Genomic DNA, 124,602 nt, shown 5'->3' on the forward strand with positions numbered 1-124,602 from the left:
TGGTATTTGAAGCAAGACCATTCCCTTTGTCTCCCCTGACAGCTCAGCTAGGTGGAGACTCTACCCCAGACTCCTGGAGCCAATGCCACAAGGAATATCCCCAGATATTCCAGCTGGAGGGTTTTTTTTTTCTTGGCAGGGGCAGGATATCAGATTTCACATCCCACTCTCATCTACTTGTTGCCAAGGCTAAGTCCTGGGAGAGACTTGGTGAGAGGTAGCATTCCTTCTTCTAACCAATGCCCATGCATGCAATGGAGGCTCTACTTTGGACACATCATGCTGAGAATACTAGGGTGCTGGCTGTCCTTGCCCCCACCTCCGAGCTGGGGAGTCCACGCCAGGACAGGTAAGCTGGGAGGATCTCCAACTGCTGTTTCACATTCAAGTGCTGGGCTTCTAAAACAGGGAGCAGCTTGCCATTGTCTCCACTCCCAAATCCAGAGATCAGGTTTAGACAACCTGTCTGGGGGGGATAGCAACTAATGTCTTCTCCAGGAAACTGATATCATTTGCTCTTTCAGAGAAGCTTGATCCTAAGGGCACACTCAAGAACAGAAATTGTGATGAAAGGCAACTGGGAGGAGGGTTGTTGTTAGATTAAATTACAGTCTCTCTAGTTTGCAGAGGTTGTGGGGCAGAGGAGGGGGAGCAGGTGCTGGGAAATAACACAGCAGGGACAAACCCACCTGGAGAAAAAAAAATATCAATCACTGAGACGGTTCCTTTTAAAGGAACCGGAATATGATCACATTAGTTAAGAGTAATTTATGCCTCTAGGACATTGTTGAAAACAGAGCAGTCAGTCATCAATCAGCAGAGTTGAACAGCTTGGCGTGGTCAAAAGAGGAATGAGCCCTATCCAAACCAGTGTTACTCAGGGTGACGGGGCATACCCAAAGCTGTGCCCTCCAGAGGTGGGGGGATGGATTTCACTGCAATAATCCAACCAGTCACTAAACAAATAACCAAGTAACAATAATAAACTACACAGGGGTGGGCGAATCAGTTTCCAGATTTGCTATACTGTATTACCTAAAGTGTCTAGTTTCTGTTGAAAAATGAGGAGGCTGCAAAGAAACAGGAAAGGAATTTCCCTATTCACTGGGAAAATGACAGTGACCAGTGAGTGACCAGATGCCAGACTTCTCAGCAGTGTCCTTATAGGAAGCATTATAAACATAAGGAACTGAAGGAAACCATGATTAAAGAAATAAAGGATTATAATGGATACTATGAACCACTGGGTACCAACAAGTTAGATAATTTAAATGGGCAAATTCTTAAACACAGAACTCCTGAAACTGACTCCAGAAACAGACAATCTGAATACACCTATAACAAGAGATTGAAGTAGAAAGAAAAAGAAAAAAAGCCTAGATGGTTTGAATGCTGGTTTGAATTCCTACCAAAACTTTAGAATATCAATTCTTCATAAACTCTTCCAAAAAATAGAAGAGGGAATACTTCCCAAACCTACTTTTATGAAGGCAATGTTACCTCTATACCAAATCCAGGCAAAGACATTACAAGAAAATGGAAATACAGATCAATTTGCCTCATGAGTATCAATGCAAGAATCCTCAATAAATTATTAGCAAACCAAATCCAGCAACATGTAAAAAGAATTATATGTCATGGCCAAATGTGATTTATCCAAGGTTGTAAGGTTGATTTAACATCTGAAAATTATTGTATTAATCATGTTTTTTATTTTCTATATTTGATAATGCATTGACATCCTGGGGCCTAAGAAGACTGCCCCTCCAGGGCTAATAGATTCCTAGAGATAGTAAGCAACTTGCCTTTCATGTAAACCAACCAATCCAAAGTCCATATCCCAAACACCTCCTTTACCAAACTCTCACACATCAAGCCAGTATTTCCCATGCCCTAAATCACCCCAGGGCCAGGTACCTGCCTAGAGACCACCTCTCTATGGACTCTAGCCCAGAGTCCATTGAAATTACTCAAACTATATAATCCTAAACTTGCTCAAATTTCCCCATTATGCCTGCCCATTCCTTCCTGCAGAAACCAAAATAAGGCTGTGGGATATGCTCCTTCTGTCATTTGCCTGACCTTGATACTTCCTCTGTGTGGCATGCTCCATTTTCTTGAGAATTTTAAGGCAGTTGTTTCTATGTCTGTCACCTTACTATACTTGATTAAAGCAAATCTCTGGCAACTTTAAGGTAATGACTTCATGAAATAGATCAATAGAATGAAAACCAAAAATCACGTACCATCTCAATAGATGTAGAAAATGCATTTAGCAAAATCTAACACCCTTTCATGATAAAAACACTCAAGGAATTAAGAAATGGAATTCTTCAGATAAAGAGCATCTATGAAAGACCCACCATCGGTATCCAAATAATTAATGGTCAAGACTGAATGTTATATGCTAAGATCAAGTAGAAGACAAGGATTTCTACTTTAACACTTCTATTCAATATTGTATTGGAGGACCTAGGGCAAATAGGCAGGAAAAAAGAAATTAAAGGTATCTGCATAGGAAAGGAAGAAATAAAATTATCTCTTTGCAGAGGACAGGATTTATAGAAAATCCTAAGGAATTCTCTAAAAAAAATATTAGAACTAATAAAGGAGTTCAGTAAGCTTGTAAAACATAAGAACCACACACGAAAATCAATTACATACACTTGAAAGGAACAATCTGAAAATGAAATGGAAAAGTTCCATGTTTAATAGTATCAAAAGGAACAAAACACTTAGGAATAGTTAATAAAAGAAGTACAAAACATACCTTCCGAATACAAGACATTGTTGAATGAAACTAAAGATGATTTAAAAATTGGGAAAACACCCTATGCTCATAGATCAGACTTAGCATTGCTAAGATGATAACACTCTCCAAATTGATGTACAGATTCAGTGAAATCTCTATCAGAACCCCACCTGATTCTGTGTAGAAATTGATAAGTTAATTGTAAAATTAAATGGAACTGGAAGACACCCAGAACAGCCAAAACAGTCTTGAAAAAGAACAAAGCAGGATTCACAATTCCCAATTTCTCAACTTAGTACTAACCAAACAGTGACTAAGGCAGTAGTGTAATACTGGCACAACAGACATACAGATTAATATAATGAAATTGAAAGTCTAGAAATCATCCTAGGCCTCTGCGGCCAACTGATTTTCAACAAGGCTATGAAAATGGGGAAAGAAGTGGTCCTGGGAAAACTCGACAGCTACATGCAAAAAAATTGAACTTGGAGGCTTACTTCATTTTATACACAAAAATTAACACAAAATGGACCAAAGACCTAAACGTAAGAGCTATTAGTACAAAAGAAAACATAGAAGTAAATATTTGTGACCTTGGATTGGGCAAAAGAGTCTAAGGACACCAAAGCACGAGTTAAAATTTAAAAGACTTCATCAAAATTAAAAACTTTATGCTTTAAAAGACACCATCAAGAAAATACCCACAGAATGAGAAAATTTGCATGTTATCTAATAAGGAATTGAATCTATCCAGAAGAGCTCAATGTAAAAAGATAACCCACTTAAAAATGAGTAAGAGATCTAGATAGACATTCAAAGAGGATACACTAATGGACAATAATATGAAGATATTTGACATTCTTCATCATCAGGGAACTGCAATTCAAAACCACAGGACATCACTTCACACCCAGAATGGCTATAATACAGACTGGTAACTGGGTTGGACTGAAGAAAATGGAATCCTCATACACGGGTTGGTGGGGTATACCCCTGGTACAGCTGGCTTTGGAAAATCTGTCAGTTCCTGAAATTACTACTCCGTGACTCAGCAATTCCATGCCTGGGTATAAAACCAAAAGAAATAAAAACATGCATCCACACAAAAACTTACACGTGAATGTTTATAGCAGCATTATTTCCTGCAGAAACCAAAATAAGGCTGTGGAGAAAGCCAACACAACTCAAACATCCACTGAAGAATGGATTAAACAAAATGTGCATGTCCACACAATGGGGTATGATCCAGTCCACAAAGAAATGAAATTTTGATCCATGTTACAACATGGACAGACCTTGAAACCATTATGCTAAGTCACAAGACGAACCCCATTCACCCGACCTGTACAGAACAGGCAAATATGTACAGACTAAGGTTAGAGTACCAGTTGCTTAGAACTAAAGGGATAAGGATGGTCAAGCTAACTGGCAGATTCTTGAGGTGATGAAAATTTTAGTTCTGAAATTGGTGAAAATGGCATGAATCTGTGAATCTACTAAAAAGTATTGGATGGTACACTTTAAGCGAGGGAACTATATAGTATGTGAACTATCTCAATAAAACCATTCACAAAAAATTATAGCAGGGGCACCTGGGTGGCTCGGTTGGGCACCCGACTCTTGGTTTTGGCTCAGGTCGTGATCTTGCTGTTGTGAGATCAAGCTCTGCACTCACTGTAGTCTGTGTGATTCTCTTTGCCACCAGCCCCTTCTCCCCCCACATATGGTCTCTCTCTCTCTCAAGGAAAAATTATAGTGGCTACCATCAAGACTCCTTATTCATCAAGGCAGTGTGTTGATTTGCACGTTATTTCACCTAGGTTTTAGAACCGGTAAGCCTGCGGAGTTCAACATCTCCACTTTGCATGTAAGGAAACCAAGGCTCAGAGAGTTTAGCACCTTCTTCAGGGTCACACAGTGGGTGAGTGAGAAACCCAAGTTCATCTGACCTCAGATTGTGCTTCAAAGGCTCCTGAGAAAGTGCTTCCTCTTATCAGAGTCTCACCAAGTTGGTGCTCCGACCTCACAATGAGGATAAAGCTAGGAAGTCAGAGATTAAGAGTCCAGGCCACCTGGAGGTGCTCCAGTTGTCCAGGGGTGATCCCTAACTGTTCACCCTCAGGTCTGCTCTCCTCCTAGCTACAGGCAAGCCAACGGTGTGGGTGGAATACAATCAAATGCAATCTTTTTGATGAGGGGACCTAAAAGCCATGTAATTAACTGAGTGCCTACTTGCTCCCCCCATACTGTAAAACTTATAGTTGCTGCCACAGTAGTAAAGGCCAGTGAAAAATACCCCTGGAACAAGTACTTTCAGCGTATTGACATGTTTGATTACAAAATTGTTTTATTTCCTTTTTCTTGGTTGAAACATTAAACTCCTCACAGTTCTTGGGCTCCTGGTTTGTTCAGGAGCCTAAGCCCTGATGAGCTGCGACACTTGAGGTTGTCTGGTTATGCGCATAAAGCTATCCAGTACTATACCTGCTGGGCTGCTGAAGCATTTCCTGCCATGCAGATAAATGCCAGGGCACAGGAAATCACTGACACCAACTGAAAACATGCAACATAATCTTAAAAACCGATGGAGAAAAAGCATCAGGTTGAACAATCTCCAAGTGGGAAACCAGACCTGATACGTGGTCCCCATTACGTTCATCGTATGCCACTCAACACTGGTCACTGACCAGTATGCCCTTGGACATTGTTCTATCTAGCATATTTTTGTCCAAACCTTACTTGCCCCTTGGGTCATCTGAAATGCCTCCCTCTGCAGAGTCTTCACGACCTAGCTAGGTAGAATTGACTAGAACTGATCCATCTCTGGGGGCCCAGACTACTTGCCTTACCACTGTGGTACGTGCTGCCACCACTTACTTACATGATAAGACTGATAGCTGCTTTGTAACCTATCTGCAGCACAGTGTTTGATGCATAGCAGTCGGAAGTTTGCTGACTGGGTCAATTGTTCAGAACTATCTTAAAATTTTAACTAATGCACGGATAATCAGAGATTACTACAAGGTTCCAGAACAAGCGTAATCTCTATTTTATCCTATGGTGTTGTAGCAACACAGTTGAATGAGTAGTTGGGAGTGCAAGTACACTTCTTAAAAATAGTACGTATCTCCATTCATCAACCCGCACTGGTTTAAGAAATTATTAACTTGACAGTACGCTTCTCTCATCAATGTTTTTATTGAGCTACTTGTGCAAAGGAATGAGGTTACGTGTTTACTAATTATGCAGAGATCTTTAAGTTACTCGTTTAACAAGTTCATTTAAATAAGTTCAATAATTCCATCAGTGACAAGCAGCTTGAATACACGTTTGGTAACTATCATTGGAAAATGAAGAAAATGCAAGTCCTGGTCAAAGTTCCAACAAGGTGGTGGAGCTTTCACCATCACTGACCTGACTGAACGGCCGCACCCGTACCGCTACTCTCACAGTGTCGATACCTGGCAGGGGCGTCGTCGGCATTTCCCATCACTTGTGGTGTTTATTTGGTAGAAAAATAAGGTGGAAAGCACAGTGCTTCTGCTTCACTCGAAAACATTACAAGCTTAGCCAACACAAGCAGTTTGTTTTGAGACAATCAATTATTAATGGTCCATTCATTACACACTATCCATTACTGGTTATAAATTATTTTACAACACTTACTTATTGATGAGTTTTACAGGCTGTCATCAAGCATCACTTAACTGCACCATCTCCACACAACAATGTCTTATTTTTCTTTTCCTTCCCTGCCTCATACGCTTCCCCCATCCTCAGTAGTCTGTGCCTGAGGTCTTATGAAAATGTGTCAGTTTTCAAACCTGAATATTAAGGATTTCTGAGGTTTAACAGGAAGCTCTTTTACAGCAAGAATATTATAAAATTTGTTCAGATTTCTCATTCTATGGTTACGAGGCACGCACAAGGTGCACCTAGTAGCCATGACGCAGATTTGTTTGACATTTCCCTACCTTCTTAGATCTTCCTAAAGAAATGGCTAGTGAGCAGTGAACCGGTCAATCTAACCTGGATGATTAGTCTCTGAGGAACTCAGAGACTTTAAAGGTAAAGAGCCTTTAAGCTTGCTGAATAAGAAATGCCAACATTGTATTTAACCAATGCATTACTTGGAAAATTACTCATTTGAGGTAGAATATACAAAATCTGTTAAAACTAAAAAAAGTGGCAGAATTACATGCCCATAATTTGATTTCAACATAGTAACAGGCAAAAATATATATATATATATATACATTTTATGATTAGAAATCTCAATCATAGGAGCAAAGTGCATAAATTATAAAATAGCAATTAAAAAAAAAACATCAACAGTTCTTCAGTCATCCTCATTTTAAGGCTGAATACCTTTAACTATAGCAAAAGAAAATGGGACCAATGCCTACTTGCATTATAAAATCATTATTAAAACAGAAATCCCTTCTCAAAAAGCTAACAGACACAAACTACTGTGAAGTATACACTTTATTTAACATTCCAGTAGTAAGCCATATTTACATATTATATAAATGTATGAAGTCTTAATATAAAATAGAAAAACTGCCCAGACTAAAAGAATCACACTCCTTATGGAGTTATTTTACTTATTGAAGACCTTTTGTTTACAAAAATTTACAGTAATTTATACAAATTATTTTCTTCCAAATTAACGATTTTTAATAATCCACACAATTCTGATGATTTTACAAATTGGTGTTCATTAAAAAGTTGAAAAAAATTAGAGCATTTTTCTGCGTAAAACTTGCTTTGGAAAGGAGGACAGCTTCTTCTTGCCCCTTCCTGGAGCTCTTCCTGGTGCTGCTGTTGCTCTTTTAGGCTTGCTCTGGACTTCGTCAATCGGGCTTGGCAAGGGAGAAATCAGCCGGATTTTCACAGGAGGAGGTGACCAGTTATCTTCTTCTTTGATTCTGAAAACAAAAAACAAAACAAAACAAAACAAAAACAATTCGAGTAAGAATAAACATATTATGATATAAACTAGAATCCACTTCGCAATTAAATTAAGAAAAAGGCCATTTAGGAGCAGCAGCCTCTCCTGGTGCTTTGGTTTTATCATTGTTTTCTGTCATATAAGCTAACTGGAAGCTGAATAAAGTCTTCACATAACATTGGTGCCAAGAGAGCCAGCAGGCCTGTGACGTGTGTGAGAAACAGCAACTCACACACTAGTGATCAGTGAGTGTGTCTACTTTCATGATATTAAAATTTTCTACATATAAATAAAGCCAAATGCCATAGAAACAGTGTTGTTAATTACAGACCAAAGTCTCATTCAGTTTTTAAAGTAAGCTCAAATGGATTTACTTTGTACTTTTTATGAAATTCAACCACGGCTAAGAATATACCTAGAGAAATTTCCCCATGAATAAATATAAGATTTTAAGTTTATATTTATTTTTATTAATAGTTATCTACCTTTATTAAGCAGAGGGTGAAACATCTCACTGCCCTCCCCCTAACCCACTGCGCACAGAAGTACCCCCACGGCCCTTCCTTAAAAAGGATGGATGGGCTTTCACTGCTGTGTGGAGAGACCTGCCTTCTGTGGTGAGATCCAGCCATCTCCAGGAACCACTGTGCATAAATGCCCCTAAGAATCACCTTTTTCTAAAGAGCTTAATTTCTCTAAGACTCTTCTCAAATCCAATCTATGAAACAAAATGGACAAAGATTACGGCATAAAAAAGGGCGTACTTGCTTGCCTGTCTCGTCTTTGCAGTCCTGGTTGCTTTCACTTTTGGTCTTCCCACACTTTCTACTGATGGAGCATCATCTTCCTATGGGTTAAAAAATTTAAAAGATAAATTATAAGGGAATACTTGAAACCTAAGTAGAATTAGTTCTATCCCAAGTCAAGGAATACAGCCAAACAGGGCTACTGAACTCAGACCTAACAGGTCCCTTTCATCTTTAGCAGAGACTCCAGTCATTTTAGGGGTGCTCTCTATCCCTGTCTCCACACACCCAGTTCATCTCCAAGGCATGTATTTTTCACGTGTAATTTGTCCTTGCTTCTGTCCAAATCCAGGTTCTCTTCATCTTTCATCAAGACCACCAGAGACTAGTTTTCCTCCCTACAATTTATTTTGTACTTCCTTGAATGTGCACATGGCTGTTTACCGGTGTGTAAGCAACCTCCACCCTACCCCCACCCACTGCGGGCCTCTGGCCTCTGCAACCCACTGTCTTCTCTTCCAGGGATGCCTGTTTGCTTTATCTTCTGTCTATAGGGTTATTTGTGCATAACTGATTCTTTTCATACTGTGAAGTAATTAGGTGTTTCCAGTTTTTCAATTAAATTGAGCTCCTGAAAGGCAAAGTATCTGACCAAGTCATCTCTTTGCCCCTGCAGAGTAACCAGCGCACAGCAGACACTTTAAGAAATCTTATGAATGAATCTTGTTAAAAACCAGGGTCTTCTTCTCAATCCCTGAACTGTTTTTATTTTAAGGTTATGTGCAATCAGGTGATACAGTCTGTATGTGACATCCTGGAGAGTCAGGAACCTCTGTTTTCCATAGATCTGTTTTAGACCATTCTGATGAGACACTAAAGGTTAAAAGCCTTTCCCCTTTGGGTAATCGAAACTGCAACTTCCAGGAACACACCATCAGTGACATATCGCAGATATGTCCAAAGGGGAGGGTCCCTAGAAGCACAGACAAGGGGATCAGGGGCTTTTGGTATAAATGTCTGCACTTCAAAAATAGATTTACTTAGGAAACACTGCCAAAACAAAGAACATGTTTAAATAAGCATGCAGATAAAATCCATTTCTTACCAGTTCATCTCCAGCTCTGGATGTGTTAGATGTGGTTTTCCGCCTGGTCCTTAAAGCAGGAGGTGAGAAGACAAACCGAGAAGATAAATCTGAAACTAATTCTTGCAGCTGGGCTGGAGTCTCTATTTTTTTCCCTAAAGAAAGGCAGGGAGAAAAATAAAATAGCACACACTGTATCCATGTTCATCTATATACACCTCAGTATCTTTTTTTTTTTGAAAAGTTTGGAACAAATGACACATGTCAGGAAGACATGGGGAGACACTGGCATCCTGTGGCAGCCATGCCAGGGTGAGAGTAACCACATGGCAAACCCAATGTCCAGGAACATTTAATGCTCCAGACTAAACAGTGCTACATTATATAAATAAAATACAAAAAGGGAACTCAGAATTTTATCATCTCACTAGTTTTAATCTTTACTGCTCTTCAAACACTCTCGGGAAGGAAAGCATCAATCTTATATATAGAAGCTGAGCTAGTTTGCTTCATAATCCCTCCTGTTCCAGAAGCAAGGTTTTTATTTACAAAATTATTTTCAAAGAAGACTCAAGTTTTTTCCTTCCAGCTCATTCTGAGCTAGTTATTCGGGTCAAAGAACAACAGAAAAGTTCACGTCATAAAGGGAAAAAAGCAAGCAGAAAAAGTAATTAGCATAGAAGAACACGCTGACAGGAGAATATCCCATAGATAAATAAAAATGGCTTAATTAAGAACTGATTCAGGGATCCCTGGGTGGCGCAGCGGTTTGGCGCCTGCCTTTGGCCCAGGGCGTGATCCTGGAGACCTGGGATCGAATCCCACGTCGGGCTCCCGGTGCATGGAGCCTGCTTCTCCCTCTGCCTGTGTCTCTGCCTCTCTCTCTCTCTCTCTCTGTGTGACTATCATAAATAAATAAAAAATTAAAAAAAAAAAAAAGAACTGATTCAAAACATACACAGGTTTTATCTCAGAGTTTGTTTTCGCCATGGGGTCTCCATACTAACAGCAAGTAGCAATGTACTTATGACAGTAGCAGCTGAAACCGTCCACCACAGGTTAAATCCCAGCTTTTGGATTGGGCAAATTAGTTAAACCCCTCTGTGCCTCAGTTTCTATAAAGTGGGATTAATAACAGTACCTATAGAGTTACCATGAAGATCAGAGGATCTGAACAGCATTGGGTGACACACAGTAAGCGTTTTATAGATGTCTGCATTTGTTATGAGGTTACTATTTTAAGAATTTACAGTCATGAAATAAATTCTCAGTCTAGTTGAGCTGTTATTTCACCCACCAGGACAGTCAAAACTTCTGTGAGACATCAAATTCTGCTTTTAAAGCATAGGATTCTTAAGAAACACTCGAGGTGAGGTCAGATCTAAAACTCATCTCTGCTGCCAGTTGATAAGGGGCAGACACAGAAATAGTTGGGGGTGCTGGTGGAAATCTTCCCCTTTTAGTGTCATAAAGAAATGTATCTAGGTTCTCTCTGGGAAATTAAAACATTGTTTTTCCTCTTTCTAGGTGACCTAGAGCAACAGCTGCTCTGGCTTTTCAAAGACCAGCCCATGTTCACCTACAGTTTCCCCTACATATCAAAAAAAATAAATAAGGAAATAAAAACACCCACTATCAGTGCAAACATGCTCGGCCTCCACTGTTTCTTCCACTGGCTTCACTGAGACAGGTAAGACTTTAGGATACTTCTTGGCAGGTTAATTCCCCATCCTCCTCTCTACGTCACCTGAGGGTAATTTTTTTTTTTTTTTTTTTTTTGAGGGTAATTTTTGATGGCTAGGCTTCCAGAGTTCCAAAGCACTAGCTTCAAAACGGGGGATGTGGGCAGCCCGGATGGTTCAGCGGTTTAGCGCCACCTTCAGCCCGGAATCAAGTCCCACGTCAGGCTCCCTGCAATGGAGCCTGCTTCTCCCTCTGCCTGTGTCTCTGCCTCTCTCTGTCTCTCATAGGTAAATAAATAAAAATCTAAAAAATTAAAAATCAAAAAAAACAGGGATGAATTGGTGAAGAGCCGGACTCAGCAGCCAGCAGGTGGGCTCACCCACTCGTGCTGGGTGGCATGAGTGCTCAGGAACTGCTACCTCCCCTCACTATAGAAGAGTACCCACACCTCACTGCTGACTTAACATCCACCCCAGTTTAGCCTCAGGCACAGCATAGCCTTCTTAAATACCTGCTGCTATAGTGACGGAAATTAGATGAGATCCAGGGATATGTCAAGTGTGACATTCTCTTGACCAGGAAAACACCTCTAACTAAACTCTAAGACGGATGTTTGGCTGCCTTCTGGTCATACGGTATCTCTGTGCCCCTTTCTCTGTACTTCTGACAACCCTGCCAAGCCCCCCAAGCCCTCCTTGGGGGGCCAAAAGAACTTTAAGAATACAACTTAAATGGGCACATGGGCCAGAGGCACAGGAAGAGTGTGGAAGCTGTAACCAGTGGGTGAAAGAACAGAGAAGGCTGGGTATGGTGGTGACCACTTTGTTATGAGAATGCTGCAGGACAGGCCCTGTCCCCTTCATCCTAAAAATGAGAACACCAGATTCAGAAAAGTTAAATGACTTGCTGCCCAGCTACTAAGCGGCAGAAATGAGAGATCTCAGTCCCCAATTTCTCATCCTCATCCCTTCTGATGGGAGAAGATACCTGTTTTTAATACTAGAAAATCTGCAAACAATCCAAATAGCTAACAGAAGAACGTATGAGCAGCTGTGGCCCATCAGCCAGATGCACTGCCACCCAAGAACCCTATCTGTGGGTAAGTAACCAAACAAAATCATAAACACCTGGTTTTTGAAGAGGATTTAAGAGTATCTGAAAATGCTCATGGAGGGGGGAGACACAGCAGAATAGGTATCTACTGATTCACAAACTGGTTTGTTGGATTTTTAAAAAAACTACACATGCAAATGGAACAAATCTGTGAGTACTGCTTATGGGTCCTTCAGCTGACTAGATATACACTGAATTTCAAATTTTCTATGGCAAGCATGTATTTTATTACAGAAACGAGCAGTAGTTCACGGGCACAGAGGTCACAAGTATGTCAAGATGACAAAGATCAGAATTACTAAAACGTTTGCTATCTACTCCGAAATAACACACAATTTCTGTGTTTGCTATACTTTCTAAGTCACGAGGAGAATATAAAAGAACTGTGTCAATGACCTTCTGCTACCTGTGCTGCATTTGATTTAAAATATATCTGATCTAACAGCTTAGTCAAGTGAGCTAAAATCGCATGCATTTCCGCATTTCCATCACTGCGTTCTGCTCCAAATATGGGCATGACCTCCCTTTCCTCACATTGTGAAAAGCTGAATCATACAGCACCACCAAATACCACATCACAGATCTATTTTTTAAAAAACCAGGATGGAGGGGTGGGGAGGGGGAGATGGACCTCCTGCAACTACTAATTATTTTTGTAAAACAAATGATCAATTTGATGACCCCTCCTTTCCTGGGCTTGGGCTATGTAACTGAAACGAATGACTGCATAAGTAACACACTTAAAAAGGTGTTTGCAGAGTGAATGCTGAATACAGAACATTTTCAGTTTGCAGATTTTCTTGCAGCTTTTCTTGTGGCCCTCAAGTCACAGGCAAATAACTCTACAGGATGTTCACTGATGCATTTAAAAGTACACATAATAGGGTCTCCTGGGGGCTCAGTGGCTGAAGCATCTGCCTTTGGCTCCGGTCATGATCTCAGGGTCCTGGGATCGAGCCCCAAGTCAGGCTGCCTGCTCAGCAGGGAGTCTGCTTCTCCCTCTCCCTCTGCTCCTGCTCCTTCTCTCTCAAATAAAAGATTTAAAAAAATTTTTTTAGGGATGCCTGGGTGGCTCAGTGGTTGAGTGTCTGCCTTTGGCTCAGGGCGTGGTCCTGCAATTCCAGGATCGAGTCCTACACAGTCCTATAGTGCTTTTCCCTCTGTGTCTCTCATGAACAAAGAAAAAAAAAAAAAAAAGTACATGCAATAGTTTTGAAAGGCTTAAGTCAATACAACAAAGTCACCTAACTTTTCTTATAAAGTCCCTGAGCTGCTTGCTGAAATTCAAATGTTCAACCTTAAGCAAACAACTACATTTTGTTTACCTAGTCATTTTTAGCACATCTACAAAGAACGACCAACCCTAATAGGTTCTGTTCAGCTACACCAGTGTCAACATTTCCTTCATCATCACCTTTAGACTCTCTTACTGCTTGATTCCCTGAAAGACCCCCCCCTTCCACAAATCCTAATAGCACAGATAAAGACTAAGATAACTTCACCCTTGGGGGAGTCATGTCAGCTCTGTGGGGAGGTATGCACTATAACAACCCAAGGATACAAACGCGAGCTCATCAGTATCAATGAGGGAGGCCAGACATGCAGCCATGCCAATTTACTGGCAGCAGGGAGGAGGCATTTAAATAATTTCTGTATCCTAATCAAGAAAATTCTATTACTCCTTCTCTTCAAAACAATCTGAGGTTGCAGATATCCGCTGTGACATGAGCCAAACACAGCAGCACTTAGATTAAAAATGCTGATTCTATTTGAGGAGAAACTGAGTCACCTATGTCAGGGCAGAATGAAGAGAAATGGTATTATTCCAGAAGATTAGTGTCAAGTGACTTAGGGCTTAAAGAGAGCGATCCAAAAAACTCCTGAATCTAAAGGTACACTGTGAAATATAAAATCTTTAAATTTTACTATTTAATTCTAAGCGAGTATTTTCTTTTGGGGGGCGGGTGGGTGAGGGAGGAATTCCCTGTAATTCCTAATCATTTTTAGGAGAAATAATTCCGGTCTTAAAAGGAATCAAATTACGCTTTGAACAACAGAATTTTAAGCTGAAGACTGAACGAGATGCAAATTGTGCTTAGAATATAAAAGAAGTACCTTTCTCTTTCCTTGGAACCTTTGACACAGGAGTCGAGAACACAAACTCATTTTTTGGTTCAGAAAGGTCAGGAAATGAGACAGCCTTGCTGGACCGAGTCCTCGTGCGGCGGGAAGATTTAGGCGGAGCAGCTGCGGCAAGGGCCTTTTCTTCCGGGTTATCCCTTTCCATGGTGGCCGTCTCTTCATCTATGCCATGAAACGTGCCCGTGTGGCTGGGATCTTCCACCTTTTCTGTAAGCTTCTTCCTAGAGCCCACAGCAAAGTCTGCAGTTGGCACTAATGCGGATTTTTCTAAAGCTGCTTTTGCAACATCAGTCTTTCTTTTAGCTGGGGTGTTTCGGGTCGACCTCCTCTGGCTGCTGAGAGTTCCTGACCTCCTCTTGGGACTTCTCACTTCCTTAACAGCCTTAGATCCGGCATCTTCAGGTGGATTAAGTTTTCTTGGCCTACCACGTTTCCTAGGTCTACCAAACTCTGCCTGAAGACATGGCTGGGATGCATCGAACCTGGACTCTTCTGGGACATCTAGCATGCTACTTTCCCTCTTTGTAGAACCTCTGTCAGGCTCAACAGGCGGGGGCTGGTCCATGGACTTTTCATCTGGCTTAAGTTCTTTACTTACAGAAGCTTCTAGATTAGCACTCCTCAATTTTCTGGTACTTCCGCTGGGACGGTCTACTTTACTAACTTTCAGATCTAGATCTACCATTTCAACACCTTCCAGATAGTCTATGGATTTTTTAATTCCTTTAGAAGTCTTTTTTTTGGTAACAGATGAAAGGTTAGTTTCTCTATCTGGTTTATGTGGTGTCTTCTTAGAAGCTTCTAGAGTGGCACTTCTCAATTTTCTGGTACTTCCGCTGATGCGACGAGCTACTTTACTAACTTTCAGATCTAAATCTACCATTTCAACAGTTTCCTGATATTCTACAGATTTTTTAATTCCTTTAGGAGTCTTTTTTGTAACAGATGAAAGCTTCATTTTTTCAGCTGCTGTTTCCAGCAGCTGAGAGGATTTTACCCTCCTTAGTTTGCTATCTGGAGTAACTGCTAAGCCCTGTTCCAGAGGAGGATCACTTTCTAACGTGTCTTGGTCTTCTCTTCTTTTCCTTCCTCTCCTAGGAGTCACAAAATTTTGAGGTATTTGCTGGTTCTGAGATACAACTTTGACAGAAGGTGCTTCAGAACAGGCACCTTCAGAAGCCTCAGAAATTTCTTTCCTTTTCCGAGTCCTCCTAATATCTGAAAGTCCTGGTGTGTCAGGAGCTGTGACAGCTGTGGAATCTTCCTGTCCTGCTGATCTGACACCCAGGTTCTGGACACGTCCTCTCCTGCGAGTTCTGGAGGAAATCGTGTCATCAAGCTGGCTCATGTTTATAGTCACTGTACTTGTTTCCTTAACAGTCTTCAACGTAGATTTGACTACCTTGCTGACAACCCTTTGGCTTATTAAAGGTATGTTTTCGTGAATGGACTGCTGTTCCACTGAATCTGAAGTAATTTCTTTACTTCTTGTGTCTTTAATTACATCTAATAAGTTTTCTGCAATTGCTACTTTAATTGGTTCAGGCACATATGGTAAGGTCTCTACCTTTTGGGACTCCCGATCGCTAGTTCTGACCGGTGGCAGCTCTGCCACGCATCCAGGGCCACTATTTTCCTCGCTGCATACAGGTTTTTCCTCGGCTGCTGCGTTTGCTGCCGGAGCTAACACATTAGATGCTGCAGAATCCCCTGCTTCCAATTCTCCTTCTTCACCTTCCAGTATCAAGGTAAAGTTGCTCTGAGCCCCAAAAAGTTCCCCTTCTACTTCGGCAACGTCACACTCAGCAGAGTCTTTATTATCAGGTAAGTCACAAAACTGTTGCTCAATGGTATCAAAATTATATTGGAGCTTAAGAGTCCCTGCGGGGTACAACTCACTAAATGAAAGACTCCTAGCCTCGTGTCCTGAATCTTGAACTCTGAGCTCTTCATGTTCAGTCACCTAAAACGAATTAAAGATAAGAGACTGGTTAAAGAATTTTAATGTGTACATTTACTTTAACCTAAAGCATAAAGTTTTTTTTTAACAATCACCTCACCCTTGGTATATGAATTGTTAAACATAAACTACATTTGATATGGCATATACTTATGGGTTTACTTTCTAAAATATCCATTTAAGCAATCAGACATTATTACTCAGTCAAAATAACTAGGCAGAAAAAGATTCTGAGATTCTGAATGGAATTAAAATAGAAACTCCACATTTCCCAAGCTAAAAAAGACAGTCTTTACAAAACTTTGAAAATTATTATGATGCTAATTTAAGGACTTATTCTGTTCTCACCCGAGAAAAAATATTAACTGGAGAAAAAGAAACAACCCCCAAATTGTGTTTTATTTAATGGTAATCCCCAAATTACCTAACTAACCACACTTTTTTTTTCTAAACAGCATGATCCCCATAAGGTTGAAGAAGAATTCACCTACATAAGCTCCCTTGGGCTAGACTCAATCCTCTTCCCTTTGCTGGGGCTGCATAAACCATGAAATTCCTAAGGCTTTCAAGTTCAGTACCTCTCCTGCAAGGGTTTGGTGGAAGAAGGAATGGTCCTTGCATTTACCTTTTGGTAAGGGAGGGGGAGAAAAAGGAGGAGGCAGAAAGTAACAGAGATCTCCTGACCAAGAAGGTAGAACATTACCACCCACCTAGACAACGACATTCCCACTCCCCAAACATCCAGTGAGATGAAGACGGGAAATACCCAGAAATGAGGATTCTCACTCATGCCATGCCCACAATTTTTATTAGCTTCCCAGCTGAAGGAATGGGGACTTTATCCATCCATTTTACAGTGAGAATACTCATGAAAATGAATATGGACAACCGTGACACTTTTATGAGTTAAGAAACTTCCCAAATACCACACAATCACATTTCTATAAATATTAGAAGAGGTGTTTTTTATCTTACATTCATTTATCATATAAAGTTGCCTATTGATATTAAAAGAAACATGGAATTTTTAGAAACCATCAAGTCATATTAAGTACAAAAAAAAAAAAAAGAAAAAAGAAAGGAAGAGAAAAAAGAAAAGAAAAAAGAAAAGAAAAGAAATCCTTTCTCATGTTACGAAAGTTAAACACCAGCCAGGTGATGATCACTCTCCTACAAGTATGCATGGGGGGAAAATCCTGTCTAACGGTATTCAATTATTTTCAAATGCTCCGAATATTTTTGCTGTCATATTTGTCTCAGTATCTGTTTTCTCATGGCTAAAAGAACTTCCATTTGAACCAGATACTCAGCAAACATTAAATTGTTAAAATTCTGACTTCTTTAACATAGGCTTTTTGGTTTTCATGAAAAACAATTTCTCACTTAAAGGATTTGTTCTTTTATATTCCACAAGATATTTACATGCTTTCTCTAATATACACTATTATAAAGAGGTTTTTACACAGTAGTCAAATAAATGAATGCATTAGGTTTAAACTATGGCTTGAACCCCACTAAACCAAAGCTAACCACTAAATAAAAAATTAATTTTTTACATGAATTTCTTGAGGATCAGGAGAATCATCAGGAACGGGAGGCTGTGCTTCTGGAAAGTCGACACTTGGTTTCAGGACATCGGGTCCTACTTTGTGATCTTCTTGTAAGTTCAAGATTCCTTCCTGGTCAGGCTTATGTTCTGAGATAACAGGACTTGCAGAGACAGCAAGCCCAGAGTCTCCACTGTCATCGGGCCCATGGGCCACAGCTACAACAAAAACAAAAAGACATACACACTATCTGGGAAGCAACAGAAAGGCAAAGGTGTATTGTACTTGAGAATATTTCCTTCAACTGTCCTTAATGCCCAATAGTCTCTCACTTCTCAAAGGGGAAAGGCCTGTGAGGGTTTGGTATTAACAGTTTAAACAATATGTATTTGCTTTTCTACAAACACTAAGATAAATTTAATGTTTAAAAATGACAACATTGGGGTTTGTTGCTTGCTTTTTTTTTTCAACTCAGGTGTAATTCCTGCCCTTAATGTGAAAATTCCGTTTCAGGACAACTGCTCTGAGGAGCCCAGATGTCCGCTTCCTGTTTTGTTGGCCTGGAAATCGTGTTTCTAGGGGGATGAGTGACAACCAGCTCTTCCTGCTGAGCAGGATGGAATGACAAGAGGAACCTGCCTCTGGACTTTATCTTGCTGTGAAAGGGACAAGATCTCTCTCCTTTGGCAGAAAGCATCCAAATGGCCACAAATATACTCTACCACTTAAAAAAACGAGAGGGCAACAGCTCATTAAAACAAAACCCTTTTTTACCTTCCTCTTTGCCAAAGTTTTCTGTCATTAGCACTCATAATTTTATGTCATTTGAAGGAAACCCAACACATTTTGGGGTGGAGGAAGGGAGGGGAATCTAACGTCATTAAAATAAAAAACCCTTTAGTGTTTAAGAAACTAAAAGGGGTTTTGTTTGCTTGTTTGTTTTAAAGTAAGCTCCATGCCCAGGGTGAAGCCCAACACAGGGTGGGAGCTTAACAACCCTGAGATCATGACCTGAGTGGAAATCAAGAGTCAGGCGGGCTCAACTGACTGAGAAGCATCCCTAAAATGGAATAATTCTAAAGTCAAAGTAACATACACATTGATTGTTACCTGCTCTAAATGCAGAGGTGCAGGTCTCAACAGATATTAGTCCTTCGTCTAAGACTGGCACCTGGGATTTCAGGGTAAGGATTTTCCTTTAGAAACAGAAATATATGCGTTAGCGTGTAAGAAGGTCTCAGCTGCTCCTCCCTCCTCTAACCCTGCTCTTTCTGCTATGTGTCATTTTGGTAATGAAACGTGAGGTTCAGAGAACTTAATATCACCCATGTTCATTTTGAATAACACTATAAAATTTATAAGTCAATATACCAAGTAATGGTACATTTGGTATTCCCATTTTCTAATATTTTACTTTGTTGGCAACAGTGGCATGGCCTTACACTACAAATAAAATTATTTTAATCTTTTTTTTTTTTTTAAGATTTATTTATTCACAGAGATGCAGAGAGAGGGCCAGAGACACAGGCAGTGGGAGAAGCAGGCTCCATGCAGGGAGCCTGATGTGGGAGTCTATCCCGGGTCCCCAGGATCACACCGCGAGCCAAAGGCGGCGCTAAACCGATGAGCCACCCGGGCTGCCCATAAAATTATTTTAAAATGCTGGTCGACATAAATTACACTTATGCCAGTTTTTAACTAGCTGTAAGTACATTCTTTTTTTTTTTTTTTTTTTTTTTTTTTTTAAAGACTTTACTTATTTATTCATGAGAGACACACAGAGAGAGAGACAGGCAGAGGGAGAAGCAGGCCTCATGCAGGGAGCCCGAAGTGGGATTTGACCTCAGGTCTCCAGGATCAGGCCCTAGGCTGAAGGTGGCGCTAAATCGCTGAGCCACCGGGGCTGCCCTGTATACATTTATTTTATATGTTTTATTTATTTATTTATTTATTTATTTATTTATTTATTTATTTATTTATTTATTTATTTATTTATTTATTTATTTATTTATTTATTTATTTATATTTTTTAAGATTTTATCTCAGAGAGAGCATGAGCAGGGGTGTGGGGACAGGTAGAGGGAGCAGATTCCCTCTACCTGAGCAAGGAGCCCAATGCAGGGCTGGATCCCAAGACCCTGAGATCATGACCTGAGCTGAAAGCAGACCTTTAACTGACTGAGCCGCCCCAAGCACCCTTATAGTGTATTATTAAGACTTATCTCTGTGTCACAATGTTAGGATAACTAAGAACCAACAACTAATAAATTTATATTTAAAAAGGACATAGGCTTGTCACGATGGTGACTATTCGCCCAGATAACTGGTGACCACAAAGTTTGTCAGGTGATTCCTCCTGCTTTGTAATTGTTGAAATTCTCTGTCAAACTCATTGCAATAAATAGTATTTTCATTAAAATTCAAGAAACATTAGAATTAAATAATAAAACAATCCAGATAATCCTTTTATATTGTTTCTTCCCATGTTTTCTATAGAGGCCTGGCAAAAATTCCAGCTAATTAGGGTTTCTCTCATCTCCTAAGTGAAGGACACGATCGAGTTCAACGTACGAGGGGTGACTATTACGATACTGATATTCATGGGTGGTGCGTGAACTCCCTTAGTTCTTACAAAGCAATGAACTCTTTACGGTATCTTAAATGACCATGTTTTATGTAAATCAATCTTAGTAAATCACTCTTACTACTTCGTGATAAGCAAAGCTGCAACTTTTCTCTATCCTCTAGAACAGAGCTGCTCTAAGTCATGACATGCAAGGTGTCCAGCCTTACAATGACAGGGGGAGGTTTTGCCAGATGGCCAATCAATCACTTCATTGATTAGTTCAGCTGACTTTTCAGGAAAGGAAGTTGTGTGCTGGTTTATATTCCAATACAAGCTGCTTGTCTTGTTGCAGGCCATAAACTGTTTGGGACCTGGCATTAGGTTGTTAGACCACACTGAGCAGCACTGACCTATGTGATCTAGAGTAATTCCTGCATGCATAAACATTAAATAAAACTAACCAGGAACGTAACAGTTCAAGCAGTCATTAAAACCAAAAAACTGCTGGAGTCTTATATTTACCAAATGTAGGGAACAAAATGCCTCTGAGCCATGTCCCTTGTCCTCCGTATCTTGGTTCTGCAGGAAACCCATCCCACCAACCTGAAACCATGGAAACCAGGGCATGGAGGAATGCATGGCTGTAAGTGAAACTTCTGATCTTCAACAAAAACACAATCACCAAAGAATATAAAAGGAGAGCTGCCTCCATTCACCATGACTTTGTATATTCAGGAAATGTCTAATATCATTCTAAGACTTTAACGACAACTACTACATAACACACACTTGTACAAATGAACGTCCTGCATAACAGGAACCATTACCAAAGTGGGAATGCCCAAGGTCGAAATAAAAGCTACTCTATGCACAGACTGTGAAGCTATCAGTTCACCACTTCATCACACTGTTATTAACAGTTGGAGCTTTCCCTACTAACTTACCGTTCATGAGCTGGCGGTACACAGAGGGAAGCTTCCACTCCTGGAATGCGGTGTAAGTGATTTAAGTCTGAAAGTACCTCCTCTGCAACCAAGAGGTTCTTTGTCTCTGCATCGTCTACGGTGCCTACAAATCATGCATGAAGAATATTTACGATAACTTATGCCTAATGTTTAGCAAGCACTCAGGATCTTTCTCGGGTGATTACTTATTAACAAGCTTGCTGGATCTGCTTTTTTGTACTTTTAGGTTTTCTCCCTTGGCCTCAGAATGCCAACAGATTCTTCTAATAGTCTGAACCCAGTCTAAGAACCCCCTAACCTACCACTTCTTTCACTTGTGGCTTAACCTGCGTCATACATGGATTGGCTCAGTCCTTAATAATCAAAGTGGTAGAATTATTACTCCCATTTTACAGATGAGGAAACAGAAGCATAAAGTTACTGCTTATCCCAGGCCTAGTAATAGCTGTGATTCAAATCTGGCCTTTTTCACCCAATAGTCTGTGCTATATAATCCCCCCCCCCCCACGAAACGTTAAAACATTAATATTCTATTTGAGACTGCCTAATCTTTTTAGGAATAACTAATGAAGATACTGTCATAAACATCCTCATCTGTTTCATGATTTAAATATTTTAGCGGAACAGAGCATGTCCAGACTGATGTATACTTGGAGACAGATGCCATTCACGAGGACAGTCCTAGGCTCTTAGACCAATTAATAATGCTTGTGTTTATTACATTAGAGACATCATAGCCCCAAAGAAACTAGTATGACACAGATTTTTATCAAAGTATTTACCTTTACAGATTTAAAGTTAGGAATGACCTTTACGTATGTTTGTTAAAACTGTGTGGGGGCACAAGACAGAAAAAAACAGACTAAATTCTGATCCAATTCTAAGCCACATCTCTCCCCTCTCTCTGGTGTTTCCTTGGCCTCTTCCATGCCTCCTGTAGAAGCACTTTCCTAACTACACTCCAAGTGCTTGTTCATTTATATATAGTCCACCAGGCTCTAAATGACAGGCGGGCAGGTGCCATGTCTGCTGTATGCACTGTCTGATCCTCAACATGGACCACACACATGCGGGAGCCCACCTGTTCCACAGACAGAAGGAAACATAAAGACTCTTTAAGTCTGTGGGCCTCTAGATACTTGTTCTGATTGCCCGGTGATTATTTTGGAGCTAGGGATGGTACTGCTGGACCTGGTTTCTGAGCAGCTTTCGAGAAAGCTGAGGCTTCTGGACAAGTTAGAAACTGTAGGAACAACCTAGGCTATAGAGAGTTAGTATTATTACTTCTCAGAGCTCTAAGAGGGCCTTAGGCATGTGCATTGTGTCTAGAACCTAGGACACTGTAATCACGTCATTCTTGGATCCTGATGCTTTTTTTCAGTGGAAAGAATTCTAGAACACATCTTATGAATGAAGTCCAGGAAAGGAGTTCTTACCTGCCTGTTTCTCCAGGTCTGGAGAAGCCCCTTCTGACTCAAACACATCTTTATCACTGTCCTTCTTTGTTGGTTCAGCTACATTAATGATTAGCTCCACAGAAGAGCTCACTGGCTTGGAGGCCACGAAAATACCTTCCAGGTCTCCTGGTGATGGTGCATCCTGATACTCCAAGGTGGTCTGGTCTGACTTGGTTGAAGCTCCGCTACTTTCTCTGCTCATATCCAGTTTCTCCAAAATCTGAGAAGGAGTGTCCTGTGACCTCACTTCTGCTTCCTGATGGTCCTTTTCAGGACTATTCAGGGAAAAGTCTGTTGTCTTGGCTTTGCTCTTCAGCCATTCACTTTTTGCTGGAACTCCACATTTCTGGAGAGGTGTAGTAACAGAGAGTCTCGTTTTGCTGTCATCCGCACCCTAGTCAAGTAAAAGGTTTTGAAAAAAATTCACCAGGAGAAATCAGCTAAGTCTAAGCTCTCCATCTGATCATTCCCACCTGTCCTATGTTTGGTATTTCTCTAGACAGTCACTCAAAACTCACTTATTCTAAATCCATTCTCTCCAGATACATGGCTGAAAGTTAATGGTTGTTACTGTGTCCTTGATTGGGAATAGAACAGGATTTCCAAAAGACTAAAAACAGAATAGGCAAGATGACCCACTCCCACCACATGGATTCCTAATAACCCACAATAGAGCTTTGATGAAATACCATCTCAATAGACACCCAATAAGGAACTTTAGTAAGAAAGCCGCTACAACATAAGGTAAAGAACATGGACTAAGGAATTACAAGGTCTTGACCAAATAGCCATTTGATTATAGGCAATTTACTTGGTGCTTCTGGGTCCTCTTTTAAAGGTTCACTTGTAAATGATGGGTTTGGCTCAGCCAGTCAATGCCATGAGATTCTTTCTGAACTAATAATATTTTCCGATTTTTATTTTTGTGTTGTGCGTTCCCACCCCCCCATTTCATGCCTATCAATGAAATTATATAAAAAAATCTATAGTCATCTTATTTGAATTGATTTATCTGGGGCTCCTGGGTGGTTCAGTCAGTGAAGCATCAGCCTTCGGCTAAGGTCATGATCTCAGAGTCCTGGGATCAAGCTCCATGTCAGGCTCCCTGCTCAGTGGGGAGTCTGGTTCTTCTCCTTCTGCCCCTCTTCCTGCTCATCCTCCTCTCAAAAAAAGATTTATTTATCTTACCTTTTACTTGTAAAAACTAATACAGTCTTCATTTGTTTCAACTATTATCAAACTTACTCCAGCAGTCTGTTTGGAGGCCATGTCTTCTTCCATGAATGAAATTCTAGTTTCCTTAAGCCGTAATGGAGGGGTGACAGACCTTCCAGGTGACAGAGAGGGAGATGGTAAAGGCGGTGTTCGGAGACCAGACCTTAAGATGGACTGAGGAGTGAACTCGGCAAATCCAGAGGAAGTAACCGACATGGCCAAAGTCTTAGCTCTCTGCAACAAATAATGAAGGCCACCACCAGTGTTTGTAAACACCGCTTACGTGAGGATAGATGGAGTAAACTGAGTCACAAGGCTACCTGTATACTCATCTCCAATAAACATACCAACATAAAGTTTCATTACCAATTACTGGAAAGAAAATACAAAATTCTACTCAGACATTTCTATACCTAAGGTTACAAAACCTAAAACTATGTCCATTCTAAAGGTCTTGCTTAAAAAAAAAATAAATAAAGGTCTTGCTTATTCTCAGTTTAAGTTCAACTTAAGAGGAAAAAGAGAGTACAGAGAGAAATTATTGAGTGGATGCCTATAAAACTTAAGTCAGGTGAAGAGATAGGACAGTGCGTATAGAAAAGAATTGAGCTTAATTAGAGCAAGTTAATACAAAATGATGAGCCTGACTTTAAGAATGTCATAAAAAATATCATCTCATCACAGGAATCCAACAATAACTGATTACTTATGAGAATCCTGAGGATTTATCAATTAATAAAAATAATCAGCATAGACACTGTTCAGCAGCAACCATTCCTTCACTTCACTTCTCCCCTAAAGCAGATGGCTGTAACCCACTAGATACATTTCAATATTATACTCATGTTTTTTCTAGATTGTTTCTGGTGGCAGGCACAAAATTACTCCTTGATTTAGAGAATATAAAATGTGATTTTTTTAAAAGGATGAAAACAGGAATCACAGCCCTGGAGAGTAAATATCAGGTATTTTAATAAGCTCCTCAACCTTCTTTTAGTAATTATTTTAGGACTGACATTTGTTGAACTATCTTTTAATCACTTTGAAAAGTAAGAATCCCCTGGCTTCAGTCTCCACACTGACTATCCAGAAACAATGGAAAGAAATGAAGGTGGAGTGCTTCCAGAACTCCATCCAGAACACTGGATAAGTTGCCAGCACACAACAGATTGAAACCATTCTGACAACAGGATGGGGAAAAGGTGCCCACTCCCTGCCACCACAAGTCTAGTTTTGTGGTTTCCCATTTAATAGTTTATCAGAGATGGTGAAGGAAAAGGAATTTAAGACAGATAAACTGCTAGGAAGAAGGAGTAACAGTGCAGTTTCATCAAAGGAGAGAATAAATAAAAAGAAATCTGAGAACTAAAAGCATCTGACATAAGAAGGAAGAAACAGCAGCATGGGAGAAGAAATTGGTGGTGGTGGTGGTGCGTGTGTGATGGTGGTGGAGCAACTCAAGAACGTGAATGCTTTTTTCAGAGGTTTTAATTTAAGGTTTCAACCAGTAATAACCAGAGATCTGGGTTACTCTCAGAACACAAGATAATTGTTAACCTTGAGTACAACCTCAGGTTAGCACTACAGGTAAACTTAGTAATAAAGTCCTACTTAAGAAGATGTAAAAATACAATCAATATTTTGGAAAGGTAACACCTCCAAAGAAGGCCTAAAGCTGTCAACTCCCCAGAGACATTAGTTAGAGCTAGCTTATTTTGCCTTGCTGCTTGACTTTTCAATCCCCTAGCTTCACTATGAATGCAAGGTATGAAATACTCACCTTCACTACAAAAGGAGTTTCAAGTACACGTAATTCTAGCGTACTGGAGGGACTGTGAGGTGATCCTTTGAACAATGAACTGGATGCTAGGTATAAAGGAGATCTTTTGGGCGTTTGCTGAATAAATCCCAAACGCTGACAAGGCTGGTGCACAGGATGAACGACCAAATCCAGTGGTCTGTAATCACAGGACAAAGAGAGATCTGGGTAACTAATTTACTGAGGCATGGTAAAAAAAAAAAAAACAAAAAACTCATTATGCCATGTAATTTGACTTCTATATCCGCTGGTAAATATGGTAACCACATGAAATTGTAAATTCAGTCAAGGATATTAATGAAAATTAGGAATTCTAGGCAACAACAAATGCTGTAGTCCTCCACCTTCCCTTCTACCAATATTCACTGATAAAGTCATTTGCTATAGCTCATTTTTACGAACATGTAAAAATTCCTTTTATCTACATGTGAAGTACATAATGAATGTGGTTTGCTTTACCTTTATGGTTTCTATTGAAATAGAAGACTGAACTCCAACACACAGAAGTTTTTGAAACTAATGAGGTCAATGACAAAATGGAGCCTACACATTCTGAATGGTTTTCTGTAATGTCCTAGATGTAGTTTATACAAATGATGAAACTAATCTCATTGATAAATTATATTAAGCATGCATAGTCCCAATAGTTTAAAAACTTAACAGATAAGGAATTTAAATTCAAAGGTGAAATTTTCAGGTTATAATTTTTGATGGATCATTTGCATAGGTCACTCCTTTCCCAATTTCCTAATAAATAGTCTATTTTATGGTTACATTCTCTATAATAAAAACAATATATTTTTACTTCCTCAAAATGACTCTCTGGCCCAGGTGAGAATACCAGAAAGGTACAGCCTGTTCTGGTCCCCACTGCTGTGCCTTTCTTGTCCTTTTGTCCTCTACATTCAAATAAGATTTCACACCTGGGATAGCAGATGAACGCAGATCACAGATGTGTGCTTTAAGACCCAACCTGTTCCCAGTGGGAAATATTTACAGAAACCATTTCCTTAATCCTTAACTGCTTGTTATTCTATACTAGGCACAGCTTTGAGACTTCCACCAAATCAAAAATATCCAATTGGGGGCAGCCCTGGTGGCTTAGCGCTTTAGGGCCTTCAGCCCAAGGCGTGATCCTGGAGACCCGGGATCGAGTCCCATGTCAGGTTCCCTGCATGGAGCCTGCTTCTCCCTCTGCCTGTGTCTCTGCCTCTCTCTCTGTCTCTCTCATGAATAAATAAAATCTTAAAAAAAAAAAACCCAATCGGGCCATTAGACATTTCTCTCTATTGTTGGTTCTAATTCTTTTCCTTCTCTATCTCATTTGTATTTATAAACCATCTGCTCACTTTTATACTGAATTAGCCCATGTAGGTATTTTGTTAAGTGCCTTGCACTGTGCTAATATTTATCTCCAAAGTGTTCATTTATAACGATTGCTTTTCAAAAGCAGGGCCCGTCCAGCAAAGGTACCTACTGAGTTAAAACAAAATCCTTCTACTAATGAGACTTAATATATTTAAATTACACTAAAACAATTATCATTGCATGCATGCATTAGGTTTTAGGATTTCCACAAATCTTTGAGCATGACACACATTAGTAATCCATTTCAGATCATACATGTACACAAAACATAAATTGCACAAAACAGCATGTAGCCTTACTATGTGCAGTGCCCACTGATATCACCTCTGCTAAAGATTCTAGTCACAATCCATTAAGTTTATTTATTACCCACTAATGCAAAGCGGAATTAGGGAATGGAATGATTTCTATAAAAATAAATATTCACACCTCAATTGACTTTCTTCAATCTGAGCTCACCATAGCTTTGGAGGATTCTCAAAATACTTTTCTTTAGGTCCTTAGGCCATTAGTCATGCTTCTGAAAACTTTTATTATTACTCCCTTCCTGAATTCCCGATCTATCAAAGCACAAAGGGACTGAGAAAAAGGGACTTGTCGGGGGGAAAAAAAATGGAACTATTAACTAGGAAAACAGAATGACAGTAATAATGACTTTCATTTGAAATAATCTTCCTGGTAATTAAAGGAAAACAATCTCAACCTAATTAAATCTAACCACTCCCCTCCCCCAAAGAGAAAACCCCGTTTTAAGCTTTGAAAAAAATACGCTCACTCTAAGCAACTTTGGTGCCAACCATTTGTAAATTATTAATCTATTCTGAGTACCTTAGTCCATTCTATTATAAATTCAGATCATTTTATTCCCAAAATAATAATGTGATTTTGTTCCTGATAAAATGTCAACAATCAAATTTACAACAATCAGGAGCCTGATGTTAAAGACAAAGAATCAAACACTAAGACATTGTTTTCTCGGCTACTGAGGACACCAACATCTTTTGCAACTATCCAATATTCTTAAAACAAAACATAATCACAATTGCATCCTGGATGCAAAACTTCGACTTGACTATGTTTCTATTATCACAGTTTAAGGTGTCCAAGTATTACTGCATCTGAAGCCATGGAACACATGTCAGTGGACCCTGTTGTACAGGAGAGTTTAAATGAATTGACCAAGATTAGTTATGAATTATAAAAATAACCTTCATTCAGGGATCAATCAACAAGGAAGTGATATTAAAGAACTTAAGTTAACAATTTACTTTTTGCTCATGATTTTTAATGAAAAAAAGTTTCCTTCTTTTCTCTAAGCCAAAATTCTAAGTAGGCTAGGAGCTGGTGTGAAATTTCCTAAAATTACTGTACTACTTTACAAATTATTTTTTAAAAAATCAAAAGCAGTAGAAACTCATTCAAAAAAATTTTCTTTCACAAAAATTTAAAATACTATAAAATTTTAAAAATAATTAAAAATGACAGTGTAATCATTTTCTAGCATTGTGATTTCTAGCATTGTGACTTTAAAATGATTTAACTAATAAGTCTTACCTAGAAATTTTTTGTGATGCTTTTAAAATTGGTGTTCCAACAAATGCCTCAGGCACTTGTGGATGGGGGAGAGGAGATGGTTCTCTTCTAGGACTGCAAAGAAAATAAAAATGGAACTTCTGAGTATATACTACAGAGAGTATTAAAATATGCTTTAAGAAGGTGGGATCAGGTAGGAGGAGGGCTTTCACTTTTTACTTTGTATATTTCTGCTTATTTACAAATAATAAACACAATTGCTTTTAAATTAAAAACAAAATGTTCTTACAATAAAAACAGGCAACATAGGAGTTTTTCCTTTTTTACAAAGACTAATAAACTCTAAGGCTGGACGGCTGATGACTGCTTCTGATATCAAGGAAAGATGAACAAGCGGCAAGACCATAACAGGAGTGAGGAAAACATACCTCTTGTAGGCTGAGCTGCCACCTTTAGGTCCAGTGCATGCCCAAATCTCTCCAATTTTAGATAACACATTACTGATGAAAGCAGATCTTGTTAACACAGTCCCTGTTGCAGCTTGCTTTGTAATAGTGGATAATGGTTGGGGTCTAGAAACTGTAAAACAAAGACTGCAGGGTTCAATTTCTTCTCTAACACCAGGATTTTACTAGGAGTATGAAAGAGTGACTTGGGACGCAGGACTCACAAGATCAGCAACAGTTACAGGTTATACTTAGTTCAGCAACATTTCTATGCAAAAATTAACAACCTGGGTTTTTAGGAGTGTTGAAATTATTGTCCATATTCTCTAAAAATTGGATGGAAGTGTCCAAGCGAAATAAAACGAGGGTTTTTATTCTATACTATGCTGAAAATCAACTATAAGAACTTTCAAGAAAACTTTGTATCTGGAAGGAGAAGGAGTAGAGTGGCCAATATAAAAGCACCACTGGAATGAAAGCAAAAATGAGCTAAATACAAGGTAACAATGGTTTCAGAAGGTAACCACTCAATGTCCTTTCTCACCTAGTACTTCATGAGAGTCTTCTATTAGATCTTACCTTCTCGAAGAACTGGTGATGTGGACAGATGGTAAGGCTTAGCTTGTTCAATGGCTAATCTTCGCTGGATTTTAGGAAGGACTTTCCCATATTGCTCGACTATAGCATTTCGAACCTCCGATCTTTCCCGCAAACGAGGATCACGATCATTCTATTGAATGACATAATCAGTAAAAATTTAATCTTCAAAAGCGCCATGTTTATGTATTTACCATCTAAAACATAGTTCTGAAAACCTAAGAATGTTTTCCTCCTCTCTGTATCCATTCTTTCAAACCAAGAACCTCTTACACGCATCTGAGTGCACTATCAGTCCTCACCCATCCGTAAGGCCCTCCCCACCACTCCACCCCCAAGCCTCGAATCTTCACCACATAAAAACAGAGGTTATCATTTATCAAGCATTTACATATGTCAGGCAACAGGTCAGCTCAGACACACCTCTGCACATCCCCACAAACAGAGACTGTCACTTTACAGATGAGGAATCAAGGCTCAGAGAATGTGTTCCAAGCACAGAGTGCAAAAAAGAATCCGTCTGACCCTCGAAGGCCATGCTCTTCATACTATGTAACCTTCACTGCTCCTCCACCTCTTCCTCTCATCCCCCCTGAGTGATTAGTCTGGCAAGACTGTGGGCAGTTATCTAAAGTAGAAATGGCATGTGTAAGAGGATTAGGTAAATAATAATGCCCTCTTTCCCACGTGCTAGAGAAGGTAAGAGGAGGATTCTCCAAGCTCAAGGATATAGAGAAGCCAGTGGTCACCAAACGACAAACTCTAACACAACAAAGTTAACCACTTTTCCTTTCCTCTTGTCCCCCACAACAAAACAAGTTTCACTATACCGAAAAATTTGTCTTCAGAGTTTGGTTCAGCCTCAGAGCAGAGACATAATTGGCACGCTGCAGATAGTGAACCAGAAGGAATTCGTGATTCCGAACATTGGTGCTGGACTGCAAAAATCTCACCAAGCAGTCCTAGGAAGAAATAAAAGCACTTGTAAGCTACCAACTTCTGCATTTCTGATGAGGTGATACCGAGGAGTCATTACCTGCTCGAGGTCTGTGAAAGGCAGCTTCAGCAAGTCCTCCATTAGGCCCGTTTCCTGGCAGACTTTATACGTGTGTGTCAGGAGCGCCTCTACATTCACACTGGTGGAGTGCTGTCGCAAGAAAGTCCAGGCCTCAACCATGTACCTGAAACCAGCGTTTAGCACAGGTTAGTGTTAGAAAAGCTGTTTGAAGTGTTCAAAACAGGTGATCCACCTACAGAATCTCAGCGACACCTCATTTTTGTAACGCAAAGTATTCTCTGAGCTGATAGTAAACGCTAATCATTGTGTGGTGAAGTTTGCTGATCTCAACGAGAAGACTTCATGTGATGCTGTTCTTTATCCTTTAAGTGTGAAACAGGAAAGCAAAGTAAGTACCCAGGAATTAGAAGACACAACCTAATATGGTCTGGATGGAAGACAAAGAGTGTGGTGCGACAGAGAAAAGCCGGCTCTTATGGAAACAGAACCCAGCCTGAGAGCAGAGGGACAGGAAGCTGGCAAAGACTTACAGACGCAACAGTGTGTTTATGGGACGGTGACAGGCATAGCTCAGTAAAAGAATATTGTGACTGATCTGTAACCAAGATCTGATCAAAGAACATGGGTTAAATTCAGTAGTTTTACAAACTACGTGGGCAGCAAGACATCAAACAAAGCAGTGCTTCTCATGACACTGTTAAGTATTAAAAAAAATTAAACAATAAACAAAGCCTGTAGATGTTTACGTACTTATTTAGTTAGGTAACAAAAGATCTTGAAAGAGATAAACTAAAATTGTCAGAACTTTTGGAGACACTAGATAACTTTCAGGGCTGAAGTGGGTGCTAGAATAAAAACAAGAAGTACACAGGAGTATCAGGGCAGGAGTTGTCTTTAAAAAAAAAAAAATTTAGGGATGCCTGGGAGGCTCAGGGGTTTAGCGCCTGCCTTCGGCCCAGGGCGTGATCCTGGAGTCCCAGGATCAAGTCCTGCATCAGGTTCCCAGCATGGAGCCTGCTTCTCCCTCTGCCTATGTCTCTGCCTCTCTCATGAATAAATAAGTAAAATCTTAAAAAAAAAAAAAAAATCATTTACCTAATTCAAAGTCAACAGGTAATTTTTATTTCAATGGATATCTTCATAAAAAAGCTTTAGCTATAGTTATGAAAGTCACAAATACCAACACAAAGACTTCTTAATAAATAACACGTAAAAGAAACACAGAATATGTAAACATAGTCATACCAATTAATATTCAGCATGAAAGCGCATGGAAGGAAATTCTGGCAGCATCTTCCCAGATTTCTTGTGGATACAAAGCTCCTCAGGGAAGAAAAGGGCTCCCTCTGCTGACAGGCCAGGGCCAGCTGTTAATTCTATTATTTTGGGACTAGAATGTTTTTACATATTCTGCAGGACTTAGAAAAGGTCAATAATCCAGATAAGTAACACATTTACTGGTATTGCCTAAAAATCTAAAACTGCCTTGTACTTCTCTCTTTTTTTGCCTTGTACTTCTCCGTGCACCAGGACAAGCAGGAGAGTATGGTTGTTATAAACCTGAGTATCTTAGGCAGGGTGGGTAATTTTTTTCCTATATAAAAATATGAGAGTATTAAAATGAGCATAACAGTTTGTAGATAAAAAAATATGTAAGAAGGATAAATGAACCTATCACCATCAGTTTTTTAAAACCCAGCATAGATGAAGTAGATATGGCACAATCTTGCTATTTGTTGAATCTGATTTAGGACAGGTGTATACCACCTTTACCATACTATACTATTCTATTTTTGTATACACTGAAATCTTTTAGAAATGCTTGTACCAAAATCAATTTCAGATCAATCAATACCTAAATGGTAAGACAAAAACCGTAAAAGTGGTAGTAGATACCATGAGAGAACTAGAAAATAATGACACTGAAGTGAAAAAAAAAAACACAAAAGCCAAATGAAAATACTGGTAACTCTGACTTCATAATTTTCAGCATAACAAAATCCATCATAAAACAAAGTAAAAAAGACAAATGACAAACAAGAGGAAAAAGAAAAATCTCAGGATTAATATACCTAATACATAAAGAGCTCTAACAAGTTAGGAAGAATAATCCCAACAACACACACAAAAAAACAATGGGCAAATCACAAGCAGGAAATAGCATCTTTATGAAAGGGCGTGTTCTCTTATAATTATGGTGAAACGAAACCTATTACTATTACTACTTTCACCCGTCAGATGAATAAGTATCAACTGAAGGGCACAGCCAAGGGGTGATAGGGTTAAAGTTGCCTGACCCTCACAAGGGCAGCATGCCATTAGCTACCCAAAATGACAAATGCAAATATCCTTTCACCCAGTAATTCCACTTCTAGGATTTTGCATCTTACAAACTAAATCTGCACCTGTGCAAAATGTGTGGTTTCCTAAGGCAGTGGTTAAACTGGCAAAGGCTGGAAAACACCTAAAATGTTCACTCAAGGTAGCGGGTTAAATAAATACTGTACATCACAAGGAACTACCATGTGACAGTCAAGAATAAGGAAGCTCTTTTTGTGCTATTATGAAATAAAGCCCAAATTAAATAGATGAAAAATGTATACTGCAGAAAGACATAGAGTGTGCTGTTTGGACTTTAAAAGTCTATGTGTGTGGGGGTGCGGGGGGGGGGGGGGTGCTAAAAGGTAAATGCTGCCCAAAACAAGCCTGGAGCTGCTTCTATCACTGATGTGCTGTGATCACTACTACGGACTTTTGGGGAAGAGAAAGCTCCCTAACAGCTTGTCATCGTGAAGGGTAAATTCTTCAGAATCGCTGAGAAGATGAAGGCTACTCCACTGCCAACACTGACATAAATTTTAAAAATAAGAAAGCCCCCAAATTCCTACTACTCTCCTGCTTCCTATAGTTAAAAAAAAACCACGATTGTGGGAAAAAATAAAATTATTTCAACTGATAAAAGGCTAGAAAGTCATTTCATTAAGGAACGCACGGCGGTTGTTCTTGGTAATACACCAGAAAAGACAGATTGACACACACTCCTACGTAAACATAAACACACTACCAACGCATAACTTTCATACACTCGAGGCAACAAGACAAATTCCTTGACTCGCTTCACTGCAGCAGTCTGGAGCAGCACCTGTAGCATCTCTTGAGATATGCCTGTACGGAATCAGAACCCATGCAATCTCAACAAATGCTATTTTAGGTGGTTCTATGGTTTTACTTCTGCAACTCCTCTACGGGACACTTTATGGTGCTATTTTTCTTAAGACTAGATAACTGAGCCTTTACTTAGAAATAAGGTTTAGAAATTACACATGTTCCCATTATCATAAACATTAACATGCAATGTTTGCTGTGGCTAAAAGGGAATGAGGATCTAGCAAATCAGAGAAACGTTGTGAATGAATCAAAGGACAACAGGATCACAGAGGAAAACCAAGCAACCTTTCAAATATGTTTTCCTGAGGTTCCAACATGTTTTTTTGAGGTAAACATTAGTGATCAAGTACCACCTCTTTCAAGTCAGTAGAGCAAGCAGCTTATATGCAACTGAAAATAACTTACATGCTGCCTGACTACCCAGTACTGGGACTCTAACCCCATTTGTTAAACCTTTATCACCGGCTAGCTTCTTTAAATTTCTTTTTGCTCTTCTGTTCATTCCAGATTTATTCAGCTAGCCAAAGACATATGGCTAATCCAAGTTATTTCATTTCAACAAGTACTTCCTACTTCATTACTTTTGAGGACACTGGCTGTTTCTACCTATCTAGCCAACTCATTATTACGTTACAGAACTCTTCTATCTGAAATTTTTAGAGGTTCAACCCTCTCCTCTCAGAAATACATTCTGTTTAACCCAAGAGAATAAAGAAAACTTATTTCCAGAGTGCTGAAACTGACTGGTGTGTTTGGTTCATAAACGACAATCTCAGATGAGTAAAGTAACCAATTTCTAAAAATATAAAAATGACTAGCAGAACTTACCAAAAAAAAAAAAAAAACAACAACAAAAAACAAACAAACAAAAAACTGAGTTGTATAAACAGTTCCAATCTTACTAAGAAGTATTAACTCCAAGTAATTTCCCCAACTAATCTGGTTAACAAGAAAACTCAATAATCAGAATGCTGTATTTACATTAAAAAAAAAAAAAGACTATTTATATGACAGAGAGACAGAGCGAGAGACAGCGAGTGCGCATAAGTAGGGGAAAGGGCAGAGGGAGAAGGAGACTCCCCACTGCACAGGGAGCCCCAAAGTGGACTCGATCCCAGGACCCGATATCATGACCTGAGCTAAAGGCAGATGCTTCACTGACTGAACCACCCAGCACCCCAGATTGCTGTATTTCCAATCATGCCATTTAATTTGTCACATATGACAAATAAAATAACTGTAGTAACATATAATATATACTGCTGTAATATAAATGGCAAACATATCATACTGATTAGAGAACATTAAAATATGGCAAAGGGAAGAAAAGAAGCAATGCAAAGATAGGATGTGCTCAAATCCAGTTCAATTTAAGATACAAAATCTGATTTTACAACTCAATAGGACTTCATCCTTCTTCTATATCTCTTGCTTCTCTTCAGCACACTTAACCCTGAACCACCCACATGGGACTATCCAACACTGCCAATTAGCAACAGATATAATTCCAAATCTCAGTTTGGTTTCCCCTTTTACTCAAGGGTACTCTTTCTTCATCCTATTCTAGGATAAAAGGTTTTCTGTATTTTTGTTAATGCTGAAAGATAAAGAATCCTAAGAATATTATACAATGCAACCAAAGCAAGATATTATATATTGCTACCATTTCATCAATTCCACTTTGTTAAACATATGTGATCAAGAATTTGACAGTATTTTCAAAATATGTACTTACTTATGTACTTACTTATTAGAAAGCAAAACGGTGAGATGAAGGGTAACATCATCACCACTGGACACTGTAGGCTTCATTGTCTGAATATATCTGAGTGCTTGTCTGTGCTCACCCTGACTCATGAAGGCTTGAATAATTTTTGAATGTTGCCATGACACAGGTTTCACGGTAGCTGGGTGAAACAGAAGATCCAAGCCGCTCTGCAAAAATGACACAAAAAGTGATAAATGCAGATATATAACCTGTAAGGATCTACTTTACTTTAACCCACAATATGTTTTATTTTAAATAAAAGCCTTATCAAAAGCCCTGTTCTTTTGAGGCCTCATTAAGCTATTATGTAAAAATCCTTCTGCCTTCAACTTCATATATCAATGCCAAGTCCTGTGTTCTACAGCAATTGTGTCTCTAACAGAGCAATCACTGTATTTGCACTATTAGTAATTTTTTATTATTTATTTCCTTCTTTAGGCAATATAGGACCTGGGATTCTGAACTGTTCCATCTCTGTATACTCGCTGCCTATAATCATGCTTGGTAAAGGTACTGGCTGAGCTGAGTCCACTGTAAATTATTGCAGAAGCAGACTGTATCATATCTGGAATGTCACATTTAATCCACAGCTATGTACTCCTTCTGAAATGCTAATGTTTTATGAAAGTTTACTCTAAGTGAGCAGACTTACCCCATAGTCATTATGATCTATCAGCCAAAACCCTTGAATAAGTTTCACCTGGCCCCAAGGAATGGCAAAGGCAGTGGGAAATGATTCAATGCAAGAATCTGTTTTGTTTGGAAAGGAATACATAATATCAAGCAACAAATAAATGGTCTTTCAAAAAGAGAATTAAGGACAATAACAAGAAGAAAACATCCTATGTATCTATTTAAATGAGGCAGGAACAGACTACAGCAGCAAGAGGCTGGAAGAGACCACTTTTAGGATTCAACAACAGATATCCAAGTATAGCAGTGTTATTAAACCAGCCAATCCTACAACCACTTCACTCATTCTCAACAGTAAGTACCACCGCAAAGGACATGAACTAAAGTCCACTTTCTTCATTCCTCAAGTCAGTAACTTACTAGCAAACTAAAGAGAGAGCTACAGACAAAACTCCAGGTACACAGAACCCAGCAGCTTAAGCAAACACATAATGTATTGTCTTATAAATTATGAATGACAGATATGACACATTTTTACATTAAGAAACAGACACCAGTACAAAAATACCGCAAAGACCACTGGGCTCAGACTCAATGAGAAAGGGAACATTAAGCTAACTTATCGTGTATTTGCAGGGAACACGTAAGTTAACCTCATTAAGAAAGATCATTTGGCCAGCAATGTTTCAGAGCCACTGTTGGTAACTTTGGTGCACAGTTTCAGGTCTGCCATAGACCATCTAAACCCAACCAACAGACCCTGGGTTAATATTCCTTTAAAAAAATTGCAAATGTGAAACTAAGATTAGACTAGATGTGCAAGGTTCCTACTATTCTCAAATTTTGATTTGGGTAATACATGAATCATTTGACAGTGTTTTAAAGGATACAACAGCATGTTTGCTTGTTTCAGTAACGTCGTCCAGTAGATATATGTCAAGCAGTGCCTATACAAGGGATAAAAAATTCAGTGTGTTTTATATATTAATTCACTAACACTGTTTTTCCCCGGCCTAGTGCCAGGTGTGAAAAATGTAGCTAAGCACATCCCCCGCGGCCCCTGGGCAGCCCTGTGGTCCTCACGTGGGCCCGTGTTGTGGAGAACGTACATGCAGACTAGAGGGAGGGTACTTTCCCGTGCCGCCTTCATCCCGCTTCCACAACCTCTCTACACCATCTCCTAACTGAGAGACCATTTCGTCAATCATCAAGCAATCCGGGTTCCACTTCCCTCTGCAAAAAGGGCAACATTTAGGATTATTCAATATTTGTGTCAATTCCTACTATCAGAACGATAAGCAGTAAACCCTCAGCGATCCCCACAATCAAAAGAAGAGAATTGAGAACAGGAACCCATTTAGTATCACATGAAGTCCAGTCACTAAGAATCAGATGAACCCTGCTAAAGCCTCAGGCTTGGTCATCAATAAACCCATGAGCAAAGGTCAGGTCCCGGGGACAGCATGATCCTGCTGCCAGATGCCCAAGACTATGCTAAGTTTTACCATCCACAGCAAACTGCACAAGAGCATGGCAGCTGGTTGAGCATAAACATGCTGCAGTTCAAAGTCAAAGGGCTATGATTTCCATTTTACTACTTGAGAATCTTCTGAGCCTAGTGATTCCTTCAAAAAATTTATCACTGAGTGCCCACAAGGTGGTCGGCAGATACTGTCCCTGCCTCCTCATCTAATAACAACCAGGGTGGCAGCAGTTCCTACTTCCTATGCTTCCTGGGCAAGTCAAGCACTGCATCCACTACTTAATCTTTCTTTATACTGACTGTGCAACTTATGTGACAAGCAGGATTAGAAAGCATAGCAAACCCATTCAGAGACACACACTCAGGAACTAACAGATCTAGAATTTTAAAATATGCCTAATAGGGGCACCTGCCTAGATGGCTCAGTCAGTTAAGGGTCCAACTCTTGATTTTGGCTCAGGTCATGATCTCAGGGTTGTGAGATCAAGCCCCCTGTCAGGCTCCATGTTCAGCTGGGGGTTTGCTTGAGAGTCTCTCTTCTTCCCTCTGCCCTCCCCCCAACTTGCATACATTTTCCCTTTCAAATAAAGAAAATCTGTAAAAATAATGTCTCATAAATTTCTCAAATCGGTGCTCTGTCTCCAAGATTATTTCTTCTAAAGCACCAAACTTGCCACACACCAAATTATACCTAGCACAGCCTTTTAAGTACTGATTTCTGGGTGATTCTGACAACACTCCTGGTTTCCGCATTCGTGAACCACTGCTCTCAACATTGCAGGCTATTCTACAAGTATCACTCCCACTTGAGGAAGAAGGCTATCTAATTCCAGAGACAGAACCCTGCTCTTTCTTCTATTACTTCTGCTTCTTTATTCCAAAGGAACCAATGAGGCTGATACTCATATACTTTAAAAAAGAGAAACAAAATAAGTCAAAGAAAACAGTGGCTGAAGCACTGAAATGCAACTGTTAACATAAAGAATGTAAAATGCCTAACTGGTGGTATGCTTCATGGTTTTTGATGTACTGGAGCTATTAGTTCTTTTCAGAGTAAGAATCCTCGGAAAAATACTTGCTTAAGTGATAGAATCTCCTCTAATCAATTGTGGTAACTACTTTAATTAGGAAATACTGAGTAGCCATACTCAAGTTATCAAATAAAGGTATAACCATTAGGTCAAAGCAAAGAGGCAAACATTACAATTAAAATAATGCTGGTAACAAATTCTGTCACTTAAGAATTCCACACATTTTTTCTTTCTGTAGCATGATGAATTCTGTTCTGATAAAGCAATCACTTCTTACAAAAGCAACTTCTATAGGTTTTAGAAAGTTCTGGAAGGTACCTTGCTAGACGCTCACACTTCTGTCGACGACTGGTGTAGTAGTTCTGAATTACAGGGTAGTTGTAGTACAACCTGGACAACTGCACAGCATCATCTAGATTTTTTTTAAGAGTTGGGAAAAAAGTCAGTAATATTTCTAAAATATCCCAACAATATCTAAAGTTACCCACATTAATATTTTACTATAATTGCACGATGTTTAGTCTGCAGGCTTCCCAAATTTAAGTAATATACGGCCCTTTATTAACAGATACATAAATGAAAAAGGTCTCTCATGACGGTCCATAAAAAAACAAGGATGCTGGCTTAAAATTCTGGAGAATCTATTGCAGAAATGATTCCACTCCCCTAATCCTTAATCATTCCCTTAATTTCAAATGATAATCTAAAAGCAAGCAGTATTTACTATTTAAGTAAAAACCAAAGAAAATAATGAAAGAATAAGATCAACAGGGACAGAAGCACTTCTAAATAGAATCTAACATGTGCCCTGGAAATGTAAGAAGTTAGAGGCTTGAGAAGTCTAAACAGGGGTGCCTGGGGGGCTAAGTGGGTGAAGCATCTGTCTTTGGCCCATTCATGATCTCAGGGTCCTAGAATTGAGCCTCACATCTGGCTCCCTGCTCAGGGGAGAGACTGCTTCTCCTTCTCCCTCTGCCTCTGGCCGTCCCCACCCCTTCCCTGCTCATGCTAATAAGTAAAATCATAAAAAAAAAAAAAAAAAAAAAAAATGTGTTCTAAACAAACACAGCAAAAGTCAAATTCTCTGATTCTTGGTATTGGCATGAATTATTAGATGAAAAGAGAACAGATGAAATTATATTGCTTGATGGCAAATCATCTTGATCAATAAGCATATTAAGAGAACACTTAAGGAGAAAAAGATCAGAGTATAAAACCCACAGTTGAATGGATCTAAATTATAGCTGATGATATCACTGAGCCCTTTTTTAGAAGCTACGTTTTGTCAAATATTCTTTCATGTCATTTGGCACAATAAACATGTATGGAAAGCCTGTTTATCAAGCATGGGGCAAGGCACTTGAGATACAAACTAAGACTAGAAGAAAACGTAAGAGAGGTGGCAGAAGAAAGGAAATCTGAAAAGTACAACAACCAAATGATAGAGACTAAAGAACGTTTCCATTAGCATCTACAGATTCAATAAATGTTTTACCTAAGCCCTCTGGTAAAAGCCCAGAATGACAGAACCAAAGCACCACTTGCGTGTACTGGCAGATGAGCCGGGTAACCAGGCACTTTTTGTGTAAGTCCATGAGACCTGTGAAGAGTGGAACACCAGTTGTGTAATGTTCAATTTATCAGCCACAAACGACAAATCAAGACACTGGACAGTTCTCAAAAACGAATTATCTGGTGACCTTTAATAGCATACATGGGTTTTTAAACACACTTAGCTTGAAAAAATAACCTCCAAAATGCTGAACTAAGTAACTTAATGACTAGGCAATTAAGGTGAACCAGCTTCCACCTTAGCTACATTTCCATTTACCTAGTTTCAGAAGTCAAATGTAGACATTAATGTAAACTAGTACAGTAATAACAATGTAGGTTGTTCAAACCAGGCTTTTAAGTAAAATTAGCAATCTTGGTTAAATGGCAAAACAGAGACAAACATTTACAAGGATTTCTGTGAATAAAAATTTATATATAAGAATTCAAAACTCTACTGGAAGTTCATACACGCTACCTTAACAGGAAGTTTAACCGTCAAATTTCCCAACTTGTATAAGCATGGGCTCATGGCACATCTAATAATGTTCTGTGGTTTCCATTTAAAAATAAGTAAGTAAAAATAAATTAAAAAGGCCTCTTTGCACTTTGCACAATGATGCATCTAAGACATCTATTCTTTCTTGGAGTAAAATCTAAATTAACTCATTCATGTAAGATAAACAGCACACCTCTCTCGGTGATCTCTTGGGCCTCTGTGGTAAAACAGTTTAAGACGGAATTAAGGTTGCTGAGAAGCAGGTGGCACTGTTGGAGAGACTGTATGGTCTGTGGGTCTATGAATCGACACGAACCATCAAATAGTGGTGTACCTTGTGGGATAAAATACAAGATTGGTTCTGACACAATACATCTGAGTTACTTAAAATCACAAACAAGATTTCTCAAACTCCTATTAATTACAGAATTAGACTACACATTAGATTTACAAAAACAAGGTTGAAATGGCAAATGATCTCAAGAAACCCAGAAGAGACAAATACAAATTCCTAGTTTTTTAAGACACAGAATGAACAATGGGATCAGAAGAAGGGGATGGAGAGTCAACGGGAGATTGACTAGAAATTAGTTCTAATCATTAAATGCTTCTCCCTCGAAGAAATCTTTCATATCAGATCTTTTATGTCCCATGATGTTTTTGTGATGATTTTATAAGCACTTTTTCCACCTCCAGTTTTCAAAAGTGATTAAGACTCAAAGACTTATTAAAATAAAATCGCATGCTTGTTACAAGTCATTGTAGACTTGATTATCCTTTCATTTTAAACTCAACAATGAGTTTACAAATTCATTTTTTGGGAAAAAAATGGGTATTTTAGTTGCTACTGGCTACATCTTTTAGGTAAGATTTAATTACATTAATATTTAATGGGTAATTAGAAACCAGAAAACAGATGTTAATTAGAAATCCTTCCTCAAATCAATTAGCAATAATCACGCCTCGGATAAACCTCATTGGCTACGATACTGCCACTGTGCAAAGCTTCCTTCTTCAAATCAAATGATTTCCTTTACTTCCAATACATTTATTTTTTTCTTCCAATACATTTAATATGCTACACTTTGTATTTTAATTATATTTAGATTAAAAAAAAAAAAAAACAACTCCATTTGGGACACCTGGGTGGCTCAGCGGTTGAGCGTCTGCCTTCAGCTCGGGGCATGATCCCGGGTTCCTGGGTTCAAGTCTCGCATCAGGCTCCCCTTGAGGAACCTGCTTCTCCCTCTGCCTATATCTCTGCCTCTCTCGATGTCTCTCATGAATGAATTAATAATTAAAAACAAAAAAACTCCATTAACCAGTAATGAAGCTCAAGGCAGCAGTAATGGCTGAGTTACCAGGTTCAAACCTGAAGTACCACACATTATGCTCAAAGTATAACAAAGGCATATAATTTATGAATGGATCTGAATTTTTTTACATGAATTACATAACCAGTCCTAAAGACATTTTCCTCTAAAAAAAAATACATTTTTTTAACCCTGACTCTGAAATACCAGGTGTTTGTTCCTCACTTTAACCGATTACTGAAATACTTAAAATTATTTCATGTTTAAAAGTTTCATAAATATGGCCTAAAATACCATAGAACCCCATGTCTTCCTAGTAACACGGCAGCAGATTCTCTACTATGAGTAACTTATTTATACAGTACACTTACTCATTCATCATTGACACATGATAGAAATAGCAAAAACAAATACTTCTAAATGAACTTAAATCTTACTTTTATGTACAGGGCAATCATATACCCTGAACATCATTTTTGCACAAAATGGGTTTTTGATATTTATAGGACACCTCAAAACTCAAAGTGTATGACAGACGAGTAAGACTGTCAAGAAGAAAGATTACTTCAAATGACTGATGACATCTGTTAGAAGATGGAGGTTTTTTTTGCCCTCCTATTCAGTTGTTTTATAGTCATAAATATTTTAAGTAGAAAGTGAGTAAGCAGAGGAGCTTCTGAGGTTACCTGGCACATTCTCCTAACTCTATCTTCAGCATCCTTCATAAATTCATCTACTAAGATCAAAGATAAGGTTTAACTCTGAAACTCAGTATTGCAGACATACTAACATGTTGCCAGTTTAACAATCTGTTGCAAAATCTTGCTCAAAAAAATAAATTTGTCAGGGTGCCTGATTGGCTCAGTGGTAGAGCTTGGGACTCCTGATCTTGAGATTATAAGTTTGAGCCCAACACTGGGTATAGAAATTACTTAAAAATAAAATCTTTAAGAGAAATGGTTTTCAGGAGCTTGGGTAAATGTCTGCCTTCTGCTTGGGTCATGATCCCAGGGTCCTGGGATTGAGTCCTGTGTGGGGCTCCCTGCCTGGTGGGGAGGCTGCTTCTCCCTCTGCCTCTGCTGCTCCTCTTGCTTGTGCTAACTCTCTCTTTCTCAAATAAATAAAATCCTTAAAAAAAAATGGTTTACAAGTTCCAAAGTGAGTAAGTTATTATCGTCATGTACTTAAAACATAAACCAAGGTTAATTTTTTAATGTAATACTTACATAGTCTGTCAAATTCCTCTTTTGTAAAAACCACTTTATTCCATGTCCATTCAAGAACAAAACGCAGATTAGCAGCAGAATTTGGTTGCTCTTATTTGTAAATATCAATGGGGAGGGAGGGAGAATAATTACAAACAAAAAAATTAGTAACTCCAGTGGGGAAACCTGACAGAGACCACACTGAGCAATGCCATCATCAACACTGACAAGAGACACAAACTGGTACCAAGCCCAAGAGATACAGCAAGGAGAACATCACTTCATGTAGTGCGGCTGTGAAAAATGTAAAATCTCCATCTAATTATGAGGAAAAATTAACAAACACATTGAAAGGCTGGAAAATTATAGGCTTATATTCTTTAAACATGCCAATTTCTTGAAAGATAAAAAGCCTAGGAATTGCATCAGAGTAAGAGAGATTAAAAGAACATAAACACTAAATGTAAAGCATATTGTGGGTTACATTCTGGACTCCCTATCCCTATAAATGCTACTGAGGACCTTACTGGCATGATTAGTAAGATTCCAATCAGATCTGGAAATCAGATAATAGCATGTATCAAGGTTTTCCTGTTTTTTTTTAAGTACAAAGTGGTTTTGTAATGAATGCTCTTGTTCTTGGGAAAAAAACTGAAATACAAGTCAAGGAACGTGATGTCCTCAACTTATTCTCAAATGACTCAGCAAAAATGTGTGTAGAGTGTTTTTAAAGAGGATACACAACAATGGGGATGAATTCCAGAGAATTTTGCTCAAGAGTCAAGCCCAAAAGTTATATATCTACTATATAAATTCATTTTTGAACATTTTGGAAATGACAAAATTACAGAAGTATAGAACAGACTGGTAGCTCCTGGGGCTTAGCGGTGGGGGGAGGCAGGTGTGGGGGACAATGTGGGGGTCCTGAGACATTGTACCAGAGGCTTACCAGATCTGCAGGGGGAGGGTGATAAAAGGGTATATAGGATCCCTCTACATAACGTCTTAAAATAGCAAGATGACTATAATTATCTCAAAGTTTAACTAAACTCTCCAAAGGAATTAATAATTTAGAAAATTTTAAATACAAAAGTACTTTTTTGTTAAAAATTATCATCTTGGGACGCCTGGGGGTGCTCAGTGGTTAAGTGCCTGCCTTTGGCCCAGGGTGTGATCCCGCGGTTCCCGGATGGAGTCCTACATGCTCCCTGCATGAACCCTGCTTCTCTCTCTGCTTGTGTCTCTGCCTCTCTCTGCGTGTCTTTCATGAATAATAAATAAAGTCTTTTAAAAAAAACAAACTAGCATCTTACCTTCTTTTGTCCACTTTTTGATACATCCAGTCAAAAGTCCCAGGCAACTTGTGTGGATCGCTGCTGACAATATAGCTTCTAACTGTTCTTCCTGAATCATACATTAAAAAAAGGGGGGAAAAATAGTAAGAAATGAAGATAAAGGATATCTGATTACAGACTCAAAGATAGCAAGTTCTGTAAGAATACAAACGTTTAGGGGCACCTGGGTGGCTCAGTTGGTTAAGCATCTGATACTTGGTTTCATCTCAGGTCATGATCTCTGGATCTTGGGATTGAGCCGCACTTTGGGCTCCATGCTCAGCTGGGGAGACTGCTAGAGATTTTCTCTCTCCCTTCTTCCCCTGCCTCCTGCCCCCCTGCATGCATGCTCTCTAAAATAAATAAATCTTAAAAAAAAAAAAAAAAAAAAGAACACCTACATTTAAAGGCTTATAAAATCATGACTCACTAGGTGGCTATAAACAAAAAGCCAGACAGTAACAATTATTGGTGGTAATACAGAATACCTGGAATCTCCATACACCGATGGTAAGGATGCAAGATGGTAAAGCCACTTTGGTAAACTGCCTTTAATACTGCATCACCTCATGACCCAGCAACTCCACACTCAAGAGAAATGAAAACACGTGCCCACACCAAAACTGTTCATGAAGCAACATTATTCATCATAGTCCCAAACTGGAAACAAGTCAAATGCCCATCAACTAAAGAACGAATAAATGAACTGCAGTACGTACATTCCTTACAGACATTACAGGACACAGACGTTAAACAAGACAAAGGGCTGACACATGCTACAACACAGATGAATTCGTATAAATAACAAGGAAGACTATGAAGACAGAAAACAGATGAATGGTTATCAAAAGCCAGGGGTGAGGAGGAGGGAGGAAAGAATATGGGGGTTTTGTGGGGGCAATAAGTGTTCTAAAACTGAATGTAGGGATAGGTGTACAATTCCATGGCTTATTATTATTATTTTTAAAGATTTTCTTTATTTATTTATGAGAGAGACAAAGAGAGAGGCAGAAACACAGGCAGAGGGAGAAGCAGGCTCCATGTAGGGAGCCCAACGTGGGACTCAATCCCGGGACTCCAGGCTCATGCTCCAAGCTGAAGGCAGACGCTTAACTGCTGAGCCACCCAGGCATCCCCCAGAGATTTATTAAAAACTATGGAATTACACATTTTAAGCAAGTGACTATAAGATATAGCTGTGTCTTAGTCTGTTACTTAAAATCATTACAAATCACACTGAATATCCAAGAAATCTGAATTCCATTCATTCAAGTAGCAAACTTTATTTTATTTTATTTTTATTCAAACTTTTTTAAATGAAAAAAGAGGAGTCAAACAGGAATAGAGGGGCTACAATATGATAAAGGTTCCCCTAAAATGAAGAAAGGCATGACCCCAAATTGGACTCCGGTAAAGCAATTTACATTGACATCAGGGACAAAATAAGAATGTCTGCTGGTACCATTATCTTTACACAGTTTGAAGAGGTTCTACCAAATGCTGTGAGAAGATGACAAAAAATGGAAAAAGAAAATAGAAGCCTGTATTTGCTGATGACTGCACATCTTGAAAATCTAAGAAATTCTAATGTGGTTAAATATATATTAAGTGAATATACAAAAATCAATTGCATTTTTTTGTACTGGCAATAACCATCCAGAAATGAATACATGAAAAATGTTCTACTAAAAAGAGCAAAACTATGGAACATTTAGGGATAAAAATCAGAATGAGATTTGTTAGAACTATAAACTCTTGCTGATAGAAAACCAACCCTGAATAAATGGGAACATATAACATTTACACTTGGACAAAATGATGATAAAAATATCAATACTCTCCAAAATCAATGTGAATATAACACTTTTCCAAAGAGAGTTTCGGGCAGCCCAGGTGGCTCAGTGGTTTAGTGCCGCCTTCAGCCCAGGGCGTGATCCTGAGTCCCGGGATTGAGTCCCATGTCAGACTCCCTGCATGGAGCCTACTTCTCCCTCTGCCTGTGTGTCTCTCTGCCTCTTTCTCTCTCTCTCTCTGTGTCTCTCATGAATAAATAAATAAAATCTTAAAAAAAAAAAAGAGTTCCAATGGGAGTGCTGGATAAAATCATCTTATAATTAATACAAAAGAATAAATGCCTATAAATTGAAAACTACGGAAAAAAAGGGGCCATATTAGCAAATATTAAAGCAGTATCTTAAAATGGCATAGAATTAGATGAGATTAAAGGGATGAAATAAAAACCCAGAAACAACGCGGTACAGACAGACACAGGAAATTAAATAAATGTGGTATGTCAGTCAGTAGAAGGATAAAAGGATATTCTGCATTCTAAGCTATAAGTGTATGTATAGCACAGCTGGACTCTTCATCATCTGGGAGAAAGAACAATCAACCTTTGATGCGACACACAAAGATAAACTGAAGCCTTAAATGTTAAAGAAACATTTAAATCTTACTTTTTTTTTTAAGATTTTATTTATTTATTCATGAGAAACAGGCAGAGACATAGGCAGAGGGAGAGCAGGCTCCCTACAGGGAGGGATATATATATATTTGACTACAAAAATATCAACTTGTATGTAGCAAAAGATACCATAAAACAAATCACAAGGAAAACAGTAGGGGGATATCTAGAAGACTGACAACAAAGATGATAAATATGTATCATAGATTTCCATAGCCAACCCAGTAAAAAAAGGATAAGACCTAAAATATGAAATTAACAGAATACTGACCAGCCAATAAAAATATAAATTGCACTTATATCTTCCTTTTTGTGTACATGAAGAAGGGATAAAGAGATGCATGAAAGAAAAGTAGACATAAAACCCATGCACTATATATTTAAACTAACAAATGATTACAAAGTGGACACTGACAAGACTACCACTCAGGTTTAGATTCAGAGTATTTGGCAGTAATGTGGAAGCCCTGTGTCTGCTGCCACCCAACCCTCCCGTCCACCGTGACAACCACAATCTCTCCCCTGCCTTCTGAAGCCATCATTTTCTTGCTTTTCTTTTTTGCTTTACCTCTACATGTGCATCTCTAAAAAATATAGTTAATTTGGTCTGTTCTAGGAATGAAGTTAAAAAAAAAAAAGATACAATGAAGAATGGTCAACAAAATATCAACAGTTTCATGCCTCCACACACTTTAGCCAATTTTCTAAATTCAAATTATTCATGTATTATTTATACATAATTGGAAAAAAACCCAAAATGCACTGGAACACCAGATTTAATCACAGAAAACATGAAATGCTGTTTTATTCACATGGCTGAACTATAAGTAATTTTTTTCTCATTTCAAATTTTTAAGATATTATTGCTTTAACTAAACTTGCCAATATGTAATTAGAAAAAAAAAATCTGTATCAGTAAGTTCCCTAAAACGAGAAAGTTAAATGGAGCACTTCAAGTGCTCAAGTCCCTGAAGACCATGAACAGTAAGTCCTCTGCCATCACCCAGCTGGAGCACCGGGCAGGGAAAGGCAGTCCAGTCCCTGACAGAAGGACAGTAGGGCCACCAGTGCCAGAGTTACCTAAGGTCTTTTAATGAACCCAAGTCAGAGCTGCATAAAGCTATCTTGAGTCTCGTGCTTTTTCTACTTGTCTTCTTGAGGGCAGGGAAATGGACACCTACTAGCCTGAATGTGTATGGCTGGAAATCAGCAGCCTCATAGTTGGATTGTGCTGTTTTATCAACAACAACCCTCAACGTATTCTTGGGCCATTAGACAGAAAGAACAAATATATCTCTTCTGCACAACATACTAGCAATTCTTCTGTAACTCTCACCTGGTAGATGGGTTAAAAAGACCATACAACTCATGATGAAATAAAGAAACCTCCAACTGCTGTAGCCTTTCTGAAAAAAGATCTTGCTATCTATGGATAACGATGGAACACAGCCATTTACTTTCTGCCTCTGTATCATCACCAGATCCCAATGAATGATTGTTAAAAGAGCAGAGGAAGGTATCAATTGAGGGCAAAGAAAAGAGGAAGACACCATGGGGCAAGACAGGTCACCCAAATCTGTGAACAGTAGTAATAAGGAAAGGTGATGGACCCAGCGATGTGATGGAAACTGTGTCCTCAGGTCCTCACAGAGGGGAGTGGTGTGAGAACAGAGTTGGGGTAGCTCTCCGAGCAGTCAGCCTAAGTTATTGGAGAGACCACACACAGAGAAATTGGGGGCAAGGGTGGTCAGACATAGGGCTGGAAGCAGGCAACAGGTAGACAGTCTACAAAATAGCCACTCACATACCCTCATTTTACAGAAACTTGGAACCTTCTCACAGGCTTTCAGAAGATACTGGATTCAAATAAAGCAGTGATTCTCAAAACACTGCATCAGAATCACATCAAGAGGGCGCCTGGGTGGCTCAGCAATTGAGCGTCTGCCTTTGACCCAGGGCATGGTCCTGCAGTCCTGGGATCGAGTCCCATTTGGGCTCGCCTTGGGGACCCTGCTTCTCCCTCTGCCTATTATCTCTGCCTCTCTCTGTCTCTCATGGGTAAATAAATAAAATCTTAAAGGAGGAGAAACAGGCTCCTTATCGGGAGCCCAATGTGGGACTCAATCCTGGCACCTGAGGGTCTCACCCGGAACCAAAGGCAGACGCTCAATCATTGAGCCACCCAGGCATTTCTTTTTAAAAAGATATTTATTTATTTGAGAGAGACCAAGACAGTGCCAGCGAGCAGGGGGAGGGACAGAGGGAGAGAAGTAGATTCCCCACTGAGCAAGGAGCCCAGGCAGGGCTTGATCCCAGGACCCTGAGATCATGACCTGAGCCAAAATCAAGAGTTGGACGCTTAACTAACTGCGCCATGGTGCCCCCACATCAAAGGCTTCTTAAAACACTGAGTGCTGGGCTCTACTCCTGAATTTCTGACTCAATACTCCAATGATAAAAACCAAGAACAAGCTCCCAGTGATCACATACTTTTGTTCTATACCATGAGATTTACTAGTAAATCCAAGACGATTTTCACTCATGTGGTCTTGTTCCCTTGCACCTGTGCAGTTCTCACAGGAGCTGGAAAATGGCTCCCGGCCTCTTATAACAACTTCTATTCATGACGTGCCTGAGGCTGCCATGATGGGCCTCCTGTCCTATGGCCTTCTGTACAGCTAAGTGAATCTGGTGCCAAGTTATGGCCTACCGAGTCCTGGGATTACGTATTTTAAGCCAAACATAAGACCACAGCTACTGATCACACAGAGTGAGCATTACACTACTTAATCTACTTTTGCAGAAATTATCTAGCAGATTTTAATTATGATAGAAAGCTAATAATGTGACTCAGAAGGAACAAGAGCATTCGACATCATCTCACCTGACTTAAACTGGATGGGTGAGTATCATTAAGTCTTGGTGACAGAAGGCCAGCCATAAGACACCGATTATAGCCATCAGGTATGAATTCACTCAGAGATGCTCCTGACTTCTTCAAAAACCTCAATGTCTGTGAAAATTGATGAATAAATACCAATCAACACACAATCTGAAATAATCAAATTTAAGAAGTTAATAAACTCATCACTCTACTTTATACTTAACATTTTGATACTGATTGGAAATTGTAAAAGACTCTCACTTCTTGCAAGGAAAAAGGTTTATGGGTTGAGCTAAACCAATACATGCTAGTTATGAATAAATCACTGATAAGGGTACTTTGGGTGGCTTTGTTTTTATGATGGGTAAGCCTATCACTTCTAAAGCTGACACTCAGTGACAACAGATCTTAATGAACGAACACCCCCCGCACCCCACACACAGCCCTGCAGTTTATTCCTCCTGATCTAATGTAAAAGAGTTAATATGAAGTATAGATATGGCATTCATGCACATCTAGCAGATTATCAACCTCGAAATCTGCCACTTTGTGTTTTCCTGGAAAAGTCTTTTTCGATCTATAGTCGAAATTACCCACTCCATGGCAGGCACTGTGCTAGGCACCTTCTTTGAGTTACTCCACTTATTCATAAACTTCCTGAGATGAAAGAGGAGAATTAAGAGTAAGAATAAAAAGGGATATATATTGTTAAGGCACTGACCTACTTTGCTCTTTTCCTTAAGGTTCAAGTAGCTAACATCCACACAACCCCAATACTTCTTCTGGGAGGTTGCCATCAGTAACTGATGCTACTAGTTGCTCATATCACAAACCTAGCAGAAGCTACCATTTAAGCTGAAACAACAGTTTATATAATTAACACTAAATAAAGTTTAAATCTGTAATCTGACTTTAGTTCAGTAAGATACACTCTATCTACATAGTTGTTACCTACCTCCTTTTGAAAGCCATTACAAGTTACATGAACAATTCCTGAGTTTAACAAACAAGTCGCATCTAAAACAAAGATGTAAAAAAAAAAATCTGTTTACATATTATATTTTAGATGGCATTAATAAAACATTTATCCTAACAAGAGACTGCTAGGCAAGATATCAAAATTATTACATACAATAAATTTTAAAATAATTTTTCCAGATATTTCTATCCTGATAAGATACCAAACTTCAACATAAATAATAGTTATCTTTTCTAGCAAATCAATAGTGGTAATTTTTTCATAAAACATCCAAGTATTAAAATTCTCATGTACATATCAAATTAATTTCCTAAGCATACCCATGTATTAACTAACGGTAATGAGATATGACCAGGTAACTATATACATACATACATACGTACATATATATACACACACATACACGCATACACACACCCACGTATACTACACACTATGTATTGCCCATTTATGTACGCACACACACACACTATACATATATATATATTACACACAGACATCCTTGTGTGTATTATTTTTCTCAAAAGGTAATGTTAAGGAAATACATACCAAAATTGTAAATATTTGCGTTAAAAAACTGCTCAGGAGGTGGATATGAAGGAGGGATTCCTCGACTTAAGCTTCTCTCATTTACTAGTACATCCAAGATGTAATGTGGGTAAGTCTTATTCACAACAGACTCCAGTGACCACAATGCAAAATAAGAGCAATTATGCAGATACTCTCCTGATCTAAAAGAAAATTTTACAAAATTATCAAATCACTGAGCTGCCACACATACAAATACAAAAAAAGAGAGGGAGAAATCATACCTTAATGAATCTGGCATTTGTGCATGATACCAACGATTTATGTCAAAAAGCCCTAAATACATAGAGGGCTTTCCTTGTCCATATATATTCACCTGCCAGGTAAAGACTGAAACACTAGTGTCAGGAGACAGAGCTAAAAGAAAGAATATAATTTTTATACATTGAGTAATCACAAAGTAAAATGATCTCAAATAAAATTTTAGCAACATTTTCTCATAAATTATGAAGTTTTAATCATACTTGATATGTCAAAGCACATTTCTATCACTCATTCTGTAAGTGGTATCTTTAGATCTTGTAAAGATATATCTTATATCTTTACTGTTTCTCCATTTCAAGAAGATTTCATTAAAAAGTACTAACCAGCAAAGTTATTCCTGGTTTGTTTTCGTTTAACATTTTGGCAACTTTGAGGTACTAGAGGGAAAAGCAGACAATTATCCTTCTCCTAACAAGGGCACACAGCCAGTACCAGAGATTGTCAATACCGAAAATGGAAGCTGTGAGGCACCCAGCTTTCTAGTGGAGAAGGGCTGCTCCAACTCTATGGGAAGGGGAGTGAGGGGATAGAGACAAGCACCTGGACAGTGGTTGTGGGGAACAGAAAGACAAGAACAAGTAGGAGGCATCAACAAGTAAGAGGCATCAACAAGAGAGAAAAAAGCAAACATCTGAGACACAACTAATGGAAAACATAAAAGCAGAGAGGAGTAGGGAATAAGAGGTAGAGTCTGAAGAGTGGTATTCTGGGCACTTTTAGCTGGATGTGAAGACTGGACCACAAACACAGACGTAGGAGAGGCACAGAGGATGTACCCAGGATGGAGGAGCTACCCATGAGAGTGAATCCCAATTTAAACACACACAAACAGGACTCTACTCTAGGGAACATGCCCAGAGCTGAATGAACCTACCCCAGGACCATATTTCTTTTTCACAGCCACCCTTTGCAAAAAGTACAACTGTATTATTCCACTCATAGGTGGGTAAAGGGAGGCTCAGAAATGTTAAATAATTTGTCAAGGGTTACAACTAGTGACAGAGCTGACATCTGAAGCTACATTAGATTCCAAAATCTATGGCATTTTTACTGTGCAAGGGTTGTTTAGCAGGAAAAAGGGAGGATACTAAACGAAAGAGAAAAACTAAAGACAACCAAGTCATGTTTGCCATTTGTGTCAAAAAATACACAAGGAACCATTATTTTGACTATTCATACTAGTCAAAACTAGAGACCATTCTTGTATGTTTAGAGAGCTGGATTAAAATACAATGGTCCCCCCCCCCCCCAAAAAATACAATGGTCCCTCATTTAAGGGTCCTTTGATCTACTCTACTTGGGTTCTGCACAGCAAACTGGAAAGTAAGAAATACCAAGTATCTCATACAGACCCCTAAAGCAATTCTATAATCAGTATTCCAATTTTTTTTAACTGCCAGGAGTATGAAATATTGCTAAAAAGCAATATCTGTCATAAATCTTAAATCAAGATAAATATTAAAATCAAGCATTCCACAAGACATATAAGACTGCTTTTAACCAACCTTCATTCATACCTTCCTCTCTGTCGCCATGATATCGATATTTCTCTATACTCTGGCACCCCAAAAGTTTGGTATTACTAGTCTGTCCCCTCAAAGGAAACATGCCACCTGTGAGGTCCAGTGTGTATCTCTCTTCACAGTACTCTAATCCCTGAAACATAAAATGTACACAAATCTCTATCTTAATAGAATTCTAAGCCAGAAGACATTAAAAAATTAAATGTTCTCTGAATTTAAAAATTTTTCATACAATACAAAGAAAACACAAACTTAAAGAATAAAGAGAACAAATCACAGAAAAAGGCTCTGAAATTTTATATGGCTTAAACACAAACAAAAGGCTAAACTCAGTCTCTTAAAAATAGTAACCAACAAACCTTCTAAGGCAGTTATCAAACACGAAAACCTTCATGTATTTTCAGCTAGAGTGTAAACTGGACTAACCATCACAATTATGTACAAATATACTCAGGCCAGCAAACCTCTTCCTGTGTTCTCAGTGAAATTCTTGCTCTAGAATAGCAGCTCGTAAATTTTTTTTGCTCATCAATCTCTTTAAGAATCTAACAAAAGCTGAGGCACCTGCGTGGCATAGTCAGTTGAGTGCATGAGTCTTGGTTTTGGTTCAGGTCGTGGTTTCATGGTTGTGGAATCGAGACCCTCTTTGGGTTCCACGCTCAGTTTAGAGTCTGCTTAGGATTCTCTCTCTCTCCCTCTACCTACCCCTCCTACCCACCATGCACATGCATGTGCTCTCTCTCAAATAGATACATCTTTAGGGGGAAAAACAATCTAACAAAAGCTATGAAACTTTTCCCAGAAAAATGCATAATCATAAAAATGTTACATATAATTCATGGATTCTTTAAAGCCCATCCACATAACCTCAAACACTAGGTTAAGAAACCCTATTCTATACAAAGAAATGTAGGGGCAACATGGCTATTAGCAGCATGCCACTTTTTCTTGAAGAATTCAGCTAGAAAAACAGTCACCTGAAAGGCTAATGTACTTATCCTTTTTTAGAAGTGGAAAGACCATTTTTTTTAATTTAAGAAATTGTATTTACTTTTATAAAGATTTTTATTTTTATTTTTTTTTAGATTTTTTTTTTTTTTAGATTTTTATTTTTAAATGGGGTGCCTGGGTGGCTTAGTCAGTTGAGCATCTGACTCTTGATTTCAGCTCAGGTCATGATCTTGGGATTGTGAGATTGAGCCCTGCATTGGGCTCCATGCTAAATGTGGACCCTGCTAAAGATTCTCTCTCTCCCTCTGCTCCCTACCTCACTTGCACTCTCTCTTTCAAAAACACAACAAAAAAAGATTTTAAGTAATCTCTACACCCAGCGTGGGGCTCCAACTCACAACCCTGAGATCAAGAGTTGCATGCTCCACCGACTGAGCCAGCCAAGTGCCCCACAACTGTTTATAAAGTCACCCCATGGCTTACTGCTTGATATATTAGAGCAACAAAGTGGACCTCTTTTTCCTGAGTATCAATTAGGTCACAAGATGAGTCTTGCTCAATCCCTTCATTTCAGATGAAAATGATAGGTGGGTGAGTTAAGAGGGCTACCTTGGTAAAACAGCTAGTCTTCTGATCCCTAATCTAACACTTTTCTTCATTACACTGTGAATACAGCATTAACTTGAATAGAAGAATAACTTTTCAATATGTTATTATCTTCAAGACTAAAATAGGCAAACAATGATAAAAATGGTCATAATGAACCCATATTCCCAGTACATTTACCTCATACAAGACTTGCCCTGATGCCAAACACTTTCTATCACCAAAGGCCAGCTGAAGTAGATGTAAACTCAAAACATCCCCTTCACTGAAAGAAACAGAAACGAGCTGAGAAGAAACACTAAAGATCCTTTTAACACATTGAGTATCTCTTTCTGTCCAGTAGACAATATTGAGCGCACATGACAAATTGAAGGTCAATGTGAAGAACTTACCTTTATTTGGTCGTTTTCACAAAATGCACTCCTCTGAAACAATAACTAATTTTTATCTGTAACAGATTCCAATTAACTTAAGCTGATGTTATTTGCACATTTCAGGTGACCCCTTCCGTGGCAGAGATCATAAGCGTTTACCCAACATTCCTTCTCCCCATCTTTAACAGGTGTGCTCTAGTTAGGCACATGGCTATCTGAAACATTTCCCAGCTTCCTTTAAGATGGATGCAGCAGGCCCACGTTCTGGCCAACAGGATATAAACAGAATTATCCCATGGCAACTACAGAAAACCCTCTTTAGAGGACTGCCTGTCCTTTGCTTCTTCTTCCTGGTCTCTTCCTCCACCTTGCTAGGCTTCTACCTCAAATGAAGAAGTAAGTTGCTGCCCTGAATCACAGAATGAGGGCTCCAGAATATGAATAGAAGGCAAAGATACCAAATCAACTCTTCACTGCTCAAGTACAGTATGCAGTAAGTATTAAGACCACTGATTTCCATATTGTCTGAATTTGAATTCTTATTCTTTTTGGCTGATCCTTCTTAAAACACATATTCTACTTGGCCTCCAGGATGTCACACAATCTTCATGTTCCTTACACTACACTACCCTTAGTCCTCTGCTGGCTGTTCTACCCTCTGAGGCTTCTCCACCATCAATTATCTTCAAGTGCAGAAAGGTTTCTAGCTCCCTTCTCTGTTCTCACTCTGGGCTGGTGGTTCTCTATCTTGTTTGCTTATTATTAGAATCACCAGAGGAGCTTTGAAAAAATACTTATGCTTAAACCCAATCACCAGAAATTGATTTAATTGGTCTGATCTAGCCAGACCAAATTCAAACACTTACTTTATCCTCCCTATATAAATTAGTTCTACTCTTCTGACCTCATCTGTGACCTATATATACATTCTACCCTTTACTACTCTTCTTGCTGTGTGCCTTGAGACATTTTTCTAAGGCCTTTGCATTCTTTTCCCCAGATTACCTCCATGGCTCTCCTACCGACATGCCCCAACTTCTTTCAAATCTCCCCAACTATACTATCTAAAAGAACAGTTCCCTACACCATATTCTAGATCTCCTCTCCCAGTTTTATTTTTCTGTATTTAACATCAATACTCGAAATTATATGAAATATATGCACTAGTATATTTATGAAATGTAGTCACCGAAATATAACATCTAGAAGTACAGAAACTTATTGGTGTTATGCATCACTACATTTTCTACAACAGTCACTAGCACATATAATCACTTAATGATTTTGTGGAATGAATAAACATATGGACATGAAACAAAAACAAATAATCTCTAAAAGACCAAATACTAAAGATAAACTGTATACAACCAACATTAAAGGGAACAACAGAAAAAAAAATAAAAAATAAAAAAAAATAAAGGGAACAACAGTTTTTTCATTCCCCTTTCCAGATTACAAAATTAACATGGCTTTTATTCTAATTGATGAGCACCATGGCAACAATTTAAAATCGATACTCATGTAATTCCGTGATGGTATAATCACTTTACAAGTGATTCTTTTGGTTTTCCTTTTTTATTCTGTTTATATAATCATTCTGATGGAGAAAAGGAAGGACCATATCACCTGTCTTTCTAATTGAGACTTATACTTCATATTATTTTCATCCACTTATAATACTAATGCCATCTACTTATACATACCAACATGTGTATAAGCATTAGTTATGTGTGTAAGTACTATTTGCATATGTCTATGACTATTATTTATACATGTGTATACATATTATTTGTATATGTGTACATATGTATTTTTATTTTGTATTGTTCACATATATACATAAGCAAATGTAAATAATCTTATATGTAATATCCAGGAGCTTACAGACTGCTCTATGTCTACCCACAGACCACATGTCAGGAACTCTGCTTTAAATCATATTACATGGGACACCTGGGTGGCTCAGTGGTTGAGCATCTGCCTTCAGCTCAGGGCATGATCCCAGGGTCCTAGGATCGAGTCCCACATCAGGCACAGGGAGCCCACTTCTCCCTCTGCCTGTGTCTCTCATGAATAAATAAAATCTTAAAAAAAAAAAAAATCACATTACATACATATACCAATATATATCACAGCCTTCATCAAATTCTCAAAGAGGTCCATGATCTACTAATTTAAGGGCCCAAATCAAAGACTAGAAGTGCACAAAAATACCCCTCTCAAAAATATTTCACATCAATAATACCAACAAATGCAAAGTAAATCATGTAGGAATAAATAATCCAACTTATCAATTAAATTAACCCTGTCCTATTAAAAGGATATACAGAATACTAGGAAGTGGTTTAAAAGTCACTACAGAATTGTTCCCTTGGGTTATTTATTTGGTGTGTTGTGGATAATAAAGATAAGTAAACACAGGGCATCACTGTAAGAGAAACAGAAACAGTATATTCTGCCCATAGTTTAGACTGGGATTCATTTGTGCTTCAAATGCAAATACAGTTGACCCTTGAACTGTTGGGGCTATCTGTATGCAGTTTTTTTTTTTTTTTTTTTTTCAATAAATACAACGGGAAATTTTTGGGAGATTTGTGACAATTTGAAAAAACCTGCAGATGAATCGCACAGCATAGATATACTCAAAAAATTAAGCAAAACCGGGACGCCTGGGTGGCTCAGTGATTTAGTGCCTGCCTTTGGCCCAGGGCATGATCCTGGGGTCCCAGGATCAAGTCCCACATCAGGCTCCCTGCGTGGAGCCTGCTCCTCCCTCTGCCTATGTCTCTGCCTCTCTCTCTCTCTCTCTCTCTGTGTGTCTCTCATGAATAAATAAATAAAATCTTTAAAAAAAAAAAATTAAGCAAAACCTTAGGCATTATTTTAAGAATATAGTATATAACACATTTAACACACAAAATATGTGCTGTTGATATTTATTCATTTGGCTTCTGGTCAACAGTAGGCTATGAGTAGCTAAATTTTGGGGGTGTGGTGGGGGAGGTCAAAAGTTGTATGTGGATTTCTAATGGCACAAGGGGGTCAGAGTCCCTCTCCCACACTGTTCAAGAATGTGCTGTAGACAGCTCTGAAAACTATTTCAAAAAGGACAAAGAGAAGTGCATACAGTTCACAAGAATTTACAAAAGAAAGTCAGAAACAGAATATTCAGATACCTTTATGATTGTAAGAACAGAGTAGGCACCACTTACAGATAATAACTAAAAGAATCAAGAGTGGTATGGTAAAAAAAAAAAAAAAAAAAAGAATGCAGACTTATTCACCAAGTTCCAAAATAAGAGAAAAACACTCCAGAGTTTAGTGTGAGAAATTCAGAGGTTATAAAATACAAAAACCCACATAAAGAATAAAAAATTAATAGAACTTATACTAAGAAGACAGTTCTAGGAGGAAAAATAAACAGAATACAATTGTTTAGATAAAAGTCCCCTTGCATTCCCCACCATTGAGAGCCCTCACAGGGCACATCCCTCCAACTGTTGCCCACACTACACTCAGATGAACAGAAATGGGTTTCACTCAATGAGGGGTAGCCCAAGAGCAGTCTCCATATTTTCATTTTGATATTTTTCCAGGATTGACAAAGTTCAAAGTGGCAAATCAATTCTTCTTTTCCTGACTTACTACAGAGGAAGGCAAGACCAAACCAAGTGGGGACATCTAACACAAAAATCCAAACTGATCACGATTCAGGTCCCTAGAGCCCAAGGCAGAATGGACTTGGGGAGAGAAAGTACTAGGAACCATGCATTACCACCACCACCACCACCACAGCATTTATATTACAAGATCAACTGTTTCCCTAATCATTCAAGAAAGAACAAAACGAAAGAAAAACAGAACATCAACGTACTATTCTAACTGAACAAACTTAACTAGTTTGATCAGTTGAAAGGAAAGATTTCTCATTAGCTTTAACTGGGACAAAATTAGATCTTATGACAGAGAAAAATTAACCAAGTTAATGAAGGAATATACTAAAAAAGGCAAACAGGAGGACCAGGGAGCAGAGTAAGGGTAAATAAAAATGAGAGAGGCATACTCAACAAAGAGAAAAAGAGAAATGAGATTTTTAAAAGTGTAAGAATGTTCTTGTGAAAGAATACAGAAGGCCACAAAAACTGTCTTAAGGCAATAAGGCTGCCCACCCACCTGTACTGGCTTACTATTGGAAATAGCATTCAAACACATCAAACAAGCACAATTTCTTACTGATATCTCAGAATTTACTCAACCACATAGAAACAATCCTTTAACTTTCAAAATCATTTCAACTACCACTTACTAATTCACTGAATTATCCAAAAAGAGACACTATACATAAAGCTTGCCAAAAGAAATTAACTGCTGCCTCATCTTTGACAAGTATTTTTAAAAACCACACGTGTCATGCTTACCTATCTTGTGTTGACTGAACCGCCCATAGGTAACAGCAATTACGAGGATCATTCTCAGGTTCTTGAAAAGTGACTGCATACACGGGGACTCTCCCACCTTCCAGCTGTGTGTAGTACCTGTAACAGGCACAGAAAGTACAACGGTTCCTACTTTTAAATTATAATTGCATGCAGAGCCAATAAAGGGTTCTCATGTGAGGATCTGGGTTAGGGCAACTACCGTTCACAGGATCATCTTATCTTCCAGAACACACAGGGTAGAGGACAGCAAGACAACGGACACAGATAGCACGGAAGGGCCAAAACCATGAACACGCACATGCACGCATATAGGAACTAGACCTTCCTGTCAGGGGAGCGTGCACCAGTGTGTATTGCTCCAGTGAGAGGTACTCAAGAAGAGATGAACATGGACACAACCCTCAATCTCAGCTGCTTGCATGTAGTCAGTTTCCCCATCACGATACCCCAACAAGTGAGAATCTGAAGATTTCCCATAAACCACTTAAAAAGCATAATTAGCCAAGAATGACAGAGCTGGGGAAAGACTGTAGAAGCCAAGTTCTCCAGGCATTCATGTAGGAGCAATTCAAAGACAAAAGCTGGTGAAAGATTCTCAAGCAAAGACCGTTGAGGTGGGCTTACCCTAGGGAGCTAGTAGGTAATAGCACTGCCAACTTCATGACTTAAATAAAATAAAGTTTAAAAAAGAATGTATTTTTAAGTCATCTCCACATCCCATGTGGGGATCGAACTCATGATCCCAAGATCAAGAGTCACACTCTTCCGACTAAGCCAGCCAGGTGCCCCCCTCAGCAGTTTTAACACCATAAATATTCATTTAAGAGGTGTCAGGGCACCTGGGGGGTGTACCTGTTTAAGTGTCTGACCCTTGGTTCTGTCTCAGGTTGTGACCTCAGGGTCATGGGATTGATCCCATCAAGCACCACACTCATCAGCATAGAGTCTGCTTGGCAGCTCTGCCCCCCACCCCTTCTCCCCCTGGCCCTCTCTGTAAAATTAAGTAAAATCATGAAGAGAGAAAAAAAAAAAAAAGTTATCAGTAACACTGGGGAAAGTTTAGACAGCATAAAAATTGTAAAACACGGTGACTTTCAACTTTGATTAAAAAAAAAAAAAAAAAAAAAGCGGGATCCCTGGGTGGCGCAGCAGTTTGGCGCCTGCCTTTGACCCAGGGCGCGATCCTGGAGACCCGGGATCGAATCCCACGTCGGGCTCCCGGTGCGTGGAGCCTGCTTCTCCCTCTGCCTATGTCTCTGCCTCTCTCTCTCTCTGTGTGTGTGACTATCATAAATAAATAAAAATTAAAAAAAAAAAAAAAAAAAAAAAAAAAAGCTTTTCTGGCAGCTGAGAACTAATCCTATTGGCCACTACTTTACACTCATGGTTATAAGGAAAAGTATTCCTGAAAGAATCCATACTGCACAAATATAGTTTAGAGTCATGTTTTACTAGTAACTGAAATGCCTTTTAAATATATACTGAGTCAACCTAAATTCACATGCTAAGTCATTCCTTTCTTGCATAAAGTTATGATTTCATGCAATGAACAATTTCTTCATATTGACTCATTCAATCATTAATCTATCATACCTTTTTCTCTTTTCTCGTGATAATTTCAAAATAGTAATAACTGAGTATGTTATATTTAGAAAGAAACTACCAATAATCAAGTAAGAGAAAAAAGTTGTACTTACTCTCTTTTCATGCTTTTCATATTCCAAAGAGCTAGATAACCATCAGAGAAGCCCACAGCGAGCTGGTTCGTCCTGCTGATATAGCGGAGAGCTGACACAGGGGTACCCGATGGGCTCACCAACTGGAAACACAGGTGGCGTCCCTCACGCATCACTGTCTCCCTGATGTGTGGCACTTCAGCCGGGATGCCAGACACAACTTCAAGGTCTAGAAAAACAAGATTAACAGATGCTAACAACCACAAGAGCAAATGTGTCACCCACTATTCAAGCTGTGGTCAATTAAAATCAGATTAATGCTAACAAAGCATGATGAACTATAAAATAGCCACCAATATCCAGTTAAATAATCTAATTTTCAAAATACATTTAATTATGTAATTTTTGAAACCCTCAAGCACATCACAAATATTATCTGAATCACATTTTTAAAAAAGGATCAAACAATTTCCTTAATCACAAACAAAGCTGATGGGTTTCCTTATTCAAATTTAGAACTAAGAACCTAAATGTTCCCCTTGGAGAAATGGCCAGTTCCAGGTCTGGGGCAGAAAATACGCAGGATAAGCCTAGTATATCTTGTGCCAGAAACCTAGGAAGCCTAAGGAGCATCTGTCAGACTACATGAAGGAGCTCTCATTAGTTTAAAAATTTTTTTTCTCTTGAACGTCAATAAACAATAAGTAAAGTAAATGAATGAAAGACATTAATTAAATATGCAAAGCCTCCTGAATTCCTGTCCTCTTCACCTACAAAAGACCTTACTAAACCATTTTAAGTAACTGGGTACTACCTCCTTACTCTGAAAATGAGTACTTGAAGAAATAGTAAGCATTTATCCTGCCCTGTCTGTACAGCCTATATTTCAGGGTAAGCAAATAGCCTTAGTTACTGAGAAAATTCTTCTTTAGAGTAACAGAATTTTAAAATCATCATTTTTGTGTCCCCTAATGAATTAAGAGATTTAGGTAATGATCTCGATAGATGAAACATTTAATTTAAATAGGGTTGGTTCAACCTTGGCTCTACTGACACTTTGGGTCAGATAAATCTTTGCTGAGGGGAATGGCCCTCTGCATCACAAGATAATCAACTGCATCCCTGGCCTCTGTCTACTAGATGCCAGTAGCACCATCACCTTCCAGGAGCAACAACCAAAAGGGTCTCCAAGACATTAAGAAAGATCCCCTGGTTGAGAATCACTGGTACAGACGTTGATGGGAAATGTTAACAAGGAAGGATCATGGTGTCATCATCTGAATCCACTGATCACTAAAGATGAAACAAGACACCATGTGCCTCCTGATGTGATACAATACACCATGTCCACCACTTCCGGAAGTGCCCTTGCCAAATGTCACATCTGAATCTAATCAAAGCTAACTTGCATTTGCAGAAAATACAAAATGTAAACGATACCACATAAAACCACCCTAAAAATTCCAAAATGTGGGGCAGTCTCTCAGATAAACTAATTTCTTAAGCAAGTCAGTAGTACTAAAAAGATCTTCTATAAAATTCCATCAAAACTATTTAATTCCTCTACCAATTTTCTATGAAGAGTAGTTTAAGCATATCTAATATCCACTAAGTTCATTTTTAGTTGTTATTTCTGCTAGTCAAGTCTTTTCATTTAAATTTTACCCAAGGTTAATCAGTCAGATCTTTGTACATAACAAATTTTAAGACAGTTTTTATCACTGGATTTTTCTTTTCCTTAAGTGTCCATGTGGCCTTAACTTTTGCCAAATCAAATTTTCTCAAGGCATATTTTACAGATTTAAAATTTTGTTCAGAAATCTAATTTGGTTCTTAAATTTCTGGTTAAATTCAATTTTTACTACTTGCAGTTTTAAGCAGTTCTACGCACTAACAATTTTTATTAGTTATGCTCATTATAAATTGGGATAAAATAATGATCATCTGTTTCTTAGCTGATCCATTGAGAAACATATTCTACCCTAATATTACAGGACTGCTTCAAATATCAAGAAGGTCCTCAAGATCAAATGGTCCTTTCCTGAAACTTCATAATGCATACTTTTAAAAAAGATTTTATGTATTTATTCAGGAGAGACACACAGAAAGAGGCAGAGACACAGGCAGAGGAAGAAGCAGCAGGCTCCTCATTGAGCAGGGAGCCTGATGTAGGACTTGATCTCAGGACCTTGGGATGTTATTTTGTGAAATAAAACCTTTGATTACTGTGTTATTTCCTATTACATTACTTTATTTCTAACTTGTCTTACTGTAACCACATAATCAGCATGCCAAAAACACTACGTTAGATGCCACACAACTGGATAATTTTATACTGACCAATAAAGATAAAGGTTTTCTAATACCTTCAGCCCTTCTAGCATATACTTAATAACAACTATTTTTCAAGTGTATCTAAAAAAAGAAATCAAAATCTCTCTTTCAAGACTTACTTTAAATATATGAACACCTCGTCAATAAAATAGAATAACTCATGCGAAAAGTATCCACAATGCCCAAAACAATAATAGGTCCCAACAATAAAAGAAACAAAGACATACAGCTTCTATATAAAAAATTTTCAGTATTTAAAAATCAAACAAATCCATTATACCAGAATATTCAGGTGCTCAGTTTTGGGTTTTAAACAATTACCTGATGCCTCTAATTCATTCTGACTGCATGACATGTCATCCAAACACAGGTCAATAAGAAGGATCTGTCCAATATCGGTCACCACTGCTGCCACACCAAAAAGCCACCGCAGGCTTGGGTGCAAATGCTGTGTGCTTGCACTGGCTCCTCCATGACTAACTATAGGTTCAATTGCTGTCACCTAGAAAGCAGAATATAGCATTTGTTCTTCTTATACAAAGTGAGAAAATACAATTAAAAAACACAACAAATTTGAAGGTTAAAGGTTATTAGTTATCATGGATTTAAAACATTTTCTAATATAAATTTGCATCTGATACTTGTAAATCTGAATAACATAATGAAATCTTCAGATAAAATAGAAATGACACCATTATTTCAATACATAACAAATCATGCAGTTGGAATAACTGATGTTTACTGAAAGCTTACTATATGCCAGGCCTTGTGCTAATTGGTTCCTGTGATGTTCATGATAACCCTGGATATTGGATCATATATAATTCTATCTATGCAAAGATGAAACCACCCTGAAGCTTAGCAATTTTAGCTGGGGTTATTCAAGTCACACAGACATTAAGTGTAAAACTCAAACCTAGATTTTTCTCTTCAAAGCTCTCAACCAGCTATTCCATGATCAGATAGCCTCTTCTCCTAAAGAAGAGTAAAAATAAATCATTCAAGAAAAATTTACTGTTTACTCTTTAAAAATAAAAGTCCTGTTTATGCCTTAAAGACTGAAAAGGTCTAACCTTCTTTATAATGGACTTCAGGCTTTGGCCATGCCTGGATCACAGACATTTACCAAGAACTTAAATTAAAAAAAAAAAAAAAAAATCGTACTGTAGCTAATTATGGAGTTATGTTTTTATCCCTTTCTCTCATAAGTCAAATTTTAAATGTCTGTACATTTAAAATAATATAATCATATATTATAATAATCTGTATTTTATACTCAGCTTTCCTTCTATTTCCCCTAATTCACAAGAATTAGGTATGATATATGATAGTAAGTAGTGACTTCTACTATAATACTGATGAGTGTCCTAAAAAGTAAAGAGGGGAAGAAAAAAAAAAAAAAGTAAAGAGGAAAAAACAAACAAACAAACAAACAAACAAAAAAAAAGTAAAGAGGAAATTTATTATCAATGGCTTATGTGTTAATATGAGTAAAGTTTGTTTCAGGCTTAATTTATTACCACAGACAAAAGTCTGGCTCTGTCTATACTTCATTGGTACACAAGATATTCTACAGTGTTTCTAATTCTGAAAGCTGTAATTGCATGGACTGCCTACCTTTTCTAAATAATGCAATAATGTCTATAAATACTAGAGCACAGTCTCTCCAATTCCCTAAGACAGGGGTTCAGAAATCTATCTCAGTTTGCAGCCCTCATACAAATACTCTATGAATTAATTGATAATGATACCTTGGTTAATTTTAAAATAGGCAGTAAAAAGCAAATTTAAGAGGGAATACTGTGCCTAAGCCAAAAAAACAACTAGTTAACTAAACTTCTATGGAAGGTATCTATCACTAGTCTCCCAATCCTTCCCTTCTATAATCCCTCTTCCGTGTGATACCAATCATCCATGCAACTGAGCAATCAACTTATCTAAACTCTTGTTCCTTCTCAATTACTCTTAACTAAATGATCAACAGGTCCTGTCCATGTCACCTCCTGAATGTATTCTGAATCTGTCCCATCCTCTCCGTTTCTAGGGTCATTTTCCTGGTTCAGCTCACCACCATTATCTGCCCAAACTACTCCAATCCAACAAAATTTTTACACTAGAGTTCTGCTTTAAACTTAAAATGACTTTACCAGACTTCAGGCAGGAGGCCACTAACTGCAAACAGGGCCATTTACTATCTCAATCCTCAGTATTTCCAGACCCCACCTCTGCCTTTCCCTCTCCAAAGCCATTCCAAATAAGCCCAGTTTCCTAATGTTCCATATACTGTGACTTCTTATATGCTGGTCTCTCTTCCTAAGCTGTCCAACCTCCTGAGTAGAAATTATCCAGGTGTTTCCATGTTTCATTGCTGAGTTAATCAAAATACTATATATACGCTGTAAACTTATTACCTGTCTTCGCTCCCTAGATTACCAGCTTTTTCAATAGCATGGACCAAGTCCTATTTATCTACTTATCTCCAAAATTTAGCACATAGCTTGATCTATAGTAAGCACTCAATAAACCACTAAATTAATTCTGCCTTTAAAATCTGCACTGGCAAGTACAATTAAGATACCAGGCTATAAACCACTTTGACCCCTACATATCTCTGAGTCAGCTTCCTCAAACTGCAAAAATACAGTATTTTGACATTTACCTCCCTTTAACTTTAAAAATTAGTCTATGACCACAAAATACATTTATATGCATGCATATGTCCTTGTTTGTATGCTATATATATTATTTGTATATTGCTTAGTCTATATTGTATATTGTTCATAGTATACTTGTTACTTTTTTCCCCACACTATGTACAGAGAGAATTCTATTCTTACATCATTTTGTATTTATGTGTGTGTGTATATTTGTTAAGTACATAATTTTTTCTTACCATGAATGGAAGAGCAGGAATAAACCTGCTGGAGAAACAACCTGAATTAAAAGTCCTTCTATACTTACTACTGGTTAAGATGTTTGCTATATGGAAAGCATACATATATTAGAATTAATAAATGGTGATTATAAATGAATCTATTTAAATATTATTCAAATCTTAAAAAACACTGAAGACATATTTTCCGTGTTGTTTCAAGGCTACAGTCTCAAAAAAGAAAAAACAAAAAATGCCATACTAATGAGTATAATAATATTTTAATACAAACTTTCAGTGTCCTCAAAAAGCACACCTGAAGATAAGACTCACGATACTTTTCATCTAAAAGAGTATTAGAACACTTGACATTATTAACACCTACCTTTACTTTGCAATTTTCTAACGAAGAATAAGAAAGTTCTAGTTTAAACATTATTTTGATAACATGCTATCTTTAACTTCTTATTTTGAACTTTTAATGAAAAATAACACAATGCCATAAAAGTAAACTGTGAAAAGTCACCGAGCTATACATTTATAAAGTGAACACACCTGTGTGATTAGCAGGGGTTCAGGTATGAAAAGTAGCATGTTCACATATCTTAGATAATACCTACCCTCCCAGGAAGAACAACTGCTTTAACCACTCTGGATACACCAAGGTCGTAAAGACAGAGAACACTCCCCTCTGCTTCTTCCAATCCAATTAACAATCCAACTCTCTTCTGCCAAGAGAATTCCTTCATAGCTAGGATTATAGGAGGCTGTTGATTCACTCCACTGAATCTATATGCAGACAACCGCTCTCCTGTTAGAGAGTGTACTACCTCAAGATGTTGACCACAAGCCAGGCAAGCAAGTCCTCTTCTCCCTAAAGGAAAGGAAAAAAAAAAAAGAAGGCAAAAAATTGTCCTTATTTTAATACCGTATGTACACCACACAAATAAATAGAAGTTAGATCTTTTACATACTTAATACATAGCTCATTATATATAATTTTATGTATTATCTCCAAAGTGAAATCTAAGCATTTATAGAAAAGAGTGGTCCAAACTAGTAAAATACATTAAAGAACTATTACCTCAATAATAAAGTAACCACTCAGTAAAGGTACCATGCTACATGGTACCTTCATATACACTATAAAAAACAGATCTCATTTATTCCTTGTCACACTTCAATACAAAGATAATTTTAGCTAAACTTTTATACAGTTAAATAACTTGTTTAGTGATGTATGGCTACAAGGGCACCTGGGTGGCTAAGTCCGTTAAGTGTCTGCCTTCAGCTCAGGTCATGATCTCAGGGTCCTGGAATCGAGCCTGGAGTCAGGCTTCTCCCTCTCTCTCTGCCACCTATCCTGATCATGCTCTTTCTAATAAATAAATATAATCTTAAAAAACAAAAAAGCATGTATGGCTACAAATACCAGAGCCATAAGCGCATCACTAGTCTAACTCCAAAATTCACACTTTCACTGTGTCATACTTCAACAATTAAACCAGGTGCTCTGGGGCTCATGAAATGGAACACATGATCCTATTCCTGAAAAATTCAAACTCTAATTTAGAAAACTAATACAAAAATAAATACCAGAAGCCCTTCTTCACCCCTTACTAGTCATATCTGGATTTTTAAGTACACAATGTAAATAACTGGAGATTTTTAAGCAATCTGATTTATATTTTTAACTTATTCCAGCTGCTAACCAGGAAATGGACAATGAGGGGGAGCACAGGGTCCAAGCAGGAAAAGAATACCTTCTGCCTGGTCAGTGACCATGAATAAACAGAAGTGGCTACAAGGGCACCCAGGTGCCCTTGTAGCCATACATCACTAAACAAGTTATTTAACTGTATAAAAGTTTAGCTAAAATTATCTTTGTATTCTAGAGATTCATCTTAGAAGACTACAAGGATCTGCTTATTGACAGAATATAGATATGGGGAGGGAAATAATCAAGAACAGACTCAAATTTTCCCTTGAGCAGCTAAGATGGTTAACTTTTCAATTTGTAATGTCTCCAGTACATCCAATACACAGCTAGTCATACTATGTTACAGCTAAGGGAGGCTACATAGTTTAAGGAAATAGCATGGCACAATGGAGACCTCAAAAGCACAAAGACCACTTTCACCATTTGCTATCTGTATAACTGGGATATTTGATTCTTAGCTGCACAAAACAGTAAGGGCCTACTTAGAATTCGGAGTCGAATACCTCAATGAAAAGTTGTTACAGTGCCTTGCATATAGTAAGCACTGTTACTACTTTTAACATTCAACAGGGCAGTACTGTAACTAGCTAAATGACATGTTTTGCTGTCTACCTTCTAGGATAGATGGTGTGAAATTCGTTTTCAGAAAAGTCTTTTACAAGACCTCTCACTAAACTAAAATCCATAATTTAATGGATACTCTGGAATAGTTTACTGCTGCATTACATAATCAAACTATACATTAAGATCTTGTTCAGATAAGTAGAATTAAGAAACAAGACGTTCTGAGTATTTTGTTACTACCTAGGGCCCTACAATCAGATTTTTCTATTCATAATGACTAGATTCTAATCCAAACTCAACACCAAAGAACTTACTGATTATAAAGAAATAACAGGAGCACCTGGGTGGCTCAGTTGGTTGAGTGTCCGACTCTTGATTTTGGCTCAGTATGACCTCAGGGTCGTGAGATGGAGCCCTGCATCAGGCTCTGCACTGGGTGTGGAGCCTGCCTGAGATTCTTTCCCGCCCTCTCTCTGTTCCTCCCTCCCTCCCCCACCCCAGGCTGGTGCATACAAGCACGCATTCTTAAAAGAAAAAAAGAAAAAAAAAACAGCTGTGTATTATTTTTACTTTCTAAATATAAATATCCAATACTAAAAGATACAAAGTCTACAGTATTTTTAATTAAGAAAAATGAACAATAACTATGCCAAAATTCACTGAAAATGTATTCTAGAGTATACAAGTGTTCTTACTTATGCAGCTATAGAGGTTTTATATTTATATAAGACCACCATAACCAAGTATTGCTTTCTTTTCCTCCCACATTAAATCACAATACATGCTATTATCTTACAAATCAATCAAATCAGTAAATTTTCAGCAACATTATTATACCTGCAGCAATCTTTCCATGAAGCACAGATTCCACTGTTACTTCATCTTCGAGGGCCTGAAGACTCACTTCTGGCAAGGGCAGAAGACCACTAGTCACTTTTGCTGTTAAGCCTCGCATACTTTCACTGTAAGTATTTTTAAAAGATAACATTATTACGATATATTTATACTATAATATACTTGATTATCTCTAGCCAGAAAAAAAAAAAAAAGCCACCACACAAAAGTAAGTAAGCTAAATCTAAAAACTGATCATAAAACACATTTTATGTGCTTCTGGGTCTGAGGTACTCCCTCCTAAGAAAGTATTTCCCAACTGCCTTAGGAGAGTGAGGATTTATTAAGCCAGATGTTCTAAGGATATACGTGATTCCCTAGATTATATGAAAACTGGTATAATGTAATTAATCTTATTGCCTGACCTACTCTCAAAGAACACTTCACACATAAACAGGAAAAACAGCCATTCTGGAAAAATTACTCCTACAGTAAAAGGGGAGAAAGTCCATAAAAATGTCCAAATACACAGTAACCTCATGAATTGAGTCTGGGACATGTCTTTAACTAGACAGAAGAAGAAAAATAGAAATTTATCTTTTACTTCCAATATACATAAGATTAGATTCCTGGAATGACCCATCTATTGTAAACAACCAAAAATGATGGTTAAAATTCTTTTTGAATGAGTTGGTAAAGCCAAATGTGAAGACCATAGGAATTTTGGGAGGCTCTAGCTGGCTTGGGCCTCAAGGGTTGGTTATTAAATCTAGTGTGGGGACTCTGATTTTGTTTTGAGACTCCTGAGATGCAGAGAGGCAGGAGATAAAGCTAAGGACTAAGAGAGCCAAGGCAAGCTAAGAGTCTCCTCCCCACCCCATTGAACTCCATAAGGCTATACCATCAGCATAAAAATCAGTGAGAGAAGCACACACTGTGCAGGATAGGAGCAATAATGCTGCCCATTTCAACCATGCCTAGTCAGAAAATTTCCCTTCATACAAACTGGTGGCCAGAATTCAAGTTATGTTATCTGAAAACACTCAGGGAAGAATTTTTTATAAATTATTCTCAGGTTCGTAATGCTCCACACAACCCACAGACACCACTAAATATTCTCTGGAACCTCAAAGGGTTCTCAAAGATGAAATGCCAAAGAAAATGACTCACAGTCAAAATAACAAACTATTATAGCAAGGATACTATGATCAACAGACAGCAGAATCAATTTATCAAAGTTTTCAGATATTGAAAATGACCAGAGAACAGAAAATATGTTTTATACGGTAAAAAATAATAAAGATCTAAATTGTTAATGAGGAAGAAACCTTAAAATGGTCAAGTAGATTTGAAAAAATAGCAGAACTTGCATAATGAAAAATTAAGTAAAATTTAGAACTCAACAAGAAAAAACCCTCAATGAATAATAAGAATTACAGCACATGCAACAATATGGACAAATGTCAGAATATAATAATAAACAATATAAGGAGCAAAAAACCTCTGCAGAATGATTACATTTACATAAAGTTTAAAAGGCTATGAAAACTAAGCAAAATAATATCTAAGAATACAAACATTTATAGCAAAACTTGAATGAAACAAGGAAACAAACATGAAAATCGTAATAGTAGTTACTTGGAGAGGAGGGAAAGGGGCTGGAACGGAGAGGCATACAAAACTTGATGGTGAAAAAACAGGTAGGTATTCACTGCATTGTGATTCTTTATAACTTACAAATATTCTTTTGTCTCCACTCAACAAACAGTTCTCTTGTACCTAAAGTCAACAAAAACAAACTAAAAAAAAAAGTAATATAGCTTACTAGAGAGCCTCAAAACTTTTTCAGAATGTAGGACAGAGAGACAAAGAAATTTAAGTATTTGAAAGTTATAGCAAAAGAAGAGGGGCGCCTGGCTGACTCAGTCAGTGGAGCATCAGACTCTTAATCTCAGGGTTGTGAGTTCAAGCCTCATGATGGGTTTAGAGATTACTTAAAAATAAAATCTTAAAAAAAAAATGTATAGGTAAGAAAGGGAGAAGATCTTACATGTTTACTCAGAATCTCTCAAAGAATAATACTAAATAGTAAAGAAGGAGCAATAGTCTAAGATATTTCCCAGATCTGTAGACACGCAAATTCTCAGAAATCAGAAAGACCAGTTAATCCCTAGGTAGAATAAGTAAAAATGCAGCAGACATTGACATTTGACAACAGCAGAAGCCAGAAGTCTGGAATATCTCAAAATTCTACGCAAAAATAGCTGTCAACACATAATTATGTATCACTGAAATTATCCTTAAATGTGAAATACATTTTTAGAAAAAACAGAAACAGAGTTTACCACAAATAAACTCTCCCTTAAAGGGCGTTTTAAAGGATGATAGATAGAAGGCGTCAGGTACAATAGAGATCAGACAGAGGTCTGAAATACAAAAAGAGCTCCAGGTATCCACAGTGGGGTCCCCTCAACCTTCCTATGATCCGTGTAAGGGTGAAAGGAAACTACCAGAGGCCAAGGAATGAGTCACAGGAGAAACAATCCCCAAAGCTCACACGAGGCCAGGAGTAGCTCCAGAATGGGGAAAAAAAGAAAAACAACCCTCATAATACATGAGGCACTCAGTTGAGTACTCAGAAAGGTATTGACTGCTTCAGCAGTGGGGGGAAAAATTAACTCTGTCTAAAGGCCATTCTGGTTCATCCGAAAAAGCTTCTAAAGAATAAAACTGTTTCCAAATGACTTAGCTGCACCCCAGAAGGAGGCTCAAGAATATGAAAGTGAAATTCACAGTGCATTGGCATCCAATCAAAAATTGTCAGGCATGCAAAATAAGCAAAATATATATGCCCCATAATAATAAAAAAAAAACCAACCAATAGAAACAGACCTAGAAATGACAGAAGTTAGAATCAGTAGATGAGAACATTAAGTGAATTAGTTTAGGTATAATCCCTATGTCCAAGATAATAGGGGAAAAAAGCATAAGCATGTTAAGACCAAAAAAAAAAAAAGACCACATCAAACATCTAGAAAGGAGAAATACTAAATACTAAATGGGATTCATAGACACAGAAAGCGCCACTGGGCTTAAACATCCACGGTAGAAACAGTCTAAAATGAAGCACAAAGAGAAAAAAGACGGGGGCAAAAAAGAAAAGAAGAGATCATCAATGAGCTATGGCACCATATCAAGTGCCCCAATATAAAACCGCAATCTCCAAAAAAAGGACAGAAATATTAATTTTTTTAAAGATTTATTTATTTATTTGTTTATGATAGACACACCAGAGAGAGAGAGAGGCAGAGACACAGGAGGAGGGAGAAGCAGGCTCCATGCTGGAAGCCTGACGTGGGACTTGATCCTGGGACTCCAGGATCGCGCCCTGGGCCAAAGGCAGGCGCTAAACCACTGAGCCACCCAGGGATCCCCGAGGACAGAAATATTTAAAAACTAATGGCCAAATTTGATGAAACTAAAGCATTTAGGGGGCCAATAAATCTCAAGCACAAGAAACTGAAGAAATGTCATCAAAATACATATAGTCAAGGGACAAAGAGAAAATCATAAAAGTATCACACTGCCAAGAGGAACAAGAACGACCAAGAGACTTCTCATGGAAAATGATGCAAGTCAAACTGGTGAACAATGTATTTTAAGTTTGGAAAGGAAAAAAAAAAAAAAAAAGGCTGTCAACCTAGAATTCTAGACCCAGTGAAAATATCCCTTAAAAATGAAGGCAAAACAAAGACATTTCAAACATATGAGTGTTAAAAAGATGGTCACCAGCAGATATGGACTAAGGGAATGTTAAAGAAATTCCTTCAGGAAGAAGGGTATTTTGAACTGAATGAAAATGAAAATATGACATACTAAAATTTGTGATGCAGCCTAAAGCAATGCTTATAGGGAAATTCATAACACTAAATGTCTATAAGATCTCCTATCAGTAACCTAAGCTTCCAACTTAAGAAACTAGAAAAGGAACAAATCAAACCCAGAAGCATCAGAAGGAAGGAATAAAAGCTGAAGTTAATAAAACAGAAAAATCGTAGTTTAAAAAAAAAATTGGTGAAATCAAAAGCTGGTTCTTGGAGCTTAAAAAAAAAAATCAACATAGAATAATAAATGAATGAAAGCCAAGAGACCAGAGACTGAACTATTCCACTTACAACAAAAATGACATTTCAAATTGCTGTGAAAATTATACCAGATGGAAAATAAATTTTTAATAATATCCTGAGATAATTTAGCCATCCCTGCTGGGCAGGAAAACAAAACAAAACACAAAAAACCGTAAAAGCTCCTCCTCAGTATGATACAGAAATGGGAAATTATACATGGATAAAAGATCTGAAGGCAACCCCCTACCCCAAAGAGTGGTGAGGGAGAGGAGGCTATAATCTATGAAGCAACTTTTATGTTCTGGGCATTAACCAGACTTTTAAATCTTCAGGTAAAATTGATGCCATGTCTGTCCTATGGTTTCAGGCACCCTGTCTCATCTCTGTATCACTGGTCCCACCATTCTGAGAAGCACAGCATATAACACTGCTTTTTGAGGAAAAAAACTGCTTCAGTGGCTAACCCCAAAAGAGAATGTTGAAGGTAAAAATTGATATGAAAATTAAAACTTTCAGAGCAGGGGGTACACAGTCATCTCAAAAAGAAAACTCAAGGGACAAGAATCATGATCTCAGAGGGTGCACAGAGTCATTTGACATAATCACTAAATTCCAAATATAAATTCCAAAAATTTTAAATTGTAAAAGAACAGCCTAATGTGAGGAAAACCTTAAAGGTAAAATTTATATAAATCCACCACTAATCTAAAATAAAAGGAAGTATGGCTGTCTCAGCCAGTAGAACATGCAACTCTTCATCCTGGGGTTCTAGCCCCATGTTGGGGGTAGAACCTCCTAAAATAAAATAAAAGGAAGTAGAATTTTTGTAACAATTTAATCCTGAATTTACCAGTGGGTAATTTTTATTACTCTTCTGTTACTTTACATCAAAATAAATTCAACAAATGAGTATCTATTGCATTAACCCATCAGAAACAGAGCCCAGAGCCGTGTAGACTATAGGCTAAAACACCCTTTTATGCTTTCAGGGGTTAAGAGCTTCCAAGTACATTGTATCCATGTATTTTTTTTTTAATTTCTTCTTTAAATTTCTGGTTGACCCATTCATTCTTTAGTAAGATGTTCTTTAACCTCCACGGATTTGTGGTCTCTCCAGTGTTTTTCTTGTGATTGTCTTCAAGTTTCTTAGCGCTGTGACTGGAAGAGCACCTGGCTGGCTCAGTTGGTGTGACTCTTGATCTCAGGGTCGTGAGTTTAAACCCCATGTTGGGTGTGGAGCCTACTTAAAAAAAAAAAAAAAAAAAAGACAGCGTTGTGATGGACAATACCCATGGTATGATCTCAATCATCTTTTTTAAAAAAAGAAAGAGAGAGAGAGAGGGAAAGAGTGCAGGAGTTGGGATGTAGGGGCAGGAGGGAGAGAGAGAGAGAGAGAGAGAGAGAGAATCTTAAGCAGGCTCCATGCCCAGCGCAGGGCTTGATCTCACAACCCTGAGATCAAGACCTAAGCTGAGATCAAAAGTCGGATGCTTAACCGACTGAGCCAGCCAGGCACCGCTGATCTCAATCTTTTTGTACTTGTTGAGGCCTGGTTTGTAACCTAGCATGTGATTTATTCTGGGGAATGCCCCATGTGCGCTTGAAAAGAAAGCATATTCTGCTCCTTTAGGATGAAATGTTCTTAATAGATCAGTTAGGTCCATCTAGTCCAGTGTGTCATTCACAGCCACTATTTCTCCTTGATTTTCTGCTTAGATTGCTGTAAGTGGGGCATTAAAGACCCCTACCATTATTGCATTTTTATCACTGAGTTCCTTTATGTTTGTTAAGACTTGTCTTAAATATCTGGGTGCTCCCAAGTTGGGGGCATAAAGATTTATAATTGTTAGTTCTTCTTGCTGGATAGACCCCTTTATTATGATATGGTGCTCTTCTTCACCTCTTGTTACAGTCTTTAGTTTAAAAGACTGATATAAGGATGGCTACTTTGGCTTTCTTTTGATGTCCATTAGCAATGATAAATGGTTCTCCATACTTGCTTTCAATCTGCAGGTGTCTTTAGGTCTAAGATGAGTCTCTTATAGGCAGCATATAGATGTTTTTTTTTTTTTTTTTACTCCATTCTGACACCCTATGTCCTTTGATTGGAGGATTTAGCCCATTTACATTCAGAATAAGTATTGACAGATGTAAATTTAGTGCCATTGTATTACTTCTTAATCTGTAACTGGAGATTTTCTGTTCCTTTCTAGTCTTTGCTGCTCAAAGAATTCCCTTCAATATTTCTTGTAGGGCTGGTTTCGTGGTCACAAACTTTAGTTTTTCATCTGGGAAACTATCTCTCCTCCTGATCTGAAAGACAGTCTTGTTGGATAGAGTATTCTTGGCTGCCTATTTTTCCCATTCAGCACCTTGAACATATCGTGCCCCTCTCTTCTGGCCTGCCAAGTTTCTCTGATTAGATCTACTGTCAATCTTGTAGATCTTCCCTTATTAAATTAGGGACTTTTTTCCCTTGCTGCTTTCAGGACTTCTTCTTTATATTTTGCAAATTTAACTACAACGTGTTTTGGCATTGGTGTGCCAAACTGCGAAAGCAATTTCATTGATTTTGATACGACTTCTCTTTTCCTCCTGGATTTGGAGGTCTGTTTCCTTCTCCAATTAGGAAAGTTTTCAGATATAATTTTCTCAATAAACCTTCTGCCCCCCTCTGCCCTCTCCTCTTCTTCTGAGACTCCTATGATATGAATGTTATCATGCTTTATGGAGTCACTGAGTTCCCTATGTCTATCTTCATGATCCAATGTTTTTCTTTCTCTGTTCTTTTCAGCTTCTTTTTCATAATTTTATCTTCTATGTCACTTATTCGTTCCTCTGTTTCTTCCATCTTTGTCATCATATCCAATCAGGTTTGAATCTCAGTTATAGCATCTCATTTCAGCCTGAGTAGTTTTTAGGTCTTTTATTTCTATAGTGAGGGACTTCCTGGTGTCTTCTATGCCTCTCTCAAGCCCAACTAGTATCCTTATGAATGTTGCTTTAAATTCTGGCTCAGGCATATTACTTCTATCTGCTTCAATAGCTCCCTGGCCACGACCTTTTCTTCTTTTTTGGTGGACGAATTCCTCCATCTTGGCATTCTGTCTAAGCCTCTGTTTTCAGTGTGTTAAGAAAGCTCCTGTTTTCTGCTCCTGAGAGTAAGGACTTTATTAAGAAGAAGTCATATACCATCTAGGGCCTGACACTTCAGGAAGTGTCCTGGTGTGTCCTGTAGGTACTGTGCTGCTGGTGTTTTGGCTGCTCGTTCCCTTAAGTCAGTCCTCTGCAGAGTTTCTCCTTGCCTGCAGTGGGCACTGTTTGGACCTTGGCCAGAGTGTGGCGAGTTTTAACTAGGTGTGCTCTGGTCTGCTTGTTAAGAGACCCGATGCTATTTCCACTGGAGCTGAAGCTTTGCAACACTCAATAGTCAGCAGATGTGGTATATGCTTGCTTGGCTGGCGCGGGAGCTCACTATCTGGTTCTCAAGCACATTTGCAGCCCAACTTTTCTGTAAAAGTACTTGTCCTAAGTTGATCCATGATCTTCTCTCTGCTAGGCCCAGTCACAAGTCTATAACACAGATAGACTTCTGTACAGGTACATCCAGGGTACAGCCATACATCTCCAAAGCTCCACTTTGGAGATGCCACTTCTGCTCTAGCTGATGCCTTCCACCTCAGGCCGGTAACAAGATGGTTTGCAGCCACTTCAATACCATGCATCCAAGTACACCCAATATAGCAACCACAAGTACCTGTCCTGTCACCAGGTACCAAGATCTGTCCTGTGGCCAGGTATTTCCACAAAAGGTTAATATTATAACATTTAGTGCTATCCTTAGAAATTTAGAAATTAAAGACTCTAAAACATTGAATCTTTGAGGCTGCTAATTTCCTTAGTGATCCTGTTTAACTTCCCACATTCAGTGGATAATCAGTTTTTCAACTGAGTCTATTTTTTAATTCATTCAACCAATACTAAATGCTTATTGTATGCTAAAATACTGGATGTACAAAAATGAAATGCTGAAACCATAGATTCCTCCTAAGTTCTCCTCTATCTTCATCTCCCCCACTTCCCTCTTTATTCAATTGTTTCTTAGGATTAGGATAACAATTATAATTCACTTCTTGGTCCTGCAAGTTTAGACTCAGTTTCTACATAACTAAAGGAATTTACCCTTTAGTTCCACCAGAATTAGAGCAGTGTTTCTCTAACTTCCATAACACTGATGCCTGTTTCAAGAGGAAAAATAATTTCTCAAAGCTCTTAGTATCTGAGAAACAAGAAGTCAAACAATAACCGCAGGTTCCATCCAGAGTACTAGAAAAGACACGAACTTTGAGTTAAAATGGCTTTAAGTCCAGGTTCTGCCACTAACTAGTACACGTAATGTTGAACTTCTATACTTTGTCTTCGCGTCACATCTAAGCTTCTAAGAAAATGTGAATACCTAGCTCTCCAACTCTTTCTTAGCTTATCATGGTGCCTGGCACAAAAGAATTCAAAAAAGTGTTCAGAGAATGAAAGAGAAACTTTTTCAAATTCCCACATTAGCCTTTGAATCAATAGGGCAAAAATTGGCTTCAAGACCTTTCAAATCACAAATTTACAGTATGAATTTTAACATTTTAAGCACATCAAAAAGAACTTTTAAAAATGATACTATTACAACATCTCATATAGACATGTATGTTCACAGATATACATTAAGCAGCTATGCTCAGTATTGTACAATATTAAGTAGAGTTCCAGCCTTTATGACATGTCAGCAACAGCAACCTCTGAAAGTTTCAATTCCTTCTCAAAGTCTAGGTAAGCAGAGCAGGACACTGTGCTGGCTGCCAATGAAATAAAAAATTTGTTCATCTTCTTGATAAAGCAGATAAAGCTTGATAAAGATAGATTATGTCACTCCCTTCTGAAAACCCTTCAATGATTCCCTACTGCTCATAAAAACCAACATCCTCAGCCATGGGCAATGAAGAAGGTCCTCCACAAATCTGGCATCTCCAGACTAGCTTTACAGTACTATCCTCCAAAACCATCATCAGTTTGCTACTGCCTAGGACGTTCATTCTTTTATGCTTATCCCCCTTCCATCTCTATCTGCCAAAATCCCATCCATCAAAGACTAACTTCCCAGGGCAATCTGGGTAGACCCATTCTTTCCCATTTAATCTTATCTCTGAGCTCACTCCTTTCCACCTTTAGGTTAGCAATCATAAATATTATTTTTGAAACTTGTTCCTTGTGTTTGCCTGTAATTCCCCCCTATAATATGAATTCCTTAAGGCAAAAATCGTATCTTGTCCCTGTGAATTCCAGAGAATCACAATGCCTTGCAACTAATAGATCTAAAACATAGTAAATTCGGACAGCAAAGATACTAGCAGGGAACAGAAATAAACACGTTAAACAAATAAGATCAATTTTTAAAAACTCAATATTCTTAAAATCCAGCAAGAAAACCCAATTAAAAAATGGCCAAAGACCTTAGCAAACACTCACTAAACAAGATACACAGATAACAAATAAGCACATAAGAAGCTCCATTTCATATATCAACACAGAAATTCATATCAAAGCAATGAGACACCACTGCACACCTTTTAGAATGGCCAAAATCCGGAACACTGACACCACCAAATGCTGGTGAGGATGTGGAGCAACAGGAACTCGCCTTCACTGGTGGGAATCCAAAATGGTACAGCCACTGTGGAAGATAGTTTGGCAGTTTCTTTCAGAACCAAACATATTCTCACCATATGATCCAACAATCCTACTTCTTAGTTATTTACTCAAAGGAGTTGGAAACTTGCATCCACACACAAAAAAACTGCACACAGATGTCAGAGCTTTTCCTAACTGTTGAAACTTGTAAACAATTGACATGTCCTTCTGTAGGTGAACAGCTAAATAAAAGGTAGAACATCTAGACAATGTACTGCTAAAAAGAAATGAGCAAGGGGCACCTGGCTGACTCAGTAGGTTGAGCAGGTAACTCTTGATCTCTGGGTCTTGACACGACACTGGGCATAGAGAGTACTTAAAATTTAAAAAAAAAAAAAAAAAAGCTTTATAGAAGAAATGAACTATCAAGCCATCAAAGAACATGGAGGAATTAGAAAAATTATTATTAAATGAAAAAAGCCAATCTGAATAGGCTACATACTGCATGATTCCAACTATGTGACATTCTGGAAAAGGCAAAACTACACAGACAGTAAAAAGATCAATAGTTGCCAGGGGTTAGCAGTGGTGGAGGGATGACTAGGCAGGACAGAGGATTTCTCGGACACTGGTAATACTCTGAATGATACTGTAATAGTAGATACATATCACTATACATCTGTCCAAACCCATGGAATATACACCAAGAGTGAACCCTAATGCAAACTATGGATTTCGGTGATAACAATGTGCCCATGTGGGTTCAACTATTGTAACAAATGTTCTACTCTAGTGGGGGATGTTGATAATGGGGCGGGGTGGGGTGGGGCGGGGCGGGGCGGGGGGGGGGGGGGGGGGGGGGGGGGGGGAGGCTATGCATGAGTGGGAGCATGGAAAATGTATATACTAGAGCTCTCTGTACCTACCACTCAGCTCTGCTCTGAACCTAAAATGACTCTAAAAAATAAAGTCGATTTTTCGGGGTGGCTCAGTTTGCCTTCAGCTCAGCCAGGGTCCTGGGATGGATTGAGCCGGGAATCCAGATTCCCTGCTCAATGGGAAGTCCGCTTCTCCCTCTCTCTCTGCCACTACTCCCTGCTTGTGCCCCCTCTGTAAAATACATAAATAATCTAAAAAAAAAAAAAAAAAAAAAAAAAAAAAAACAGAAGAAGAAGAAAGAAATATATCAACATTGGTCAGTATGGGGTCCAATTTATTTTTAAATATATATTGTCTTGGGACTCCTGGGTGGCTCAGCAATTGAGCATCTACCTTCTGCCCAGGGCATGATCCTGGAGACCCGGTATGAAGTCCCACATTGGGCTCCCTGCATGGGGCCTGCTTCTCTCTCTGCCTGTTGTCTCTGCCTCTCTGTGTCTCTCATGAATAAATAAAATATTAAATAAATAAAATAAATATATATTGTCTCAGTACTAAGAAGTGAAACAAAATTCACGAAATTACTAGGAAAAATTTCATAACACAGAATGCCACAGATCAGTTGTGGGAAATACACATATCCTTGAAAGCAGCTGAATGCCACCACAGGCAAATAAAACCTCACCTAGAGGTTCAATAATTATATTGTAACATATATTGAATAAACATTTCTACAGAACATTTTGTATGCATTTTTACTTCTTCTGGGACTCTCAAAAGACAGAATTATAATGTATCTGTAAGCTGCCAGTGGACTCAAAAACTTCCAGCCTTTCAGTAGCTGCTCTTTCAAACCTAATTCAAACTTTTATTAATCTCCAAGTACTTTTAAAACATCGCTGTGCTGTGCAGGAACGCAAGGGCACAAAGATGACCCACTTCCTGACCTCAGAGTTTACTTTCTAGAAGGAGATACATAATCAACCCTTGGAATATCTGACAATACATGGTACAAATGTGGTATACACGATGGGGGATAAAGGAAAATGAAAGAATGACTAGAAAACATGGCATTGAAGCTGAGAATTTGAAATTTCAGAACTTGAATAAAGCAGGGATAGCGCTCCAGGCTGAAGGTCACATGCAAAGGAACACGAAAGTACATCTTCAAGAAAATGGGACGAGGCATGGGGAGGATTCTGGAACAGGTGAAGCATCAATCTGTGGGTAGTAGAGCCTGGACAGCAGAACAGGCATTGCGGAGACTGCTGACCTAGCCTAGCAAAGTCAGGCTTCGTCCTGAAGAAAGATTAGGAGGCGCTGAAAATTCTCACGGTCAGGAGAGAAAGAAACAATGTTCTGTTTCCTCTTAAATCAAGAAGATGTGTCTATTTCCAGACTGCTATAGAACAGTGTTCTAAAAATTTTCTTTCAAATCATCTGAGTTGTTTTGAGAACTGGTGACACCTTGGCAGCAGGTTACTGAAAAACACGATCAATAATTACAGTTTGGCGAGAACGTACGCAGCCTTCCCTGGAGCATCCCTCCAGCATTAGCTGGACGCGCGGGCTGGTCATCCCCTGGCCTCTGACCCCGTCGGTCAGAACTACCGGCTCTTTAGGATATTTCGAGAATAAAGCGAAGTTTGGAGTTTCCAAGAGGCCTAGGTTTCCTCCTCAAGGGCCCAGGTTCTTCCAAACACTTCTCAAACGGCCGATGTGAAAGGGCGTAACCGCGAGTGGGGACCCCGCATGGGCTTCGGGGGCGCTGCGAACAAACCACGCACACCCCCACCCCCACCCCCACCCCGGGGTCAACTAGTAACCAGAGTAATCGTCCTCGAGTTTGGGGCGGGGAGGGCTGGGGGAGCGGGACGGCGAACCGCAGCCGCTCCAAGGCCGGCCGGCCGCTCGGCGCACCTCCCCAGCCCGAGCCCCAGCTCGGCCCCTCCCGCGGCGCCCACCTACCCGAGCCAGGCCCAGGAGCATGCGGAGCACACGGCGACCAGCAAGCCGCCCCGAGGCCCGGAGGGCTCGCCCGGGGCCAGGCCGGCCAAGGTCTCCACCGCCCAGGGCACGCCGCGGGCCCGGCGCGGAAGGTGGACCCCGCAACGCCGCTCCGCCGCCATGTGCCGCCGCTCGGTGGTTATGTAACCCGCTGCCCCGGGGGCCCCCTGGGCGCGCCGCCCCCCCCGCCCCCCGCCCCCCGCCAACCGCGCCCGCCGTCCGCCCTGCCCCGCCAGCCCGGCTCCCCGCCCCCGCGCCCCCGCGCCCCCCCCCCCGGCCCCGGCCCCGGCCCCGCGCGGGGAGGCCCGCGGCCCTGAGGCCCAGGCCGCGCGGACCCGCCCTCGCGCGCCGGCCCGGCCCCCCGCCCTTCCCCTACCTGCGCAGGGCGGGCGGCCCGATAGCCCGGCCGCCGAGTGCAGGCGCCGCGAGGCCGCGCGCGAGCTCCTCCCGCGCGGGTCCGTCACAGCATCTCCCAGGAGACACGGCCGCCAAAGGCAGGGCGCGCACGCCGCCGCCGCCGCCCCTCCAGCCTCCGCCCGCGACCTCGCCGGCCGCCGCAGACGCACAGCCCCGGGGGCGCCTCCGCCGGCTGCAGGCCCGCCCGCAGATCGGAGACCCCGCCGCCGCCGCCCGCGCCGCGGTTCCGGGTCCTCCTCCCCGCGACTCTGCTTCCCGCGGCCCGCCGGCTCCGGCCCTGCTCTAAGCATTACCCCGGGCGCACCGACCGAGCCTTATAACCCCGGGAGGGGTGGGGCGGGGCGCGGCGCGGAGGGGAGGGCAGCGGGCGGAAAGGAGTTCGCGGCGCGGAGAGCTGAGTTCTCGCGAGTGTTCCGGCCTCGGCGCCGGCTCCGCGGGAATTTTCAAACTCTCGCAGGAGGAGGAGGTGGGGGTAGGGAAAGGAAGGGAAGAGAAGCCTGCCGGGCCCGGGCTGGTCATTTACATAGAACTGTCTTCCCCGCCTCCAAAGAGCGGCTGGAAGGCGTGGGGGGGGGGGTGAAACTACAAGTCCCGCGATGCCTTGCGCGCCATCCCGCTGCGGCGGCCGGGTGCGCGTACGCGCGCGGAGCTGGGAGTGGTAGTCTCTGCCCGCGGTCCCGCCCGTGTGGGCGGGGCGGGGGCTCCTGTGGCGGGAGAGCGGCCGCCACGTTAGCGTGTGGCCCATCTCGCTGGCGGCGTGGGGGGTGGTCTCTGCCCCCGTGGCTGGCGCGTCTGCGCTGGGGGCTTGTCTTCCCGGTGCTCCGACTCGTGGTGCCCGACGTGGGCGGACGGGAAACGCGTATGAGTGCCCGCGCTCGCTTTCGTGGCCGCAGGTGTCACGCCGCCTTCTCTTATCTTTTTCCTAGTTTTACCCCAAATCTGTCTCAGCGTTTTGGTCGCCCGGGGATTCACTGTGGAATGTCTTTAATTTGCTGCTAATGTCTTTGGGGCTAGTCCCAGCCCCAAACGCGTTTCAAACAAATCGATGCCGATCCTGTCCCTGGTTGTAAACACCGCTTCTCTTACCAGGAAAGTTTGTCCTTCTCTCTTACTGTAATGTGTGTTTCTTTGTTGACAGCAGCGTCTACACGCAGCAACAGATTTGCAGAGGTGCTGGGCTAATCTGGAAGGCCAGAATTAAAAGGGGTTTTTGGTTGTCTTACTTTTAAAAAGGTTTTATTTACTTATTCGCGAGAGATGCAGAAAGAGGCAGAGACCCAGGCAGAGGGAGAAGCAGGCTCCATGCAGGGAGCGGGTGCTGGACTCAGCCACCCGGATGCTCCCTGTCTTAATTATTTTATTTTTTAAAGACTTTTTATGTATGTATTCATGAGAAGCACAGAGAGAGAGGCAGAGGGAGAGGGAGAAGCAGGCTCCACGCAGGGAGCCCGATACAGGTCTCGATCCCGGGTCTCTAGGGTCACCCCCTGCACCAAAGGCAGGCCCTAAACCGCTGAGGCGCCCGGGCTGCCCCTGTCTTCATTATTTTAAATAGACCTTTTCAAACACATCACTGGTCTGGCAAATGTGCTGATTTATGTGGTGGCCTTGCGCCCCATCCTATACGTCCTTCTCTGGCACCACTTTGTGCTCCATCCATGAGTACTGAACTTCTAGGTAGTTGTAGACATGAGTTCTCAACTCTGAGACCTCAGGAAAATCAAGTGATCTCTCTGGGCTTCAGTTACCTGTAGAGCAAACCTGTAGAGTTACTGGATTTAGAGGATTGATTCGTCAGACAGACCTCTATTAACTTTTCTCTAAGGGCTCACCAGTTGTAAAATTCAGAAGACTATTTCCTCATACTTATACAGATTAATTGACTTTCTAAATCAGATTTTATTTTATTTTAAAAAATCTATTAGAGAGAGAGAGCACAAGCAGGGGGAGCAGGAGAGGGGGAAGGAGAAGCAGACTCTGCGCTGGGCAGGGAGCCTGAGGTGGGGCTCCATCCGAGAACCCGGAGATGGTGACTTGAGCCGAAGGCAGATGTTTCGCAGACCCAGCCACCCAGGTGCCCCCTAGATTAGATTGTAATCTTTTCCTTCCATCATCACCAGCAGAATGGTTTCTGTATGGTTACCTATAACCATACAGAATGGTTGGGTCATACCATACAGGTAGGACCCATCCTACCTGTCCTATTTTATTTTCCTCATAATTCTAAGGATCCTTTTCTTTCTTTAAGATTTTAATTATTTATTTATGAGAAACACAGAGACAGAGAGGCACAGACACAGGCAGAGGGAGAAGCAGGCTCCATGCAGGGAGCCTGATGTGGGACTCGATCCCTGGACTCCAGGATCACACCTTGGACTGAAGGCGGCGCTAAACCACTGAGCCACCCAGGGATCCCCTAAGGATCCTTTTCTTTACTCAGATGAGAGAGCAAAAGGCAAACTGAGGGCAAAACGTAAGCTGACGCCCCACAACCCCCATTATATATATATGTATATATAAGATATTCCTCAGGCAGTAGTAACTGCCTAAGAACCAGCACAAGGCTAAGGGAAAACAATGGTCTGCTGGTAAAGATCATAGTCATAGAGGATCTGAAACTCCACTATACTATGTAACCATCTTAATAATTTACAAGAAAAACAAAATTTTAATAACAGACTTCCAGGAACCTATAGACTCCATCTCCTGGATCCCTAACGTCACCTTCACCTCCACAGGAAAGAAAACCCCGTGTGATCAGAATGCAGTTCTTTCTGCCCATGACTCCTGTCCCCATGCTATAATAAAAACACCTTTTGCACCAAAAACGTCCCGAGAATTCTTCCTTGACCGTTGCACTTGATGATCTCACATCAGCTATCCTCCAAACATATTCCCGCCTTTCAGTGTCTCCCAGCCTCTCCCCTAATCTAAATCTCAGCATCCCTCCGGGTACAGCTCAAGCCTCTTTTCTCTCCCAAATCTTCCCTTCAGCTTTAGCCCACATTCATTACTAAGAACTTGCACTGAAAAGTATGCTAACTGCATGATTTTATGTCTGTTTCCCTGTTTGCCTCCGACTCCCTCCCTCCCCCCACAACTCCCATCATCCTGAGAGCAGACTGTATGTCACACTTTTTAATGTTACCCTCATAACTGCTAGTTGCTTATTTAAATTCCTTTTGAAAACTGAATCTTCACTTTAAAGCTCCCTTCAACCCTTTTTTGTCTTTTTCAGTCATTTAAGCAGATGGCAAATTGATTTGTTAGCTTCAAGAGACGTTAATAATTATTAAATGGGGGGAAAATCTGAGTCTGGTAATCAAATGAGTTTGGGAAAAGCTGATTGAATAAAATCAAACATTTCTCTTATATATACTTCACAACCTTTAATAGGCTTGACATTTCCCCAAAGTTACATGACAGTGAACTCCATTTATATTCTTAGATCATCTGGCCTCATGGGTGTTCCCCAGAATGGACCTTGGTAACCCTGGCTTCAAAGCTTTCCCTTCCTGGAGGAAGCACTCTGTCCTGACAACAATCTAGTAATTTGGAGTCAGAACTTGAACTTGGGTTTTAATCTTTTTCTCTGCTTTATGGCAACCTGACTTTAACTGAATTACTTTCATCTTTGAACCTGTTCTCTCATCTGGGAAGAAAGGAGAATGTTACTTCCTTCCCCTGTAGGGCTCTTACAGAGATTGAAGAGAAGCATGTGCCCAGCTCAGAACTTCATTCCCTTTCTATCTATATAGTCAATAGGTTTGGGGGTGGGGAAAAAAAAAAAAGCCTACAAAATGGTAATGTCTAGTGTGGACCCTCCCTCATATTTCCATTTGGAATGTTTTAAGAGGTAGTATTTCAAGACCTCAGCACATCCTGGGAGCAACAGGCAACCATGTGATTTCAGAGATCTTAGAATCTCATTGAAGTGCTCGATTTAGATCTTGTTTGTTTTACAAAGAAATCGGTGGGGGTGGGGGACTTTCCTACTCCAACAACAACAAAGGGAGCTTTTCTGTCTCCATAAGAGGCAATCCTCTGTCCTTAACAGTTACATTTTCATTATTATTGTAGAGATTATTGGTTAGAACGAATGTTGCCTCACCTTTGACTTTCCCAATTGACAATTAGCTTAGTGAGTGAAGAGTCCTATCTTTCTTGTTCCCCACTATGCTTCCAGATACTGGCTGGATCCCAGGATCCCCGGGATCATGACCTACCTGAGCCAAAGGCAGAGTCTTCACCAACTGAGCCACCCTGGTGCCCCCAAAATCTGTATATATTTTCCCTGAAACTATCAAGCTTCTGAATTCTCTGTTCCTTAATCCCCAGAAAACACCATTAATAATGGATCTTGAAATTCTACCACACGCTCACTATCATGTGAGCTTTTTTTTCAACCTTTGGTTTTTCGAGATTCACGATTGCCTTATAGGATTGTTATACCAGATTCCAGAGGGCATGTAACAGCTACAGGCTTCTTTTAACCAGTGGTGTTGCAAGTATTGCTCATAAGTCACAAATGTCTCACTTGTCCCAACTCCTGCCTCTAAAGAAACCCAGCTAGTGGGCTCTACAGAGTTGAGAAGTGACGGACCAAGCACAGCCAAGTCTGATATTCCATTGAGGGGATAGGTCACCCATTTTAACAGTTGCTTTGTGCCTACTTTATTGGCTTCTCAGCCTTACTTTTTCTCATGAACTTATTTTCACCCCATCGAGCTTGCAGGTCCTATAGGAACTGTGACGTTTACATAGTGCTTTAATTTTCAAAGTGTTTTAAATTGCTAGTCAAAACAATAGCTCGGGGCACCTGGGTGACTCAGTGGTTGAGCGTCTGCCTTTGGCTCAGGTCCTGAACCCGGGATCCTGGGATCAAGTCCCACATCAGGCTCCCTGCAGGGAGCCTACTTCTCCCTCTGATTGTGTCTCTCCCTTGCTCTATGTCTCTCATGAATAAATAAATTAAATCTTAAAAAAAAATAGTTCTACATGGTTTAGATTATAAACTGTAGATTTTTTCCTCATTTGCCTTTTCTGATCTTTGCTCCTTCTTGGGTATTCTGTACGGTTTTTTAATAAACTTCAAGAAGATTTGTTGGATTTGATTAGAAAAGGGCGTAGGTGACGTAGTATCCATTTTTTACCATGAAATGTCTGTGAAAATCAAAACAAGATGTTCACTAGGATGCCCTAAGTGGAGAGCTGGCAATGGAATGTCCAGGATAAAGTTCAGCATACCCTAGAGCATTCTTCTGAAAATAAGTTTAAATATAGAAGACCTGTAGGGTTTAGAAGTGAATTATTTATTAGCAGGCCACAGAATTCCTGGTTGGTAGAGAAAACGATACAGAACTTAAATAAAATCAAAATTACATCCTTAAGATTCTAAATCAGAACTCTCAAGTAGTATTGTTCAGTATAGTTTTGTTTCAGTTCCCTGTCATTCATTCATTCGTCTGTCCATCAAATACTTATTGAAAGTTTGTAGTAGGCTGGTGGTTACTCAAGGCACTGTGGATACAAAGCTTGTTAAGACCAGTATCTGTGTCCTTCAGCAGTGCAATGAGGACAACATAATGAAAAGAAAAATTACCTTTCGTTTGAAATATTTTTTAGGGGCATCTGGGTGACTCAGTGGTTGAGCATCTGCCTTCAGCTCAGGTCATGATCCCAAGGTCCTGGGATCAAGTCTCACATGTCTCCCTCTGCCTATAGTCTCTGGCTTTCTCTCTGTATTTCTCATGAATAAATAAATAAAATCTTTAAAAAAAATAAATATTTTTAATAAAATCTCATTTAAAATTTTTATTTATTTATTTATTTATTTATTTATTTATTTATTTATTTATGAGAGGGTGCACATGTGTGGACAAACAGGAGAAGGGACAGAGGGAGAGAAAGAATCCCAAGCAGACTGCTTACTGAGGCCAGAGTCCAACACAGAGCTTAATCCCAAGACCCTGAGATCACAACCTAGCCGAAATCAATAGTTGGATGCTTAACCAACTGAGCCACCTAAACCCTCATTTCAAATAAAAGAAAAGTTATGACTCTTAAATATCTTGTTGATAGTTTAATGAATACTCAGTGTCCTAGTTAGTCATAGGTATATTTTACCTTCACATCCTGGTTTTGGTCAAGTCATGTATTCAATAGATTTGGTCGGGTCACAGACCCATTTTCCATCAGTTGGACAAGAGGCACTTTTTTTTTTTTTTTTTTAAAGATTTTATTTATTTATTCATGATAGTCACACAGAGAGAGAGAGAGAGGCAGAGACATAGGCAGAGGGAGAAGCAGGCTCCATGCAGGGAGCCCGATGTGGGATTCGATCCCGGGTCTCCAGGATCGCGCCCTGGGCCAAAGGCAGGCGCCAAACCGCTGCGCCACCCAGGGATCCCTGACAAGAGGCACTTTTAAGGAAGGCCTGCCACTTTCATGTTTGGTGTGTTTTTGAAAGGCAGGTCTATAATTCCAGATTTCTTTTGTTTGTATAATTCTACATTCTCTTATTTAAAGAATCTAGTTTTATTTATTCATTTTTTAAGTAGGCTCCACACCCAGCATGGAGCCCAATGCAGGGCTTGAACTCATGACTCTGAGATCAAGACCTGAGTTGAGATCAAGAGTTGGACGCCCAACTGACTGAGCCACCCAGGAGCCCCTTAAAGGGCCTAATTTTAAAGTTGGATAACTATCATTCGTTACCTTTGCCACAGATTGTGGACATGAAAGTGTAATATACTGGGCAAATTTCAGGTATTAAATATAATCCAATGCTTTGATTAAAGTATGAGTAACAAAGCTCCTTTTTGCTATACATTGTTCCCACAGCGTTTATGTTTTTGTATAGTTGGGAGGTTTTTATATTCTCTGGGCTATTGCTACAGCCACTCATGCGATCTTTTAATCCCATCTCAGACAAATATATGTTGCATTCCAGCTTTTGAAAAAGACACTTGATAAATCTTTAGTAAATAAGGCTGGGGAGCTATCTCCTCAGCAGGGTAGAGTGGAAGCTTTAACTTCCTTATAAGAAGAGGGTGAGGAGTGACACAGCAGAGCCATAGTGGAAGAATCCCTGTCTCTTTGAGTTAGAGTTCAAAGATTAGAAAAGAAGATCAAGAGTGTCTTGGTTTAAAGATCATGAAGATTTCTCCCCCACCCCCAAAATAAAAATAAAAATGCAGATCATGAAGGGGGTGCCTGGGTGGCCCAGTCAGTTGAGAGTCCAACTCTTCATTTCTGCTCAGGTCATAATCTCCGTCATGAGATCAAGCCCCACATCAGACTCAGAACTCCATGGAGGGTCTGTTTGAGATTCTCTCTCTCCCCTCCTCTGTCCCTCCTCCCACTTTAGCTCGATCTCTAGAATAAATAAATAAAATCTAAAAAAATAATTAAAAAATAAAGATCATGAAGATTTCAAAGAATAAAATATACTCCCACTGATACTATAAGACTTGGGTGGGGGCAGCCCGGGTGGCTCAGTGGTTTAGCGCCGCCTTCAGCCCAGGGCATGATCCTGGAGACCTGGGATTGAGTCCAATGTCCGGCTCCCTGTGTGGAGCCTGCTTCTCCCTCTGCCTGTGTCTCTGCCTCTCTGTGTGTCTCTCATGAATAAATAATTAAAATCTTAAAAAAAAAAAAAAGACTTGGGGGGACTCATGGGGCAGAACCATGAAAGGACAAAGTGATGTGTGAAAACGAACTGGTGGACTTGGGTATGATTCCAGCTGATTTGCAAACTATTTGTTCTGTACAATAAATCTCCATAAATCATTCGATGACAGTTGTAGGTGGGTCCTTAAGAACCCAGTGACTTTGTTGATGATATTTAGTCATTTCTTTCCTTTGCCTATTTTTGCTGGCACACTTCAAACCTGTGTATTGTCAGCCTCCTGGAGAAGAGGAGATCTGAAACTGTGGCTCCCAACTTAATGTCAGCCTTTGCATCCCCCCAGACTATCAGGCCCACAGGCCAGCACAGCCTGGGCACATCCTGCTCTAGACCAGCATCAATTCAAACACAATGGGGGCAGGGTCTCTAGCACGTAGTTGAAAGGAGCATTCTCCTGAGAATATTCTTGAAATGTGAAACACTTTGGGGAGTAGTGTGTTAAAACACAAAAGCACTGGGGCACCTGGATGGCTCAGTGGTTGAGATTCTGCCTTCAGCTTAGGTCATGATCCCAGGGTCCTGGGATCAAGTCCTGCAACAGGCTCCCTGCAAGGAGCCTGCTTCTCCCTCTGCCTATGCCTCTGCTTCTCTCTCTGTGTCTCTCATGAATAAATACATAAAATCTTAAACACACACACACACACACACAAAAGCATCAACTTCGCAGGGAGCAGATGTCCATCCCGATGACCAATGCTACCTTTGCTACCTGTAACCGTGAAGAAAGACCTTAAGCTGTCCAAGGCTCCATGTCTTTGTCTGTTATGAGGATTATGTGTAAAAACATGCAGTTAACTTTGAGCTTCTACCAACTATTTGCTGTAGCTGACACTTTGCCTGACATCAGATGACTTATTTAAAGAACAATGTGTGACGATACGGAACATGTTTCTCTGATGTTTCAGATGAATTGTTCTTCATGAATATCAGGCTATGGTCCGTCACTCTATTTAGATTTTTCTTCTAGGCTGCTAGTCATTGATTTTTAATGTTAACCCATTCAATATATAATTTCACATATTAATCATAGGTCACCAGAGCGAGAGGACCCTTTGAAATTACCTAGTCCAGCCTGTCTCAATGGGATTTTTGCTTGAAGTCATGTTTAATTTCAGCAAGCCTAAACAAGACAACCCACGGGGTTACGCAAACAAAATAAATAAAATCTATTCTCCTGCCCACTTTCAAACATCAACAAGGGTAATTAGACAAGCAACAAAACACAGTTGAGATATGAAAGAGAAACAAAGCATTTTTGGCTTAATGAACTAGAATGAAAAAAAAATCTCGGGCAGCCCTGGTGGCTCAGCGGTTTAGTGCCGCCTGCAGCCTGGGGTGTATCCTGGAGACCCGGGATCGAGTCCCGCATCGGGCTTCCTGCATGGGGCCTGCTTCTCCCTCTCCCTGTGTCTCTGCCTCTCTCTCGCTCTCTCTGAATGAATAAATAAATACATCTTTAAAAAAAAAAGAAAAAAAATCTCCATAATTGCTCCTACTATTGGTGTGCTGGCAGCAAGTTAACAGAAGGGATACTCAGGACAAACCGATGTTGCTATTTGCACTGGTTGACAAGCTGGGTGTCTTGACACAGGACAAAGAGCGTTCAGGGATGCATTATAGCATCTCTGACACTTTCTGATTACTTTTTATTAATCATCTTCCTGACCACACTGAGAGCTTTGTTAGCACAGAGGCAAGGGCTCTGTCACTTTTTCCACAACACTCCTCAAAGAACCTACCATCTAGTAGGCATTCACTTTTTTTTTTCTTTTTTTTTTTTTTTAAGAAATGAATGAATACGTTTTCTTTTCTTTCTTGGATTTGGAGAGCAAGAAAGAAAAAAAGATAGAGATATCTGTCCATAAAAACAAACATGGGGAAACTCTCCCTTTACCGTCAATGAGAATTAGATGCGGGGAGAGATGTGCTTTTAATTTGCAGCTCACGTGGACACAGCCACATTGGTTGGGTGGGCCAGGGAGGATGCACCTGCCATCAGCCTCTTGCTTGAAGCACAGCCTCTGCTGGGCTCTTTTAGGGCAGCTCACAGTCCACACTGAGGCACTCTGTGGGTGCAGGTTGTATGGCGACGCTCCACTGTTTTGGAATGAAGACTTATCTCAAGTAGGGAAGTCTTCCACTATTCCTGTTTTGAGTTCTTAGTGCTCTGAGAAGCTTGAGGTGATCACAAGATGAGGGAAATCTAAAGCTAAGCCATAGTTCCATAAATACAGATGTTTTCAATTGTTCGTTTTTGTTTTAGCTCATTTTCTTTCCCCTACAAGTGAGCAGTGGAAATGGCAAACCCTTCCCACCTACCAGTCCAGGCATCATCCTCAGTCCCCTGCTTTCAAGCCCTGTGGCTCTCCTGACCCCATCTCCCTACCCCCTCGCCCCCACCCCACCACTGAGCACCTGACCACCTGAGTGCTTCCCGACGTTTCCTAGGCCTACGTACCATACCGCTGCGTGACAGTCTCCTGTGGACACCGCAACATTTTCCATCTATTTCCTACAACATGCTTTTACTTTCATTCTCCTCCAAAGCTTTTTCTTTCCTTTTGCTACCTTTCTGAATTACCTGGTTCCTAGTAAACGCTCTATGCCTGTGCCATCTGATTCCCTTTTAGCCTTCTGAAAAGTTTGCTAATCTTGGGCTTTTCCTAGTTTCCTGGCATTGTTCTAGCTAACTGTTGTGCTTGTCCTTGAAAGTTGGAAGGAATGGCATTGAGAGCAAGGGCATCTGGCTGGGAGCCCCTCACACCTTCCTGGAGTGACAGCACCATGAACCTGGCTGCAGTCTTGGCTGTGGAGGTCCAGAACTGGGCCATGCCAGGACTCCTGGAGCTTGTCTGTCTCAGGGAGACTGACTTGTAGGAATCACAGTCATAAGAAGTTTATATAAACTCAAACTCTAATGTGTTAACTTACAGTAGTGGAGATTTCCTTGCTTTCACTAGGATCCCCATAACTTCTCTCTATAGCACCCCCTTTTCTGATGGTGAGGTATCTGGGAAGTGGAATAATCAAAAGATTGCTTGATGAACATGAAATCAAAATTTGAAGGGGGGAATTGTTTTTTTTTTTTTTTCCATTTTTGGGGGAGGGAATTGTTTTGAGAGAGATTTCATCCAGGCCCAAGAAGTCCAATGACTCACAATTGCTTCACAACAGAGGACAGTCTGTGCTGAATAAACACTGCCAGCTCCTGGTCCCTGACTTCCTTTCCCAGGGAGAAAAGGTTCACTGCTGCCAATCTGAGTGCAAGGTCAGTCCAGACATGGCCCAGTATGATGCATTGGGGTTTTGCTGGTGAAATCACCAAGCTGGCCCCTCAAGATTGCTTCCAGGGCTCTGTGAGTGATATATGGGTGTTTTCACAGTTCTTGACCCACATGTATTCATCTGGTCTCTTAATTCTCTCCCACTGCTGGTCAAGTCTATCCATGATATGTGTGAATTTCATTTGTTTGTTATTCAAAGGACAATTTGATTTCCCTTATTTTCTTAGGGGATACCTGGTTCTCACTTCTATGCATTACTACAGACCAATATTGCGGTCTTCCTTTTTTTTTTTTTTCAAGATCTGTTTATTTACTTGAGAGAGAAAGAGAGCAGAGGTGGGAGTAGGGGCAGAGGCGGGGAGAAAGAATCTCAAACAGACTCCACACTGAGCATGAAGCCCAATGTGGGGCTGGATCCCAGGACCCTGAAATCATGACCTGAGGCAAAACCAAGAGTCAGAAGCTCAACCGACTATGCCACCCAGGGGCCCCATACCCTTCTATAATTCTAATAGATCACTTATAAAAGCCCTTGTTCTTCCTACTGTAACCTATTTACAGTCAAATCATGGCAGGGAATGGGAGAGAGAAACTACTGCAGAGGCAGCGCATTTTTACAGGGTTGTTTGCTGAAGCCATCACCTCATTCTGTGAATACTGGGAAGACTGAGTGGTGCTGGGAGCATGAGGAGAGAGCACAGTCTGACCTGGGTTGGAATCCTGGTCAATCATATCACTCATTCTCTGTGAGACCCTGAGTGATTTACCCGACCTTTTAAGCCAGCGCTACTCCAAGTGAGGTCTTCAAACAGTCTAGATAGGTCTTCGAGGAATTAAGATGCTGGTACCAGAATGTGAAATCATTCACTAAGCACATTGACTTTCTTCCCAGAGAAAATTTCTCTTTTTTAAAATAAATTTTATTTATTTATTCATGAGAGACACACAGAGAGAGGCAGAGACATAGGCAGAGGGAGAAGCAAACTCCCTGTGGGGAGCCTAATGCGGGACTCAATCCTAGGACCCTGGGATCACGACCTGAGCCAAAGGCAGATACTCAACCATTGAGCCACCCGGGTGCTTCCCCAGAGAAACTTTCTCAATGAAGAATGCAGTACATTGATTTACCTTCTGGCCCTGGCTCCTTAGCAATAAAATTGGGAAATAATACCAACTAAGTAGAACTCCTATTACAGGGATAAAATTAATGATGACACATGATACATGCCAGGAGTACAATGCATAGTTGTCTGTTTTGTTATTTTGTTGTTATTGTTGCATAGTTTAGCACTGACAGAGAGGTTTTCTAGTGAGTGTAACCCAGCAACAGGCTCACAGAAGGGAAGAAAAGCAGGAGGCTGAGGGTTTACTTACACCTGCCATGCTCCCCGGGACTCTGCAGTCCCTTGCATGCTTCTCTCAGCATCTACTCCCTCATGTGGACACTGGGGTGATAATAGTGCCCCTACATAGAGTGGTCATTCAGACCTAAAGTACACAGCCTATGTAAAACCCCCAGGATAGTGCCAAACATATAGTAGGGGCCCAATAAATGCTAGTTCTCTCCCTTCATTTTGACTGGCTTTGAGGATACTTCCAAGAATGGTAGCATAATATTCAGGGAAACAACCATATGCAAAAGTTTTCAAGAAGGAACAGCAACTCCAGAACATACATACATACATACATACATACATACATACATAAAATAAAGCTAGGAACAAAGTAGAAGGACCCCGCTGGTAAGAATGAAAATAGAAATAGCATATCGTGGTGTTTTTTATAATTTAATGCTAGAAGAAGCACATGAACTTGAACTATGGCTCAATACCGTCGTGTTGCATGAGACACATGTCTCCTACAGAGCTCTCTCCTTTCTAACTGAGCTGAATGTCCTTATTCTTACATGTCCCCAGAGTGACTGATCCTTCCCACCTCCTCTGCCTGCCTTCTTACTGGGTGTGTGGTCAGCATGACTGCTAATACCTTTTCCACATTGCAAAGTAATGGCAAAGACTAATTACTGCTCTCCTATATAACATAACCATCAGTATATAGTAACAATTGTGTATGTGTGTGTTTCTCTTTTTTTTTTTTTTTCTTTTCAGACAGAGAGAGAGCAGAGGGAAAGGGGCAGGAGGAGAGGGAGAGAATCCCAAGCTGACTCTGCGCTGGGGGCAGAGCCCATCTTGGGGCTTGATCTCATGACCCTGAGATCATGACCTGAGCCCAAATCAGGAGTTGGATGCCCAACCGACTGAACCACCCAGGTGTCCCTTAATATAAGTTTATAGATGGTACATCTTATGAGAGAAATGTATAGGGAATGGAAGCAATTCAGCTTTAAAATTTATCACCTGAGTGGCACCTGGTGGCTCAGCAGTTGAGCATCTGCCTTTGGCTCACGTTGTGATCCCAGGGTCCTGGGATCAAGTCCCTCATCAGGCTCCCTATAGGGAGCCTGCTTCTACCTCTGCCTGTGTCTCTGCCTCTCTCTGTGTGTCTTTTGTGAATAAATAAGTAAAATCTTTAAAAAATTATCACATGAATGTTTCTTCATCTCATGCCACAAGAAGAGATAGCATTTGTATTTTAGTTTTAAGTGTCCATGTTCTCCATTAAAAAAAAAAAAAGTTTTTGTACTAAAGTCACAGACCAGGTTTCAGTTACTGGAAGCCAAAGGAACCAATGTGCTGTTGATGTAACGCAATGTGAAAGGCTCTTTGCTGACCACTTTTATCTAGTCGCCTCCTGCTTTTGCTTAATTTTATTATTTGTGATCATCTAGGAGAAAGACAAAATTGGTGTTTGCTTACAATCAAGGACAATGTTTGAATGTGTAACTAAGATGGACTCTTGAATGATTTAAAAGTAATTACCAAAGAGATTCAGATGTGCTACCATTGTGATTGTACACAATCCTTTTAAAATAATGCTTCTAGTACAGATGCAGGTAAAAATTACAGGGATTTACAGAAGCCATCAACATTTTATTGTCCCACACAGCTCTGTAACTTCCTAACTGAGTGTCTTTGGGCATTACTTAATGTTCCATGCCTCAGTGTCCTCATTTGAAAAATGCAAAAAGATAGTAGTTTTATCTTATTATGTCATTGTGAAAATTAAATGTCTTAAGTTGTATTAAACACTTAGGAATGGTACAGTTCACCTTTGAACGTGGATTTCAACTACATGCATCCACTTACGTGCAGATTTTAAAAATAAATATAGTGCATTACTATAAATGTATTTTCTCTTTCTTATGACTTTCTTTAAGATTTATTTGAGAGAGAGAGAGAGCACATGCACAGGGAGAGTGGCAGAGGGAGGGAGAGAGAGAATCTCAAGTAGGCTCCACACTCAGCACAGAACCCAAGTCAGGGTTCGATCCCAAGATCCTGAGATCACAACATGAGCTGAAACCAAGAGTCCAATGCTTAATTGACTGAGCCACCCAGGTTCCCCTTTCTTATGATTTTCTTAATAACATTTGCTTTTCTCTAGATTTATTGTTAGACTACAGTATAAAATACATATACAAAATATGTGTTGATTGATGATTTGTGTCATTGGTAAGACTTCCAGTCAATAGTAATCTATTTGTAGTTTGGGAGAGAAAAAGTTATGTGTGGATTCTCAACTGTGCTCCTAATCCACACATTGTTCAAGGTCAACTGTACTTGGCACCTAACAAGTATTAGTTATCCCTATGATCACTATACATTTAAGAAAGTTAATCAGGTGCCTCTAGTTTCTTCAAATCCACATTCACTTGTTTACTACTAATCAACATATATATATTAAGAAACCAAGAGTTTGACATTAATCATTATCCTAGGACAGAATGGTGTTATTCATATTGCAGGAATATTGTGCTTATCACACAATTAAAATGTCATGTAGTCAGCCTCCTATGGAGGTTCTAAGAAATTCTCAGGGTATGTGCTCATTTAGCCATGATGTCAATCACTCCAGGCCCAGTCACTTGTTTGGGAAATCTTTGCCTGGATGCTTGGCCTGTGTTTTAGGTTGAATTGTGTCCTCCCCCAAAAATATGTTGACACAGATCAACGGAACAGGGTAGAGAGCCCAGACATAAACCCATGCGTATATGGTCAATTAATGAATGATAAACGAGGCAGGAATATAAAAAGGGGAAAAGACAGTCTCTTCAATAAATAGTCCTTGTAAATGTGGACAGCCACATGCCGAAGAATGAAACTGGACTGCTTTCTTACCCTACACACAACAACAAACTCAAGATTGATTGAACACCTAACTGTAAGACCTGAGACCACAAGACTCCTGAAACAGAATGGACATAATCTCTTAGACATCAGCCTTAGCAACATATTTAGGATATATGTCCTTGGGCAAGAGAGACAAAAGCAAAAACAAACTGTGAAGGCTACACCAAAGTAAAGTGTTTTTGCACAAAAAAGGAAACCATCAAGAAGACAAATAGGCAATATATTGAATAGGAGAGAGCGGATATTTGCAAATGACTTATCTGATAAGGGGTTAATATTTATTTTAAGGGGTTAATATTTAAAACAAATAAAGAACTGATATAACTCCACACAAAGAAAACAAATAATCTGATTTTAAAATGTGCAGAATACACGAGGAGACATTTTTCCAAAGAAGACATCAAGATGGCCAACAGATACATGAAAAAGTGCTCAGCATCACTCATCTTCAGGGAAATGCAAATCAAAACCATGATGAGATACCATCTCATAGCTGTCAGAATGGCAAGTATCAAAAAGACAAAACTGACAAATATTGATGAGGATGTGGATAAAAAGGAACTCCCATGCAGTGCAGGTGAAAATGTATATCGGTGCAGCCCCTGTGGATAAAAGTATGGAGGATTCTTTAAAAATTAAGGATAGAAGGGGCACCTGGGTGGCTCAGTGTCTGCCTTTGGCTCAGGTCATGATCCCGGGATCCTGGAATCAAGTCCTGCATCGGGCTCTCTGCAGGGAGCCTGCTTCTCCCTCTGCCTATGTCTCTGCCTCTCTCTGTGTGTCTCTCATGAATAAATAAATAAAATCTTTAAAAAAATTAAGAATAGAAATACCATATATGATCCAACAATTCCACTACTGAGTATTTACCCAAAGAAAATGAAAACTTTAATTTGAAAAGATAAATGCGCCTCTATGTTTATTGAAGCATTATCTATATTTATAATAGCCAAGATTTGGAAGCAACTCAAGTGTCCATTGATAAATGAATGGATAAAGATGTGGTACATACACACACATGCACAAATATTACTCAGCCATAAGAAAGAATGAGATCTTGCCACTTGCAACAACATGGATGGACCTAAAGGGTATGATGCTAAGTGAAATAAGTCTATCAGAGAAAGACAAACCATATGCTTTCACTTATATGTGGAATCTAAAAAACAAAACAAATGAGCAAATAAACAAAAAAGAGAAACAGACCCATAAATACAGAGAACAAACTGGTGGCCACCAGGGGACAGGGGTTGGGGGTTGCTGGGCGAAATGGGTAAAGGGGATTAAAAGCTACAAACTTCCAATTATAAAATAAGTAAGTCAGGGAGGTGAAAAGCACAGCACAGGGAAGATAATAACATTGCAATAATGTCAGACAATGACTGAAGGTGCCTGTATTTATTGTGTGAGCACTGAGTAATGTATAGAATTGTTGAGTCACATTGGTTTTTGTTGTGCAAAAACCAATATAACATTGTATGTCAACTACACGTAAATAATAATAAAAGAAATAAAGCTATGGTGAAGCCTTAACCCCAGTACCTCAGAATGTGACCTCATTTGGAAATAGGGTCATTGCAGATATGACTAGGTCTGTTGTCATACTGGAGTAGAATGGATGTGACTGATGTCCTTTGAGAAGAGAAGAGACACAGACACAGCGGGAAAGTGTACCTGTGGAGGCAGTGATTGGACTGATGCAGCCGTCAGCAAGGAATACCGGTGGCCACCAGAAGCCAGAAGAGACAAGGGAAGATCTTCCTTGAAAGCTTTGGAAGAAGCATGACCCTGTTGACACCGTGATTTTGGACTTCTAACCTCCACAGCAGCATGAGAGCAAGTTTCAGCTTGTGGTCATTGTTACAATAGCCCTAGAAAACTAATCCAGGCTCCTGGACCAGAAAGTAAAATCAAGAGGCAAGTCTCCAGCCGGCCTCGGAGAAGTGCCAGTCCTTAGCTGGAGGAATCCAAGTGATCTGCAAAACCAGCTTCCATGAGGCGGGTCCTTTGTGTGGGGAAAGTGGGACCACTGGTAATATTTATCGAATGTTCTCTCGTGTCCCCTATACTTTGCACAGGTGATTGTAAAAAAATATTTTTTCATGCATCTCCCCATATTTTGAACACAGTTTTTGTCTTTTTAATCAGCAAAGGGTATTTAAAACTACAAGCTTTAGAGGGCTGGTGGTGGGCACTCAAGCTTTCTCTAAAGTTTTATCTACTGTTTGTGTCTCCTCTATCTACTAGATGCTCACTGAATATTTTTGAAATGAATGATTGAATGAAAGATGTCAGTTTTTTTCATTCTCTATGTGTGATTCATCTGTTCTCCTTTCTCCTCCCCATCCCCCAACATTATTATGTAATTTCTTTTGGAAAAGTATTACCTTTTTTAGCCATGCTGAAGAAAACCTAAGAAAAGGATCTGGCCTGGCCTGGGCCATACTAGAAGGGGCACATACCACTCAATTCTCTGCAGTTCCAAATAACCAGGTTTTGTCACATTCCTAGAATCCTGGTTCAGTACTGGCTTTGTTCTACTGTACTAAATGTTTCCTTATCCTGCTCACCAATGTGAGGCCTCCTTTGGAGAGGACCATGAGAACACTGGCAGATTCCAGTAGATTTTAACAGGTTAATGTGACATTGCTAACTATTGTTCCATTCATTCATGAATTCTGGAAGGTCATGAAAGTTGTAAATTTGAATCTAGAAGCTGATTGTTTATTTTAAGAAAACTGCAGTATATCCTCAGTAGCAAAGAAAGTCAGGCAAAGTGTGGCACATCAGACTTTGCTAAGACCATAAGTATCTGCAAGAGGATAGCCATTCAACATTATCATAAATTCTGATGTCCCCTGTTTTGCCACCATTAGAACAACTGTTCCTGGACACAGGGATCCTAGCCCATGAATAAACAAATACCTTCAATTTGTGCTCAGCTGGACAGACCCTCCTGCCAGTCAGGCTAACCCTGAAGTCACAAAAGGAGTTTGTCCTGAATTTCCCTGAGAGCCAATAGAGCTAGCAACTGTTACAACAGGAAGAATAAAATCCCCCGAGACTGGTGCACACTCCCAACCACATTGCCCATCAGCTTGAACCCAAAGGCAGATACACACCATGTCTGTCTGCTGTTCCAGGGGAAAGGCTCCAAGATGATCTAAGGCTCAGCTTTGCTTACATTCAGCCCAGATTGCAAAAGAAGACACCCCCCCTCCACACACACACCCTCCTGGTGGCCTAAGACCAATCTCCAGACTGGCAATCGTCACACTGAGGTTGCCCGACCAGTTCAGCAATCATAGGACGGTCAGAAAAATTCACATAATGTAAGATGAAGAACATAGATCAAGGTAACACAAAATTCTGGCAGTCTTATCTGATGGCAAGACTTTGGAATGGGGCTTCTGCATGGAAAAACCAAGTGTATTTAGAGACTTAAGTTCCAAGCAAATCCCTCTGCAAGGGTCACCGGTGAGATCATCTGTCAGAACACGGAACCTGGATCAGATGACCTCTGTGGGCCTCACCATCTCTCTTGTGATGTGGGTTTCTTGCTTATTAAAGAGTTAGAAGGATAATAACCGAGAATGTCAAAACCAGCAATATGATGTGACAAAATGCGCATATGTAATTTAATTAGGAGCAGAACCCCTTTTTTACCTTTGTGTTTGAAATACTCTAAACTCCAAAATTGGGCAGCCCGGGGGGCTCAGCGGTTTAGTGCTGCCTTTGGCCCAGGGTGTGATTTTGGAGAGCCAGGATGGAGTCCCACGTTGGGCTCCCTGCATGGAGCCTGCTTCTCCCTCTGCCTGTGTCTCTGCCTCTCTCTCTGTGTCTCTCATGAATAAATAAATAAAATCTTTTAAAAAATAAATATACTCTAAAATTGTCAATCTGTTCAGCATTGCTCCTCCTGTCACTTAGTTTGCCAAACATCTACAAAGAACAGAAATGGTTTCATTTTAATTCAAACCCATTTTCGTTCTATTTTTTTTTTTAAGATTTTATTTATTTATTTGAGAGAGAGAGAGCAAGAGCATGAGAGAGTACAAGCAGGGGGAGCAGAGGACAGAGGGAGAAGCAGGCTCCCCGCTCAGTGGGAAGCTTGATCTCAAGACCCCGAGATCATGACCAGAAGGCAGATACTTCACCAACTGAGCCACCCAGCCACCACCAAATCCATTTTCTTTTGTATAAAAGATTTTTTTTTCAAGATTTGTTTCAGTCCCCTGAAACTAAAGTGACAATCCCCTGTATTTACATAGCACTTTTAGCTTTTCCAAACTCAGCTCTTTTCTGCTATCTATCTGGAATATAAGCTCCTGAGAGCACTGCTGTGTCCTTGGGAGCATTGCTTAGCACACAGTAGGTGCCTTCAGGTGTTTCTAACTTGTTAACTCTATGACAACTGTATTAGTTTTCACAGCTAGGGTTAGATATTTTTGGTAGGTTCCTGTCCTCATGAAATAAATAGTTTCACCTCAAGCCAATCCTTGTAAGTATATCAGATTATATATTTCACAAATGTGCTCTTTGAAACAAAGCAAGCTGCATCCGGAAGTCTGGTTTGGAAAAAGTTGCTCTTTCTTCCATCAGAATGCTAGTTGGAGAAATTTCGTGAAGAATTCATAATTGTTTACTTTTCCTAGCATAGTCAACACATTTTGCCGTGTCATTATTTAAGGAAACATGATCATATTGTAATACTTCCTCTTTTCTGCTCAAAGAAATTGTAAACACATCAGCAAAAAGGGAACAGTGGTTTTATCTGAAACACTAATATATTTAGAGAGAACAACATTACCACCCTGAAATTTCTCAGTGACCCAGATGCATTTTGCTGTGTGAAAGTAGGTGGTATGATTACTGTTTTGTAAAAGATCAATCAGTCTCTCTCTCTAGCTATTGATAGAATTTTTTGCTTGCTACTTTCTTTAATGCTATTTGTCATACATGTAAAAGCAAAGACAGGTTGGTGAGTGCAGTAACATGAAATAACACCCATGTTTCCATATATATAAAAGCCCCAGAGTACAATTTATTTATTTTTATTTTTTTTTCCCAGAGTACAATTTATTTCCATCTGGAGTATGAAGGCTATACAAGAACTGCTTGGCCATGCTGGACAAGCTCTTGTCTTCATGTCTGTCCACTAATTCAGGCCAATTCTCAATAGTGCAAGGAAGCTAATGCTCCTCCAAACCTATAAACAGTATAAGTTGCTGTAAAAGCAAAGGATCCATGAAGATCTTTTGAGCACAAATGTTTTTTTAAAATTTTTAAAAGATTTATGTATTTGAGGGAGAGTGAGAGTAGGAGTGGGAGGGGCAGAAGGACAGGGAGAGAGAATCTCCAGCAGACCCTATGCTGAACATGGAGGCTGATGAAGGGCTCCATCTCAAGACCCTGAGATCATGACCTGCACCAAAACCAAGGGTTGGCCGCCAACCAAATGCACCACCTAAGTGCCCCAGAGTGCAAATGTTTTTATTTCATTTATCATTTAAAAACATCATGAAGGTGCACCTCTTGGCTTGATTCACTTATTGAAACTTATCTTAGGGTCAGTTAATGTTCAAGAAAAGTTAACTACCTCAACACCGTGGGATAAAACTCTTACAGAATATATACTTAACTCAAGATTGCCATCTTTGACAGTATCATTAGAAAAGAAATTACATACATTCTTCTAATTAGGCACAACTTTTCATTAGAAGTTACACATGTGCTAAAAGGCACCAGCCTCTAATCTACTTATCCCATTAATATGGCAGTCCTGTGTTGCCACCTATTGTTTTATGTGCATGGAGATACTTAATAAAATATTTTTAAATACATGAATACAAATACACTACCTTCATGTCTTTATATCCTAACCTCCACATTGCCACTCTCCACCACTTTCATTCCATAAAATGTAGGGTCATAGCTGTATAAGCTGCTGTGTTCAAGTGAGTTGTTTTAAACAGCTCTCTCCATACTCACTGGTAAGTTCTGCTTCTCTTTTCCAGACCCTCAGGGTATCTTTCCAGGATGTTTCCTTTCTACTCTCCTGTCAACTCATTGCCTCCCTACAAACTCTACTTAGAGTCCCTTTTCTTCAAACCTATTGGCCTGGTCTCTTTGCTAGATGAAAGATGCTTCGCACTCTTTTCTTGGGTGCTGGTCCTGTGCTCTTTGTCCTGCAGTCTAGGAAGGACAGCCAGTCCCAGCCTGGGAGGGATATTCAGACAGCTCAGGCTTGGTGAAGGTGAGTTGACCACTGTGACCATTGACTTCAAGGTTGACCAGGCTGGTTACAAAAGCTCTGCTTTACCACTCTCCCCACCACTTGATTAATGGAAAGATCTTCACCAGAAGGCAAAGAAATAAAATAGTACCTCAAGGGCATATGAGCTTAGTTTAGTGTTGGTACTGTGCTTTGCATAAATATTTGTTGTCACAGCAGATTTTGGTATAATGACTCCCTCCTGTGTACCTTTGCCACCTTAGACAAATCTAAACTTCTCCTTAGGGAAACCCAGGTATAATTTCCTTCTCCAGTTACTTCAGAGGGCAGTTGGGGTGAGGCAAGAAACCACAAAACCCTGACTAACAAATTAAAGCAATATTTATATCGTGGGCTTAGTCTTTCATAATGAAAGGGAGACTGTGACTAATGGTGCTAGGTCAGAATTCCTGCCACCAGCTTGGTGTCACAGGTCCTGGTGACCCAGTAGCAGGAGGACAGTCGATGATGCTGTGTGATTGCTTTACATCTATATGGGCAGATGACACCAACATCCCTCAGGTGACCCAAGTTGGAAATCTGGTGGTCCTCCTAAACTCCACCTCTGCCCCATTTCACATCAGTTTATTTACCAAGCCCTTAAGGCCTCACTTTTTAAAAAAGATTTTATTTATTTGACAGAGAATGAGAGAGAGAGAGAGAGAGAGAGAGAGAGAGAACAAGCAGGTGAAGCAGCAGGCAGAGGGAGAGGGAGAAGCAGGCTCCCCACTGAGTAGCAAATCCAACTTGGGGCTCAAACCCAAGACCCTGGGATCATGGCCTGAGCCAAAGGCAGACACTTAACCAACTGAGCCACCCAGGCGCCCCAGGCCTCACTTCTTAAATATCATTGAAATCTATCTCTTTCTTTCAGTACCTCTGCTGCTGATTTACTTCTGGACATAGGCCTGTATTGCTATAAATTCCCCTCTTAGAACAGCTTTGGCTGCATCCCAAAGGTTTTGGACTTTTGTGTTTTCATTTGTGTTTCTTTTCTTTTTAAATTTTATTTATTCATGAGAGACACAGAGAGAAAGGCATAGACAAAGGCAGAAACAAGGGAGCCCAATGTGGGACTCAGTCCTGAGACCCCATGACCATGACCTGAGCCTAAGGCAGACACTCAACCACTGAGCCACCCAGGTGCCCTGCATTTGTTCTCATATGCTTGTTTATTTTGCCTTTATTTCCTGGTTGACCCGTTCATTGTTTAGTAACATGTTATTTAAACTCTATGTATATATGTTCTTTCCAGATTTTTTCTGGTGGTTGACCCCATAATTTCATCATTTTTTCTGGTGGTTGACCCCATAATTTCATCATGTGGTCAGAAAAGGAGCATGGTATGATTTTCATCTTCTTGAATTTATCGAGGCTTGTTCAATGGACTCATGTGTGATCTATCCTGGAGAATGTCCCATGTGCACTTGTAAAAAATGAGTATTCTGCTGTTTTAGGATGGAAAGTTCTGAATACATTAAGTTCATCTGTTCCACTGTGTCATTCAAAGCCAATGTTTCCTTGTTGATTTTCTGTTTAGAGGTCTGTCCATTGATGACTGTTAAAGTCCCCTACTATTACAGTATTATTATCATTGAGTTCCTTTATTTTTGTTATTAACTGTTTTATGTATTTGGGTGTTCCCATGTTGGGTGCATAAATATTTACAATTGTTCTATCTTCTTATTTAATTGTCCCCTCTATGGTTATATAGTGTCCTTCTTTGTCTCTTGTTATAGTCTTTGTTTTATTTTTTTAATTTTCTTTTTTTTTTTAATTTTTATTTATTTATATAGTCACACAGAAAGAGAGAGAGAGAGAGAGAGAGGCAGAGGCACAGGCAGAGGGAGAAGCAGGCTCCATGCACTGGGAGCCCGATGTGGGATTCGATCCCGGGTTTCCAGGATCACGCCCCAGGCCAAAGGCAGGCACTAAACCGCTGCGCCACCCAGGGATCCCTAGTCTTTGTTTTAAAGTCTAGTTTTCTAATACAAATATTGCTACTCCTGCTTTCTTTTCATTTTAAGATTGTATGTATTTATTTATTTGAGAGAGAGAGAGAATGAGTACACACTTGAGTGGGGGGAGGACAAGAGGAGCAGATAGAGGAAGGGGGAAGAATCTTAAGTAGGCTCCGCACCCAGAGCAGAGCCTGACACAGGGCTCGATCTCACATCACTGAGATCATGACTTGAGCCAAAACCAAGAGTCAGACATTTAACTAACTGAGCCACCCAGCCACACTTCCAGCTTTTTTCAACATTCATTTGCATGATAAAATGTTTCTCCATTCCCTCACTTTCAATCTGCAGGAGTCTTTAGGTCTGAAATGAGTCCCTTGTAGGCAGCATATAGAAGGGTCTTGTTTTTTAATCTGTTCTGACACCCTGTCTTTTGATTGGAATGTTTAATCCTGACTGAGCCAGTCAGGTGTCCCTCAAAATAATACTTTTTTTTTTTCAAATTTTTATTTAAATTCTAGTTAGTTAACATATAGTGCAATATTGATTTCACTAGTAGAATTTAGTGATTCATCACCTCAAAGTAATTATTGATAGATATGTATTTATTACCATCTTATTACTTTTTTTGTTTGTTTCTAAAGATTCTGATCATTTCTTCCTCTCTTTCATGGTTTGCTGGTTTTCTTTAGTAATATATTTGGATTTATTTCTCTTTATTACTTGCATATTTATTAGTTGTTTTGATATATGGTTATCAGTAGGTGCGTATATAACCTCTTCTGCAAATAGCATCTATATTAAGTTGATGGTTTAAGTTTGAACCCACTCTTTACTCCTCTCCTCCCCACGTTTTAGGTATATGGTGTCATATTTTATATCCTTTTATTTTGTGAGCTCCTTGACTGATATTTTTTTTTTACTGACTTACAGTAAAAATATTCATTTTTACCACTGTGTTTCCTACCTTCAGACGATCATTCTTGGTCTTTCCTTTCCACTAAAAGAGTCCTCTTTAATATTTCTTGTAGGACTGGTTTAGTGGTCATGAATATCTTTAGTTTTTATTTGCCTGGGAAACAATCTCTCCTTTTATTCTGAATGAGAACCTTGTTGGATAGAGTGTTATTGGCTGTAGGTTTTCCCATACAGCATTTTGAATATATCATACCAGTCCCTTCTGGCTTGGAATGTTTCTCTTGAAAACCCACTAATAGCCTAATGGCGTTTGCTTTGTAGGTAACCGTCTTCTTTTGTCTTGCTGCTTTTAGTATTTTTTCTTTACCACTATATTTTATCACTTTAATTACAACATGTCTTGGTATTGGGGCTCCTGGGTGGCTCAGCCAGTTAAGTGGCTCAGTCTTGGTTTCAGCTGCCTGATTGAACCTCATCTTGGGCTCCACACTCAGCTGGGAGTCTGCTTGTCCCTCTCCTTTCCCCTCTGCCTTCTGCCCATTTCCCCACTCATACACACTCCCATTATCTCTCTTAAATAAATAAATAAATAAATAAATAAATAAATAAATAAATAAATAAGTGGATCTGCTTTTATTTATTATTTTTTAGGCTCTCTGTGCCTCCTAGATCTATATGTCTGTTTCCTTCCCCAAATTAGTGGAGTTTTCAGCTATTATTTCTTCAAATAATTTTTCTGCTCCCTTTACTCTTTCTTATTCTTCTGGGACTCCTATAACAAATGTTATCATATTTGATGGAGTCACTGAGTTCTCTAAGTCTATTCTCATTTTGCATAATTCTTTTTTTTCTTTTTAATTCAGCTGATTACCTTCCATTACTCTGTCTTCTAGATCATTAATTCATTCCTCTGCTTCTTCCAGCCTGCTGTTCATTGCATCAAGTATATTTCTCATTTTGCTTATTGTGTCCTTTATCTCTGCTATGTTGTTCTTTATTTCCATGTTGAGAGTCTCGCTCAGGTCTTCCACTCTTTTCTCAAATCCAGTGAATTTCCTTAGGATCATTGCTTTAAATTCTCCATTATGTGGGGGTACCTGGGTGGCTCAGTCAGTTAAGCACCCGAGTCTTGGTTTCAGCTTAGGTCATGATCTCAGGGTTATGAGATTGAGCCCCACGCTGGGATCTTCACTTAATGGGGAATCTGCTTGGGATTCTTTCCCTCTTCCCCTGCACCCCCCACCACATTCTTTCTCATAAATAAATAAATACATAAATAAATTCTTTTAAAAATTTCTCCATCAGCATATTACTTATATCTGTTTTGATTAGATCTCTGGCCATGACCTTGTCCTATTCTTTCATTTAGGAAATTCTTCTGTCTTCTCATTTTGTCTAAATTTGTCTATTTCTCTGTGTTAGGAAAGTCAGCTACATTTTGTGTTCCTGAGGGTAATGGCCTTATGAAGAAGAGGTTGTGTAGTGCCCTTCCATGTAGTTTCCCCTGCTCTCTAGGTCCTGGCATTTTGGGAGTGCCTTCTGTGTGTGCTATGTGCACTCTGCTGTTGTGTCCTGGTCGCACTAGGTGTGCTCTGTTCTGCTTGTGAAATGAGACCTGCCACCACTGCCACCAGAACTGAGGCCTTGCAAAACTCCTGGGTAAGAAGATGTAGTGTCATTAGGGATCTGGGCCACTCTTCTGGGGGAGGGAGCCTGCCACATTGGGACTCAGGCAAACATGACTGGGAATGGTGGCTCCACCAGAGTGTTGGGGGAACAGGGCTTGGTAAGTAATGAGTGTTGGCGCTACACTGCTTCCCACAGCTGGCCTTAGGCTTATGCTGAGATGCAGGGAAGGGAAATGGCTCTGGACAGCTCCTTTGTTCCAGAGGAGGTCTCTCTATGAATGCTGCTTCTCTGGGACATACTCTGAGATGAGCAACTAATCACCCCATTGTTGTCCCAGGTTCTCTTCAGATTGCTGTTTCTATATTGTATGTCTATATGCCTGCCTTCTCCCCAAGAGTGTCCACAATGTTCTCTGAGCTCTCCCAGATCCAAGCATGCTGACCTTTAAAACTCTAGGCTTTAAGCCCCACTGGTAACAAGAACTCATGAAATTCAGCCCCTCCACTTTCCAAACCAATTGCTATGGTTGTTTGTTTTCCATGTGAGCTCCCCTACATTCTAGTTTGTCTCTTGCTCTTCTCCAAGACCATGGCTCCTTCCCCACTACAGCAGCCATGATCCAATTCTCTCCCAAACTATGTGTCCATACTTCCTACCTTCTTCGATGTGGCCTTTTCTCTACCTTTAGTTGTGGAATTTGTTCTGTCAGTGTTCAGACCAATTTTGGGGGTATTTGGGATGAATTGATAGTATTTCATTGTATTCATAGGACGAGGCCAGCCTAGGGGTCTCCTACTCCACCTCTATCTTCCCTGAAAACTCCCAGCTCTGCCACTGATTTAATCCAGGTCCTCATCATTCATCACCTGATTTAGAACCTTGTCTCCTTGTGTCTAGACTTCACTGCCTCTAAGCCACTGTCTTCTTTTTTTAAGGGTTTATTTATTTATTCATGAAAGACACACAGAGAGAGGCAGAGGAAGAAGCAGACTCTCCATAGGGAGCCTGATGTGGGACTCAATCCCAGCTTAGAACCTCCCTGCGTCAGGCTGAAGTTCAAACACATCAGTATGGCAAGCTGCCCTGATGCTTGGCCCCATTCCCACACGCCCTTTACTCCAGCTACATCCCCCCAATTTGTTTCCTAATCACATCACACAATTGTCCCCTAGGGTGCTTGTCCATGCCATTTCCTCCTCCCCAAATGGCTGATGCCCACTAATGACCTCTACCTGTGCTTCAACATTCACCTATTTGTGGAAGATTTACTGATGCTTATCATGGCCAGGTACTATTTCAGGTACTGGGCATCAGTGAACAGCACAGATAGAACTTCCTGACACTTAGGATTTACCTCCTAGTTGTGGTGATGATGGTGGGAAGGGGCAGACATTGAACAATGCATAAAACAAACTAGAAGGGGTGGGGTGCCATGGACAGAAACAAAGCAGGGAAGCAGTATGGGGAGTGCCCCAATGGATGTGGGAGTCATTCCAGTTTTCAATAGAGTGTTCAGGGAGGGCCTCACTGAGAAGGGATATTTGACAAAGACAAGGAAGTGAAGGAGCAAACTGAGTGAGTGTCTGGGTAAATCATTCAGGGAAAAGTGAAGAGCAAGGCCAAAGCCCCTGAATCAGGGGCATGCCTCATATGTGGGAGGGACTGGAAGGAAGCCAGCGTGGCCTGAGCAGAACGAGTAAGGGGGAGAACAGCAAAAGTCAGGGTGAGAGACAAGGAGACCTTGTAAAAAATGTTGCAAAGCTTTGCTCCCCGTGAGATAAGGAACCACTGGCAGGTTGAACAGAGGGATTACAAGTTGCAAGAATCACACTTGCTGTTGGGTGGTGAGATAGGGATGGAAGTGGCATGGACCAGGGCAGTAGTGGCAGGGGTGGTGAGGCTGGCTGGACTCTGGGTATAGTGTGAAGGTGAGTCTGATGTGATTTGCCAAAGGGTTGGATGTGGGATACAAAAGAAAAAAGGTAACAAGAATGGGGTCAAGGCTTTTGGTATGAGCAGCCCTAAGGATGGAGCTGCCATTCGTTAAGATAAGGAAGACTTGGATGAGCAGGTTTTGGGTGGTAGATCAGGAATTTTGAGTTGGACTTGGAAAGTTTGGGATATTTTATCACTCCAGCGTCTTCTCCTGAAAGCCTTCCCCCATCTCTCCCCTCACTCAGAGGATGTACTCTGGTTCTCCCATAACTCTGGAGAGGTTTTTTTTTACTGTCAGGGCCCTTAGCACACAAAACAACCCTTTGAACACAGATGTTTTAGATTAAATATGTGTTGACTCAGACTAGAAAGCAAACCAAAAACTTCTGTTCTGGCCTCAAAGGAGTCATTGAAGTGGAACTTGCCCTTTTGGCATAAACAACTAGAAGACTGGTCAAAATATATGAAATGACTGCTCAGATACTGGGACACTAGACTGTGTGGCACGTGGTCCCTGAGGCAAGGGAAACAAATTAGGTGAGCCCTAAATCACCCCAGCTTGCTGCCTAAGGCAATTTTTATACTGCTGGGCAGGGAATGGGAACCCAAGCAGAACATAAGAAACCTTGCTGAATTGAAGAGATAAAGATTGAGGTAGGGAGGGTGGCACTAAGGTGATTTGCAGTTTTCTGGGCAAAAGATTGAAGAGAAATAAGCTATGTAAAGAAAGTGCTCCTTGAGACTGTGTGGAGACCAGTCTGGGCATATATAGGGTGAAACACCCTAGGCCCGAGAAAGAACAATGGATGGGGATTCTATAGGCTGACAATTCCCAAAGGTCAGGCAGGCCTGGGAAACTGAGTCCCTGCCCTCCAGAGTGGAGCACCCCGTTGAATACCTGGGGTCTTGAGTAAAGACTCCAGAAGGGTCACTGCCTTGTAGGAGGACTGAGTTAGCCCAATAGCAAAGACCTAAAACAAACAAATTAACAAAGATCAACCCCATCTGCAATTAAGTGCTCAAGAAAACAGACTGTAATACTCTGTAAAGGGACACTATAAAATCCCATCACTCAACAGGATCACACTTAAATGTCAGGAATTTAAAATAGCATCAAAGCCTGTGAAATATTTAGGGGTGTATCCAGCATATGTAGGAAATGAGCATATTCTCTCATCTCTTCTGAACCACTTAGAGACATCACATTGATAGATCTAAACTGATCATGGTGTGGCTATTTTACACACAGAAATTGGCACAGAACAAATTGGGGCTTTATGACACCCCCCAAAAGTTGCTTCACCAGCATAAATGTAACAAAATATGGGATGACCTCCATAACAAAACATTGCTAGGAGAAGTTTCTTTTTTTTATTTAAATTCAATTTGCCAACATATAACACCCAGGGCTCATCTCATCATGTGCCCTCCTTAGTGCCAGTCACCCAGTTACTTCATCCTCCCACTCACCTCCCCTTCTGTAACTCTTTGTTTGTTTCCCAGATTTAAAGAGTCTCTCATGGTTTGTCTTTCTCTCTAATTTTTTTCCACGCAGTTTCCTCCCTGCCTTTATGGTCCCTTTCACTATTTCTTATATTCCACATATGACTGAAACCATATGATAATCATCTTTCTCTGACTGACTTATTTCACTCAGCATAATACCCTCCAGTTCTGTCCACGTCAATTTAAATGGTAGGTATTCATCCTTTCTGATGTCTGAGTAATATTCCATTGTGTGTGTGTGTGTGTGTATATATATATATACATATCACATCTTCTTTATCTATTCATCTGTTGAAAGACATCTCAGCTCCTTCCACAGTTTGGCTATTGTGGACATTGCTGTTATGAACACTGATTGGGGTGCAGGTGTTCCCAATTGTTGTATCTTTGTCCCATCTGTATCTTTGGAGTACATACCCAGTAGTGCAATTGCTGGGTCATAGGGTAGCTCTATTATTAACTTCTTGAGGAACCTCCACACTATTTTCCAAAGTGGCTGTACCAGCTTGCATTCCCACCAACAATGCAAGAGGGTTCCCCTTTCTCTGCATCCTCTCCAATATTTGTTTCCTGTCTCATTAATTTTAGCCATTCTCACTGGTATAAAGTGGTATCTTATTGTGGTTTTGATTTGTATTTCCCTGATGGCAAGTGATGTGGAGCATTTTTTTCATGTGCCTGTAGGTCATGTGTACGTCTTCTTTGGAGGAATATCTATTCATGTCTTCTGCTCATTTCTTGACTGGATTGTTTGTTTTTTGGGTGTTTTGAGTTTGGTATGTTCTTTATAGATCTTGGATACTAGCCTTTAATCTGATACATCATTTGCAAATATCTTCTCCCATTCTGTAGGTTGCTTTTTAGTTTTGTTGACTGTTTCTTTTGCTGTGCAGAACCTTTTATCTTGATGAAGTCCCAATAGTTCTTTATTGCTTTTGTTTCTCTTGCCTTTATAGACATGTCTTGCAAGAAGTTTCTGTGGCCAAGGTCAAAAAGTTGTGCTGGGAGAAGTTAAAGGAGACCTAAATAAATGGAGAGGGAGAATTTGGTTCTGAGTTGGAAGATTCAATGTTGTTGAGATGTCACTTCTCCCCACATGACTCTAGATATTCAGTGGAATCCTGATAAAAATTCCAACAGACAAGCTGATACCAAAATCTGTGAGGAAATCCAAAACTCAAGAATAATTGAAAGTTGAAAAAGAAGAAATAATTTGGATAACTTACACTACTGGGCTTTAGTGTTTACTGCAAAGCTATACTCATGCAGACAGTGTGGTATATTATATATGGTACATAAGATACACAGACCAAGGAAATAGAGTCTAGAAAGTCATCCAGATACAGAGAACCAATTGATATTCTTGGCACTAGACATTCTACAGCTATTTTATTGAGACTTCATAATGGTTATTTGGGACATTTGTTAATCCTCATGTAAAAAAAAATTCTGAGCAAAAGTTATCATGGTGATATTTCATGGCATAGAAGTTTGGACTTTAATTACCCATTTGACCTGTACTGGGATGGATTCAAAACTACTCTATAAAATAACGTGTAAAAATAGCTTTGCCCACAAACATTCCTTTGGCCTTTCTTTGTGCATTAGACTTTTGGTCAGTCAAGTGGCCTACCTTTGATTAAAGTATGGTGAAGGCTTGCCTGGGTGGGTCAATCAATTAAGCGTCAGACTCTGGATTTCGGCTCAGGTCATGATATTGGGGTTGTGAGACTGGGCCTGACAACTGACTCTGGGCTGGTGTAGAGCCTGCTTGGGGTTCTCTCCCTCTGCCCCCCTCATAAAAAAGAAATTAAAATAAAATAAAGCATCTGGATATGTTCTAATCAACAACATAAAATATTCTCATTCTTTCTAAAAATATGTACTTGCTCAGTGGGGACTCTGCTTCTCCCTCTCCCTCTGCCCCTCCACTGCCACTTGTGTGCTCTCTCTCTCTAAAATAAATAAATACATCTTTAAAAAATAAAAATAAAACTACATTCGGAACAATTACTATCTGCTAGGCACTTCAGTTACTACTTGGGAGTATAAACTCCAAGACCACATGTCAAAAGTGTGGTTGCAAGATAGTATTTGTGAGTGATGGACTCAAATATATGTAGTCAGTTCAGTTCCCTACTCAATCTACAATTGTCTCAAGTACACCAGACTCTCAAGTACACCAGACATGCCTAGAGCTCACAGTTTTGTCTTTTCGTGGTGACTTATGTGCTAGCCCTGTGTTCTGTGTTGTAGGAGACAATCATGGTTTAGTCAGGGTCGTTGGGTTGCATGGAACATAAACCCACTGAAATCTCCTCAAAACTATATTTTTGTTGTTTTGTGTGTCAATTTTTTTTTAAGATTTTATTTATTTATTTATGAGCGACACAGAGAGAGAGAGAGAGAGAGAGAGAGAGGCAGAGACACAGGCAGAGGGAGAAGCAGGCTCCATGCAGGGAGCCTGACATGGGACTTGATCCCGGGTCTCCAGGATCACGCCCTGGGCTGCAGGCGGCGCTAAACTACTGTACCACCGGCGCTGCCCGTGTTTCAAGTTTTTATTTAAATTCCAATTAATTCACATATAGTGTAATATTAGTTTCAGGAGTAGAATTTAGTGATTCATCACTTACATATAACAGCCAATGTTCATCACAACAATGCCCTCCTTAATACCTATCACCCATTTAGCCCATCCCCCCACCCACCTCCTACCCAGTAGCCCTCAGTTTGTTCCCTATTATTAAGAGTCTATTTTATGGTTTGCCTCTCACTTACCCCCACCATGTTCATCTGTTTTGTTTCTTTTTTTTTTTTTAAGGATTTATTTATTTATTTATTTATTTATTTGAGAAAGAGAGTATGAGCAGGAGGGGCAGAGCGAGAGAGAGAGAGACTCTCAAGCAGACTCCACACTGAGGGCAGAGTCCAACGTGGGGCTCAATCTCATCAGGACTCTGAGATCACAACCTAAACTGAAACTGAGTCCAACACTTTAACGAACTGCGCCACGTAGGCGCCCCCATCTGTTTCGTTTCTTAAATTCCACAGAAGAGGGAAATCATAGGGTATTTGTCTTCCTCTGACTGACTTATTTCGCTTAGTATAATACACTCTAGCTCCATCCACATCATTGCAAATGGCAGGATTTCATTCTTTTTTATGGATAACATTCCATTGTGTTATCGACACACGACACACGACAACTCCTTTATCCATTCATCAGTCAGTGGACATTTGGGCTCTTTCTGTAATTTGGCTATTGTTAATAATGCTGCTATAAACATCAGTAGGCATGTGTCCCTTCGAATCTGTATTTTTGTATCCTTGGGTAAATACCTAGTGTGCAATTGCTGGATTGTAGGGTAGTTCTATTTTTAGCTTTTTGAGAAACCTCCATACTGTTTTGCAGAGTGGCTGCAACAGTTTGCATTCCCACCAACTAAGTAAGAGGGCTTCCCTTTCTCCACATCCTTGCCAGCATCTGTTGTTTCCTATGTTGTTGATTTTAGCCATTCTGACAGGTGTGAGGTAGTATCTCATTGTGGTTTTGATTTGTATTTATTTCCCTGGTGATGAATGATGTTGAGCATCCTTTCATGTGTCCGCTGGACATCTGTATGTCTTCATGGGAAAAATGTCTATTCAATCTACTGTCCATTTCTTAACTGGATTATTTGTTTTGGTTCTTTATGGATTTTGGATATTAACACTTTATTAGATATGTCATTTGCAAATATCTTCTCCCATTCCAAAGGTGGTCTTTTCGTTTTGTTGATTGTTTCCTTCGCTGTGCAGAAGATTTTTATTTTGATGTAGTCCCAATAATTTATTTTTGCTTTTGTTTTCCTTGCCTCTGGAGACATATCTAGTAAGAAGTCACTATGGCCTATGTCAGAGGTTGCTACCCATGTTCTCCTCAAAGGATTTTGACGGTTTCCTGTTTCACATTTAAGTTTTCATTCATTTTGAGTTTATTTTTGTGTATGGTGTAAGAAAGTGGTCCAGTTTCATTATTTTACATGTTGCTGTCCAGTTTTCCCAATGCCATTTGTTGAAGAGACGGTCTTTTTTCCCATTGGATGCTCTTTCCTGCTTTGTCAAAGACTACTTGGACACATAGTTATGGGCCCACTTTTCCATTTTCTTTCTTTCTTTTTTTTTAAGATTATTTTTTTATTTATTCATGAGAGACACACAGAGAGAGGCAGAGACACAGGCAGAGGGAGAAGCAGGCTTCTCTCAGGAGCCCGATGCGGGACTAGATCCCAGGACCCCAGGATCACGTCCTGAGCTGAAGGCAGATGCTCAACCATTGAGCCACCCAGGCGTCCCCACTTTTGGCTTTTCTATTCTGTTCCATTGATCTATGTGTCTGTTTTTTTTTTTTTTTTATGTGTCTGTTTTTGTGCCAGTACCATACTGTCTTGATGATCACAGCTTTGTAATAGTACTTGAAGTCTGGAATTGTGATGTCTCCAGCTTTACTTTTCTTTTTCAGAATTGCTTTGGCTATTTGGGATCTTTTGTGGTTCCATACAAACTTTAGAATTATTTATTCTAGTTCTGTGAAAAATGATGGTGGTATTTTTCATAAGGATTGCATTAAATGTGTAGATTGCTTTGAGAATATAAACATTTTAACAATATTTGTTCTTCCGATCCATGAACATGGAATATTTTTCCATTTCTCTGTGTCCTCTTCAATTTCTTTCATAAGTATTCTATAGTTTTCAGAGTACAGATCTTTTACCTCTTTGGTTAGGCTCATTCCTAGGTATCCTCTGGTTTCTGGTGCAATTGTAAATAGGTCAATTCCTTGATTTCTTTTTCTGTTGCTTCATTATTGGTGTATAGAAATGCAACAGGTTTCTGTTTATTGATTTTGTATCCTGCAACTTTACTGCATTCATGCATCAATTCTAGCAATATTTTGGTGGAGTCTTTCAGATTTTCTACATAGAGTATCATGTCATCTGCAAATAGTGAAAGTTTGACTTCTTCCTTGCCAATTTGGATGCTTTCACTTCTTTTTTGTTGTCTGACTGCTGTAACTAAGACTTCCAGTACTATGTTAAGTAACAGTGGTGAGAGTGGACATTCCTATCTTTTCCTGATTGTAGAGGAAAAGCTCTAATTTTTCCCCATTGAGGATGATATTAACTGTGGGTCTTTCATATATGGCCCTATGATGTTGCATCTATCACTACTTTGTTCAGGGTTTTTGTCAAGAATGGATGCTGTATTTTGTCAAATGCCTTTTCTGCATCTATAGAGAGGATCATATGGTTCTTATCCTTTCTTGTATTAATGTGGCATATCATGTTGATTGACTTGTGAATATTGAACCACCCCGCAGCCTAGGAATAAATCCCACTTGATCTTGGTGAATGACTTTTTAAATGTATTGTTGAGTTTGATTTGCTAGTCTCTTGTTGAGAATTTTCGCATCCATGTTCATCAGAGATTTTGGCCTGCAATATTCCTTTTTAGTGGGATCTTTCTCTGGTTTTGGAATCAAAGTAATGCTGGCTTTGTAGAATGAGTCAGGAAGCTTTCCTTCCATTTCTATTTTTTTGGAGCAGTTTGAGAAGAATAGGTATCACTTCCTTAAGTGTTTGGTAGAATTCACCTGTGAAGACATCTGGTCTTGGACTTTTGTTTGTTGGGAGCTTTTTCATTAAGGATTTGATTTCTTTGCTAGTTATCAGTCTGTGCAATTTTCTATTTCTTTTTGTTTCAGTTTTGGTAATTTTATTTGTTTCTCAGAATTAATCATTTCTTCTAGGTTGCGCAATTTGTTGGCATATAGTTTTTCATAATATTTTCTTACAATTATTTTCATTTCTGTCATGTTGGTTGTGATCTGCCTCTCTGCCTCTCTCATTCATGATTTTATTTATTTGGATCCTTTGTTGTTTCTTTTTGGTAAGTCTGGCTGGGGGGTTATCACTTTTCTTAATTCTTTCAAAGAACCAGCTCCTGGTTTCATCAACAATTTTGAGTTTTGTTTTGTTTATAAATAATTTATGTCAGCTCTAATCTTTATTATTTCCCTCCTTCTGCTGGCTCATTTGTTCTTTCTCTAACTCCTTTAGGTATAAGGATAGGTTGCATATTTGAGATAGGCCTGTATTGCTATATACTTTCTTCTTATGACTGCTTTTGCTGTATCCCAAGGGTTTTGGACTGTCATGTTTTCAGAGTTTTTCTATTCCTTTCTAGTCTTTGTTGCTTTTGGTATTTCTTTCCCACTCAAAAGGTCCCCTTCAATATTTCTTGCAGCTCTGGTTTCATGGTCACAAACTCTCTTCATCTGGGAGACTCTTTATCTCTCCTCCTGTTCTGAAAGACAGTCTTGCTGGATAGAATATTCTTGGCTGCCTATTTTTCCCATTCAGCATCTTGAACATATCGTGTCCTTCTCTTCTGGCCTGTCAAGTTTCTGTGGCAAGATCTGCTACCAACCTGCTATGTATGTCTTTCCTTGTAAGTTAGGGACTTTTTCCCCCTTGCCTGCTTTCAGAACATTTTCTTTATATTTTGCAAATTTAACTATAACATGTTTTGGCATTGGCCTGCTTTCGTTGATTTTGATGGGACTTCTCTTTTCCTCCTGGATTTGGATATCTGTTTCCTTCCCCAGATTAGGAAAGTTTTCAGTTACAATTTCCTCAAATAAACCTTCTGCACCCCTTTCCTTCTCTTCTTCTGAGACTCCAATGATATGAATGTCATTATGCTTTATGATGTCACTAAGTTCCCTACATCAACATTCATAATCCAATATTTTTCTTTTCCTGTTCTTTTCAACTTCATTATTTTCCATACTTTTATCTTCTACATCTCATTCCTCTGCTTCTTCTGTCCTTGTGGTCATTACACCTAGTCAGTTTTGAATCTTGGTTATAGCATTTTTTATTTCAGTTTTTAGGTCGTGTGGTGTATCTCTGGAATAAGGGACTTCCTGGTGTCTACTGTGCTTTTCTCAAACCCAGCTAGTATCCTTATAATTGTTGCTTTAAATTCTGGCTTAGGCATATTACTTCTATCTGTTTCAATTCGATCCCTGGCCATGACCTTTTCTTCTTCTTCTTTTTTTTTTAGATGAATTTCTCCTTCTTGTCATTTTGTCTAAGTCTCTGTCTTCTTCTGTGGGTTTGGAAAGCCTGTTATGTTTCCGGCTCCTGAGAGTAGTGGCTTTATTAAGAGGAAGTTATAAACCATCTAGGGCCTGGTGTGTGTTGCGTGTACTGTGCTGCTGTGTTTTGGCTGCTCATTCCCTCAGGTCAGTCCTCTGCAGAGTTTCTCCTTGCCTGCAGTGGGCACTGTTTGGACCTGTGCCAGAGTGTGGTGAGTTTTAACTAGGTGCGCTCTGGTCTGCTTGTTAAGAGACCTGATGCTATTTCCACTGGAGCTGAAGCTTTGCAACACTGAATGGTCAGTAGAGGAGGTATATGTGTGTGTGTGGGGAGTGTTGTACTTGTTTTCTGGGGGAGGGGCCTGCTGCTCTGGTTCTCAGGTGCACTTACCCACTGAAAAAAGCAGTACCTGCTGAGTGCAGAGGGCTGGGATTTGGTGTAAGAGGTTTAGGCTGCCACTGTTGGCACTGTGCTGCTTACTGAAGCTAGTTTATGATGACAGGGGGAGGCAAGTGGCACCAGCCCTCTCCCTCATCCCAGCCAAAGGGAGTTTTTGCCTGCCACTGCCTGGGAAGTCTCACAGAGGAGGGAACAATCTCCCCTTGTGTGTCCCAGGCATCCCTCAGTTCCCTACCTTCATCCTGTCTGTTTCTGGGCTGTCTGCCTGCCTGCCAGAGCAGTGCACCTGTGTTCTATCCCATCCAGGCCAGCGAAGATTTTAAAACTCCAAACTCTAGGGACCTGGCATGGTGGAGACCCCTGCTGGTCCTCTGGGGGAGGGTCTTGCCAAGCTGGGACTGATGCAGGTTTGTCTCAGAAGGGGAGTCACACCAGAGCACATTAGTGTGGGGTTTGGAGTAAAGCGCAGCAAAAGGCTGGCATTTGGGTTACCCGCCCTCAGCAGTTGTCTCTGTGCCTATGCCAAGGGGCAGGGAGTGCAATGATGCCCACTGGCTCTTCTGTCCCCTGAGAGGCAATGCTGCCTCTCCCAGATGCAATTCAAGAAGGGAGAACTGTCTCTCCCATTGCATCCCAGGGGATTCTCAGGTCTTGTCACCCTCTCCTGGGCTTCCACCCTCCTTCTCCACAGGAGCACTACAGTGCCCACTGGGCTCCACACCAACTACACTGCGGACCTCCATGACTCCAGTCTTTGAGCCCTACTGGTTGTAAAAACTCATGATAATCAGCCCCTCTCATTTTCCCCAGTCAATGGCTTTGGGGAAGTATTTTCCATCTGCATATCCTTTTACACTCCTGTCTCTCTCACTTTCTCATCTCTCTCTCTCTCTCTCTCTCTCCATGACTAGAGGTCCCTCTCCTCCACAGCATCTGTGATCTGTTTCTCCCCTAATCTCATGTCCACACCTTCTACCTTCCACAGTGTGTTGTCTTCTCTCCCTCTAGTCATGCAGTTTGTTCTATTAGTCCTCAGATTGATTTCTTGGGTATTTAGAATGATGTGATATTTATCTAGCTGTGTTCAAGGGAAGTCTGGAGTCCTCCTGCTACTCTATCATCTTAGCTCCTCCTAACCTCCTTAAAACTATTTTAAAATAATATGGCTCTCTGTGTGTCCCTGGGTTACCATAAGGTCAGCTCTGGGCTAAAGTCCTCATCTTTATTTCCACAGGTATGATGAGACTAATCCTTGATTATCTAAGTTAATCTGAGCAAACCTCTGTTACCTTCAACTGAAAGAACCTGTATAACACATGAAATTTTATAACAAAAATATTCCACAAAGCAGGAGCTTCTCTCAGTGCTCTGCCTGGAACAGATATTGTCACCAGATCTGAGTCCCAGGACCTCTCCTGCCCCACACCCATTGTAGTGTCCAGCCATTTCCCCTTAGCTCCAAAATCCAACTCACATCAAACTACCTGCTTGAGCTCCCCACGTGCTTGTCTGATGGAAATGTGAAAATGTGATGTGATCCAAAATGGTATCCTGGATTTCCCTGTCTTCATTCATTTCTCCAAGCCTTCTTGTTGTTTCTGTAAATGACATTGGTATCCAATTCTTCTGGAAAGCCAGGTGTATTAATCATTTCTGCCATCTCTGCCCACTCGACATCCAAGCTGTAGGTGAGATCTTCCATTTCACATCTCAATCCGGCCATGTCTCTTCATCCACAACTCAACCCACGACCATGTCTCCTGAGAGTCACTGCTGGAGCCTCTGCCCTTCTCTACTCTCATTTTTACACAGTAGTCAGGGTGATATTCTCAAAAGGGAAATCTGATTATATCAAGTTCCTACATAAAACCAACCAGTGATTTCCCACTGCTTTTAAAACAAAACAGAAGTTTCCATTTTTGTGGCATACATGGTCTGTGCTGGTTTATTTGGCTCTTAGCTCCAAACCCATCCTTCTTTTCTAACTTTGTTTTGCTAGGCTTGGGATTTTTAAGAACTTTATTTCTGAACTGGGCAGTACTTTGCTTTTTGTTTTGTTTTGGGGTGTGTGTGTGTGTGTGTGTGTGTATGTGTGTGTTTTAATGCCCAGTAGGGTACAAGAGTTCTGAGAACATCACTCAATTCTGTCCGTGATAGCTTCTTCCCATAGCAATAGTTGGGTCTCATTTGCAGTGTTTCCAATTCATCCAGTACCAGCCTCATCATGACCTACAGAAATACCAGGACCAGTTGGCTCTTACCCCCTCAGAGTTTCGAGTCTAGGCAGAAGGGGGTCCCCCTTCTGAGCTTAGGGACATCGACATGAGCCCAGCTGTGCCCCCTTCTTGGAAGTCTGAGTATCAGTCCAGTGGGGTCCTCTTCCAGACTCACATATGTTAATGATACCAACCTCCTCCCTTTGTCCCTCAGCTCTAGGGGTGTTAGCTGCTTCCTCAGCTTGCTACTTTCGTGATACCTTACTGTACGGTTTTGCCTCTTTAATTACCTCATCAATGATTCTGTACACCAAATGCTCCCTGTTAAAACAATTGGTGTGAGGGGAGCCTGGGTGGCTCAGTGGTTGAGCATCTGCCTTTGGCTCAGAGTGTGATCCCGGGGACCTGGGATTGAGTCCTGCAATGGGGAGCCTGCTTCTCCCTCTGCCAGTGTCTCTGCCTCTCTCTGTGTGTCTCTCATGAGTAAATAAAACATCTTAACAAAAAATAAAATTAAAAAATTGGTGTGATTTCTTTCCTGACTAGACCCTGAGCAACATAGGGTCCCATGTGATCAGCGTCCTCCAAATTTACCAGTCGTACCTCACGCAGCCCTCCTCCTCAGTCACTGTTCCTCAGCTACTCCAGCCTGATGTTCATTACTAGGAAGCTCTTCCCTGTCTCCTGGGCCTTACGCATTTCTTCTCCTTTTTTTTTTTTTTTTTTTTTTTGGCGTGTGTTCTGCATGGGATGCTCTCCTCCAGGAATTTTGTGAGGCCAGACCTTCTGTGTCTGTGACCTCATCTTCACCATCAGGTAGAGAGCTCAGATAACACCTAATTGGAGACAACTTTGCTGAAGGCTCTTTCTAAAGTGCTCCTGTTCCCCCTCACATATCTCATCACCTGAATATTTCCTCAGTGCACTTCAGATATGTAATTATCTTGTTTTTGTTTGTTTGTTTACCTGTTTATTGTCTGTCTTCCCCGCTGGAATGTAACTTCCATGAGCTCAGGGTGCTTGTTTGCACTTAGTGTACTTTCTGGCGCACATTTGGTGCTCAATACTTGTTGAATTAAAGAATGATTGGGGGATCCCTGGGTGGCGCAGCGGTTTAGCGCCTGCCTTTGGTCCAGGGCACAATCCTGGAGACCCGGGATCGAATCCCACATCAGGCTCCCGGTGCATGGAGCCTGCTTCTCCCTCTGCCTGTGTCTCTGCCTCTCTCTCCTCTCTCTCTCTCTCTCTCTGTGACTATCATAAAAAAAATAAAATTAAAAAAAAAAAAAAAAAAGAATGATTGGAGTTTCAGTTGGGAAGAGACAGGTCTTCACGAGGAAAAAGTCTCATCTACTTCTGCAATGCATGGGACAAGGAGCTGGATACCTGGTGGAACACAGATGCCCCCGAGGATCAGGCGTCTGACTATCAGCCCTGTCCTTGATGACCAGTGGAGGTTCCCAGCTCATCACTAGCACGCTGAGATGTCCTTGGTCTTTGGCTCTCCAGTCTTCTTTCTCCATTTGCTGTCCCCTAATGTTTCTCAGCTGACTGGTCCTTTCAAAGACTCCCAAATCCAAGGGCTCATTTTCACAAAAATATCTGGGCAAATACCAAGATTTAAGTGATAATGACATAGAACACATTGTTACATGTTCTAAGGCTGTTTGCTTTTTCCCTAGTAAACACCCCCACACCAAGGATGCTGTAGAGCAAGTGTTCTAAGTTTTTGTAACTTTTGAATATTTTGCGGTGAGTGCATTTATTTTAAAGAATAAATATGGGGCACCTGGGTAGCACAGTTGATTAAGCCCCCAACTCTTGGTTTCTGCTTAAGGCATGATCTCAGGCTTATGTGATTAAGCCCCACATTAGGCTCTGTCCTCAGTGGGGCATCTGCTTAAGATTTTCTCTCCCTCTCCCATTTGTGCTCTCTCTCTCTAAAAAAATAAATCTTTAAAAAAAGAATAACTAAAAAAAAAAAAAGAATAACTATGTACATTCAAAAGACCAATTTTGGTGGAAAAGCAATTAAAACAACAAGGAAACAATTACTATATGCGCTGTGAATAATTAATATTTGTCCTCATACAAATGCTTCTTGTTACATGTCCAGCTCTAAAAGACTATAACATCATGAAAGAACTTGTACAAAATGCCGGAGGTAGGTCTCCAAAGATTTTTGTCTAAATATCTATGGAGGAAAGGTAGAGAGCTCTAAAGTTATAAATTGAGAATTGAGACAAATTTCATGAACACAAATGCAGACA

At 40.0% G+C, this 124,602-nt stretch overlaps 1 protein-coding gene and 1 pseudogene across 4 annotated transcripts; both read right to left on the reverse strand.

Moving 5' to 3' along the window:
• Positions 1-5,931: 5,931 nt before the first annotated feature.
• On the reverse strand, positions 5,932-83,176 carry AHCTF1 (AT-hook containing transcription factor 1). 4 transcript variants are annotated; one of them, XM_038542782.1, is made up of 37 exons: positions 83,085-83,133; positions 79,759-79,865; positions 70,023-70,147; positions 67,522-67,775; positions 64,351-64,531; positions 61,717-61,924; positions 59,999-60,115; positions 55,387-55,471; positions 53,632-53,782; positions 52,087-52,219; positions 51,824-52,005; positions 51,251-51,312; positions 50,296-50,424; positions 44,927-45,017; positions 43,635-43,724; positions 41,289-41,429; positions 40,541-40,645; positions 39,364-39,457; positions 37,641-37,764; positions 37,422-37,478; positions 36,551-36,697; positions 35,878-36,065; positions 30,981-31,125; positions 30,775-30,906; positions 29,927-30,077; positions 29,330-29,480; positions 28,923-29,015; positions 25,962-26,139; positions 24,212-24,415; positions 22,946-23,360; positions 21,489-21,612; positions 19,089-19,174; positions 17,988-18,196; positions 14,445-16,434; positions 9,555-9,688; positions 8,468-8,550; positions 5,932-7,680 (listed from the first exon to the last, which is right to left on the reverse strand). In XM_038542782.1, the coding sequence occupies exons 3-37, from the start codon at positions 70,138-70,140 to the stop codon at positions 7,491-7,493; spliced, it is 6,942 nt and encodes a 2,313-aa protein (XP_038398710.1). In that variant the 5' UTR covers positions 70,141-70,147; positions 79,759-79,865; positions 83,085-83,133; the 3' UTR covers positions 5,932-7,490. The 4 variants fall into 4 exon arrangements, with proteins under 4 accessions (XP_038398710.1, XP_038398712.1, XP_038398709.1 ...); XM_038542784.1 differs by lacking the exon at positions 79,759-79,865 and having other exon boundaries at positions 83,085-83,176; XM_038542781.1 differs by lacking the exon at positions 83,085-83,133 and having other exon boundaries at positions 53,644-53,782.
• On the reverse strand, positions 41,953-42,102 carry LOC119872759 (annotated as a pseudogene).
• Positions 83,177-124,602: the final 41,426 nt, after the last annotated feature.

This window comes from Canis lupus, chromosome 7 (genome assembly GCF_011100685.1).
Source record: "Canis lupus familiaris isolate Mischka breed German Shepherd chromosome 7, alternate assembly UU_Cfam_GSD_1.0, whole genome shotgun sequence".
NCBI lineage: Eukaryota > Metazoa > Chordata > Mammalia > Carnivora > Canidae > Canis > Canis lupus.

Coding starts and splice junctions, on each gene's coding strand:
- AHCTF1 (XM_038542784.1), bottom strand. CDS start 70,140: ATGCGAGGCTTAACAGCAAAAGTGACTAGTGGTCTTCTGCCCTTGCCA. Junction 67,776..70,022: donor TCATGGAAAGATTGCTGCAG/GTATAATAATGT, acceptor CCTTTCCTTTAG/GGAGAAGAGGACTTGCTTGC. Junction 41,430..43,634: donor AGAGGAATTTGACAGACTAT/GTAAGTATTACA, acceptor TTATCCCACAAG/GTACACCACTATTTGATGGT.